At 38.5% G+C, this 144,179-nt stretch overlaps 2 long non-coding RNA genes across 2 annotated transcripts; both read right to left on the bottom strand.

Moving 5' to 3' along the window:
• Positions 1-78,624: 78,624 nt before the first annotated feature.
• On the bottom strand, positions 78,625-124,664 carry LOC310889192. Its single transcript, XR_014576433.1, has 3 exons — positions 123,649-124,664; positions 82,170-82,239; positions 78,625-79,486 (listed from the first exon to the last, which is right to left on the bottom strand). It is a non-coding gene; the product is annotated as an uncharacterized lncRNA (long non-coding RNA).
• Positions 124,665-125,869: 1,205 nt separating this feature from the next.
• On the bottom strand, positions 125,870-138,401 carry LOC310889191. Its single transcript, XR_014576432.1, has 3 exons — positions 138,311-138,401; positions 128,019-128,172; positions 125,870-125,949 (listed from the first exon to the last, which is right to left on the bottom strand). It is a non-coding gene; the product is annotated as an uncharacterized lncRNA (long non-coding RNA).
• Between the last annotated feature and the right edge of the window lie 5,778 nt (positions 138,402-144,179).

Raw genomic sequence — 144,179 nt, 5'->3', positions numbered from 1 at the left:
ATTTCATTCTTTGATTACCCTTTAATGTGAATGCCCAGAAAAAAAAATATATATATATATATATATATTTATATTCATTCTTGCATTTGAAATAATCTTACTGCAGTTAAGAGATTTGGATTATTGGCATGCCTGACAAAGCACATTTTGTACACAGAAATTTGAGAGGCGACCTCCATTTAACTAGAGATTTAGCACACAGTTGTCTGTTAATGAATCTGGGTACTTCAGGTGATTCAGTTTACACAGAAATTAAAGACCATACATTGAACACTTGTTCTAACCTTATACTTCCATCTATAATCTAGAAAGCATTTAAAATAGCCCTTCAGTGAATCACATGCTCTGTCCCTGCTCCATGATCATGTCAACTACTTTGTCCTGTGAGACAGAAAGCAAGTCTTGGTATAAAAGAGATACAGGACTCAATGGGAAGAGGAGAAGATGACAAGAGACCAAACCAGTGTATTCACCTCGCCTCTTACTATGTACAGAAAAATAGATTGAAGATAGTCCCGGAAGTAATACAAATCCATGTGTGTTGAAGTTGTCCTCTTAGGCATCCTTTACTTCCAGCTCTTGCTTAGTAAGCAGTATGTGAGAGGTACATATAGCGTGGTGGCTGTCATCATCCTCCCTGCTGTAGACCAATGAAGCAGAAACAGAAAATTAGCATAATGGGACAGCAAATAGGTGCATAACCTTCACATTTAAAATCTCCTCCATGCTTTATGGAGCTAGTAGTCAACCAGGAGAAAAAGAGATATTATGAGTTAAAAACAATTTTCCAAAGCTGCTCTTTCCAGCATCTTAGTGAGTTCACATAAAGCCATCTTTGTTGTCAGGAAAAAAAAACGTAAAACATAAACTTTAATTATTTAAGGAGAAAACAGGGTCAATGGAAGTGAAACTAAGGAATTCGTGTTTGGACTGTTGGGATCCAGGTGCAGGCTTGCTCATCAACAACAAACTTTATGTACTTTCACCTCCCTGTAACCCAGTTGTAGCATGTCTTAAAAGAAAAAAAAAAAAAAAAAAAAGAGAGAGAGAAAATGTAACCTAGTTCTTCACAAAATTTTAAAAGAGTTTGAAGAGTTTGAACATAATGTTATGTCTTTTTAAAAGGAATGATTAAAGTTCCAAAACAGTTTGGTTATAGGGTGTGATCAGAAAATAAGAGATGCTTATACCTGAAATTTCTCAAAGCCTTTCATGTTGATCCCCTAAACGAGAATCTTCCGATAGTGTTTTTGTTTTTTGTCTTTTTTTTTTTTTTACTTTAAAAGAGAACACTCATGTGGCTATGATTTTAGTAAGTTAAGAGTTGTATTTATTTTATTGTTCCTGCACAGAAATTTTCCCAGTATACTGATGTTCACTTGCATGCTTCCTGTTTCTAATGAAGCCTATTAGAGGTAATGCAAAACTGAAATGTGTTACCTTCATGTCTCAGTCTGTGTAGTTGGTTGGAAAAACATGGCTGCTCAGGTATCGTGTAGTTGTTACATTTGTTTTATTACCAGCTATATGTTCTTCCCAGATGTTGGAATGGACAGTCCATTTCAAACTTCTGCCATGCATTAGGCAATAATAAGAAGGTTAAATGCATGCATGAAAGGAATATGTTTTCATGTGGCAGAGCCAAGAGTACTTCACAAAGGAATCTGGCAAAAAAACGCAAGATATACACAGATGGTCACCGATACCTTCTTCGTTTATTTCACTGGCTACACTACGATGGCTTTTTGAATTGTAAAATATAAGTTATATACTGAAAGTGATTGGTAATGATTGCCAGCTCTTGGCATTCTGTACTTAGGTAGACTCCACAATCCAATAATTAAATTGATTTGTGTGAAGACATTTCTACAAAATTTGTTTGGATTCACAGGTGCTTACTCCATATTAGTGTATTATTTATAAGACAGTTTTTTCATAGAATAATACCTTCTTAAGATCCTGTAGTTCTTTCCCATTACAGAGAAGGGAATGACTTAATAACGAATCTTCTCTGTCTTCCTACACAAATAGAGTTAAAGGATCAGATTCAGTCAAATCTTATTCTCTAGAAACATAGTATCACAACTTTTATGTGTGATAGTCATCTTTCATAGGAGTTAAACAGAAATGGTAACATGATTATGTCTCATGGTATGTGTAAACGAAAGTCTCTCATGTTAGGTCAAAGATACTTCTGGCAGTCAAAGTGTTCTAGACAATACATGGCAGAGATTACAGTCACTATAAAGAAAATACTGAATGTATAGTCTGCCTAGCTGAGCACTAAAAATTCATGGAAAAGCCCTTTGCACCTCAGTTAGTTCTGAGAGTAAGTCCTTGGCAAACTACTTGTATAGATCTGTAGACTGTCATGATTTCTGTACCTTAACTGGGATTCATGTACAAAGTGGATACATTTGAAAGATTATTATTTATTTTATTTTATTTTATTTTATTTTATTTTATTTTATTTTATTTTATTTTATTTTATTATTTTATTTTATTTTATTTTATTTTATTTTAATTTAATTTAATTTTATTTTAATTTCCCCCTAGAATAAACTTTTATTATGTATATTTAAAATAACATACAGCTGTTCTTCCTCCTCTGTCTCCTAGCCTATCATTGAGTAACCAGCTGGGAATAACTGTGAAAGCACAGGGCTAGCTGAACCATTTAGCCAGAATTCATGAATAATGAAAGGCCTAGACATTAGATGCTCTCACATTTCTTTCTTTCGTCATTGGATTAATATTGCAATATTGATAACATACTTCAAAAATTTTGGAAACGTTTCAGCAATAAAATCCTTTAGATCTGGTCTTTACACAGTAGTCTTTTATTATTATTATTGTTACTATTATTATTATTGACTTTATGTAGATACATATCCATTTTAAGTAAAATTTACAATAGAACAGTTGAGTTGGAAGAAATCTTCAAAGATTGTCTAGCACATTTATTAAAGGAAAGAAAATCTGTCCTCACTTTACGTGTCTTTTTAAAAGTATTTTCATAGATGGTCACATTCTTTAATGAATACAGAATCACAGAATCATTAAGGTTGGAAAAGACCTCCAAGATCATCTGGTCCAAACATCTGCCTACTACCAATATTACCCATTAAACCATGTCCCTAAGCATCATGTCCAGCTTTTCCTTACAGCCCCAGGGACAGCAACTCCACCACCTCCCTGGGAAATGTGTTCCAATGCCTGATTGCTCCTTCTGAGAATAAATGTCTCCTAATTTCCAACCTAAATCTCCCCTGGTGCAACTTGAGGCCATTTCCTCTAGTTCTATTGCTAGTTTTCTGTGAGAAGAAGGTGACCCTCAGCTCCCCACACTTCTGTTGTGGTTTAACCCGGCTGGCAGCTAAGCACCACCCAGCCGTTCGCTCAGCCTCCCCCCTCCCTCTCTGGGATGGGGGAGAGAAACAGGAAAATGAAGCCTGTCGGTTGAGAAAAACACAGTCTATTAAGACAGAAAAAAAATAATAATAATAATAATAATAGTACTACTACTAATAATGTATACGAAACAAGTGATGCACAATGCAGTTGCTCACCACCTGCTGACTGATGCCCAGCCAATCCCTGAGCAGCCGGCCCCCCACCCAGGCCAGACACCCCTATATATTGTTTAGCATGACATCAGATGCTATGGAATACCCCTTTGGCCAGTATGGGTCAGCTGTCCTGGGTCTGTCCCCTCCCAGCTCCTGCTGCACCCCCAGCCTGCCCGCAGGCAGGACAGAGCGAGAAGCTGAAAAGTCCCTGGCCTAGTGTAAGCACTGCTCTGCAACGACTAAAACATCATCATGTTATCATGTTTCATCCTAATCCAAAACATAGCACCCTACCAGCTACTAGGAGGAAAATTAACCAGGACAACTTCCTGAAAGGAAGTTGTAGAAAGCAATAAGGTCTCCCCTGAGCCTCCTGTTCTCCAGACTAAACAACCCCAGTTCCCTCAGCCGCTGCTCACAGGACTTGTGTTCCCGACCCTTCACCAGCTTCGTAGCCCTTCTCTAGACACGTTCCAGGGCCTCAATGTCTTTCTTGTAGTGAGGGGCCCAAAACTGAACACAGTACTCAAGGTGCGGCCTCACCAGAGCAGAGTACAGGGGCTCAATCACCTCCCTGGTCTTGCTGACTACACTATTCCTGATACAAGCCAGTATGCTGTTGGCCTTCTTGGCCACCTGGGCACACTGCTGGCTCAGGTGAGCACTGACCACTTGGTTATGCCAAGTGCCTGCCTGGAAAGCTTAGAAATCTCTATAGAGTTGCTTTATATCATTTAACGTGTTCGTAGCCAGGCAGTGTTACTCACACTTTTGGTATTCGCACGTGTTTTGCAGATAGTGAATTTATCACCGGCAATCCAAAGAACCTGTGTATCTGCTGCTTTAATAAATTGCACTACTCATTAATCTAGCCGTGGTAGTTCTCACTGCAGGTGACAAAACTCTTTAAGTGTGGCAATGGTTGTTCAAGGAATGCAACTAAACTGAGGGTGTATTATGTTATTTGTGCATCCATAATGGTGATAGTTCAGTACATTGAACACAACCAGATTTATAATGACAAATTGGGCATCACTCCTAATTACTTGAATCTTTAACACAACACGTCATATGGCAGTGTCCTTGTTTCGGTTAGGATAGAGATAATTTTCCTCCTAGTAGCTGTGTTTTGGATTTAGGATGAGAATGATGTTGATAACATGCTGATGTTTAAATTGTTGCAGAGCAGTGCTTACACCAAGCCAAGGACTGGGTGGTGGGGTGGTGGTGGGGTGTGGTGGTGAATGGACTGCTGCTCAGGGATAGGCTGGGCAATGATTAGCAGGTAGTGAGCAATTGCATTATGCATCACGTGTTTTGTACGCATTATTATTAGTAGTACTATTGTAATCATTATCATTATTTTCCTTTCTTTTCAGTGCTAATAAACGTCACTATCTCAGCCCACAAGCTTTCACTTTTTGTTTTGATTCTCTCCCTCATCCCACGGTGGGGCACGGAGGAGCAAACGGTTGTGTGGTGCTTAGTTGCCAGCCAGGTTAAACCACAAAAGTCCTTTTGGTGCCCAACATGGGGCCCAAAGGGTAGAGATAACAATTGACCTGACCAGAGCTCGTTAAAACAAAATTGTTATAAGCATTAGATAGTTTAATACTTGCTAATCACAGTGTTGATTTTTTTCACCTCAAGTCTGCTGTGCCTGTTTTCCAAATTGAGTTATATAACGCATTACATACTGTATTTGTTCCCTCTTGCACTGTTTATCCTTTCCGGGGGCTGGTTTAAGGTTATTATTTTGCTGTACTGTATAACACTGTCTATAATGTGATAAAATTGCTGGTCATGAGACTAATCTGGTATTTGTACTCAGCATTGCCATCAACTTTTGGAAACCATATCTTTTTTTTTTTTTTCCTTCAGGGAGCCAATCTATGGAGGGGACAGGGGGAGATGTTTTTTCCCACTCGTTCACTCTCTCTTCCTCCTTCATCTCCCTCTTCTCCAGGCTAGTTATGATAGCTCTTCAAAACTTTGAACATCCTTGGGATGTTCAAAGCAGCATGTTCGTATTGCTATGTCTCCTGAAGAGTGGATATTTGCAATTCTTTTAAAATTCACCCCTGAACAAGTTCAAAATCCTACAAAAAAACCTGGCCAAATGCTTGAAAAAGGTGTGTCATCACCCTGTCAGTTCCAAAGAGACACAAATAACTGCAATATGCTGGGGCTTGGCCTATCCTTACAGAGCTGCAATCAATGCCCAAGAGCAATCAAAAGGGACTTCAGGGCTTTGGGGTGATTGGTTGAAGGATTAAGTGCACAGCTAGTGTTTCCCTCCATCCTTCCAATTAATATTGAAAGGAACAGGCAGAGACAGATGATGAATATGTGGCTCTGAGGCTGGTGCCACCAGTGCAGTTTTTTGGGTTTCTTGGTCATGGGAAGGTCTACATGACACTGGGTCTACTGACTTCTGATGGGGAGCACCTTTCTCTGAGGGGGGAAAAGGATTTGTTTCTCAAGAGTTGTCAGGGCTGATTGATAGGGCTTTAAACTAGATTTGAAGGGGCAAAGGGACAAAACCAGGCCCACCAGTGATAAGCTATTGGACTACATACCAATTTTGGGGAACTGCATGCTAATGAAGCCCTTGTCTGGCCCACAAGGGGCTGAAATTAATGAAAGACGTCTGGAGTGTTCCTATACAAACACACTCAGCATGAGAAATAAGCATTTCATCTTCATGAAATGCTTGTATACTAATGCATGTAGTGTGGGAAACAAACAAGAAGAACTGGGGAATCTGTGTGTGGTCACAAGGCTATGATCTCATTGCAATCATGGAGACATGGTGGGATAGCTCACATGAATGGAATGCTGTCATGGAAGGCTATGTGATTTTTAGAAAAAAATGGCCAGGAAGGTGAGGTGGTGGAGTTGCTCTTTATGTGAGAGAAAAACTGGAATGCATGGAGCTTGGCCTAGGGTAAATGAAGAGTGGGTTGAGAGCTTATGGGTAAGGGTTAAAGGGCAGCCTACCATGACTAATCCTGTTGTGGGTGTTTGCTACAGGTCACCTGATCAGGAAGAGGAAGTAGATGAAGCCGTCTTCAGGCAGCTGGAAGTAGCCTCTCAGTCACAAGCAAGCCCTCGTTCTCATCAGGGACTTCAACCACCCTGATATCTGCTGAGAAGACCACACAGCTAGGCACAAACAATCCAGGAGGTTCTGCAGATAACAACTTTTGACACAGGTGGCGGAGAAGCCAACAAGGAGAGGTGTGCTGCTGGACCTTGTATTAGCCATTGAGGAATAACTACTAGGAGATATGAGAGTCGGGGACAGCCTTGGCTGCAGTGACCATGATATGGTGGAGTTCAGGATCTGGTAAGGAGGAAGCAGGGCAAAAAGTAGGATTGCGACCCTAGACTTCAGGAGAGCAAACTTTGGCTTCTTCAGGGATCTACTTGGAAGAATCCCATGGGTTAGGACCTTAGAAAGAAGGGTGGTCCAAGACAGCTGGTCAATATTCAAGCATCACTTCCTTCAAGGTCAAGATCATTGCAACCCTATGAGTAAAAAGGCAAGCAAAAGGGGTAGGAGACCTACATGGATGAGCAGGGAGCTCCTAGAAAAGCTCAAACAAAAGAAGGAAGTTTACAGCATGTGGAAAAGTGGACAGGCCACACTGTATATTCAGGGATGTGACAATAGATCCCTCACCTACATATACAGGAATGAGAGCAATTTCTTTCTGCAAGGTGTAAAGCTGAACTGCTATTAAACTGAACCTAAAAAATTGAGTCATGAGCTGCTAAAATTAGGTCAAGGCTGAAAATAAAGACAGATATGATAGTAATCTATTTCTAATTTACACTAATATGATTCTAGTGGAAAATATAGTTGTAGGAGGAAAATAGACAAGATGAATTAGAGACTTTCCTGATAACTTTGTATCTTCTTTGTTTTAAAACTTTTTTTTTCTAGTTGAAAAAAGAAAACAAGCAAAACAAAGAAAAAATAAAAATAACTCTACAAATTGTGGTGTATGCTACAATTCTTTCTGTAAAATAGGAAGCCAGCCATTTAAAAGGAAATCTTCCATCTCTGTAAAAATTATGTTAGCTCTCTTCAGCTTAATAAGTTCTTGTATCATTTCCTGCCCTATTTGTTGTAGATAGCAGGCCAGACAAAAAAGTGAGTGAATTAAGTTGTGGTGAACTCATACAAGAAAGAGAAATGGGCATGTTGTTTGATCCAGTGTAGTACTCGGTACAGTTGTCTTTTAATTAATGTGTAGGTACCTTCACACAACTTCAGCTGGAAGACAAAACTCAATATTGTGATAAAAATGGTTTCCACACAGTCTGACTAGGCTTATTTTCCTCTCTACTCTTTTGATAATGCAATTTGCAAGCAATTCCTACTGAACCATTGACAAATCACAAATCAAAAAAAAGTATATTTTATAGACCTACAAGATTCAGAAAATTCTGTAGTGCTTAATAAGCTGGTTTCACTTTGATTTCTTATTGTACTGATTATTAACCTGTTCTCTGTTACAACATTCTCTAAGCAACAGGCAGCAATATTGTTTTCATAATTCAAAGTTAAATGCAATGAGACTCTAAACAAAATATCTTTAAGGCAGCTGCTGATTAAAGCATTTTATATATATTTCAAAATTTTAAATGACTGAAATTGTAAATTGTCTTCACTGAAACTTCAGGCTGAGTTCAAGCTTGAGAAGCTCTCAATGTTTCATCTTGTCCAAATTTAGTGATGTCTGGAACTTCGCAGATTCAATTAACTTCAGTTCTCGTGAAAACACATTATAAGCAAAATTTGCCTTCATAAACCTATTTTATATCGAGACATATTTTTTTAAAAAACAGTTTCATCCACAGTAGTGCACTCTTTGACACAAATCCATGATGCAGAAGATCTTTATGAACAATGGTTTGTTATGTTATCCTTTTTTAGTATTTATTTATTAATTTTCTCCGGCTTGTGGTATTAAATTAATGCAAATGATAAATGGATATGTGTCAGACATGAACTCTACAGATTGTTCTTTTCAGTTAATTCACATTTCCCAGCATTATGAAAGATGTTTAGGAAAAACTAGCAAATGATAATTAAATATATTGGACCAGTTCTTGTTCTTATTTACATGTGTTAAACGCATTAGTCCCACAGAGCTTTGCTGGGCATAAATAGAAAGCAGAAATAGCTGAATATGGTTAATTTTAACTTGCTTTCGTTCTTCCAGTTGAACATATTGGGCTGAATTTTGCTGTCATATATGACTGCATAATTCAGTTGGGGTCATGCAATTAAAAGTAAGAAATGATTAAGCCAGCTGGAATTAAAAACATATAATTTAATATAATGCTTTTTACAATGTTTTTTCAAAATTTTGGATTGACTGCAAGAAATAAACTTTTCAAAAATCTTAAAGAAAAATTTTATTTGACGAAAGGCTGAAACCTATAAAATATACAACCTATATATGGCAGAAAGGGATGGAATTGTTTCTATCTTTTTCTATTTTCCATTAAAAAAAATATATAATTCTTGCTCAAGACACAGGGCACTCACATTACATGGAACTGAAGCAGAGTGGAGCACAGCAAAATCTCCCACCACTTTGCCAATCACCTAATTTTCTGCAAATTATTTTTCTTTGAGCAAAAGGCTAGATCAGGTTGTCATAATGCAGCCATAGGAAAAGGTAACAGCAGAAGGTTCAGGATCATTACTGTCATGTGTGTTAAAAGAACAAAGGAGGACAGAGGAAATGCTGCAATTGGAGTGGAAACAGATGAGTACAATATTAAAGCTCTTAATATTAACATGACGGGAAAGAGCAAATGCTGCAATCCAGACAGAAAAAATCTGGAACAATTATTGCTCTTCCATCAAGTAGAAGCAATAACAATTGCCATCATTGTAAAGGTGAAAGCAACAAAAGAGGAAGGGAAAAAGCATCAGTTTTACTGAAAATGTCTGCAGCGAAAACAGCATCTTCTGTATTGCATCTGTTAATCCTTGTATTAACAACAGCACTGAACAACAACTCGAAACATTTAAACGCTATGTCAGTGTGCCATTGGTAAAAGCTAACTACAGTGAATGCACAAAGCCATCCCAAGACTTTCATCTTTGTTAGCCTTATCCAAAATCCACTGAAATCAATCCAAATCCTTTGCATACTGAATAAATCACTTTTGAGGATGGAGGGATCCAATCATAGTAAACTCCTTAAACTCCAGTGCTACAACTGACCTTTCCTATATAACCTTGGCTTATATATCCCTGACTCCCAGAGGATGTTGGAAAACTCCTCTACTGGAGAAATTCAAGGAGAAGAAAAGTAATTCCGAGTCTACCCTCAATCTAGTCTAGGTAGTCTTAAGATGGATCTAGCAGCTGAAGAGAAGGCAAGCTAATGCTTTCCTGGGAACTCAGAAACTGAGGACAGATGAAGAATAGGGGAGAAATGAGTCTTCTGATGATTGGAATCAATCACATGTTTGTGTGAGCTGAGAAGACATAAGAATAAAGCTAAAAAGAATGAAAAAACAATGGTAAAAACATCTTATTAAAAAATCCTCTGTCTAAACCTCAGATACAGGAAACAATCTGAGCTCCACCAGTGAAGTGGTTAACAGTGATTGAACGAGTCCTCTGACCCTGGAGATTGCCCAGCTGAGGTTCTGGGATGTGAACACAACCCTAAAGAAGCAATTGAGGTAAGCATTCTATAGCATCCATTTTCTTCATGAGGAGTTTCTCTAGAATGGCTGGTCTGCTGAATTGCCAATTTATCATTGAAATGATCTACTATCTGAGGTTATCTATATAATAGAATTACAATTCTGCTGTGCATTGAGACTCTTTATTGGGCTTTCTGGTTAAAAGAGTAACTGTATGAAGTATAAACTTTATTTGAGCTGTAAAAATTGTGAAATGTCCTTTCCTCTCCTTGAGTTCATTAAGCCTCCAGAGAAACTTTCAAAGCTTGTTAGTTTATTACAGCTTGCATTTCTCGTTTCAATCTCAAACAGCAAAAAATGAGATTTAATGACTTTGCAGGTCATGGCATCTGTGTCACATACAGTGTCTTGATTTGACGAACTACTTCATTATGACCTGATCTTTACTACTTGTTTATTCCCCAAACACTCAAATTATTCTCTTTCTCATTTTCAACCTTATTAATACAGCATATTTTATTGATCATTATGAAACAAAGTATTTAAATAGTTTATTAAAATTCACAGTATTAAAGGCATGTTGTAGTATAAGATCCAGTTTGCAATTTAGAACTGTTTCATGGTAAAAACAATGCTCATTTTGCACACTTTCCTTTGTGTTGTAATAGCATGTCGGGCTGGTCTATAATCTAACAGACAGGTATGTGCATTAGTAAAGAAGAAAATGGCAGCAACAACAAATTGACTTTTCCAAGTACTTAAAAAGAAAGAAGGAAAACAAACAAACAAACAAACAAAAAAACTTCTAGAAACTCCTTGGGAAGGAACTCTATCAAAAGATTGATTTTTTTCAATAATTAGTGTAGATACTTCACAAATTCTCACCTCCTTTAGCCACCTGTCCATTTTTAGGTATCAGTAAAAAGATTGATTGTCAAAATTAACTATAATATAATATCAAAAGGTATTTCGCCTCTTTCCAGATATCCGTGGAATCATAAAATCATAGAAGATCTGAGTTAGAAGGGACCCACAAGGATCATCAAGTCCAACTCTTGGGTCCCCAAAGGACCAATCCTCCTGCTCCCCCCCCCCCCCCGCCCCCTTGCCCCCCAGAAATTAGATCATGTGTCTGAGAGTGTTGTCCAAACCCTTCTTGATCACCAGCAGGCTTGGTGCCATGACCATTTCCCTGGGGAGCCTGTTCCAGTGCCCTACCATCCCCTTGGTGAAAAAACATTTCTTGATATCCAGCCTGAACCTCCCCTGTCACAACTTCAAGGCATTCCATTGGGTCCTATTGCTGGTCACCCAAGAGGAGAGATCAGTGCCTTCCTCTCCACTCCCCCTCATGAGGAAGCTGTAGACTGCAATGGGGTCTCCCCTCAGTGGCCTCTTGTCCAGGCTGAACATTCCAAGTGACTTCAGCCACTCTTCATGTGTCTTCTCCTTTAGATCTTTTGCTATCTTTGTTGCCCTCCTTTGGACACTCTCCAACAGTTTTATATCTTTCTTATACTGTGGTGCCGAAAACTGCACACAGTAGCACAGTGAGGCCACACCAGTGGAGAGTAGAGTGGGACAGTCTGTACGTACAACGAGCATTGCCCCTTCCCAGGTGCAGGATCTAACACTTGCTCTTGTTAAACTTCAGATTTTGGAGAAGGCTGTTTTGGGGGGTATAATATAGGTATAATTCTAGTTCTTTAGGGTTGTGTTCACATCCCAGAACCTCAGCTGGGCAATTCCCAGTGTCAGAGGACTCATTCAATCTCTATTAAAAACTTCACTAGTGGGGATCAGACTGTTCCCTGTATCTGAGATTTAGACAGATGATTTTTTTAATAAGAAGTTGCTACCATTGTTTTTTCATTATCTATAGCTTTATAATAAAGGTTTGATTCAAGTACCACATTGCCTTTCAGAAATCTCCAATCCTGTACATATTGCCTATTTCTCATTCACCTCTGATCTTCACCCTGTTGGGAGGCAGTTCTGAAAGCTAAAGAGGAGTCCAGGAAAGTTGGATGTTTTTCAAGAATGAAATCCTAAAGGTGCAAGAGCAGGCCATCCCAATAAGTGAAAAGTTGAGCTGACAAGGGAGAAGAGCATCCTGTCTGAACAGAGAGCTTCTTCAGGAAGTCAGGAAAAAAAGTGTTTATGAACTCTGGAAGAAGGGGCAAGCAACTCAGGAGGATTACAGTTTGCCCAGGGAAGTTGTGGATGCCCTGTCCCTGTAGGTGTTCAAGACCAGGTTGGATAAGGCCTTAGGCAACCTGATGTAGTGGATGGCATCCTTGCCCATGGCAGAGGGGTTGGAACTACATGATCTTTCAGGTCCTTTCCAACCCAAGCTGCTCTTACGATTCTGTGATTCTGTGACTATAGAGTTGTTGTTAAATTGTGCAGGGAGAAAATTAGAAAGCCCGACTAGAACTCAATTTGACCACTGTAGTAAAAGACAACAAAAATATTTTTGTAAATATATTAACAGAAAAAGGAGAACTAAGGAGGCTCTCCATCCTTTATTGTATTTAAAGGAAAACATACTGATGAAAGACTACACAAATGTTAAATAACTTAATGTCTCTTTTGCCTCAGTCTTCATTAGTAAGACCTATCCTTCTCAGGTTATGCAGCCCACTGAGTTGGAAAATGATGACAAGAAGTCAGAAGAAACTCTTATAATCCAATGAGAAACTGTAAGTGATCTATTACATGATTTGAAAGTTCACAAGTCTGAGGCCAGACAGGATTCATCCAAGATACTGAAGGAGCTTGTGGAAGTACTCACCAAGCCACTTCCAATAATCTATCATCAGTCCTTGTTAACCGGGGAGGACCCAGTTGACTGGAGGTTAGAAAATGTGGCACAAATATACAGGAAGGGCAGGAAGGGGGGATAAATAGAATGACATGCCTGCCAGTCTGACCTTGGTACTGGGGAAGATTATGGAGCAGATCATCTTGAGTATCACCACACAGCACATACAGGACAATAGAGCGATCAGAAGCAGGCAGCATGGGTTTATGAAAGGCAGGTACTGCCTGAGTAACTTGATATTCATCTATGAGAAGACGACCAGCTTAGTGTAAGAGGCAAAGGCTGTTTACCTCAATTTTAGTAAAGAATTGATACTATTTCCCACAGTATCTCCTGGAGAAACAGACTATTCAGAGCTTGGACAGGTGTACAGTTTGCTGGTTAAAGAACTTCTGGATGGCTGTGCACAAAGCATTGTTGTGAATGATGTTTAATCCAGTTGGTGACCAGTCCCCAGTGGTGTTCCCCAGGGCTCAGTAGTGGGGTCAGTTTCGTTTAGCATTCTTATGTATGACATGGATGACAAGATTGAGTCCATGCTCAGGAAGTTTGCAGATGATACCAAGTGAGGCAGGACTCTCAATCTGCTTGAAGGTAGTAAGGTGTTGCAGTGGGATTTGGATAAGCTAGATTGATGGGCGGAGTCCAATGATGTGACTTTCAACAAGGGTAAGTGCTGGGTCATGAATTTGGGTCATAACAACCCCATGTAATGGTACAGGACTGAGGAAGAGTGGCTGGAAAGTTGCCTAGCAGAAAAGGACCTGGTGGTGCTGGTCGACAGCCAATTGAACATGAGCCAGCAGTGCTCCCAGTGGACCATGAAGGCCAATGGCACCCTGCTCTGCACTAGATATAGTCTGGCTAGTAGAACTAGGGAAGTGATTGTCCCCTTGCACTTGTCTCCCAGCACTGGTGAGTCTGCACCTTGGTGTCCAGTTTTGGGCTCTTCACTACAAGAATATTGAGTTGCTTGAACATGCGCAGAGAAGGATAATGAAGTCGGTGAAAGGACTAGAAAAGATTTATGAAGAACAGCTCAGGAAGCTGTGATTTTGTAGTCTGGAGAAAAGGAGGCTGAGGGGAGATCTCATTGCTCTCTACAACTACCAGAAGAGAAGTTGCAGTGAAGAGGGTGTTCTGTTTTCTCAAGGAGCAAATGATAGGACACAAGGAAATGGACTGAAGTTGCATCAGAAAAAGTTTAGATTGAACATTAGGCAGAATTTCTTCGTGGAGAGGGTGGTCAAGCATTAGAACAAGCTGCCTATGGAGGTGGTGGAGTCACCATCCCTGGAGGTTTTTAAGAGGCATGTGGATGCCATCACTAAATGAAACAGTTTAGTGATAGGGTTTGGTAGATCAGGCTGATGTTTGAATTTGATGATCTTGAAGGTTTTTTCCAACCTGAATAATTCTATGATTCTTTTCTTGCTTTAGTTCCAGAACTAGTAAGAGGAAGTAAACCTAACTCTAGTCATATTTCTTCTCAGAGGTTTATGTGTATTAGATTCCCCCATGTGCCCTTGACCCACACAATGGTGTAGCATCTCTGGGGTGGATCCTACTTACAGTGATCAGACGTCTTGAATGCTGCTCATCAGAAGCAAGTGCTCATCCTTCATGGTTATCGTACTGTGTTGAAATGTATGTCATGTACAGGTTTTACTGTTGACTCCATAAGACCACTGAAAAAGTGGTTAGAAAGAGGAAAAAGAGAAATCTTTTTCCACTCATTTGGGACTTCTACTGATCATGCAAATCTTTAAAGATGATAGATAGCAGCCTCAAAGTGAGATTTGCCAGGTCTGTAAACATAAACACAAGCCAAGCAAGAAACACATTGAAAACAAACAAACAAACAAACAAAAAGGAAGTGTACATTCTGTTTACCGCCTTCTGAAACAGAAAAATATGAGCATCATTAATGTTCAAGTTTACTAAGCTTAGCTATAGACCAGTAGGATGGCATCTTTTAGTAGAGCTTTCTCCATTATCATCTCTCTACACAGGGCAAAGAAGTCAGATATTTTTTCTTTTCTTCTCAGTCATTGCTCCATTTACATAATTATGTGCACATACAGAAGGACAGATGCTAAATAATTCCAGGCTGCACATTTCCTTACTTTATCGATACAGCAATAATTTGTTTCATCTTCTTGTATTTTTGTTTTATTTTATTTTATTAACTTTGATTAGTCATAAGAAAGTCTATTATGGTAATTAATTCTTCTTTTCATCAGTGAGGCAAAGTTGGTAATTCTGTGTGTACATGTCCAATTATACAGGCTAGCAGCATCAGCTAGCATAGCCATGTGCTTTTTGGACCCCATATCCCACAGGCTGAGGCACAGTGTCCTGGTTCCAGTTAGGACAGAGTTAATTTTTCCTCATAGTAGCTGGTAGGGTGCTATGTTTTGGATTAGGATGAGAAGAGCGCTGATAACATGCTGATGTTTTAATTGTTGCAGAGCAGTGCTTACACCAAGCCAAGGACTTTTCGGCTTCTCGCTCTGTCCTGCCAGAGGGCAGGCTAGGGGTGCAGCAGGAGCTGGGAGGGGACAGACCCAGGACAGCTGACCCAAACTGGCCAAAGGGGTATTCCATACCATCTGACGTCATGCTAAACAATATATAGGGGTGGCTGGCCGGGGTGGGGGGCCGGCTGCTCGGGGATAGGCTGGGCATCGGTCAGCGGGTGGTGAGCAATTGCATTGTGCATCACTTGTTTCTTACACATTATTATTATTAATACTATTATCATTATCACTATTATTATTATTATTGTTATTATTATATTCCTGTCTTAATAAACTGTCTTTATCTCAACTCACAGGCTTCACTTTCCCGTTTCTCTCCCCCATCCCAGAGAGGGAGGGGGGAGGGTGAGCGAACGGCTGTGTGGTGTTTAGCTGCCAGCCGGGTTAAACCACAACACACAGCTCACTTTTTCATTTAGTGAGAAGATGTATTCGGATTTTACACACTTTTTGAAAAGGGAATGAAGATAGTGCTGCAGATAGTCAGGAACAGTTCCTGAAGTAAAAAATTAAAATAAAATAAAATAAAATAAAATAAAATAAAATAAAATAAAATAAAATAAATACATATATGTCTGAGTTCATTACAGTTTACTAGTACCCTTATAGCCAAGATAGTTTTGATTTACTGGAACTGAAGTTGGAACTCTCAAGGGAAAGCAAGGTTATAATAAGGAATACATTTTATTTTAAAATGAGCTAATTAATGCAATAGCTTCCTGGACTTCCAACAGCTGGAAGATGACATTTTAAAAACAGTGTTATTCCTAAAAGAATAAAAAGCTTATGAGTAAAACTTTTTGATAATATAATCTTCCAAAGACTCTATTTATATGTGGATACATCTCCAGCTGGCTCTTTAGTGTTTGAAAACTGACTAAAACATAACTTATTAAAATATATAAGATAGCGAAAGATAGTGTTCAAAAGGTTTAAAAATTATCACAGTTTTTGGAATCTTAAACTAAGCTTCAGGCAGAGATAAGCCTTATGATAAAGTATTTTGAAAATTGTTTTTATCAGATTTTTTTTTTTCCTTGTCATGCCAGTCTTCAAAAATGGCAAGAAGGAGGGCCCAGGCAACTAGGGACCAGTCAGCCTCAACTCCATCCCCGGAAATGTGATGGAACAGCTCTTCCTGAAGTTCATCCCTCTTCATCGCGTAGAGCATAAGAAGGTGATTAGTAATAGCCAGTATGGATGTGCCAAGGGGAAATCATGCTTAACCAATCTGATAGCCTTCTGTGATGACTACCTGGGTAGATGAGGGGAGAGAAGTGGTTGTGGTCTACCTTGACTTCAGCAAGGCTTTCGTCACTGTCTCCCATAACATCCTCATAGACAAGCTCAGGAAGTGTGGCCTAGATGAGTGGACAGTGAGGTGGATTGGTAATTGGCTGAATGGCAGAGCTCAGAGAGTTGTGGAGGCCTGTAGCTAGCAGTGTCCCCCAGGCATCAGTACTGGGTCCAATCTTGTTCAATCAGCGACCTGGACAACAGAATGGAGTGCACCTGCAGCAAGTTTGCTGATAACTCTAAAGCTGGGAGGAGTGACTGATACCCCAGAGGGCTGTGCTGTCATTCAGAGGGACCTGAACAGGCTGGAGGGATGGGCTGAGAGGAACATCATGAAGTTCAACAAGGGCAAGTGCAGGGTCCTGCACCCAGGGAGGAATAACCTCAAGCACCAGTACAGGCTGGAGGGTGACCTCCTGGAGAGCAGCTCTGCAGAGAGAGACCTGGGAGTCCTGTTGGACAGCAGGCTGACCATGAGCCAGCAATGTGCCCTTATGGCCAAGAAGGCCAATGGTATCCTGGGGTGCATTAAGAAGAGTGTTGCCAGCAGGTGAAGGGAGGTGATCCTCCCTTTCTATTCAGCCCTGGTGAGGCGACACCTGAAGTATTGTGTCCAGTTCTGGACTTCTCAGTACAAGGAGGACATAGAACTACTGGAGTCCAGAGGAGGGCTACAAAGATGATTAGAGGACTGGAACACCTGTTGTACAAGGACAGGCTGAGAGAACTGGGCCTGTTTAGCCTGGAAAAGAGAAGTCTGAGGGGAGACCTCATTGATGTGTACAAATATCTGAGGGGAGGGTGTCAAGAGAATGGAGCCAGTCCTTTTTCTGTTGTGTCCAATGAGAGGACGAGAGGCAATGTGCACAAACTGAAGCACAGGACGTTCCGGCTTAATATGAGAGGGCACTTCTTTACTGTGAGGATGACAGAGCTCTGGAACAGGTTGCCCAGAGAGGTTGTGGAGTCTCCCCCTCTGGAGATATTCAAAACCCGCCTGGATGCCATCCTGTGCAATGAGCACTAGGTGATCCTGCTTGGCAGGGCGGTTGGACTAGATGATCTGCAGAGGTTCCTTCCAATCTTGGCCATTCTGTGATTTATATTTCCATAAGTAAGTCTGCTGTCTAATTCTGTTTATTTATTTGATTGTTTGTTTGTCTGTTTATTCTGACTGAACAGACTGAATTAATATCTCCCTTAAAACTGGATAAGCTATCTAAGCTATCTGGAGTTGAACAAGACAGTGTTTATTTGTCTAAACTTTATTAGACTAGACTTTATTAGTAGCTTCTCCTACTTAACAACTGAAAAAGTTGAGAACCCGAAATATTTCACATAAAGAGCTAGCTATCTGCTACCAGTTACAAATGCTCATTTTTCATCTCATTCAATATTTGAAAGTGAGTGCAAATTTGCTAGTAACTGTGGATAAACACTGTCTTTATTTTCTTAACAGACAATCAAACAACGTGCTCTGTTTTTGCTAACCGTTATGGTCAGGCCTGCAGCTGCCTTCCAGCATCATCATAACATTAAAGCTTATGGCAGAAACCCTGTGCTGTTGTCACAGCTGGATTTCACTTTCTTAAAAAGAACTTTCTGTCCTTCCCTGTCAAAACACAAAGCTATCATTTTTTCTTTTTCGTGAATAAGTAGCTGTATGTACCTAGTGGTTGAGACACAGCAGAGTATTAGAATCCAATATCTCTGAAGTCAAGAGTGGTGACTTCTAAGCTGTATAGCTGTATATTTCCTTTCTTTAAGATAAATTTTGAGGTAGTTGCACCAAAAAAAAAAAAAAAGAAAGAGATCACAAAAGACAATTAAACAAGTTTGCTGACCTACAATTGTTTTATTATAGACAAACCCTTTTGATCTCAGTAAGGAAAAATATTTAATTTTATAATTTAAACATTTTGTTCTTGTTTCATTTGTAATAAACTTGACTTAATCAGAAGCCATTTTAATCAAAATGCAAAAGCAAGCAAAAAGATTACCTTTCCTCTCCAAACCAGATCAGTCTTCTCTTGCAAACATTCAGGACTTACCAAACACTCAGAATAATTTAAGTCATGTCAAAGTTAGGTGAATGACTTGGAAAAAAAAATCACTGTCCTAAAAAATTTTAAAGATACTATCTAGATTTATGTGATTATCCATTATGGTAGAGCTAGAAGTAATAACTCAGAAAATACAATCTGACCAATTAAAATGTTAATCTTTTCCGATGGAAAGATGTGGAAAATAATACTTATTGTTTTGAGACTCTGCTGAAAAGAGATTGAAGTCTCTGTAAACAAATAGATTTTTTATCTGTCTGTGAGAATTAATCCCTTCAACTTCATCAGTAATGGGGATTTTTTCACTGCTTTGCCCAGAAGTTCTATTTGCCATAACATTTCTACTGTTTGTATAAACATGTATCTCAATGAGTTTTTCATATGTAGATTATAAGTAAGGGTATTCTGCTCCATAATGTGACAAGGTTCCTACATATTAATATTAGCACCATGCCCAGGCATTAAACATCCTATTAAATTGACACTGAGAAATGTTTCAAGGTATATATAGTCTCAGGAAGATCAGTAATTATTTAATTCTGTCTTTCTGTGTACCTGAAGAGTATCCACATGCTTATATATTAGGAATGCAGAATCTGTTAAGGAAGTTACCACAACTCATAGAATCATAGAATCATAGAATAGTTTGGGTTGGAAGGGACCTTAAAGATGTAATTCCTCTTAAGAGACCTTACCTCCTCTCCCCATCTTTTCTGCCTTATATTTCTTTCATTTCAACAATCAATACAATGCAGCCCAAACAGAGTCTTTCCTTGTGTTTCCTTGTGAACTCATTCCTCTTGGTAGTTCTATCCTTTGTGATTTCCATGCATTCTACCAAATTTCCTGCTATGAGAAGTCCCATAGGCTGTGTAGTTATTCTGTAGGGATACCCACAAGGGTGATGGCTTTTTTTTTTTTTTTTTTTTTTCCTCCCGTTAGATAAAGTATTCTCACAAGGGAAGCAGGTCTGCTGTTTGATGCTGCCCTGTTTGACCTGGCATCATTACACAAACAAAATACCCTCGGTGGTTTGAAGCATTATTACTAAGCCACTGCAACAGATATGCTTAACATTTCAAATCTCAATTTTTAACTGACTTGCGAATTCTCACAAAGTATGTTTGAAACTAATAAATTTTCAGGGCTGTTACAATCCCCAGACAAACAGGAAGACTGTCAGCGTCTCCTCTTCCTTTACTTGTAAGATTTCTTTAGTGCATTATTTATTTATTTATTTACTCCTTACCAGTCATTTCAGATGGTTGTTGTTGGACAGAAAATTAGAGATGATTTAAAGAATATATTCTTATTTTGCTATAGTGCCTATTTTCTGGGAATAAAATATAAATGTAAATTATATTGGAGTACTTAAAGCTTTGTTCATTCAGCCATTAAATGTTCTGAAACATGAGTGACCTTCAAAGCTTTTTGTGTGGGAAAATTTCTGTTAGCTTTTCTGCACACATATCAAGAGAAAATGAGATGTTAATCTGGATTTCCTAGCACAATCATTTACATCAAATATCAGGTTTTGGTTTTTGGGTGGTCGCTCTTCTGCTTACAATACTGGATGGCTGAAAAACATGAATAACATTAAAAGAGAGAAAACAAACAAACAAACAAACAAAGGACTATATCCTCAGCTGCTGCCAATTGGTTTGGAGCCAGTAAAATGTACATACACTCACAAATAGTGATGAGAGGCACCAGTCCCTAGTACCCCAGGAAGGACAGAATAAAATGTTTTCACAAAGCCATTTATTAGACCATATCTGGAGTGTCTGTTCAATTAGCATCAATACCTATTTTATTGGTAGCACAGAAATTATTCCAAAGATGTTACCTGAATGACAACCTTTCATAGAATCTCGTAGAATCATAGAATAGTAGAATCATAGAATGGCTTGTGTAGGAGAACAGACCAACCCCCACCTCTTTACAGCCTCCTTTAAGGTAACTGTAGAGAGCGATGAGGTCGCCCCTGAGCCTCCTCTCCTCCAGGCTGAACAAGCCCAGCTCCCTCAGCCGCTCCTTGTAAGACTTGTTCTCCAGACCCCTCACCAGCTTGGTCGCCCTTCTCTGGACTCGCTCGAGCACATCCATATCCTTCCTGTAGCGAGGGGCCCAAAACTGAACACAGTACTCAAGGTGCGGCCTCACCAGAGCCAAGTACAGGGGCACAATCACTTCCCTAGACCTGCTGGCCACACTGCTTCTTATACAGGCCAGGATGCTGTTGGCCTTCTTGGCCACCTGAGCACACTGCTGGCTCATATTCAGCCGACTGTCAACCAATACTCCCAGGTCCTTCTCTGCCAGGCAGCTTTCCAGCCACTCATCTCCCAGCCTGTAGCTCTGCTTGGGGTTGTTGCGCCCCAGGTGCAGGACCCGGCACTTGGCTTTGTTGAACTTCATACAGTTGACCTCAGCCCATCGCTCCAGCCTATCCAGATCCTCCTGCAGAGCCTTCCTGCCCTCGAGCAGATCGACACACGCACTTAGCTTGGTGTCGTCTGCAAACTTACTGAGGGTGCACTGGACGCCCTCATCCAGATCATCGATAAAGATATTAAAGAGGACCGGCCCCAGTACTGAGCCCTGGGGGACTCCACTAGTAACTGGCCTCCAACCAGATTTGACTCCATTCACCACAACTCTCTGGGCCCGGCTATCCAGCCAGTTTCTAACCCAGCGAAGCGTACGCCAGTCCAAGCCCCGAGCAGACAGTTTCTTGAGGAGAAGATAGTAGATAATAGCATTTGTCAATAATAATATAAATATAAAATAGCATTTGTCAGTAGATAATAGCATTTGTCAATCTCCTGCTCAGATTCCTGGATGCTACATTGCCTGATGAACTCCTCTCACAACAGAGTTACCTGTTTGAAAATTTCATCCATCTGGGCACACTTACACCCATGACACCTGCCTCTGCCTTTGGGACTTACATGTACTTCCAGAAACTAGAGTTCCCTTAAACTGAGGGTCTGGGCAGTTCTTCAGTCCTTCGGAAGCCTGTTTGGATGTAGGCATCTGCCTGGGGAGGTTGCAGCCCCTCTGTCTGGGTTTCAGCCTCAGACCAGCAGGCTTGGCAGGTGGACACCTTTTCTGTTACAGTAGAAGGCCCTTCCTCTGTTCAGTGCTGTGGTCTTGTTCCACCAGCTGGGGTAGAGGCCATTGGGAGACCACAGAGCAGCCTCCCTCAGGCCAGTGGGGGAGCTGGGGTTTGGGAACCCATCAGCAGACCCCACAATTCCCTTCCTGGCTGACCCAGCAATGATATGCATCCATTCAAGCTCTTAATTGGGGCATATGGGTATCTCAAAATTGAGCTCTGTGCTATGTTGACAGGAAAGCCAGATGGAGCAGCAGAAATATATCCATCATAAAAAACTGAAACAAGCCAAAATGAAAGGTCTATGTATAAGAAAGAATAACAATATAAATAGGGAAAAGCTGGCAATTAAAGAAAAGTCTGTAAAACTTGGTACGTAATGGAAGATAAGTAATACTGAGAAAGCATGACAGAGTCTGAAGGGGGTGTCTGAGAAACAAATAAGAATCTGAACTGATTTCTGAACCTGACACACTTTAAAGTATTAACATATTTCCATTTAATTTGTAAGATTCTTCAATGCTGTTCAGATAATATCTGTGGGGGCTTACCCAACAGAGACTGTTATAATTTAGAAATTTGCTTTAGCAAGACTAGATTTATTACTTGAAGGATTTCTAAGGGAGGACTGGAGGAGAATTAGTTTTAATAAGATATCCTAATTACCACAATCTTATTGTGAGAACCTGAGCCATGGGTCTAAATAGGCTGGTGCACCCTGCAGACCTTAATGTTTTTCATTATTTGAAAGGGTGGAATTTATTTATTTATTTTTAATTATTATTATTATTATTATTATTTAATGCAATTGCTTAAATAGGTTTGCAGTAGAGAACTTTATGGATGGTGACTCATCTGGATCCTGCACGTCTCTTCTGGATCCTGTAATACCCTTAAATGAGCAAGATTATCTCATTGGTTGTGTTGATTTTTTCTCTATAAAGTGTTAATCCTGGCTTGGGTGATTTCTATGAATAGCCAAGTCCTCTAAAGAGCATAGAAAATGATAAACCTGGGCAAGAAAATTTATGTGAATTGGAAGATATTTTCTCCTTTAAAATCAAATAGGGCATCAAATAGTTTATTGCAACTAAAATACTAGTATATGTCATCATTGTGGTTTATGTAAAAACACTTTGAGCCTGATAGGTTCGACCTAGACATCTTTACCAGGGCAAAATAATGTTGTTATGACAAGAGGAATTATGTAATAGATTATCTGCTACATGGCTGCCATACTGACCTATTCGATTGCTCTTTAAAACTTTTATATATGCTCTATTTTCATACCATGTGTTTGTGTTTTTTTTCCTGATGTAAGTCAAACAAGCTCAGAGTCCCTCTGTGGACTAAGATTCAGTAAATAATATCAGTGTGTCATCCAGAAATATCCAATCTGAAGTAAAAGTTACCAAAATCAAGCCGTATGAGTGATTATGGTTTCCATTCTCGTGGCACAGACATCTACCTCATACATACTTCAAAAGTGGCTACAAGTCAACTGTCTTTAACTTCTAATCTTGACTATTTTGTTAATAATCTCTGAGTTGTGAATACATACTGTTGTGTTCACCACAGTTTTCTTCTGTTTGATACTCCTTTGATAAAGGTAAGACAGAAAGATATTTTTTTTTGTCAAGGCTTAACATCAGTGTCAATTTTCTCTCTAAACTTATCATCTGTATATAAAAAGAATGTGAAGAAAATAATATTAATATGAAATTAAATGCACAGTTCAGAATTTGTATAAGCACTTACACAAATACATTTCAGTACAAAAACCAATATCTACCTCATCTTCTCAAAAGGGCTTACAGACACATGGCCAGTGGTTGAGGGTTCTGTGCTCCCCTGAGCATTAGCCTGAGTTTTTCTCTGCCTTCCTCTGCACCTGGCACACCTATATATGTATTTTTGGAGGAAATCAGCCCTGGAGCTGAAACACACATAATCACTCAAGAGACCTCTGCCCCAGCTTTGGTCAATCTGGCACAGCCAGTATCCCCAAAGGACCTTGAAAATGTGTGTCTCGCTGGTCAGCTTCCTTGGTTTTAACCTAATGTTTCTATTATTTTTGGAATGTATTTGGATCAGAATTTCTGGTTCCATTTCCTTTGAAAGGAGTCTAGTTAGTGTGTGTTAAATAAACTTTTGGTAGGTGGAAACATCTGGAGATTTGTTTCAAAATCCCTTTACTATTGTAAACAGAATAGCCAATGAAAACATAGCCCACTAGGACTAATTACTCTTACATCAGCCTAAAAACTGCTAAAGAAGACTGAAATCTCTTGTGAGTTTCTCTGTGCTGTATCCCAGATTCAGCTATTGACATACGATCTTTCAAGAACTCCTTCCTCCCAATTGCCCCAGAGGGAATCTTTTCTAGTTCTCAATGTCAGACAAAGAGAGAAGTAGTGATTTGAGTGTCCACAAAGGACTGGCAAGAAAAAAAAAAATGGCATGAGAAAGAACTGATATTTCACAGTGTATGCTGCAGGTATATTGCAGCATAAGATTTGGTCGTTAGCTCACACCAGAGAAGGCTTTGGAAACTGGGAGGCTGATCAGCAGTCTACTCAACAGCTTGTCCACAACCTGCTTTATAAATGAACATCCGCCATTGAGAAAAACTGTTCCCTTACTTCATATGAATCTGGATGTTTAAGGAGACTTCTTAAAGAACTTCAATCTAACCTATAATTTACCGCCCAATAAACAGGCATCCTATCAGTCTATTCTCTGTGCAGAAATTGCATATAAACACCCTAAAGGAAGCTTTATCCAAAATCCAATAATCTGATCAGAGCCTCTCCTGGTTCATGAGAGAGCTATAGGCAACTGGTGCCTTCACAGCCACTAAAAAATGTCTTAGTGAAAGACAATATATTGCGGTTTCTATCTGCTGTAAATAGTAGTTACTGAGTTTAAAGCACTTCTCAGATGTTTTCTTATCCACTCCTTCTGGAGTTTATCACTCCCACTGCAAAATTCACTGAAATGTCATGTCTCAAATATTCCTGTTCTTCTTCCAATGTCTTTGAGTTCTGGCTAAAATATACTGTGGAATAAAACTGGATGTTTGTAGCAACTGCTGACCCAATACATTAATATGATTATGCTATGATTTGCCAAGTTGTGTCTGCTTTGACATCTTTTTAAAGGAACAGACATCTCTCTGTTTTTACTGCAAGAGATTTGCCAGAGGTCATCCATCAGAGCCCTAATAGCCAGCACAGTTAATGATTGAATTAGGAAAAAATAAATAAAAAATAAATGAAAAATAGTTTTTCTTTTCAGGATAATCCAATTTGAATTATCTAGTGTTTACTGAAAACTTAGAATAGGAAACATAGACAATGTTTGTGGACCAATGAAGATGCAACAACTGTTACTTCACAGTAAGCAGCTCATCTGTGTAAAATCATTATTTCCAGCTTCGCATATTATCCAAGCCTTCAGTTTGCATAATATTCAGCATGGTATCACAAATAGCTGGTATCCTATGAGCTGCTCTGGGAATTTCAAATAAATTTGTACTGCCCAGAGATTTTTAATTTCTCTCTGATTTTTGCTTCCTGGAAACCTAAAGGAAAAATGATTTTTTTATTATTATTTTTTTAATATATTTCTATGTTCTGTTTCAATAAAGACCAAAGTACGTATGATATTGTTCAAAAGTAAAAAAGGGAAGAGCTTTTCTGAAGGAGCTTCGCATTTCTGTAACAGAGGATGGGGAGAGTACAATGGAAGAACGCTTTGCTTTAATTGCACAGTTGGTGTATTGTAAAAGGTTCAGTCAGTTTATGTTACAGGAATTTAATGCCTATGTCTATTTTATGTCTAGATGGAGTATATTCTGCCTTTTAAAATCACATGACAGCATGTGCAATTTTGGCTTATACTTTTTGAATTATGTACCCTTAAAAGTTTATCAGATCTTCCAGCAAAAATATTGTATGGATAACAGTGATGATGATCACCGTTGTTTTAGGGTGAGATTATGATGAACTCATGTCATCTTCAATTAGACATAGAATGAGACACATTTCACCACTATGACCAAACTCAGAAACAAATATGTTTCATATTTGATCTATCTTAGTCCTAGTAGTTTTAGTTGTGCTCTCTTGTTGTTTGCTTTGTTTTGTTTGGTTTGGTTGTTGGGTTTTGTTGTTATTTCTGTTTTGTGGGTGTTTTATATGTTTTGTTTGTTTTTAATATATATATGTGCATTCAGCTTGATCTTTTTAGCATAAATTATAAAGAGATTCAAAATATAATTAGAAACTGTTATTTCACCTCAGCTCCTTGTTCTATTCAATAAGATGCCTGTATCTCAATTTATAAATCAATTCTTCATATCTACCTCAAAATATGCACATATATGATACATTTTAGATATGTGACTCTTCTCTGAGAAGAAGATTTAGTAGCAATGTGTACATGGTTTGTAAATCTTGGCTGACCTGGTAAAGTAGAAGCCTCTTCTTTAGCTTTACGCTCCTCTGAGAACTTTAATCAAGTAGTACAAATGGGTGCAAATCTTGCTTTATACTTCTAACCCTGTCATCGCCTTAGGGATGTCATCATGAAAACCACACAGGATCAGGCTATTACAGTGTGTGTGAAGAAACAAATAAAGGGGATAATTAATTCCTCAGTGCTCTAGTTACAACAGCTGCTGTTGTATTGCCATGTTTGTGGGAAGCATTTCGGCGCTCTGAACATTAATTAAGCAAAACTTCTAGCAGACCCACAGCACTCTTGGTATGATTTTGCCACGAAGTGTGCTATCCATGAGAGTAAAGAAAGGAAAAAAAAGCAGCAGAAAGGCACTATACATACTGTCATAATCCATGTTTTCTATATCTGCATCTACAAAAAATGTGAAGTACCACTAACAACTATTCTTTTGGTTAAGTTCATCCGAATGCAATCAGAGAAATACATGTAATTTATTTTGTTCCATAAATACACATAGAATTTAGGACTGTCTTAGCTAACTGTCATTACCCATACACCATGCAGACATGAAGAAAAATAGGTGAGAAAAACAATGAAAATATGCTTGAATACTGCTATACAAGAAAATCATTGGCTGATTTATTTTTCACTCTTCTCTAAACAAGGTGCTTCTTGATTCATATTTCCAAGACAATCCTATTTTCTATGATGGAGTGACTGCGTCAGTTGCCAAGGGAAGACCAACCACCAATGTCAACTACCCGGACTTCTGTAAGGCCTTTGATGTGGTCCCACACGGCCTTGTGACCTCCAGAGTGGAGAGATATGGATTTGAAGGGTGGATCATTCAGAGGAAAAGGAATTGGCTTGAAGGTTGACCCAGAGAGTGGTGGTCAATGGCGCGATGTCCAGGTGGAGGCTGGTGACAGGTGGTGTCCCTCAGGGGTCTGTCCTGGGACCGGTGTTGTTTTAGTATCTTTATCAACGACATAGACAATGAGATTGAGAGCACCCTCTGCAAGTTTGCAGATGACACCAAGCAGAGTGGTGCAATTGATACAAGAGAAGGAAGGGAAGCAATCCTAAGGGACCTGGACAAGCTTGAGAAGTGGGCCCATGTAAACCACGTGAGGTTCAACAAGTCTAAGTGCAAGGTGCTGCACCTGGGTTGGGGCAATCCCAGACAGGAGTACAGACTGGGAGAAGAACTCATCGAGAGCAGTCCTGCAGAGAAAGACTTGGTAGCTCTAGTGGATGAAAAGCTCAACATGAGCCAGCAGTGCATTTCTGCAGCCCAGAAAGCCAACTGTATCCTGGGTTGCATCAACAGAGGGGTGGCCAGCAGGTTGAGGGAGGGGGATTGTCCCCCTCTATTCCGCCATTGTGAGGCCCCACTTGGAGCACCTAGGTCTGGGGCCCCCAGCACAAGAACGGTGTGGACCTGTTTGAGCAGGTCCAGAGGAGGGCCATAAATATGACCAGAGGGATGGAGCACCTATCCTATGACAAAAGGCTGAGAGAGCTGAGGCTGTTCAGCCTGAAGAAGACAAGACTCTGGGGTGACCTCGTTGCAGCTTTTCAATACTTATAGGGGACTTATAAAAAAGGTGGAGAGTGGCTTTTTGCTCAGGCAGACACTGACAGGACAAGGGGTGGGATGGTTTTAAACTAAAAGAAAGGAGATTTAGATTAGGGGTTAGGAGGAAATTCTTCACTCAGAGTGGGGTGAGGCACTGGAAGAGGTTGCCCAGAGAGCTGATGCGCCATCCCTGGAGGTGGGTGTTCAAGACCAGGTTGGATGACACCCTGGGCAACTTTATCTAGTGGGTGGCGTCCTTCCCCGTGGCAGGGGGGTTGGCACTAGATAATCTTTAAGGTCTCTTCCAACACAAGCCATTCTATGATTTACTCAGGGTTTGCCAAGTTGTTCTCTAGAAAGTTCATTAACGTTATGGCCACCATTTCCACACCAAACCTTCCAACCCAAAATCTGTCAACACAAGCTTCATAAATGAGTGATGAGAATACAACCCACGCTCACTGTTCCTATTCTACTCAGTTAACAGAACTCCCAGCAGTGCTCAGCCAAGGACTGGTCCATGCCAATGGGTGTCTTCCAAATATTGTTTAGTGACCTTAGCTCCCTGCTCCTCCTGAATGCACCATCTTATAAGAGGAAGGAGCGAAGACAGTTTTTAAGATCTAAACGAACATTTGCTTTAATTAATTACAAAAATAATTGCTTAAATTTATTTTGCCTAAAAATTAATTGCTTTGTTGAGGTGTAATTCTGTCTCTTTAACTAGTTAGTATTTGAAACTCTGTTGGTTCATTTTTATGACTATCATGAAGTTGGCTTAGGTTCAAGGATTTGTTTCACTCCTGCCTCTTCCTGCTCTCTCTGCATCTCCCAGGTTGCTTGCCTAAGGAAAAAACCTCCAGTTCTCATTACTTAAACTACTAATCAAACTGTTTTACAGGCATGACTGTGGATATTATCGCCTGCCCATAGAGACACTTAAAACTATTTTGGGCACATGCTTTTGAGAAGATGCAGATAATGTCCCCTACAGCTTAAGCCTGGTACACACACACACAGGGAAGAAACACAAATGACAAGGATGGGTGAGGCAGCAGAACAAGTAGGTGTGATTTTATTTACATTCAAGCAATACGAATTAAGTTGTTAACTGAGGTCTCTAGGGTATGAAACAAGAAGAACCTTTGTAACATAACCTGTAACAGTCTGCTTAGAAATGGACAATAACAAGCATCCTTTTGCAGACCAAAAATATTGATGAGTACTTAGTAAATAATAATAGCAAATGATAGAGAATAAAAATTTGCACCCTGTGTTGATTTTAGTATAATTTGACTGGATATCTGAAAGTTTATTTGTTTGTTCTAACCTTTATTCACGGTTTAGAAAATGTTTTAAGGCAGAGAAAGAAAATTGTATTCATGGAACAGAAACCTGTTTTGGTAAGGTACCATGAACAGTGAAAAACACATTTTGCCCCCAGTGACTCTCAATGTCATATGAGACAATAACTCAGTAGAGACTGATGGGAAGTACCAGACTCACTGAGCAGGCAACTGTTGCAGTGCAATAACCACATATCAACTGAAGCAAAGTATTTGCACTCTGAAACACAGATAACTGGGCTGTGAAATATTACAAGATTAATTTTTACCATTAAGTATGATTTTTCTGGCACTTGAAGTGGAATGCCAAGAAAATAGGCTATCCTAATTTAATAGATTTAATTGAAAGCAAAAAAGAGGGAAAAAAAAAAAAGACACAGAAAATCACTGTTTAGGATGAAGTCTAGGGAAGAAGCCTAGGAACTGTTTTGTCCAAGCTAGCTTTCTGTTCCTATCTGTTGCATAGTGATTCATCTTTCTATAAACTATCTCTGTTCATCTTTTTGTCCTTTGACTATTGTCATGTTATTTGCCAGATTCCTGCATTTTACATAAACAGTCAGAAAAGATAAAGTAAGAGTGGGCAAATGGAAAACCAGCATCACCTGAGTACCTCTCATCTCTTGTCTTTTTCAGTGATATATCTGAAATCATTGACTACTCTATTTGCCTGCAGTACAGCAGCATACTGTACTTAGTAAAGTCTCTTAACGGGTCAGACCATTAGAGTGCACAACTCAGTGCACTCAAGCATGCTTCTTTCATACTAATTGTGTCCAATCAAATAACAAGATCAGTACAGACTCTAAATCATTTAAGCTTGTTAAAATGCCGCTTCTAAGGCTCTTTGTGCCATTTTCAGGCTGTAGCTGCTTCATGCTGTGACATGCTCTAGAAATAAAGCAAGAAGGAAGAGAGGAAGAGGAAAAGAAATCTACTTTGCATGTTTGTAGTTAATTTTCATCTTTTATTTCGTTAGGAATTTGTTAGGTTTTATAGCTATCATATGTCCTAGTATTTTTTATATTTTTTAATTCTTTCTTAAGGTGAAGTGTTGTGTGTGTTTTTGTGTGCTGTTTTTTCTTTCTTTCTTTCTTTCTTCTCTCTCTCTCCTTTTTTTTTTTTTTTTTTTTGTAGTTCTATCCAGAGAGCTATAGCAATGTCTAGCTGTTAAGGGAGATGACCACATATGTATGAAACACATTGTGTGTCATTGTGTGTTCTCTGCATAAGTTGTGCAGATGCAGGAATCTCCCCTATTCTCTTCCTCCAAGCCACCTCAGCTTCCTGAAAAGATCAGAGGGTTTATACTCCTCTATCACAACAGAGGTTCAATGTGTTTTAATCCTTTTATGATTAAATTCAAATGTTTGATATTATCTTTGACACTTAGTTTTCAGGAATAACTACTTCCCCAGCAAGCAAATCCATCTCAACCTCATCTTGCTTTCTCAGCCACGTGCCTGCACTTCTGAAATACTGGGTCATGTCAGGTACCACAAGGACTGAGCAATGACCTTGAACAGGGAGAAGCTCTATTACATTCTCAGTGGGCATTCCTGATTACTACAGGTTAGGGTTCAAGTGCATTAGCAGAGAATAGAGAGAAGCTAACAGCCAAATGGTAAAACGCTACTAGCACTTCTCCCCTTTTCTCCTGCTAATTTAAGTAACTGAAGGGGCAGACACAGTTAAACGTCTATTAGACAGACTGAAGCTGATTAAAATGTTGCATATGATGGGTGTTATCCACCAGGTTACTTTAAAAAGTGCTATCTGCAAAACCTTTATGAATTACTTCCATGATCCTATGAAATATAATATCTGTCAGATGAATAAAGTACCTAAAAGGTCAAAATGTGAATTCAAAGTTTTTAAAATTGCAAAAGTGGCTTGCCTCTGTGATTCCTTCTATTTACCTGGAGTGGTAAAGTCACTATATTTGTAGTAAAACATTCAACTATACCTTTCGTAAATCTGCCTAAGCAACAATGGCCAGAAAAATAAAAGTTAGTGGGAAAAACAATCACCCTGATTTTTAAAATGTAGTGATCAGAAAATATTTTTTTCTTTAATTTTGACCTTGATCTTTAATATTTGTTCAATTGCTTTTTATTGTAGCAGTAGAAAGAATATCTATAGTATAGCTCTGACTGAAGTTTCTGTTGGGTAAAATGTAAACAGAAGTCTTCTACTTCAAAATAGATTTATAATATGAATGTAAGTAAATGTTATTGTGATTTTTCATTCAAAATGTCATATTTTTTTTCAGGGTATGTTCCAGAACAACTAGTAGAACTGCCCTAAATCCAGCAGACCTCATGCAACATGAACTCACCTACCTATCTGGTGTGTAAGGTGAAAAATCAGACTTTGGAAACAGATTGTAGTTTCAAGTCTCTCAGGCACTATCAACAGGAGAAGCTCATATTAACAGGGAGAAGCTCACTCTCTTAACCAGAATCAGAACTTGTTTTGGTCTCTTGCACAAGTTGTAAATCAAGCTGTGGCCCTTGATGTGACCATGCCTGGCTCTCTGCAAATGTGTAAGAGGCACTGTGTGCCCAGCTGCCAGCTCTGTGTTGTCCAAGGGCAATTTGCACTAAAGAATTTTTGACTGTGTGAAACACAGATGTGGAGTTGGGAAGAAGAAAACACCAGCTTTCCAAAAGACAAAAAATATCTCTGCCTAAAAACGGCAATGTAGAAAGGAAATTAATGTATTTAAGAGAAGACACAAATACCTATATTTCAGTGGCCCATGAGCCAAGCTGAGAGCTCTTCCTGAATGCTAGATACTGTCTTTAGCAAGCATTTGAATATACCTTTGTATTCATGCGTTTCTGTTGTTTCTGCCCTCTCCTTCTTAACATCTTTAATCAAATTCTTTTTTAAATAACACAGGAGGCACAGATCTCTTTCTGAGATTTCATAAAGGCACCGTATTTTTCAGTCAATGCAAATAAAGTCTAATAAAAATTATACCAACTTTAACACTATATTTTTATTGCATTTGGCACACTGATTGCTTTTGATATTTTGATTGCTCTCAGGAAACCTTGGTGGGATGAAGAACACACCTGGAGTGCTGCAATTGAAGTTTATGAACTATTTGAAAGGAAGGCAAGAAAGGAAAGTTAGGGGAGTTGCCCTTTATGAAAAAGGAAAAAAAAAATTTAAAAAAAAGATTAATTACACAAAGATGTCTTTGAAGAACAGCACTGAACACTTTGGGTTTATGGGTGAAAACTGGAGACCAAGTTAACAAAGGAAACTTTATTGTTGATGTCTACTAAAGGCCACCCAATCAATGATAGTATGTTGATGAACATGAAGTTCTTTCTTCAACTGTGGGAAGCAGCACACTTGCAGGCCCTGATCCTGCTAGGTGACTTGAAGTACTCTGACATCTGATGGGAAAGCATCACAGCAAACTTCAAGAAATCCAGAAAACTACTGGAGGGTGTTTAGGATAGCTTCCTAGTAAAAGTGTTAGAGAGATCAACCAGAAGAGTCCTGTTTGTGGACCTGTTGTTCATCATTGTGGAAGAACTTATTGGTGAAGTCAAGGTTAAAGGTGGCCCAGGCTGCAGTGATAATGGCTTTGTACAATTCTCAATCTAAAGGCATACACGGTGGGCAAAACATAGTCCAGACCCTAAACCTCAGAATGGCACATTTTAGCTGCTTAGGGCACTGGTCTGTGGAATCTCTTAGGAAATTGCCCTCAGAGATAAAGGAGGAAATGATAGCTGGGAGATATTTAAAAACATTTTTCTTAGGGCACAAATGTTCTCAAACTTGATATGCAGAAGGTCGGGCAGGGAGGATAAGAGATAAATTGGGATAAGTCAAGACCTCATAGCAAAACTAAAATGGAATAATGAAATGCATAGACAGTGGAGGCGGAGATACACGTCCTGGGAAGATTACAGGGATCTGACCCAGGAGTGCAAGGGTGCAGGGGAAGGGGGATAAGATAAGAGAAGGCAAATCTGGAGTTGAATTTGGCTACAGAGAAGAATTTATTCAAATACAACAAAAATATGAAGATGGGCTTTTTTAAGAACATAGAACAATAAAAGAAGACAAAAGAAATTGTACCCCCTGATGAATGAAACAAGGAAACAAGCAACATGGAGTAAGTGGAGATACTCAACAATTTTGCATCCGTCTTCACTGCAAAGTGCACTAGGAGAATGAAGTACCACCCACTATAGATTCATGACCTTCAAAGGCACTTGAATGAGCACAAGTCCATGGGACCTGATGTGATACATCCACAGGTCCAGAGGGAACTGGCAGGTGAAGTTGTTAAGCTACTAACCATCATACTTGAAAAGTTGTGGCAGGCCACTTGAGATGCGACTGACTGGAAGAGGGGAAACATTAACCCCGTTTTTAAAAAGGGAAAAAGGAAAGATGCAGGCAACTACAAATCAGTCAGTCTCACCTCTGTGTCTGGAAAGATCATGGAGCAGATCCTCCTGGAAGCTATGCTAAGGGACATGGACAACGGGGAGGTGATTGGCAACAGCCAACATGGCTTCAGCATGGGCAACTCATGCCTGACAAATCTGATGGCCTTCTGCGACAAGATTATAGCACTGGTAGATGATGGAAGAGCAACTGTTGTCATCTACCTGGACTTTTGCAAGGCATTTGATACTGTCCCATACAACATCCTTGTCTCTACAGTGGAGAGACATGGATTTGACAGATGGACCACTCAGTGAGCAACGAATTGGCTGCATGGTTGCTTTCAAGGTACTGTGGTCAATGGCGCAATAGCCAAGTGGAGACCAGTGATGAGTCATGTCGTTCAGGGGCCAGTGTTATCTAACACCTTTGTTGGAGACATGGAAAGTGGGATTGATGCAGACTCAGCGTGTTTGCTGATGACACCAAGCTGAGTACTGCAGTCAACATGCTGGAGAGAAGGGATACCATTAAGAAGGACCTTGACAGGCTTGAGAAGTGGGCTTGTGCAAACACCAGGAAGCTCAACAAGACCAAGTGCAAGCTTCTGTACCTGAGCCAGTTCAATCCCCAATCCCAAACATGAATACAGGCTGGACAATGAGTGGACTGAGAGCAGCTCTGCAGAGGAGGGCTTGGGGGCACGGGTGGATGGAAATCTGAGTATGAGACAGCAATGTGCATGCTTACAGCCCAGAAAGCCAATTGCTTGCATCCTGGGCTGCATCAGAAGCAGTGTGGCCATGAGGCTGAGGGAGGTGATTCCCCCCGTCTTCTCCACTCCCATGAGACCCCATCTGCAGTACTGCATCCTGCTCTGGGGCCCCCATCATATGAAAGACAGAGACCTGTTAGAGTGGGTCCAGAGGAGGGCCACAAAGATAGTCAGAGGGACGGAGCATCTCTCCTACAAAGACATGCTGAGAGAACTGTTTTTTTTAGCCTAGAGAAGAGAAGGCTACAGGCCCTCTAGCAGCCTTCCAGTACCTAAAGAGGGCTTACAGGAAAGCTGGAGAGGGACTCCTTGTCAGGGAGTGTAGTGATAGGACAAGGGGAAATGATGATTTAGATCAGATATAAGGAAGAAATTCTTCACTATGAGGGTAGTGAGGCACTGGAACAGGTTGCCCAGAGAAGTTGTGAATGTCCCCTACCTGGAGGTGTTCAAGGCCAGGTTGGATGGGGCTTTGAGCAACCTGGTCCAGTGGAAGGTATCCCTGCCCATGGCGGGTGTATTTGAGTAGATGATCTTTTAGTTCACTTGTAAATGAAACCATCCTTTAGTTCTCTGATTCTATGAATCTGTGATTGTACTGCTGCTTAGTATTATCTACTTCTTAAATTAATAAATATAATCTCTGAAGAATCTTTCTCCAGGTAACATTTCTATAACTGCCTTCTTACTGCAAGGCTCAGCTGTTGCTGCTGCAGATCCTCAAATGAGGGGAAGCTTACAGTACTCCCTCTGAAGCCATTCAAGCACTGATGCCAACAGAAAGTGCATCCACAACTATCAAGGCTGATTAGTTGAAGGCAGTCTTTTTGAGCAGCGTGGTTGCTATATCTTCTTTCTGAGTCTGACTTGAAAATGCTCTGGGATACATGTGTACTAAAAAAGTACACTATTCTCAAAAAAGACTAGCAGTGACTAGACCACTGTGACTCTATGGTATCATCTAGGATTTTTCAGGCAGAGACAGATCTTTTATAATAACCATGACACTTACGCATTAGGTTTCATCTAAGGTTCTAAAGTGACTTCAAAAAATCTTACATCACTGGGTTCAGACATATTGTGCTTTTACTTTTGGGTAAGGTAAAGCAGAGGTGAAAAATTTTTATTTATTTTTTTTTTCAAATACAGAAATTTTAAGAACAGAAAGGATCATTATGCCATTTGTCTGCTTGTCCATTACATTTTATCTTATTACTGCTCAGCTGAAGTCATTGAAGTTATGTGTAGCTAAGTGTATGCTCACACTGTTAAATAAGTTTGTTAGCTCATTTGAAAAACAATCATCCCCCTGTTAAAATACGACTATGATCCCAGTATACTGCGACACCTTAGGTTAGCCATTTTATATCACATTTGCAATAAATTGGTCTGAAAGCAGGATTTCTTTCTCTTTCAGTACAACTTCCAGCCAAATACTAGTAATTTCTCCAAATGTTCAAAGTCTCACACCTGTGATTATATGCATAAGTCAACAAAGTATTTTGCAGAAAAGAATCATTCCTCACTCAGAACTCCTCACTTTTATTGGTAGATTATTTTATAGGGTGATCAGTGTCATTTACAAAAGTGCTACACTAGTCATTTGAATTTGACTGGCTTTAACTTCCAACCACTCACTCTTTATATGCACTTCATAGGTAGTTTAAAGGGCTCTTGAGTTTCAGATGTTTTGTCTCCTTGAAGCACTAACACACCATAATCAAGCTGTCTCTTCATTGATATGACAAAGTAAACTGATTAAGCTCTGTTTCCTGAAAAACAACAACAACAACAACAACAACAAACTCTTTCCCTAGATCTGCTGAGCAATTACTTGCTTTCTTTGATTTTCCACGTTTTTTTTAGCTATGGGGAAAAACCTGTATGCACAATGTTCCTGGACAGTACTGTCACGTCACTCAGGGAGGTTAATGTGCCTTCCTTATTCCTCCTAGTTTTTATTTCCTTTCTTATATATCCAAGTATCACCTAACACTTTAAGTCATAGAAATTCACATAGTTTTGTGTGTGTTATGATGTTTAAATCTTTTTAGATCATTGCTTTCAAGAATACAAATGACCGTTCTATATGTCATCGTGGTATTTCTTTTTTTCCCCCTTGTATAAGAGTTTTTGTTTCTTTGTTTGTTTTTCAGATTTTGTTAAAATTGTTTTTGTCATGAATATCTATCCTTGTTAATTGTTATATGGTTGTTGATCAATGTTTACAGATATGATGTACCGTTACTGTGTTGATATAGTGTATTTTATCAGAATTTCATGCAATCTTCAGCCTTATACTAAGCCTAAGACTATTAACTCTACAAAATTGCCTTTTTTAGACAAGCTTTTTAAATAATATGAAGTGAGCTCAATGGCTGAATTATGAATCATGGGATAACTCCTGTGAGGAGGGAGCTGGGGAGGTTCCTGGTGCCCACAGCTGCTGCCAGCAGGAGAGCACTGGGGTTGGACCATGACGCTCAGGCAGGCAGGGAGCCTGCATAGCCCTGGGCAGCCCATGTCCCTGCTCACCTCTGCTCCCATGGAGAGGTTTCCCAGTGCCTGGCCCTCATCCTCCTACTGTGCCCTGCTGAGAAGAGCCCGGCTCCACCCTCACAGGGGCACTGGGGTGCTGCTGGGTGCTCCCAAAGCCAGCCCTGGTCCTCCAGCCTCTCTGTACGAATGGACAGCTCCAGCGTTAAACATCTAAAGGTTCTGTGCTGAACTCACTCATGTTTACTGATGTGTTTTCTGTACAAGGAATCCAAAACTGTGCACAGTGTGTAGGTGTGACTTTTTGAGTGCCAAACCAAAGGGGACAATCCCATCTCTTGAGTGACTCTCTGGTTTGTAGAACCCAGTACGCAGTTGGGCTCCACAGCTGCCAAAGCGCACTGCTGGCTTGTGCTCTGTTACTTGCCTACCGGGATCCCCAGACCTTCTCTGGAGAGCTGCTCCCACTCAAGCAAAATTACCAGCTTGAATTTTTGGAGGAGTTATTCTTTCTTAAGAGCAGGACTTGTATTTGTCCTTGTTGCATTTCAGAAGATTCCCATTATCCCTCTCCTCCGGTCTGATTATGTCTCTCCAGACGATAGTCTTTCCTACAAGCACATCCATCAGTCTCACCAGTTTGGTGTCAACTGCAACTTTGACATGAGTGTGATCCCTCTCCTCCTCCAAGTTGTATAGACATAAACAGGACATCCCAGCACAGACCTCTGCGTACTCTCCTTGTTACCAGAGCACAGCCCTGTTAACTACTACACTCTGAGCTGAATCATCCAGTCAGTGTTCCATCCATCTGATTGTCCATCCATCCAGGCCATAACAGCCTACTGTGGATACAAGAGTGTTGTGTGAGACAGGGTCAGAAGCTTTGCTAAAACTGAGGAAAATGGCATCCAATTCTCTCCCCTCATCCATAAATGCAGTCATATTATCGTAGAAACAATTAAGTTGGTGAGTTATGATTAACACATACATATCTGTGTGGCTAGAAAGATGTTTGAATTTATATCAAACGTATTACAATGCGTTCATTAACAACCTTTGCATTAAAACATCTTTATTAATGACCTGGGCAATATTGCATCAGCAAGTCTGGAGATGATACGTAACTGGGAGAAGAAGCTGAAATATGAGAGGGTTGTGCAGTCATCCAGAGGGACCTGAACAAGCTGGAGAATTAGTCTGAGAAGTTCATGAAGTTCAAAAGGAACACATGAAAAAAAAAATGTATCTGGGGAGCACTGACCTAGGCAACAATAAATGCAGGGAGCCAATGGGCTGCAGAGCAGTTCTGTAGAGAAGAACTTGGGGTTCTATGAGCAACAAGCTGACCAAGAGCCAGCAATTCTCCTGCAGAATAAAGAAAGCCAGCAGCCTCCTGGGCTTCATTAGGTTCATTAGTTTATTAGTGATCTTTGCTCTCTATTCAGCATTGGTGAGGCCACACCCAATACTGATCTCCTCAGTGAAAGAAAGACAGGGGCTTACTGGAGCAAGTCCTGCACAGGGTCACAAAGATCATAGAATCACTGCAGCATCTTTTGTATGAGGAAAGGATGAGAGGACCAAGGCTGTTCTGCCTTGAAAATAGAAGGTCCAGGAGAATTTTATCTTTGTGAATAAATTCACAGTGGGAGGGAATGAAGAAGACAGAGAGACAGAGTCAGGTTCTTCTCAGCAGTGACCACTGACAGGACAAGAAGCAATTGGCACAAAAAAACAAACAAACAAACAAACAAACAACAACAACAACAAAAAACATGAAACTCCGTCTGAACACAGGAGAACCTTTTTATTTTTATTTTATTTTTATTTTTAACTCATTTTATTTTTATTTTTAATGGGAGGGTGTTCAAACACTGGGAGAGGTTGCCCAGAGAGAGGTTGTGGAGTCTCCCTCACTGGAGACACTCAAAACCTAACTGGACATGGTCTAGGTTATCCTTCTCTAGCTGATCCTTCTTGATCAGAGAGGTAGGAATGGAAGATTTCAAGAGGCCCCTTCCAGCCTAAACCATTCTGTGATTCATTAATTTCAGATTAATTTTTCAGCTGTTAACATAAATAAATATAATTTTTAATTTATAAATATTTCTATTCAAGCTTACCCTATTTTAATAGTGTCTGTTTATAACTTTTTAATTGACCATACCCAAAAGAGGGATTTTATTCATAGGAAGTAGTCAGGGCTGGCAGTTGATATTTTGCTTTAGCAAACAGAAGGATATTGTCATTTGTCAGATGTTAAAAGGCTCACAGGTAAGCACCTTAAGTCTATGAGGACTGCCTATGGCTGTTCCACATTTCCTAGTTTATGGTCTTTTTGACAAATTACGAGGGTTCTAAGCTGGTGTTTGATTTTCCAAATTGATTTATTTTCATGTGGGATGCTTTTATTACACACAGTAACAGAGAATCATTTTGTTAGTGGGACAGTTCTCTGTATATATATATATATATTTTTTAGCTTGGTTTTGGAGTGAGGATTATCTATTTATTTATTTATTCAGAAATAATATTGTTATTTTTCAGTTTTTGTTACATATAGTAATGACTACCTGAACACATTACTGTTCCACATGGGGAACACTGGCAGACACAAGGTGTTCTGCCAAAAATATTTATTCTCCCTATGGGGCAATAATACATGCAAGTGATGATGACTATACAGTTGTATTTGTTTAGTTACTTAAATTTATTTCCACTCCCCACTGTATCTTGTACATAAAAGGAAAACTATAAACATTATGGTTGAAACTCTCAAAGCCAGCAAAGATATGATTACTAGATTAAAAAGAGATTCTGAGTGAACATGCTGATTTTTGGTCTGTAAAAAAAAAAAGAAAAAAAAGAAACATTTCATTTATTTTCAATGTACATCCAGGTACATTTGGTGAGAGAGGTACCTTTCCTCTCTTAAGATGCCTATAAGACTGACCTAGCATTTCCTTTTGACCTCAAGCTCATCTGTAAACATCAGGGCAAAAGCTGCTGTTGTGGCCTTGTTCTTACTGTTTGCTCTAACAGCCTTGTTGTTTCTAGATCCAGCTAATAACCAAAGGTAGCGTGGTATGTGTAACTCCAAGTGAAGTAAACAGACCTTGTCTTTTTTTTTTTTTTTTCCTGAAGGAATCAAATTAGTGTCTATGATTTACAACACTGCATTCCAGTTTCTTCCTGCTGAGCTCGCTACACATCCTCCCTTGCCTCCTCCTGCCCCCATTCATAGCACGAGGCTCCCCTGCCACTCCCCCCCCCCCCCAGCTGGAAAGTCCTCCATGCACTTAATTGACTCCATGTCTTACCTCATTTCCCGTCAGAGAAACTATCTTTTCTCCCTGTCTTACAACCCCTAACCTTCTCTCAAATAAAACAATCAAATATTATTTCCCACTTTCCAAGTACTCAATCAGTCTCCCTTACCCTTTGCCATAATCTTCACCCTTGCCCCAGTCTGCATATTCCAATCTTGTTATATACTGTAATGAATACCTGTGAATGTTTGTAAAGATTATATAAAAGGTAGTAGCTAAGGGCTGATTTTCTGCCTTCTGTAGAAGGAAGAATCTGAAAAATCTGTCTACTTTCAGGAGGGAAGGACTGATAAAAAAAGGTTCCATAAGAAAAACCTCATAACATTCATATACCTCATTAAACGTGCATGTGTATATATCTTTCCACCTATATCAGCTTTTTCTGTGCAAAACCTGCATGGACGGATACGGAGCTGATCCAAGCTCAGAAAAACAAAAACAAAAAACAAACAAACAAAACAAAACAAACAAACAAAAAAAACAGGAAATACCAATGTTTCTGAAGACTTTATACTGTATTTGTTCTCCAGTGCAACTGAATGTGTTTACATTTGTTTACATGTATTTACAATTTACATGTGTTCTGATATACTCTTTTGTATCCTAAACCACATACTTTCTTGAGCAAGAATTATGTTGATCCATATCTGTGTTTGAAATAGGACTTACGAGCTTTGTAAGGGGATTGATGGGACTTTACTCACTACCTACAGTTCATAAGAAATGCAATACAATACACTTACAGAATCACACACACAATGGTTGGGATTGGAAGGGGCCTCTAAAGGTCACCTCATCCAAACCATTAAGTAGGACTGCCTAGATCCCCTTACCCAGGACCATGTCCAGACAGCTTTTGAGGACCTCCAAGGAGGGAGACTCCACAACCTCTCTGGGCAACTTGTGCCAGTGCATAAGCACCCTCACAGTAAAAAAGTGCTCCCAATGTTCAGAAGTAATCTCCCATGTTCCACTTTGTACCTATTGCCTCTTGTCCTTTTAATTGGCACCACTGAAAAAAGAGCCTGGCTTCATTCTCTTTGCACCCTTCCTTCAGGTATTTACCCTTCAGGGGTCTCATTAATGAGATCTCCCCCTACACTTCTCTTCTCCAGGCTGAACAGTCCCACATCTCTCAGCCTTTCCTCATAGGAGAGATGTTCCTTCAAGGCTTTTTGTTATGCCCTTTCCAGTAGCTCCATGTCCCTCTTATACTGAGGAATCTCAGTGTATGGAACAGAAAGTGTTTAAGCTGAGCTTCTTCTACCATATAATTTTGTGGGCAAATTTATAATAGGTCCTTTCATTTTCCAGCTTTCCATTTTATCTGTCTCAAATTGGCTTTCAATCAAGTAAATGAAAAGCTTTGTAGACTGTTGGTGGTTTGCTAACCATAAAGTGGAAACCATTAGCAAGGCTTGTGCCAGACATCTAGTCTGTAAATGTATAAACATATTTAAATATAAATATATACATATATATATATTCATTTTTTATTAATTTTCAGGGCTTTTCTTCTGCAAATGTTACAATTCCTCGGTTTTATTTATCAACCTCCAAACTCCTAAACAGTAGCATATTTTAAAGATCAGACATATTAATATTTGCTAAAAGCATATTGAAAATTATCCTGTTGGTTACATCATTTGCTGTTCTTATTGCTCTGTTTACTTACTGCAGCCAAGGAGGATAAAGAATGGCAAATGGTAGTAATAAGTAGGATGCACATTCAATAGTCACAAACTATACAGCCCTGACAATTTTACTGAAGAAATCCACTACTAAAGGTGACAGACCAAGCAAAGGATATTTGTGCCTGCAAATCCATTTTTAAGTGCCTACAATCTTGATGTGACATCATCAACCAAAATGACATGTCCAGATTTCCTGTAGGGTTCATGTAGACAGTAAGCTCCAGTATGTAGATAATCATTGATTTTCTTCAAGCATTCTTCATCAGAAATGCAATGCCTCTTCTGGAAGCAGAGTGCCTTCACCTATTCCAAATCTAGACGCCTGTTCTTTCCTGTGGGAAGCGGCCAACCACTCCTTGGAGGAACTCAGAAATGTCTAATCTTCCTCCAAAAGAAAGACACCAGTAGTACAAGGACAGCTACTAGAAACAGGTCTCATCTGTTACGTAATATTTGTGTTCAAAGCAGGCTGGCAATTCTTGCAAATTTCTCCGCTCCACACAGAAAATAAACCCAAGAGACTTCAGATTAAATAAACGTTGTCTGATTATGGCAGCAAGGAAAACATAAAACTGGTGATGTTGCAAGAATGTCTTGCATCTTTCCCTTTTAAATAGTACATCATATAACCACTTTAAGATATTTATGGATTTAAAGAAATTTAAGAAATTAAATAAAAGCTATATCAGTGTTCTTAAAATGGAAAGCAGAATTAGACTTCAAGGACTACCATTTACAACTCAGAATATTGCTCTTTTTTCTGCTATTATATTTCTAACAATCGTCATCTAAAGATAGTACTTTATGCCTTCTTCATCTATTTACTTCTTTGCCTATAGTCCATTTTGTTTATGTAACTTATTTAACAGATCATGAAAATAAACTGAAAAAAATAAACTCGCCCCACCCCTTTTTTATTTATTTATTTATTTTTAAAATTTCTTTATAATACAGGGAATGGTAGTGTATTTTTATTTTATATGTATGTTTTAGCTAACATATATTACTAGAAGAGAACAGGAAATTGTGCAGCACAGAATTGTGTGTTGCATAGTACCACAGCAAAATTTTAAGGTAGAAATATTTCTGCTAAGTAACAGAGGGAAGAAATTAATTAAAAAAATAAAAATAAAAATCACCACTCTGAGAATGTACAAGCAGAAATATGTTCACAGGGGCCCTTTATTATAATACTGACTTTAAAACCCCTATAGTACCACAATTAGAAGGGGCAAGATATTCACTGTGCAAGTGGTAGTTGGTAAAACATATGGAAGATAACCAAGTATTTTACCAGACACCTGCCAGTCTCTAAATGACAGCAGAAAGTCAGGACTGTCCCTTGATGGGACATCTGTGTCTTTGAATTTATAACTGCCATACTGCAAGATCGTACACACTGGAATAACCTGAGCCTCTGCTTGGACACATACCTGATTATCATTATAGTACTATTCACGTGTGCCAGAGCTTTAGAGGGAAATGATTAAATGACATTTTACTCTCACCACTAACTGCTCATGGCAGGATGGGGAATTTCTGAGTGGCTGACAGAACATGATTGCACTCTAAGTGAAACAGATTTGGTAGAATAGTTTCAATTATATACCTAAAGAAAGGTTCTGGACTGAATACAGCCTTATCAAATGCAGTTCACTGAGTCTGAAAGCAGCTGTAAATTCAGTGGAACTAAGAACTGTAAACCATGTAATTTGAAAATGTTCATCATCCAGTACACCCTGCAGATTATAGACAAGGCCATTTTAGTTAAACAAGTAACTCAGAGATGTCTCAGAGTGATGGCAAATCACAAAAGGGTGAAGCAATTGTTGTTACCTATTGTTTTAAAAGCACCACACTTATGTGCAAACCCTTGCAGCGAAGTGAGGCTGAAAGTAAAGCAGCTCCCATTGTGTTCACTCCTAGGCCCTATAAATTTTTGCAATTGTTTATGGTGCAAAGACAGAAATAGACATGATGAAACACAAAAATGTGTAAAACCTGCCAAGCTCTCTCCCATGCTCACAGTCCTTGTCTTGTTCTGAAACATATGCCATTGTAAAACCGTTAAGAGCCCCTTAGAATCACTGAGTCCAGTAGATTAACAGTTTTCACCTCCCCTCTAATATGGAAAGATGTAAAAAAGTCCTGCAAGCAGCCCTAATGGAGCGAGCAGTGGGAGTGCAGGAGGTAGCGGGGAGGGCAGAGGGAGAAAGAAGCTCCTCCTGAGGTTTTCAAATGGGAAGTTTTCTACTAAAATCATTGTATTCATCTGGAAGAAAAAAGGCACTAGAGATCTTCTACAGATGTCTTCTAAATTCTGCCTTTGTTTTAATTCCATCAGGAAAGTTAATTTGCAGAATATGCTTAGGGACAGGTGAACTAAGGTTTTCTGGCTTCATAAATGGGAGAAAACCCAAGGAAAGTGCATACCTCAACAGTACTTTCTTTGAGGCTTAAATGAGAGCTGAAAATTTTGAAAGCTATCAGTTCAATCAAAATGATGGTGAACACGTGTGTTGCATTTAGAAATACAGTCAGCCTATTGAGTTTCTCACTTTCAGTTGTGCTTTAAAGGCTGAAAAGTTTCACAGTGGCAGAGAAATGGTTTCTTCATAGATGTACTTTTGAATTCATTACGGATTCTAAGGAAATATTGTGATCATAGAAGAGCAGTCCACATGAGGAATTTGCTTGCTGCAGATTTTTGCATCTCACTGTGAAGGGAGCCTGCTTCATAGGTTGAAGAGCAGAAAAGGGCATCATATAAAATTCTTCTAAAACTTTCCTCTTGAGACTACAAACTTGAAGTGCCCACTTTTCCCCAAGTGTGACAGGTCCTTGTGTAGGACCTGTCTCAATGTCTCTCCTTTTGCATGCACATTTGCACTTTGTATTCCGGTCCCTGTCTCTCTGATTTTAGCAGTCTGCAGGAAGCTGTGTACTATTATGAATAAAAGATATTGGAAAATTAACAACCTATGGCCAATTAGCCAGATTTTCTTTAATTGACTATATTTATCAGATGTATAAAATCAGTTTTTCAAGATAATAAACTATCCTGAAATATATTATCTTGATGCAATATTAATCTTCTATTAATTTTATTCTTTCTCCTAAGATGTGTATATTATTATTTTATTTTTTCTGATATGCTCACCACAAATTGCAAAGCATAATAAATCTTCATCCTCATTTTGAGATATAAAATGAAAGGTTTATTGAGTAGATAACTGGATATTTTCTCTGCTACTGTTTAATGCTCCTACTCATTCCTGCTTCAGAAGTCTTTGTTTCCAGATGTGGCAGTCCTAAAGGCAGTTCCTTTGGGAATGAAAATAGAGAGAAGGCAGAACAGGTTGCTTGACTCTGCACTAAATTCATCCACAGTGGTGTTTATGAAAAATAAAAGTATGTTCCTAATATTCCATACTGTTCACTGTAATCATAGGTAATTAGTTAATCAGTTGCCCATATTAAAATTAAACAAAACAAAACAAAACCACTTTTTCTTCATGAGAATACCACAAATCATCTGAAGAATTAATGTACAAAATACATTTTACTGACTACCTACTACTGATTTACTGCTAAGATAATGTTTCTCATTATTTCTTTAAGCAAGTGCAAATCAGAATTTTTAATTGTTTCTTGGGGAACGGAAGAAGGGGAAAGGAAAAAAAAAAAAAAAGGTTTGGTCCCAGATTTCTCGTTATAACAATTCCCACTTTCATTCCATATATTGGTGTGTGAGTCAGACCAGCAAAGTTATAACATGATCCAATAACTGGAAAGATGGACTTGAACAGATTCAGAACAGATCTAAGATTGTGTTTAAAAGTAAAGATAATTAAGCAATGTGAAATTTAACATGAGACTCCATGGGGCAGGTCTACCAGTCTACCAGAAGGTATAAAGTGTTAATGGGTCAAAGCAACTCCAGTACTGCCTGAACAGTTTAGCAATGACTATTGCGGGAAACTGATTTAGAGTCAGAAATCCAAAAGATCTTCTGCGTACACTTCTCAGAGTTGGTGTGAAATAAGTGAGCAACTGTACTGTGAAAACTCATGGAGGAGAAAGCTTGCTTGTCCTGCCACGGGGAAGACTACAGGGACTGCAACAGTTCTGGTTTAGGTTTCTGTGCATCCTCTTGTCCTCCAATGCCTCTGTGATGGCAGAGGACATCATAACTCACTGGGCAGAGCAGTAAATAAGGCCCTGTGTGATCTGCTTTAAATTTCTCTCCTCTGTCAAGTGAATGTTCTCACACTATGCTCTATGCTACCTGGTGAATGGAGATGAGCAGTGGTGAAGCAATAAGGCTGAGGAAAGGAAGACCAGAATACTGGAAGAAAGGAGGAAGGAAGGAAGGAAGGAAGGAAGGAAGGAAGGAAGGAAGGAAGGAAGGAAGGAAGGAAGGAAGGAAGGAAGGAAGGAAGGAAGGAAGGAAGGAAGGAAGGAAGGAAGGAAGGAAGGAAGGAAGGAAGGAAGGAAGGAAGGAAGGAAGGAAGGAGAAAGAAAGAAAGAAAAAGAAAAGAAAGAAGGAAAGAAGGAAAGAAGGAAAGAAGGAAAGAAGGAAGGAAAGAAGGAAGGAAGGAAGGAAGGAAGGAAGGAAGGAAGGAAGGAAGGAAAGAAAGAAAAAGAAAGAAAGAAAGAAAAAGAAAGAAAGAAAGAAAGAAAGAAAGAAAGAAAGAAAGAAAGAAAGAAAGAAAAAGAAAGAAATAAAGGAAAGAAAGAAAGAAAGAAAGAAAGAGAGAAAGAAAAAGAGAGAAAGAAAAAGAAAACGCTAGGTTCACCATAGAGCACAAGTAAGTATTTGATGCATTCTCTGTATCTAAAATTTAAAAGTTTCAGGAACATAAATTCTCTTGAGAACATCAGTAAGGAGCTTCAGCCTGTCATTTAAATAGCTTTCCTGTAATAACCAACAAATATCTGGCCTTGATGGACTTTCTCTTGCTTGAAAACTTATTTGTAAGGTAGAAATTTAAAAGTCCTCAAGAAAACAGATGATATAAGGAATGACAGAACTGCAGTCAATGAAATTAAGATAAGGTACAAAGACAGAAAAAAGTTAATTTTGCTGTCTAGTTTAAGTTAGAGATACTAAGAAGAGATCAAATCAGCAGAAGATACCTAAAATACATAATGTTTGTGAAACAGGCAACACAGCTGCAGATATCAGCATTCCTTTATATTACATGCATATTCAGATCAGGACTGTTATATCGTGGTTCCTTCAATCCACCAAAAGCTTTGAGAAGTCATCATGATACAGAGCTCACTTACATAGATCATAACAGACTAAATTACTATTCAGTGTGGACCAGATACATTTCTGTAGAAGAATAATCATAACAAACAGAATTAAATGGAAGTAATGATTGTTCAATCTTGTTAACAGTATGCTTTTTCATTACACAAAGGAAATGTGCGAAGACTCAATGCATCTTCTTACTTGTAGGATTGCTTGCTGAGTCAGTGATTGTGATGCCATTGTGATAAATCTACTCCTTCTTATCAATATCAGATAGCTGAATGAATCTTCTAGAGCTGAAATTAGATGTTATTAATTCTTATCACTCTAAGTAAGCTAGTTTCTCTAATCATTTCATCTTGCCTGATAAAAACAGACTAAAATTTTGCATCACAGTCCAATATGGCACGTAGGTATAAAAGTGTTTGAAAAAAACCTCTTACAGGAAAAAAAAAAAAAATAAAAAAAATGAGAATACTGGTTCACCACCAAGCCACCAGATGTTTTGTTTAGTATAATGGAGATTTGAGCATTAGGCAAATTCAGGACAGAATTTTGGAGCAGCAACAGTTCTTCCTTGGGGCTGGGATGCTAGAAACTGGTGCCACTGACTCTGGACCTACTTTGCAAGTACATTATTTAACTGAAGATAGTGTTCAGTGTTATGTAGACAGGAGGATTTTGCTAGTGTCTCCACTGGATTAGGTATTTGTTCATTTTATAAGGTTTGCCTTTGGATAACATATATCTAGAGCAATTTTTCTTTTTGGAGAAAGGGACCTTCAAGGGTACAATAAAAAACTTTATTATTATTACTATTATTATTTATTTATTTATTTATTTATTTATTTTAAATGGTGGTAGTGCTTCACTGTCAACTGGGATAAACCCCAAAACATAAGGTAACTAAATTCTTTCTTTGGATAAACACTGTAAGTCCCAGGCAGACGGACAGCAGTGTTAAGTGGTTTATCGCCTCACTTAGAAAAATAGACAAAAATTATTGATCTGTATCTGATATTAAAAAGAGCTGTAAGGAATCAACACTCTTGCAACATAGATATAATGTAAATAAGGCTTCTCTACAATAAAGCTGACAGAAAATGTCCTTTAAGTTGTACAGTGTAAGAATAGGGAATGTTTGGGCCTTTTGGTGTGTAATGAATGTTGATTAAAATGTGATCTTTCTGTACAAGTCTTAGCTGAGCCTGGGAAGATCCAGGACAGGAAATATGTGTTGTCAGTTCTCAGAGATACTATGGGGACTTTAAATGTCATTTGGAAAGAGGAACATTTAAACTGTTTCACAACACAATTCTATAGAGTGCTCCAGAGGGTTTGATAATTGCCAGGGAGACCCCATTGATTGCATGGTGATTACATCAGTCACAAGATACACAGAAGTGTGACAGCCTGAATTGTAGGGAGGTATGGTTTGAATGATTTTGTCCTGATAAACAGTGAGAAAATGATAGCACTCAAATCAATGGATGTTGATGGCTATTTTTTTTCTTTTTATCTGGGATTTTAATTTATTTTTTTTAGTAAAAATATAATAAATACATTCAGTTACCACTGAGCAAGTTTAGAAAGTGGGAAAAAATGCATTCTGGCAGAAAAAAAAAAAGTTTCATTTTCATTTTGCTTATACTGAAATACTGTGAATGTCCTAAAGCTATGCAGATAAACACTGCCTGCATTTTCATAATTTTATATATAACTGCTAGTTGTTCATTTCCAACAAAAGTAATATGTGATGATATATTTCAGAAATCTGAGTTGAGAGGATAGTATGATATTGATAGCTTGCGAAACCTGATACCTAATTACTGCATGCCTCCTCAGAGCCTATGTGGAAGGCTGTTGTTATCTGGCCAAGATGACTACAATGTCACTCCTTTCTTTTTCTCTATGCATGTCTAAATTGTTTACCAAACCATTGTCCAGCATTACCCTACCTGTGCTAAGAAGACCATGGTTAGAGCATCCCCAGTAAGCATTTTAGGCAACACATAAAAATCACCAGTTGTAGATAAAAGTCACCTGTGGTAGAAGTGAAAGTTTGCATAAAGGTTTGCAGTGAATGTGTGCGACTTTCATTAGTCTCAACCTCTCTGTGTCTAATACATAATGTTCAATATTACTAATAACATGCGGAACTTCGAAGTAAAAATAAACTTTAAAAAATATATGCTTTTTGGAAAAATCTAATAACTGAAAAAAAAAATCATAAAATATTATTGCAGCATTAGGTTCTTTACAACTCCTTAATCTGGGTCTATGACAATTTTCAAAGAAGCTGGAGGAAAGCATAAGAAAGTTTTGCTGGATGTATAGTTTATTTCATATGGTGACGTCTACAGAAGTAAAGAGAACATGTCACTGGGGGATTGACTATGGGACTCTACCGAGTTCTGACAACTTAATACATAAGAAGTAGCACATATACAGTTTATTTTCAAATGAAAGGCTTAATATTTAGTTTCCAAAAGGAGATAGAAACACTGATGAAAAGCACAGGATTATGTTTATAGTAAGGATTTATACACATAGGCTATACCTAGATGACCTTCAGATTAGGATAGACTTGGCAGTTACTTTAGGTTTTGGTAGGATTATTTTTACGTGAATTTTAAGTGACCTGGCCAATTTATACTTAGTTGCACACACAGATGAGCTCAGTATAGGCACAAGCCTTGAATGCTGTAATAGATTTTTCTCTTTCCATCCTTAAGCTCTTCTCAGTGGTGAAAGGGTGACTCACCTCAGAAGCATGACATACAGTAAACTTGTGTTTTTACTCTTTTTTTACTCTATAGGCATAATTTCTTCAGCAGTACCTCCAAGGACTATTCTGATTTTAGAAACCTGTACAGCAGGTCAGCCAAACTTATTATATAGAAATGTAGAAATTATTTAATATTTGTTCCTTATGTAGGTCTTTCACCTCTAGAATTCATATGAATAAACACTAGTTCAGGACTTAGAATTTGGAATTCCTGTCTCAAAAGGAAAAAAAAAAATTACTTGTCGAATTGACATGGTAGTTACCACTGAAATGAAAACATAATCCAGACCAGTAATTTTCATTCTAACTGAATATTAAAAGATGAGCCCACCTTGTGGGTCTGTATGCATGTCCATAGTGCTAGAAATGAGTGAAAAAATAAATAAATCTTATTTTCCTTCTCTCTTGAATGTCATAGAAATTTCATAGCTCATTGAAAAGTATGCGTTCAAAGAGCATGTTATAATAATTAAATTCTTATATATCTTAATAATTCCATTAGAAGAGTAAAAAAATCTTTCTGTAAATTATGAAAGATAATATCTTTTCCCTTTCCTTCACACCTACTACCTTGTTTTTAGGTGGATATTTAGCACTAAATGCATTGTGGACTTATTCAAAGACAAGTAAAAGGATCCTTCATTACTCAAAAAACAAGAAACAGTGAGCTGCAAGTAGAGAACATTATCTTACATTTGTCTTTATAATGTGAGATGAGGTATGGAGTCCTTTGCACTGAATTACAATGTCAGTTACTGTGTTTTTTGGCTTGGTCTTTTCTGCTTTCATTTTCCATTCTTTGATGAGAGAATTTTAAATTGCAAGTTCAAGTTTGTTAAAGTTGCTTGATGAAATTAATACTATATTTGGACATTAGTGATAAAATTAAATGATGTGATGTCCAGACTGTTGGAAAATTTCTCATTGTTTTTTGGGAAACGAAGCCAAGTTTCAAGGCAATAGAGGAGGGATTTCTACATAATACATTCTCTAATATTTTCTTATCATCATTTGAGGTGGTAAGTCTTAAAGACAGCTTGATGATAGAAGCATAGTCTGAAAATGCATTTTGCTTTTTTTTTCCCTGCTCTTGCAACTTGTTCTTTCTTATGTTTGTGTACTGAGGGCAAAGCCAATACAGCAAAAGGACAGTTATGCGAAACCTTGTTGGCAAGCCCTCAAAACTGAGCTGAGTTGCACACAGGCAGGACTCACATGGGCAGCAGAGATGAGGTATGTTGGCATGGCAATTTCAGGCTCCTGCTTGTGTGTCAGCAAGATGTCAAGGAGAATGGCCTTTTCCAGTCACAACACTGGTCAAAACAATTTCAGAGCTAGACTTTATGCAATCCACTCTGCCGAACAAACACTCGAGTCACTGAACCAATGTTTGAGGAGACAAGAAGCATAGCTCAGTTGCTAGTAAATTCTCCCAAAAGACCCTTACCTCCTGTCCTTGACTTTTAAATCACCTGACTGGTGGAAAAAATTCTCCATCTGATTTCAATTACAACTTATTTATAGGGAAAAAAATAAAGAATCTCTTGGGCATAAAACATAAAACAAGATTTTGTGGACCCTGTGAGATTGGGCCAAGGACGGACTATGGGGAGGTTTACTCAGCGTCTGGCCTGATGGCTGCCGATGGGTCCCACCTGTCCCAAAGGGGGAAACGGACTATAGCCCAGGACATGGCAGGCTGTTCAAGAGGGCTTTAAACTAATTATGAAGGGGGAGGGAGGAAATGAGGCTCAATAGAGATGAGCTTGGGGGGAACAATGCCAGGGTTCAGGGTGAAGGCAATGGTGCAACTCAAGTGCATGGTGCATGTAAAACAAACAGGAGGAGCTGGAAGACATTCTGCAGCAGGCAAATTATGACCTAGTCACCATCAGGGAAACATGGTGTCACCACTCCCATGACTGGAGTGCTGCAATGGATGGCTATAAGCTCTTCAGAAGGGGTAGACATCTAAGGAGGGGCGGTGGCGTGGCTCTCTATATTAGGGAGTATTTCAATGCCGTTGAGCTCAGGGTTGGGAATGATAAGGTAGAGTCCCTGTGGATAAGGATTAGGGGGTTGGCCAACAAGGCGGGCATCCTGGTGGGGGTCTGTTATAGACCATCAAAACAGGATGAAGAGATGGATGAGATATTCTATGAGCAGCTGGTAGAAGTCACTCAATAGTCATCTCTTGTCCTCATGGGGGACTTTAACTTCCTGGACATACGCTGGAAATACAATACAGCCCTGAGAAAGCAGTCTAGATGGTTCCTGGAGTGTATGGAAGACAGCTTCCTGACTCAGTTGGTTATTGAGCCTACCAGAGGTGGTGCCCCACTAGACCTGCTGTTCACGAACACAGAAGGACTAGTGGGAGATGTGGTGGTAGGAAGTTGTCTTAGGAAGAGTGACCATGATATGGTAGAGTTCTCTATCCTTGGTGAAGTCAAGAGGAGCATCAGTAATACTGTTACCTTGGACTTCCAGAGGGCAGACTTTGAGCTGTTCAGGACACTGGCAGGGAGGGTCCCTTAGGAGTCAGTCCTGAATGGCAGAGGGGTCCACGGAGGCTGGATGATCCTCAAGAAGGAAGTCTTAAAGGCGTAGGAACAGGCTGCCCCGTGTGTGCCATAAGATGAGCCGGCGGGGAAGAAGAATGGTGTGGCTGAACTTTTGCTGTGTGTTCAGGAGTAAAAGAGAGTTCTGGTGGAGAGTATATCTGGTGAAAGAAGGGACAGGCAACTCGGGGAGAGTACAAAGAAGTTGCCAGCATATGGAGAGAAAAAGATCAGGAAGTCCAAAGCCCAGTACGAGCTCAACCTGGCCACTATGGTCAACGATAACAAAAAATGTTTTTATAAATATATTAATGGCAAGAGGAGGGCCAAGAATATCCATCCTTTAATGGATGCAGGGGGAAACATGACTACTGAGGATAAGGAAAAGGCTGAGGTTCTTAGTATCTTCTGTCTTTACTAGCTAGACCACTTATCCTCAGGGTACTCAGACTCCCAACCTGGAAGTCTGGGACAGGGAGCAGAATAAACCCTCCACAGTTCAGATGGAAACAGTTAGAGATCTGCTTCTCACCTTGGACTGTCACAAGTCCATGAGGCAAGATGGGATCCACCCAAGGGTGTTGGCGGATGTTATTGCTGGGACATTTTCCATCATCAGTCATGGTCATCTGGAGAGGTCCCAGATGACTGGAGACTTGCTAATGTGATGCCCTTCTTTAAGAAGGGTCATATGGAGGACCCTTTTGACCTTATTATTTTGTTTTGATTCATAGCTGAACTACATTTACTCCATCAGTAAGGAAATTAACTCCTTCTGTGACATGAAATAAACTTTAACAACTTATCTGGAAATGTCTCAGATGACTTATCCTCTTTTGCTTAATAGTCACAAACTGATTTTCCTGAGATATGGTAGAGTAAAATGCAGTCTTGGAATAAGAAGGCTTATTGGGGTCTATCACAGCTGCTAGTAAAGATAGAAAGGGTCACACCAGAGAGGACATACAGGCTATGAGTCAAAAACAAAGCAACTTCCCTGTGCTCTGGGGTGGTGTTGGAGTGGTGTGCCATGCACTGAGCCCAAGGAGATGCACCTTTAGCCTCACATGCTCCCCTGGCAGCCACCCTATAGACAAGAGCACCTCAACATGCTAGAGCCTACCATGGCCTCTGGGTTTCCTAATGCTGCTGCTTTGCTGTCTGTCCTGCCCTGCACTTGCAAGAACTCCTTTTTTTTTTTTTTTTTTTTTAGTGTTGTCACAGCAATTTAATTTGTAGATATATTTCTGTTTTTAAATCCTGTCTTTGACAGAATTGCACTCATATGTGAATTAATGTTCCCCTTGTAAATCTGCTGTATTTTGCATACAGTTAAAAACAACAACAAAAAATGTGTTCTTGCTCTCTAATAAGAAAAAATAATCACAAACAGTAATAGTGTGATTTTGCAGTGTCCTGTCAGTAACAAATGATCACTGTCCCAGGACTGCATTGTAATGAAGCAGATGCCACATTTCTAAACCCATGTTCACTCTCTGGTCATTTAGATTACAAGTGATGTTGCTAAAGAAGATGTAGATAAATCTTTCATTGTTATTTGAAACTGAAGCAATATCGGCAAGACAGTCAAAGAGGGTCATTCCTTCTGCCTCCCCCCTCCCCACCCTCCATATTCTCACTCTTCTATTTGTTTGTTTGTTTTTTTGTTTGCTTGCTTGCTTTTCTGTCTTTTTTCGTTATTTGCTCAGGTAATCTTGCAGACCCATTTCTTCTCCCCACACAAAAACAACCAATCAACTAAACGAAAACTAAACCAAACCAAAGCAAACAACATCAACAACGAAACAGCTCAACACCTACTGTTTCTTTCCTCTCACAGATTGCAGTCTGAGATTTTGGGAAGAACTATTGTAGCTGAATATCATATCAGAGAACGGAAGGCCATTAGGCATGAATTTTTCTTTTTAATATCTTCTCCTATTTTATGCACCTTATTTTCTACTGGTAGTGTGATTTAATCATGGAGAGGTTTATCAATTTTACTGATTTTTATCTGCAAGTTTTCTAAGAAGAGAGAGAGAGGCTCTTGTGTATTTTTATTTATTTATATATATATATATATATATATATTCCTGGCTGAAAAGATATTTATTTAAACAAATAAACAATTTAAAAATTATTTTGTAAAAAGATGATGAATGATCTTTGACCAGTCTTTCTAAACCACACCTATTCCAGCTCAATTCTGAGTTTCTTAGCATTATTAATACTGTTATATTAATAATATTAATACTATTAAATAATAAATAGCATTCTTAATACTGTCTTGTCATCTGTTTTGTCATGCCATTACTATTTTCCATTAATGATTTTAAAGTACTTCTGAGGTAAATATTTTATATCTTAAGCTCTCTAAGTAGAGGATACCCCCAGAATATTTGCGTGTCCACTTTCAGAGACATAACCACATAAGAGCAGCAAATAGCATGAGATAAGATCTTAATATACATTTTATTTTCAAAAATCCATTTTTAACTTATTTATATGATTCTAAGTGATTATCATCCCAAAGCCTTTCCCTTTTTGGGGAAGAAGATTTTGGAAAAAAGAGTTATCCTTAGTGACCAAAGGATTGCATCATATTTAATTTGATGGGTGATAACTCAGTTATGTTATAAAAAAAGGTGAAAAGAAAAACTGATATAAGGACAGACCTACACAACATATCAATTTCAACAGAATTAACCTCCTCCTGAATTCCTCAAACTAAGTTTCATTGGAGGCTGTTTAGAAACAAAGTACTTCAACTATTTGATTTCATTACCGAGCCATCACAAGTTTGTCATTCAGTACAAAAGACAGAAAAATATTGTCGGTGTTAACTTTCTAGATGGTACTGTACATAGGACCTATTAACATCATCCATTTCTAATATTTCCTGTGAATTGAAATTGCAGAAGAATTCAGAAGGGACATCAGAAGGGGTCTCTTGTCCAACCTCCCGGTCACAGCAGGGCCAATACTGAATTTAGACCAGATTTTTTCAGGGCAACCTTCCAAGAATGGAGGCTGGACAACCTTTCTGTTCCCATATGTAATTAGCATCACAGCAAAAAATGTTTTCATTATCTCCAGATTTTTTCTGACATTTTCTATATGCCAATCACACACATCCGCAAAAAGCTTCATCTGTAAAGTAGGAATATGTGATACTAGAATAATATTTGTGAACTAATTATTGCCATCGCCATATGAGGTAGAACTTCTGTTTCAGGTGACATGTTATGTTTCAGGTGACAGAGCAACAGAACAGGCTGCCCACAGAGGTTGTGGAGTATCCTTCTTTGGAGATATTAAAAACCCAACTCTAGGCAATCCTGTGTAACATGCTCTAGGTGACCCTGCTTGAGCAGGAGTGTTGGATTAGATGATTTCTGGAGGTCCCTTTAAACCTCAGCCATTCTGTGATTCTGTGATGTTTGAATTTAATAGCATAGATCATGTTTATTTACAGTTTTAGGAAACATACAGAATCATAGAATATTTTGGGATAGAAGAGATCTTAAAGATCATCTACTGCAATATCCCTACCACAGGCAGGGACACATTCCACTAGACCAGGTTGCTCAAAGCCCCATCCAACCTGGCCTTGAACACCTCCAGGTAGGGGACATTCACAACTTCTCTGGGCAACCTGTTCCAGTGCCTCACTACCCTCATAGTGAAGAATTTCTTCCTTATATCTGATCTAAATCATCATTTCCCCTTGTCCTATCACTACACTCCCTGACAAGGAGTCCCTCTCCAGCTTTCCTGTAAGCCCTCTTTAGGTACTGGAAGGCTGCTAGAGGGCCTGTAGCCTTCTCTTCTCTAGGCTAAAAAAAACAGTTCTCTCAGCATGTCTTTGTAGGAGAGATGCTCCGTCCCTCTGACTATCTTTGTGGCCCTCCTCTGGACCCACTCTAACAGGTCTCTGTCTTTCATATGATGGGGGCCCCAGAGCAGGATGCAGTACTGCAGATGGGGTCTCATGGGAGTGGAGAAGACGGGGGGAATCACCTCCCTCAGCCTCATGGCCACACTGCTTCTGATGCAGCCCAGGATGCAAGCAATTGGCTTTCTGGGCTGTAAGCATGCACATTGCTGTCTCATACTCAGATTTCCATCCACCCGTGCCCCCAAGCCCTCCTCTGCAGAGCTGCTCTCAGTCCACTCATTGTCCAGCCTGTATTCATGTTTGGGATTGGGGATTGAACTGGCTCAGGTACAGAAGCTTGCACTTGGTCTTGTTGAGCTTCCTGGTGTTTGCACAAGCCCACTTCTCAAGCCTGTCAAGGTCCTTCTTAATGGTATCCCTTCTCTCCAGCATGTTGACTGCAGTACTCAGCTTGGTGTCATCAGCAAACACGCTGAGTCTGCATCAATCCCACTTTCCATGTCTCCAACAAAGGTGTTAGATAACACTGGCCCCTGAACGACATGACTCATCACTGGTCTCCACTTGGCTATTGCGCCATTGACCACAGTACCTTGAAAGCAACCATGCAGCCAATTCGTTGCTCACTGAGTGGTCCATCTGTCAAATCCATGTCTCTCCACTGTAGAGACAAGGATGTTGTATGGGACAGTATCAAATGCCTTGCAAAAGTCCAGGTAGATGACAACAGTTGCTCTTCCATCATCTACCAGTGCTATAATCTTGTCGCAGAAGGCCATCAGATTTGTCAGGCATGAGTTGCCCATGCTGAAGCCATGTTGGCTGTTGCCAATCACCTCCCCGTTGTCCATGTCCCTTAGCATAGCTTCCAGGAGGATCTGCTCCATGATCTTTCCAGACACAGAGGTGAGACTGACTGATTTGTAGTTGCCTGCATCTTTCCTTTTTCCCTTTTTAAAAACGGGGTTAATGTTTCCCCTCTTCCAGTCAGTCGCATCTCAAGTGGCCTGCCACAACTTTTCAAGTATGATGGTTAGTAGCTTAACAACTTCACCTGCCAGTTCCCTCTGGACCTGTGGATGTATCACATCAGGTCCCATGGACTTGTGCTCATTCAAGTGCCTTTGAAGGTCATGAATCTGATCTTCTTCTATAGTGGGTGGTACTTCATTCTCCTTGTGCTTTTCTTCAGTTTTTGTGACTTCAGCTGGTGAAGACCAATATAAAAAATTTGCTGAATATCTCAGACTTCTCCATGTTTTACTGCCCAGGTCTGCCATTTCCTTCAGCAAAGGACCCACTTTTTCCTTATTCTTCCTGTTCTCACTGATATATTTCCAGAAGCCCTTCTTGTTGCCCTTGACACCTCTGGCCAAATTTAATACGGATTTAGGTTTCCGAACTTGAACCCTAGTTGTTTTAACGTCTCTGTATTACTCCTAGGCTCTCTGTCCTTGCTTTCCTCTGAAGGCTCTGTATTTTTGTTTTCTTTTGTTTTGTTTGGTTTGGTTTGTTTGTTTGTTTGTTTGTAAGAGTTTGCCCAGGAGCTCCTTGTTCATCCATGCAGACCTCCTGGTGTTTTTGCCTGACTTCCCCTTTGGTGCTATGCATCACTCCTGAGGTTAAAGGAGGTGAATCTTGAATATTAACTAGCTTTCTTGGGTCCCTCTTCCTTCCAGGGCTTTGTCCTGTGGTGCTCTACCAAGAAAATCCCTGAAGAGGCCAAAGTCTGCTCTCTCAAAATCCAGGGCAGTGAGGTTGCTGTGCTCCCTCCTCGCTGCCCCCAGGGTCCTAAACTCTGCCGTATCATGGGCACTGCATCCAAGGCTGCCCATGGGCTTCATGTTCCTTACCAGATCCTCTTTGTTGGTGAGAATGAGGTCCAGCGTAACAGCTGTCCTTGTTGTCTCCTTTGTCACTTGGGGGAGGAAGTTATCATTGGTGTATTCCAAGAAGCTCCTGGATTGCCTGTGCCCTCCTGCCCTCCTGTGCTGTCCCTCCAACAGATATAATAAATAATAATAATAATAATAATAATAATAATAATAATAAAGACATGATATGGCAACTTTTAAAGAGTTTTCTATTACTTTATTTTTCCATCAACAAATTTTGATACTGTGTTTTGGAATGCAATTTTTAAGGTAGATTTTTTTTCCCATAACTTTCATGTTCCGACATTCTTCTGTCAAAAAGTTCCAATTGAAACAAAATTTTCTTGAGGCACAAGAGGTCATTTATAGTTTAGAAAGAATAGTCTGAAGAGAAAAAAGTTCAAAAATGAAATAAAGAAATTAAATAAAAATATGAATTGACTGACTCAACCCAAAACTCTTCTTTAATTTTGAATCTTAGCAAGTATATGAAATTTTAAATCTTTTTTGCAGAAATCAAGAGAGGACAACACTGAAAGCCATTCATGGGTTATTTCTTGTTCATTTTAGAGTTAATCAATAGCATTTTAGATTTAAGATAAAAGTCTGTCTACCCATCCTTCTCTATCTGCTATTCATATATATATATATAAATATTATTTTTTTTAATAGTGTATCTTTTATATTAATGAAAGGACAGGTATGAAGCACCATTTAGAAAGAACAGTACTCCTTAAGTGTTAACCAACAAGAATGTTAATGCTAGAGTAATTGGTGTACCAGTGGTATGCAGTTTCTGGTCAAGTTTGAGTCCTGCATGCTTATCATTTCTTATTGCACATGTAACACCACCCTTCACTGGAAAATAAGTAGCAGAGTTACAAATAGGTTAGAAAAGCAGTGTGAAGAGATTAAAAATATAAAATCAGATGGATACAGACCTTGCTTCCAAGAAATAGGCAAGAGTTTGAATCCTCTATTTATAGGATAACAGTGTTAAGAACAAATTTTGTGCAGGGACCACACAGATTAAGACTGTCCCAGGAATATGTAGTCCACCTAAATGAGCTGATAGAGTTCTTGAATGATCTTGAATGAGGTAGAAAGTCCCTTCACAAAGTAACTTAAGAAGTCTTTTTTTTTTTTTTTTTTTTTTTTAATGTTTCTTCAACATACTAGATCTGTTCTTCTTTCTCTCCTGTTTTCCACCAGGTGACTTTTCCTTTTATTTAAATTTCACTCATATTCACTCCTAAGAATTAGTACAAAATAGAGGCTGTTCGAAATGATGATGGAAGCTCATCTGTGCATCACAGGCATTAGAAATGTGTTCATTACACTGAAGTGGTCTTGGATGACTGAAAAATCAGTCTGGAAATGCCATTTTATCTGGGCTACGGGACCCATGGAGAATTCTTTTCACTTAGAACTTCCTTGTATTTTTTTTTTTAGTTAAATCTCAGGTGTCTGAATATATCTGAAACTGTAAATGATCACACCATATACTTAAAAAGTTGCCAAAGAAGATTTTAGAATTGATAAACTTTATGCACTGATATGTAATTATTTTGTAGTTATTCACGGTCTAAAGAAAACACCTGACCACCCTGACAATGCTCATTTTTAACATAAATTTACTGCTTACTTAACTTAAGTTCAGATCGAATTCATGGTAGTCTCATTCACATACTGAAATGAGAGAAAATAGTCTTGGTAAGAGCTGGACTTTCTTCATAGTTTATACTGATAAAATACTTCTTATTCTAAGCCATTGAGCCTGTATTTCTGAACAGCTATAAATAACTGTGTGCCTGATGATTTTCTGCACAGAAAGATGTACAATGGCTGGTATAAGATGCACTGATTCAAAGAATGGGTAAAGGTTTGAAAAAAACAGCAATACAAAGGTTTCAGCACTAGCAAAAAGGATAGACCTATACAAAGGATAAAAATAATAAATTAGGTGTTATGTACAAAAGCAAAAAAAGTCATAAAAGGAAGGATACTGAAGCATCACAAGAAGCATCATTATGCAAATTAAACTCACGAGATTGTATCAAGCTAATCAAGCCTTCTAAAATTTATCTGGGTAATACACAAACCAGATCAATCATTCCTTTTTAGAGGAAGTTTAAATTCTGTCTTGCTTTCGTGTCATAGATTATAAATCAATATAGGCTTAAATTAACAATTATGTGGGCAGCCAACACTGCAATATTTTGAAAGGACAGCTAGAACACTTGTAGTTTTACAGTTATTGCTTTGGTGAGGTACCATGTGCATGCCATAAGGAAGAACTGAACCATTTCTGAGGTACTTGTTTCCTAAATAATCCTTATTAATTCACAATATTTAATTCAATCTAGCTGTGCTTCACCACAAGAATGGCACAAATCTGACTGTTCTGAGGAACTTGTGCATATTCATACTCACACTCTCCAGATCCAGCCTTTTGTGTACACTCTGCACAATACTATCATAAATTCATCTTATACTGCATAAAGTGATGCAATCAAGCCAATGCTTTCTACCACACAGCCTGCTCAAGGTTTCCGTGAGGCTGCAAAGCAATGACAGTGTAAGGCATGGGATGCACCTGCTAGCCAAGCCACTGTTCCCCAGTACAAGCTTTGCACACATGCATTGGAGCCCAAAGTCCTGTTGAGGAAAGCAAAGCAAACCGCAATGGCAGGAGCACCAACAAACTGGCAAATGTATTGTAGCTCCACACTGTCCTTTTATTCTGATTATAACATGGGGAAGTACATTCCCTTATTTTCAGTTGCTTTTTCCACACGCATAAAAGGTGGGACTGGATTTAGAGCAAGGGCAAGTCTGCTCTATGTCTCACCAAATATTCTGTATGGTGATAACATCTCAGCTACTACAGCCTGTGTCACTCTGTAATTCAGCCTGATATTTCCATGTTTTTTTACTTTAACTTCTTCCAAAGGGAGAAAACACATTTATTTGGCAAGTTTAGAAAAGTCAAGATAAGAAAATGAATGTAAAAGATGCAGAAAGTTCAGAGAAAGGATTGTTTGTTTGCTTTTGTGTATTTTTAAAAATATATTTATCTATATATTTGTTTGTTGTTTGTTTGTTTTTTGTGTTTTGTTGCTGTTGTTGTTTTTGTTTTTCCCTGTATGTTTTGGACAGATTTCTGTCCTTTTCATCAAATAAACTTTTTGAAAACACAGATTTTTTTTTTTTTAACTTGAACTGGAGTAAAGAAATTCAAGGTTTTTAACAGTGGTATATATACACTGCAGTGGTAAATGCAGAGTCCATCACATTACTTTATGCTGGATAAAACAATACATGGTGAAACCCACAGTGGAAAAGGAGAACAGTTGTCTTCACAAGCAATGGTTTGAAGGAAAAACTAATTTTATTTTCTCAGTCCGAAGAATATGGATTTCTTTAGGTCTTCTTTAGCATTAGAATATGCTCTTCTTTAAGTCTAAATCAGAAGCTGGATAAAATATCTCGCTATTATTTCAGTTATAAGGAAGAGGCTGTATGCTCAAAAAGTTGCCCTGATTGTCCAAGAGATAGATTTGATTTATGTCTGTCTGTGAAACTTGTCTGGTCATATCAGGCCAAACTATTATGTCTCTGCATCTTAACATGTACATGTTAAAAAAAAAAAAAAAAAAAGTGTCCTCACGTATGGTGGTGATAGGAAAGGTAGAAATTTAGAAAGGTAGGTAGGAAAGAGATGTTTTCTTTTTGTAGGTAAACTTGTTACTTCCTTTCTATAAAAAGGAGAAACAGGAAGGGGATAAATGTCACCAACTAACAGTCAAACAGACCTCAGTTTTAATGTACCCCTTAATATTAATATCCCTTAATACCTAAAGTGTTTTTTGTCTTTTCTATACAAACAATTTCCATAAAATTTTTTGTTCTAAAAATGGTACAACAAATCCTTCTTTCAGGATTTTATTTTTCTTTGAAAGAGTAACATATTATCCAAAGTATTTGGCCAAGCTACATACTCTATTTCTTTTTTTTTTTTTTTTTTTGTTTCCACCCTTACTCTCCCACAATTTCTGCTTTGTTGTTGCATTAAAAATTAATCATACTTAACATAATCATCTTGAATTTATATTTGGATGGCAAAGTTAATGCCATATGTATGAGTATCTGTGAAGGAGCTAGAATAACCACATAGGCAGTCAGTGATTTAGAGAACTGATTCTTCTAGCTATAATGCCAGAGGCTTGAAGTTTTTTAGTATTTAACTTTGTGTCTTAATCTAGCCAAAATAATCTCTCCTTGACACTAGCCAACTATCAGCAGAAAGATAAAACATGTCAACGAAAAACAATCAGATTACTGAAAAAATAAGGAATCTTAAAGCTTCTTATTAAAATGAAGAATATAAAATGCTTCTTAAAAATGTAAGAAATAATTCCTCTTGACACTTTCTTTGTCATTAGACTTTCAGATGGCCTGACAAATATGCCATCAATTTCCTGATCTCCTTTGATCTCCAATAATGGTTTTAGAAGGATGAATTAGCACAAACCTTGAGTGTTAGGTTCTTGATTTCTGTCTGATCTTATTGAATAAAAATTATGTACATGAATCACTGTACACAGACAGACACTATTCCTCCACAAATGTTGATGTACACACTGGCAGAAGGGAGTTAGAAAAAAATACTTGATGGGTAATAAAACATCTAGTTATGTTCCTGTGGTTTTGTGATAGATGGACTATCCCAGGCTGATGAAGAGTGCTGAAAAAGACCTTAGCCCTTTCCTCTCATATTTTTGACATATGCCACGTATGCTAAGAAAGCATTTTTAAGAATGTTTCTCGGATTGTTCTCCCTCTCTCCCTCCCTGATCCTATTGATCCATCTACACAGTAGTGCTTAGAATGTGGCTTAGAAACTAAACACCTTCTCATAGGAGAATCATGCTTTCACAATGAACTTCATCTATAGAATAAATCCTCTAATCTGATGTCTCATTAACATACTTGTTATATAAACTACATGCTGATGGAAAAGAGTTATTGAGATGGAAAAGGGCATACAGTTGCATTCTCCCAATGTTATAGGTGGCTGCAGATGACCTAGAGATATCTCTTACAATCAATCTTATTATGAGAAATGTATAAATTTTCAGGTGAATTATGAAAGAAATTTAAAAGTGTTGTTCCCTATCCTGGCTCATTTATAGTCTGTAGTATTCTGCAAAATAGAAGGGCAGAAGAGGCATAAACTGGTGTTGAGAAGCTGGAACAAGAGTTTTGAAACATACCACAGAAAATGTAGTATTGATTAATGATTAAATGTTGACTTTGTTATGCCTTTCAGTGCTGTTTCAGTATGCATCCCCCAAGTGCTGCATCTGCATCCCTTATTTGAAATCCTTTGCTGTTTCACTGCCTGCTCACTCCCATGGCACAGCTGGAAATGATAGCAGTGAGATTAAAGTGTTACTCCAGGAGGTGGATCTTGAAAACTTCCTGTATCAGCTCAGAGTTTGGATTTGTTTTCTGTATATCAACAATGGACTGCATATTTTGTAGAAACCCCACTTACATCTACCATTGAACAAAGAAATTTTAGAACAAGTTTTAAATAGAACTACAACACACCCTGAAATGCTACACAACAGAAAATGCAAGTGTGTGAATGCGTACTGGGTTTAGATGTCAAAGTCTTGGTACTGGGGGCCTGCAGGTATGGAGGTGCTCCATGGTGGAGCAGATATCCATGCCACAGACTGTGGAGAACCCCCGTGCTGGAGTAGCTGGATATTTCCTGAAGGAACTGCAGCCTGTGAAGAGCCCTTGCAGGAGCACAGGAAAGGTATGGAGAGGAAGGGGTGGCACTTAGAAACCCTGTTATATACTGTCCATAATCTTCCATTATCTAACCCCCACTTGCATCAATAAACTTTGGTAAAGAGGTTGGGAGTGATGGAGTAAAGCCTGGGAAAGGATGGGAGGCAAAGCATTGTTTTAATGTCTGTCTTTTTGTTTCCAGCAACCCAAATCTATTTTATTTGAAAATAAATTTAATCTAATATTCCCCAAATTTAGTCTGTTTTGTCCAAGACATAACTGGTGAGTTATCTTCTTGTCTTTAATTTGACCCACAAAATTTCTCACATTGTTTTTTCCCTCTCTCCTACTGAGAAGAGTGATTGAGCAGCTGAGTGGGCATTTAGCTGTTTAAAAAAGTTAACCCACCACAGCTTCCTACATACGCCTTATCAATTTATATCCACTGGTACATCCTAGTAACTAGGAGAGAAACATATTTTTTTTTTTGTTTCAGTGGTGAACAGAAAATAGATTTGACTTCTTATCTGCCATGTTCTTCCATGGTCATAATTTCTTGGTGTGTCAGGGTTTTCTCGGCAACTATGAAAATAACAAGCTCTCAGTTCCATTAAATAGTTAAATTAAAAAAAAAAAAAAAAGAAATTTAGCTTTAATTCTAATATCTTTTTGTCAAATGAGTGTGATAATAAAATCTAATACTTTTATTACTTTCAATAGCTGAATTAAATTTTTAATGGGTTAAAAATAGAAAACCACCTGATACTAAATAATGTATGGAAAAGGAGTACCTTGGCAATGAGTTAATATTTAAAATTGTTTTGAGGTTAATATTTGGATGATAATTATAGGTTGAATTACTGAAAATATGGCTTCAGCCAAGTATCAGCATCTGTACAAACTTTTGAAATATTCAGGCTGGTGAGGATGTGCGGTGGTTTCACCTTGCTACACAGCTGAATTCCACTACAAGCACACTCTCATTTCCTTTTCTCAAAAGGAAAGGGGGAGAAAATATGATGTAAAGATTTCAAGGGTTGAGATAAGGATGGGGAAATCATGCACCAGTTATCATCATGGGCAAAAGAGGCTCAGTATAAGGAGATCAATATACTGTATTGCCTATTGCTAGCAGACTAGAATGGAGAGGAACTAAAAGCAACTTACAAATACTTTCTTCCCCAATCCACCCTCTTGTACGTCCTCCTCTTAGCAGCTCAGGGGAATGGGGAATAGGTGTTGTGGTCAGCCCATGAAGCTTTGTTTCCGACGCTCCTTCACGGTCACTTTCTGCCCCTGCTTGGGGTCCCTCTCACAGGATGCTGGCCTTCCTGAACTGATCATACATGGACTTCCCACAGACAACAGATCTTCAAGAACTGCTCCAAATATGGGTCTGTACCATGGGGTCATCCTGGAGAGCAAACTGCTCCAACATGTGTCCCCCACAGGTGGCAGCTCCTGCCAGATCACCTTCTCTTGCGTGGGCTTCTCTCCACAGGCAGCAGCTCTTCAAGAACTGTTCCAATGTGGGTCTGTACTACAGGGTCCTTCCTTCAGGCACAAATTGCTCCAGCACGGGTCCCCCACGGGTGGGCGGCAGCTCCCCCCGGACCCCCTGCTCCTGCGTGGGCTCCTCTCCACGGGCTGCAGCTCCGGCCCGGGGCCTGCTCCTGTGGGGGCTCTCCATGGGCCGCAGCCTCCTCCAGGCCACATCCACCTGCTCCACCGGGGGCTCCTCCACGGGCTGCAGCGTGGAGATCTGCTCCATGTGGGACCCATGGGCTGCAGGGGGACAGCCTGCTCCACCAGGGGCCTCTCCCTGCACAGGCCACAGGGGACTTCTGCTGCAATGCCTGGAGCGCCTCCTGCCCTGCTTCTACACTGACCTTGGGGTCTGCAGGGCTGTTTCTCACCCTTCTCTCCCAGCTGCTGTTGCCCTGCAGTTCTTTCCCTTCCTTAACTGCTCTCCCAGAAGCTCACCCAACGTCACTCAATGGCTTGGCTCTGGCCAGCAGCATGTCCCCTTTGGGAACTGTCTCTGATCTGATGGGGCAGCTACTGGGCTCCGCTCACAGAAGCCACCCCTGAAGCCTGCCTCCTACAAAAACCTTGCCATGTAAGTCCAATACAGGATGCTATTGAAAAAAGCACTTTTTTTTTTTTTTTCTTTTTCCAAGTGTACTTCTTGCTCTGGAACTGGAGTAGACTGCATAAGAGTGGTAATAATTTTATGGTAGTTGGAAAATAGGAATTGGTTAATTAAGTCCTGAGTGTCCACAGTGGCAGTCCAAATGAGGTAAATTATTTCAGATAACCATCCTGTGTGCAGAGAAGATAGATTTGGTCATCTCTTCAGTGATCATAAATTTCTGTTTTATTTGTCAGAGTTTAGGGATACAACTGTGAGAGCAATGATCTCTCTTTTATGTAGATGTAAGGCAGTCACAATATTCTAAAACTCTGCCCTCACTGACCTCCTGGATGAAGACGCAGATGTCCTAGTGAGAGCTGAAGTTATTAACACCATATGAAGCAGCAGCACGAAAACATTTCTATTCCACTCTACAACACCTGATAGCCTAATAATTTATTACATTTGCACAATATCAACTAAATGTGAACTTTGTGAAAGTTAAATTAATCATTTGTGCAGTTAAGGCACAGCAACTACAAGTTGCTTTTTGTGGTCTGAGGTTTAGAAAACAAGCTCTGCATGTTTCTGGCTAGTTTTGGTCCATTCCAATATGTACTTAACAATAAGAGATTGTTACTAGTCGTGGCAAATTATTAGATGGTATTTCTTGCTTTTTCTGTGCATGATTATATTTTACAGATATGGATTATTTAAGATTCATTCATAGTTTCATTAAAATAAAATATTTTGTGTGTCTAAAATAGATATTAGTCTGCCAATAAGGAAAGACTGACCAAGGTGAAATCCAGTTTAGGAGAAGAACACTTGGCTTTCACTCTCTCCTTTGTCCAAAAATAAAACAACAAGAAACAAACAAAAAACCATATTCCATTCCTGCCAGGGAATGTTTGATCTACTACAAATGATCTTCTCCTCTTTATTAATGAATTCTGACAATTCCTTCAGACTCACAAACAAACTGCTGTTCAACTAATAAGTCTGTCATTAAACTGCCTCAGACCTGAAATTCTTTGGAACAACTCTGCTAAATTTGGAATATTACAAGAAAGTAGAAACAATGAAGAATGAAATAAAAACTGAGTGACTGCAATAATATCCATGTGAAACAGTTTCAGCTGTTTTCACAGAATCATGGTATCATCGAATCATAGAATGATTTGTGTTGGAAAGGATCTTCTAATTACAACCCCCCTGTCATGGGCAGGGACACATTCCACTAGATCAGGGTGCTCAAAGCTACATCCAACCCAGCTTTGAACGCTTCCAGGGAGGGGACATCCACAGCTTCCCTGGGCAACCTGTACAAGTGCCTCACCATCCTCAGAGTGAAGAATTTCTTCCTAATATCTAATCTAAATCTACCTTCTTTTAGTTTAAAACTGTTACTCCTTTGTGTCACTACACTCCCTGACAAAGAGTCTTTCCCCAGATTTCCTGTAGGCCCCTTTTAGGTACTGGAAGCCACTATAAGGTCTCCTCTTCTCCAGGCTGAACAACCCCAGCTCCCTCAGACTACCTTCACAGGAGAGGTGCTCCAGCCCCTCATTATCCTCATGGCCTTCACCTGGACTTGTTCTTACACATCCATGTCCTTATTATATTGTGCTCCCAGAGCTGAATGCAGTACTGAAGATGGGGTCTCAGAGAGCAGAGTAGAGAGGGAGGATCACCTTCCTCAACCTCCTGGCCATGTTTCTTTTGATGCAGCCCAGGATATGATTGGCTTTCTGGCTGCAAGTGTGCACACTGTTGGCTCATGTTGAGCTTCTCATCAACCAGCATCCCCAGGTCCTTCTCTGCAGAACTGCTCTCAGGCCATTCTCCACTGTGCCTATATTTATGCTTAGGATTCCCTTGACTCAGGTGCAAGACCTTGCACTTGGTTTTGTTGAACTTCATAAGGTTTGCACCAGCCCATCTTACCAAACCTACTGAGGGTGTGCTCCCACTGTCTGTATCATCAACAAAGGTGTTAAACAGCACTGGTCCCAATACCAGGTCCTGAGGAATGCCACTTGCTACTGATCTCCGCTTGGGCATTCGGCCATTCATTGCAACTCTTTGACTGCAACCTTGCAGCCAATTGCTTACCCACTGAGTGGTCCACCTCTCAAATCCATATCTCTCTATTGTAGAGACAAAGATGTGTGGGACAGTATCAAATGCCCCGCACAAGTCCAGCGAGATGGTGTCAGGTGCACTTACCCTATCCACCAATGCTGTAACCCCCTCAAAGAAAGCCACAAGATTTGTCAGACACGATGTGCCCTTGGTGAAGTCATGTTGGCTGTCACCAACCACCTCCTTATTTTCTGTGTGCCTCAGTATAGTTTCCAGGAGGATACACCCCATGATATTTCTGGGCATAGAGGTGAGACTGACTGGCCTGTAGTTCCCCACATCTTCCTTTTTTTTCCCCCTTTTTAAAAATGACGGTTATGTTTCCCCTCTTCCAGTCAATGACTACTTCACCAGACTGTCATGACTTCCCAAATATGGTGGACAGTGACTTCACAACTTAATCTGCCAGTTCCTCAGGACCCTTGGGTGCATCTCATGAGGTTCCATGAATGTGTACATGTTTAGGTTGCTTAAGATGGTCTCACACCTGATCTCCTACAGTGGGCAGTTCATCATTCTCCCAGTCCCTGCTTTCTGTGACCTGGGCTATGTGGCTATAGTTCCTAGCAGTAAAGACTGAGACAAAAAAGTTATCGAGTACCTCAACCTTTTCCATATCCCAAGTACCCAGATCTGCTGTTTCATTCAGCAGAATGCCCACGATTTCCCTAATCTTCCTTAAGTATTAACTAGCTTTCTTGAGTCCCTCTTCCTTCCAGGGCTTTGTCCTGTGGTGCTCTACCAAGAAAATCCCTGAAGAGGCCAAAGTCTGCTCTCTCAAAATCCAGGGCAGTGAGGTTGCTGTGCTCCCTCCTCGCTGCCCCCAGGGTCCTAAACTCTGCCGTATCATGGGCACTGCATCCAAGGCTGCCCATGGGCTTCATGTTCCTTACCAGATCCTCTTTGTTGGTGAGAATGAGGTCCAGCGTAACAGCTGTCCTTGTTGTCTCCTTTGTCACTTGGGGGAGGAAGTTATCATTGGTGTATTCCAAGAAGCTCCTGGATTGCCTGTGCCCTCCTGTGCTGTCCCTCCATCAGATATTGGAGTGGTGAATGTCCCCCATGTGGACCAGAGATTGTGAATGTGAGGCTGCTTTTATCTGTCTATAGAGGGCATCATCCACTTGGTGTTTCTGATCAGGGGGCCTGTAGCAGACCCACAACTATAATGTCACCTGTCCCTGCCCTTCCTTTAATCCTGACCCATAAGCTCTCTCTCAGCTCTTCATCCATCTGCAGGCAGAGATCTATGAACTCTAGCAGCTCACTGTCATAGAGAGTAGTGCATCCTCCTCGTCTCCCTTGCCTATCCTTCCTGAAGAGCCTTTACCCTTCCATTCCTTACATTTCAAGCCATGGGAGCCATGCCACCATGTTTCCATAATGCCAATGAGGTCATAGCCCTGCAAGCATGTGTACACCTCTATCTCCTCTTGTTTATTCTCCATGCTACATGTGTTTGAGTTGGGCCCCTGATGAAACTGACTGACTGGCTGGAGTGGCTGGAATTCCTTTGTGCTGCTCTTCAGCTGCTCTCCTGCTGACCCGTGACACCTCTCTAGGCTCTGGGCATCTATCACTGACACTGGTATCAGACTGATGGGTGATAAAATAGAAATTATTTATCTCCTTCATGAAATACAGTAATTATTTTACTGTTGCAGAAGCTCAAATAGGAAAGTATAAACATATTAATGACAAATCTCATTATCAAAGTTACAGTGGGAATACTGATAACATTACCAGCTTAAGTGTAACGTGAAACTGCAGTGTCAAACATTGTTTTCATTGTTGGAGGATCATTAGATATTGGTGTACGCAAGTAATGATAACATTGTTTTTAAGCAGACATTAAAATTAATGAGAAAGGAAAAATGATTGAAATTATTTATTTAAAATAAGCCCGTGCGGCATCTGCTGAATGAAATCTTGATTTTAAGTGCATACTAGATCACTCCTGAAGGTAGGGATAGGGACAAGTCCAATCAGCTGGCGAATCTACAGAGGATTAATAACGGCTTGATCATTCTGCACATATTGAAGGAAAATAATGTCAACACTGTCTTGTTTTCTGAACATGCTAGTGTAACAAATGGCTGATTCCATCTGATTTATATTATCATATTAAGACTTCAGTGTTAATTCCTGTGACTTCATTCCATATAAGGCATTAATTCTCTTTGTTAAAATGAAATACAATGTTTATTCTGTGTTCACAACAATACTGTGTTCTATCTTGTGGAGCTGCACTGACATCAATAGGTTTCATAAAACTGAAAAACATCTGTATTGTACTGGGAGCAGAACTAGACATATTGTGACTAGTCATGTTTACATGTACATTTTATAGTTACATATAAAAGTACAGTAATTATTATGATTAAGTATAATGGTACAATCCTCTATGTCCATGGAAATCACTGACCTCTTTGTTGGAGGTGTCACTTGGGATCACCATTAGTGCCAGTTATGCAGATGGTTTTTATGAAATGGACATCTGTTGATTAAAAGTTGGACTAAAATTAAAAATGTGTTTTGCTTATGGTCGTTAATCACCACTTATCACCCTGCTTCACATTCTAACTAGTGATGAGCTCTCCAAAACATTGCTCTGATGTCATGATAAAGGTTGGATTTTATCCTCCCTTGAATATATACAAATAGTGGAGGTGACTGCTTCTGGCTATTGACTTCACTGGTAACAGAAACTACTGACTTTTACTGACTTGCATATCACTATACTGATCGTAGAGACTAGTTCTGCTTTGTCACCGTCTGTTACCATTTAATTTTTCTTCATGACTTGCTAATAACATCAAAATGAGCTGTGTGAAAATTGCTTTTGTAGATATCAGGCTTTTGCACAACGTTTCACAATTTTACAGCAGACCACAGAGTACTTATCTATGTGATACACAGTTCCAGAATGATTTGCGTATGAGGAAGAAGGAAGATTTAATGGGAATATTGGGAAAACATTTGCGGAAAACATTCAGCTGCAGTTCTGGAAATTAAAAAGTTGGAAAAAACAAACAAACAAACATCCTAAAACTAATGTAAATGGTGCTTCTAATATATGTATTCGGGGGGGGGGGGGGGGGGGGCGTGGAATCAGTGGAAAAATGAAGTTTTTCTCAAGTCTAGAAATTCTGGGACTTCATTTTTTTTTGGTCTATGACTTTTTTAAAGTCATACATTTTTGTAACCTGTTGTCCAATAATTCTTATGAAATGTCTGTTTCCTATTCTGTCATTCAATTTTTCATTCATCTTCAGGCACCATTTTTGGTATAGCTCGCTGGCCTTCAAAGACGCTACATTACAGGCCTGAAATAATTTATTGGTTGTAAGGTTGGTAATCCTCCACCAACATACCATTTCTTGGTTTACATGATCAATAGATTAAAAAAATTTCAAAAGCCAACAGAATAGCAACCTTTTAAAAGGATGAATTGTTTGGTTGGTTGGTCAGTTGGTTGGTTGGTTTTATATCTTTTTGGACAAGAACAGAGAGACATCATGAGACTTCATTTCCCAGCATATCATTTGCTTCTCTGAGAGAAGGTCACTGAAGAGATGCATGAGATCTCTGTTCTTGAATTTGCGGGAAATTTTAACTGGACTTTTAATTTGAGGTCTGATCAGGTTTTTGGTTTTGGTTTCTCTGAATATTTATTTATTTATTTATTTTCCATTACTGAATGCTACTTTTTATGCATTTGAAATAAAGGCATCAGATACAGGATTTAGCCTAGATGGCTTCTTCATCATAAAATATAGGCTTTTGAGTAATGAGAAGAGTCATAGATAATGCAATTGTGAAAGTAGTTACCTTTGCTACTTTTTTTTTTTTTTTTTTTTTTTCCCAGCTGAAAGGAGCAACCCCTCCTTGGTTGGCAGGCAGAGAGATGATATCATAGCACTTTTTTCAGGTTCTGTATAAAGCAGGCCACTGAACTGGAAAGTCTTGGAGACTCAGAAGTTTGATCCCACCTCTGGCTTTCACATGCAGTCTGGAGCATTAATTGGCATGTGTGGTGGTTTTACTCGGGTGGGCGGCCAAGCTCCACCACAACCGCTCTCTCACTGCCCCTCCTGAAAGAGGAACAGGGAGAAAATACAATGAAAAAGGCTCAAGGGTTGAGATAAGGACGAGGAGATCGCACAGTAATTATCGTGACGGACAAAAAAGACTCAGCATAGGGAGACAGTAAGATTGATTACCTATTACTAACAAGCTAGAGAAGTGAGAAATAAAGGAAATAAACCAAAAGCACCTTCCCCCACATCCACCCTCTTCCACCTCCTCCCCCCGAGCGGCGCAGGGGAACAGGGGAATGGGGGTTATGGTCAGTCTATAGCGCTTCTTCTCCGCCGAGCCTTCTTGGTCACTCTCGTCCCGTGTGCTGTGGGGTCCCTCCCACGGGATGCAGTCCTTGCTGAAGTGATCCTGCATGGGCTGCCCACAGGCAGCAGCTCTTCAAGAACTGCTCCAGATATGGGTCCGTACCATGGGGTCCATCCCTCAGGAGCAAACTGCTCCAACCTGGATCCCCCATGGGCAGCAGCTCCTGCCAGGTCACCTGCTCCTGCATGGTCTCCTCTCCACAGGCTACAGGTCCGGCCCAGAATCTGCTCTGGCAGGGGTCTTCCACAGGTCGCAGTCTCTGTCGGTGCAGGTCCACCTGCTCCACTGTGGTCTCCTCCACGGGCTGCAGGGTGGAACCCTGCTCCACCGTGGTACTCCATGGGCTGCAGGGGGACAGCCTGCTTCACCATGGTCCTCACCACAGGCCGCAGGGGACTTCTGCTCCGGTGCCTGGAGCACCTCTCCCCCTCCTTCTTCACTGACCTTGGTGCCTGCAAAGCTGTTCCTCACTCCTCTCACTCTCCCAGCTGCTGTGTGTCACAGCATTTTTTTTTCCCTGTCTTAAATATGCTCTCACAGAGGCGCAAAACAACATCACTTATTGGCTCAGCTTTGGTTAGCAGTGGGGCCCTTACCAAACATGAGGCAGCTTCTAGATCCTTCTCAGAGAAGCCACCCCTATGGCTGCTACCAAAACCTTGCCACGTAAACCCACTACAGCATGTTCCAATGGCTGCTCTGTTAATGAGGTGTGTGCTGAGGTGCAGATGTATACACAAAAATATCACTCCTGGACCTCAGCCAGATTGCTGAACAAAATGATGAACAAAAGCTCTCGAGTAATGTTAGACTGGCGGCCTTCAGAAGAACACCATTTTGTAATTTACTGGATATGAATATAGTTGAATATTACTGATATTGTTTCAGAAAAAAAATAATAAATGTTTTCCTTTCTGGAAATGCCATTGTGAACTACAGAAACCCTGAAACCAATCCTTTAAACTTTATTTGGTGTGATTAAATTAAAGGAAATAAGGTTTAAAATACTCTGGGTACTAGCAGCCTAGCTCTTTAGTTGGACTAAAAATACAACCTAAAAAAGTGATTTGAGCTTGAAGGAAAAAATAATTCAACTAAATATATCTATTCAGTTCCTTTACAGGTGCTGCTTGTTTTTTTCAAAGATCAGTCTAGCATGTGAGAGTTATTAGCAACAAATAAATTGCTTGTTTAAGACAAATTAAATGGAGAGGGGCATCCATAAACACTTGGTAATGGGAGGTGACTGAAAAAAAGTGTTAACATTTCACAGCAACATTTCTTATTTCAGTTAGATCTATCCCTGCCTCCAATTCTTTATACTGAAATAAAAGAAATTGCTTAAAATTACACATTGATAATAGATAATCAATATAAAACATGCAACCAGTACAGCAGCAGACCAAGTTCAGCATTAGCCTGTTCTTTTAACATCCACACTGATTTCAGAGAGTTACTGTGGTGGGTTAAACTTGCCTGGCCACCAGGTGCCCACCCAGCTGATCTCTCACTCCCCCTCCTTGGCACAATGAGGGAGAAAATATGATGAAATAACTTGTGGGTTGCGATAAGGATGGGGAGATTACTCCCAGTTAGCTTCAAGATTGAAATAGTCTTCATTTGGGTAAGATTAATTTAATTTATTGCTAAGTAATAATAGTGTAGAACAGTATAAAAGTGTGAGAACTAAAAGAAAACTAAAAACACCTTCCCCTCATCCCCACTACTTTTATTTCCTTCCCCGTCTTCTCCTCCCACCCCCAAGTAGCACACCTTTCTTTCATGGCCACTCTCTTCCCCTTCTCCACTGAGGGCTACTCCATAGGCTGCAGCATGGAGGTCTGCTCTGCCATGGAACCCATGGCAACCATGGGTTGCCTTCTCTTGAGCCTCGAGCACCTCCTGCCCTCTTGTACTGACCTGGTTTTCAGGGCTGGTTCTCCCTCCTCTCTCCTGGCTGTTGCTGCCCAGCAGTTCTTTCCCTTCCTTAACTCTGCTCTCCCAGAGGCCTAAGCAACATCACTTACTTGCTTGACTCCAGCAAGCGGCGGGTCCTGTTTGTAGTAGCTGGAGCTGGCTCTGCTCTGACACTGGTCAGCTGCTGGGCTCTGCTCACAAAGGCCACCCCTGCACCCCACCCACTACCAAAACATTGCCATGTATACCTTTTACAGTTACATACATTTTACTGCACTATTTGCTTTATTTTAATATTCTGGACAGAGACAAGAGTCACAGATTAATTAGAATGCAAAAGTCACAGAGGAGTAGCTAATTTTAGCTGAGCTTAGGAGTTACAAGAACAGCTTGTGGGCTACTACACAGTAGTAAATCTCCTTCTTGCTAAGTACAGTAAGAGGTTAAATAAAAATCATGCTGCAACTACAGAACCTATAATTTTGTTTCACATGTATGTATCTTTTCTCAATCAGAGCTCATATCTACATCTTATCTACATGACCAACATGGCTCATGTACCCATAATCAATAATACAGACAATAGACAATGCCACAATAATTATGTGACTGTAAATTTGCATGGTTTACTCTCTATTCTGTACATGATTTTTGCTTTTCCACTGATTTTTAACAAGGATGTATACCAATTTTTTATTTTATCTTTGTGCACCTCTCTATATTTTATTGAATTAAAAAAAAAAATAATTAATTTAGAAAGATCAATAAATACAACATCAAAACAGACACAAAGTTCTTTAGCAGGTATAAACAGAGATTTGTTCAATCTGTTACTGATTTAAGTAGGACTTACAGGTGCATATACAAGTATAAACACATAAAAATTCCATGAATTTGTTATGTGATAGTAACTAAAATACTAATACAGTATGTAGTATGTTTGACCAGAGCCATGGTTAGAGGCTACCAAGATTGCACACAGAGGAAACAAGATCCTCAATGGAACAGAATTGCAAAGCCAAAGATCTTATTATCATGAAACGCTGACATAAATACTTTTGTGCGACACTTGAGAAGCATAGAAGTGCATCTAGTCTCAAAGCATTTGAAACTGGTTGCAATTTGTCAACCGACAGGTTATTTCAAATCATTCCAAATTAGAGATGACATGGACACATTCAAGCAGTTTGCATATAAACTTGGAAACAAGGCAAAACAAATGTGTTAGAATAAGGAAAATAGAATGTATTTAACAAAATAAGCATAAGTTCTGACAATTTATTATAGTAGTGCTGGACATTAAAAATGACCAAAAACATAAGAAGAAATTAAGAATATTATACTTTATTAATTTTAAGTAAACAGTTGAGAGGTGCTGTTAATTTTTGGAACAGTGCTGATTAAGAGTGATGATTACTCTGCAGTAAGATTAGCCCCTGGAGGCAGACACCGTTTTTGAATTACAGTCCTCCCTCTTTGTCTATGGAAGTTTGTAATTTACTGCTCTCCCATTCTATTAGTGAATCACAGACTTTCCTTCTCCAGGCTATTTGGCATGCTGTGGGCTGGGAACAAGCACAGAGTTACCACCTGCTCTGTTCTACCTCTCTGCCTCTTTTGGCTTCACACTCCGTAGAAGAAAATGGAATAAAAAGACACATTTTCATCTATGTTACTTTTATCTGAAGGCTAGTTAACCAGAAGACGGATATAAGGCACGTGCCAAGTCACAATGTGATTCTTTATTAGTTTTAGGCTCTTGACATTTTTCATCACATCTGTTTTCTGAAAAATTGGGTAAACTGGTGAGTGATATGGGTAACATGAATGAAAGACATCCTGGTCTGATCATCTTTGTGATTGTGGGACCAGAACTGGTACAATAACCATTACTGATCCACTTTAGAATAATTTACAAAATAGTCATCTGTTGCAGCTTCCAGTTATCACATCTTCTGTCTTACTCTAAATAATAAAAAAATAAAGCAGCTTTGGCTGAATATGAAAGGGCTAGTTCACATAACAAACCAGTTTCCTAATTCTTCTCTTCTTGCCTTTTTTTTTTTTTTTTAACTAGTATTGTTATTCATAATGTAATCTGAGCAACAAATATTCAAGGTGCTCTGATTAAAGAGTTAAGAAACATTTTGTATCATCTGGATCAATTTCCATAAATAACATTTCTGTATTCCAGAAATTTCCTCTTCAAGTACCACAAGCTCACAAACTCCTTTTTAGCAGTCTAAAAATACTTTAATTCTTTTGCTCAGAAACAAAAGCAAGAACAACAAAACAAGCAAGCAACAACAAAAACAAATGAACAACAACAAACAGAAGCCACTGAAACCATATGTTATGGGATGAGAAAAGGGAAAATCATGGGCATTTCAAATACCTTAGGTCCCTCTGACAGCAACAGTAAAGGATTTGAAACATTAAAATGAACAAAGAAAGCATCATTCATAGAGGCAGTTAAATTTAACAATTGCATGCTAAACTGATCATCTGCCTCATAATCACTCCAAAAAATATATCATTATTGCTCTGCTCTGTGTTCTTAATTTAGATTTTTTATTTATTTATTTATTTGTTTGTTTGTTTGTTTATTTGTTTTTCCTGCAGAAACTGGTGGACTTTCAAAACTGGGAGTGATAGAATGCTGAAGTTTGGCTTCATTGATCACAGCCTATATTTGATTTGCAAAATAAGCGTAATTTTGAAAGGCGTTATTTCAATGAAGTATAAAGACATAATTCACATCTCTTGGCATACCACGAACACTATTTAAAGCTTAATAGTCAAGTACATTCAAAAGCAGGAAGGCCAAGTATCTCTTTTTTTCCCTGATTAGACTTTGAAGTGCTAAGTGAAAAGCTTGCAATAGCTCATGCAAAACATCACAAAAAGGCCTTTTAATATACCTGAAACATTGAACATCTTCAAGGGTAAGTGGTGTTGGCAGCTGTTTCTTTCACTGAAAGCTATGAGCTTGGGGGTTGAAAATACAGGTCATGAATTCAACAAAATTCAGAATCTGTGATAAACATAAAATGTCAAGGAGAGGGGGAGGATTTTTGTTTTGGAACCTTGAACTCAGTAGAACTCTGATTCAGCATCATCATTACTCAATCTGTTCCTCATGTGGGAAAATATTTATTCTGATGATGTTCTCTCAAAAGTGTTTACTGCACAGGAAATAACACTTTACAGAAAAGTATTTCTTATTGTTTTCTGCATTCAACCATTCTCATTTGTTGGCTTTTCAGCACACAAAGCATTCAATAAATGTGTCAATTAATTAATTCCTTAAACATACTAAAGAAAACTGTTTTTTTTTATACTATTAGCAACTTCGAAGAGTATAAAAAATTAAATTGCATGGAAAAATTAAATTGTTCTATATTTTTCACATTTAATAGTTGTATCAAATTGGGCTGAGAAGTGTTTTTGTTGTATTTTAATGAAAAGTATCTATCTGATTATCTCTAAATTAAAGTTTTATATTAATTGAGAATTTTCTTAAAGATTTCATGCATAGTAAGGAAGGAATTCAATTAACTTTTCTTTCATAAAAGAAGTCTGTATTAAGAATATCAATGAGAAAGTGTTGATTTGTCCTTGTCCTCTACAGGGCATTAAGCTTTTATATTATCACTGGCTGAATCATAAAGGAAACTTGGCTTGCATGAAACTTGTTACATGAAACAGGTTTCTGGGAAGTAAGAGCTCTGTGAAAATTAAACCTGCTGTAGATGTGTTGGCACTGGAAAAATGAAAGGAACATGCAAACAACTTTCTTCATTAGTATGTGTTAAGATACTATTTCTTTATTCTCTGGATGTAATGCTGAATATAGGATAGGCAGAGTTTTACTTTTAACAAATATCATAACAATTGCAGTAGCTGCATGTGTTAAGTTACTAATACTTTTCCTCACTTTAGCAGTGTCTGTGCTCCTTTCACTGCCTTTCAGTACTGCCAAGTACTTTTAGGACAAGAAAAGATGAGTCAAATTTATAATTTTATTTATTTTTCTCAGATTAGACTTCTCAATGCTAAGAGAAATTAGCATCTTTGAAACAGATCTTCATGGACCTTAATCAAACTTTATTCTAATCAATCTTAAATCACTGGATTGACAAGGTAAATCAGCCTCTCCCAGGAGAAGCATAATCACACCAAGTTTAAATTGTTATTACCTTACATGTGAGACCTGACCAAGCACAGGCTTGGAAATATCACATGTCCTGTGAAATCGTGAGGCATGATGTTACGTAGTTTCCTTCCAGTTAACAGACTTAAAAAGGGAGTTTTGTTCAAATAGGAATCCAAGATTAAATTGTACAGTACTATCCTGTGTCACAAAGTATTAACATACTTAACACCAACTGAAGTCCTTAGAAAGACAGAAGGGCTGAATGTGACACCAAGGACCATCTGGCTTTAAACAGACCTGTAGCTGCTCTTGGCAAGGGTGGTAATTTAAGGAAGACGCATTATCCTGCAACAGGAAAAAAAAATAATAATTCTGACTTATAAGATTCTCAGTCTGAATTGCATACAAATTTAGCATTGCATTTCAAAGCATATACAATCTTGAAAATAATCAATATATTACCATCATCAGACACCTATTCAGAAAGGAGGAAAAAAAAAAAAACCTCTAAATCTGGCAAAGCAAATTTATAATCCTCTTAACATTCCTGCAATTAATTCAGGTGACAGGTTACCAACCCTGAAAACTTAATTTTAAAAGTCAGGCAGAGATGTAAGTAGAGTTTTAGAAAACATTTCCCAACGTGTTTCAGCATTTTTATTAACCTCAAAGTCTAAGTTTTTCAATGGAAATAGCATTGTATGTTCCTTCATAACATACAAACTGCTTATACCTTTGGTTTAATCAAAAACCTTGTGGGTTGTGTGTCATAAAGTTTGTATGGCTGCATCTAAAAATATAGAAACAGAAAGAATAATCACAAGACCCAAGCATGGGGCTCTAATTTCCAATGGATTTTCTGGAGTAGTCACACTATTCCAGGACATTACACTCAAAATTCCTTATAAAAGTGAAAAAAAAAAAGTTTATGTTTCAGTTTTGTTTTATTTTACTTTTGACAGGTATATTTGCTGAAAATAAAAATTTGTAATGACAAGTCACTTGCCACACACACACAAAAGGGGTTCAATATTATCAAGAACATAGACAACACGTATGCCTCAGTATTAGTGAATCAGAAAAGGAAGTTGGTTTGGATCTGGGTTCAATAAAGATTCTGAGAAGGAAATGTGCCTTGTCTTAAATCTTTAATCAAGAACTACTTTTGTCAGATTTTAATCCATTATTTGTATGTTGTGAATGTGGTACTAGTCTGCTGTTTTTTTTGTTTTGTTTTGTTTTGTTTTGTTGGTTTGCCTTGCAGTAATTCATAGACATTGAACTTTTCAGCTAAGGAGCAGAATGTAACTTAGGCCTGTTGTTTGGTAGTGATCATTATCATTTACAAGATGAAATATGAATGAAACTTGAAGAAGCATGACAGGAAGGAAGTAAAGCCCCTACCAATTACCTATAACGCAAGAAGTTTCTGATATTCAATTCCCTCCTTTTTAGCTTTACCATCTGCTTCATTTAGTAATTATATTTACAAGACTGAGCCTGCTGGCAAAGTTTACAGCAAAACTAAGACATTGGGAACACTTTTGGAAATGAACATAAGTGTAAGAGATGGGGAAAAAAGACACAGATGAGCAAAACATAGAAAAGATTTAGATTTTCAAACTGCACAGGCATGGATTATGCTTTGTAGGGAACTGACAGAGAAGCAAGATTCATCTAATTCCCAGTCATATCTTTACTGGCTTCTTAAATGCACATCTCCCACTGTCTGTCTGCTTCGCAAGTCTGTCAGGTTCTTTCAAAGGAACACATATTTCCAATGATCCTTCTTAAGCTAACAGAAGTCTCCCATCGATTTACATGGTGAAACTTGGGGGTGGGGTGTGGAGGTGAAAATTAATGAATAATGAACAGAAGTTAAGATTTTACATATAAGTGGGCTAGCACATTTACAGCATTTATTTATTTATTTTATTTATTTATTTCTATAGCAGAGAGACATATGAAGTAGAAGAAAATACAAAAAGCACGTCTATGACGACTCTGTTTAAAAACTGAGTTTGTCTGCCAGTTATTATTATTATTAGTTTTTTGACTTATACTAATCTAAGAAAAAATGTCCCTAAACTGTTTCAAAAATGTTTTTGAAGATTGTTTTGTGTTTTGGGAAAATGAGAATTGTTTGGTAACTCTGAGGAAACTTTTCACCACTAGACTGAGTGTTCAGCTTGTCACTTTAAGAGGCCTTTTGCTTCTACCATTCCTTGGTGAATACACTAAGAAACAAGAGAAAAAATGTTGCTGTATGAGGTGGTTATTATCATCCTTTTGGGCTACAAAAGTAAGAAGATTGCACCTAATTCATGAAAACTCATCTACTTCATTATATTTTTCACATCCAGTAAAAAGCTAAAAGCAGAGATGAGCTTTTCATTAAACAAAATAAAATTAATTGAGTGAGTCTCAGTTGCTACTTTGGAGGAATTCCACATAATGTTGACAATGGAAAGATACAGCATTTAGACTTGTGGCCAAGTAATAAGTAATATTCACTTTATGATTTACACTGATGTTAAACTGATAGTGGGAAGGAAAATGTTCAAGAAGAAAGATTCTTAGCTGTGGTTGAGTGTTAAAAGGATGTCCAGAGGCAGGCAGTTATATCCTCCCTATTCTGGTATTCTCTTTTTGAGTAAAATAAGAAATAGAAAAGATAAAAGGGTATTTTCTTTTTGAGAATGTATGTGTCCCAAGCATTGAAAACAGAAATTATGCGATGATTATGGCTATGGTTATGTGATGGTGTTTTCATACAGACTGCTATCCACTGGCTGTTTAGCAGTCAAGCAAGCTCTGCGGTGTGTGAGCCAGGATCCAAGCCTACTAAAACCTCCGGAAATCTTTCCAGCGATGCCAGGAAACTTTCAGAGGCTGCAATAAACACAGGATGTAGATTTTTCCCTTCATTAAAAAATAAAATATCTAAATGCTGTACAAAATGTTTGAGGTTGCTGTTAATATCTCATAAACTTCCTCTGATGATAAGACATAATTCAATGCATTTTACCTGGTGGTATTTCACCATTTGACTCTTCATGTTGTATGTAGTATGAACTGATCAGATTCTATTCATGTGTCTAGAAGAGGGAGACAGAAAGGCAGATTTTCATATTTGCTATAAGAAGAGGAGTGGTGATGAGTCAGGGTAGAGAGAACCAGAGAATAAAAAATGTGTTTCCAGACAATTCATAGGCAACACTGGTGGGACACTATAGATTTAACACCCTTATGTTGGAATTCATTTGAATCAAAGCAGATGTGGCATTGTTTTGCTTCACTAAGTTCTGCATAATTTACTAGAATGTGATGTATACATATGTGTTTTTTTTTTCTGTGTGACAATGTCAAATGTTTTGCAGATGCTAAGATTGCTGCTACTCTGGAGCAGTGGGAAAGAGTATTTATTTGAAGAAGCTGAAGAAAATATAAAAATAATTTTTATGCCCATCTTCTCTTGAACTTAAAATGAATCAATATGAAAGGCTCTGATGAGGAGAAGGATTTCTCTTACAAGAAATAGGTATTTCATTACATTATTTTCCTCTGGAAATGATCAATTATGAGAAACTGTGGAAGAGAGGGTAAAGTGGTTCTGTCTTCCTTAATTTTACCTCTTTTTTTTCTTTTTTTTTCCCTGTATAATGCGTGCAAAATCTAAAGCCACCACACAGATTTGTTCCTTTCAGCTGTAACTGGCTTTCAAAATAGCTTGACCTTGTGCTTTATCTCACTTAATATGAAGCAGATGGAAAATATTCTTCCCCTTTCAGTTCTTCCCCTTTCTTTCCCCTTACTTCCTGGAAGAACAACCTCACATCACAGTGAGAAACTTCAGTTATGGGTGGGCAAAATGGATAGAAGCCAGTACTGAAGGGCAGGATTATGCAGGGAGATATTAACTTCTAACCACCAAGGAGGAGAGAAGAAACGAGAGGAGAAATGAAAAGAGAGGAGAGGAGAGGAGAGGAGAGGAGAGGAGAGGAGAGGAGAGGAGAGGAGAGGAGAGGAGAGGAGAGGAGAGGAGAGGAGAGGAGAGGAGAGGAGAGGAGACTTGAAATCTAAGGAGGAAGTTGTCAGAAACCCCTAAGTTTCCACTGCCTTTTATTTTTGATATTTTTATATGAAGCTCTTTCTTGTACATGGAAACAATTTGTCAAGTTTGTATTTTGTAAGCCCATGTTCATGTAACTTTCATGTGGCTCTGAGAAAAGGTACTAGCTGCATAATGTTCACTTGAAATAAGAATCTGAGAAGCTGGGACAGAAGTTTATGGCAATATTTCACAACTAAGTGAAATTGTGTCTTTTTGGAGATTTTGTTGTTGTTGTTGTTGTTTGTTTGTGACGACAAAGCTAACACTTCAAATTTATCTAAACTTTCAAGCAAGCATTTGTCTGGAACTCAACTAGAACTTTTGGCTTTGAGGTGCTTACAAACAAAAGGACTTCTTTTTTGTATTTTAGATACAAGTGAAACCTTGTAATATTATTTTCTTAATCACTGGGAACAGAAGAAATGATGGTGGAATTTCAGTCATTTGGTGGAAAACAAAACCAAAACCAAAAACAACCAGCTAGATGAACTGGAGAGTAAACTTTCATTCTTATAAATTTAAGAATAAACTTTTTTTTTTTTTTTTTTAATTTTCTGATAAATCTCCACCTGAATAAGCTGTATAATCTCTTCTTGGTAAGAATTTAAATCTCTCACTTTTTTCCTTTTTTTCTTTTTTTTCCCCTTTTTTTCTTTTTTTTTTCTTTTTTCTTTTTTTTTTCTTTTTTCTTTTTTTTTTTCTTTTTTTCTCTAATGTACCCTTGGCTGTATTTATGTTATCAGCATACTTCCTGCAGTGAAGATTAAACTGATATTAAAGACCAACAACAGCCCAGAAAGGTTGAAATGAAAAAAAAAATCATATAATGTCATACAATATAAAATCATATAATAAAGTTCTTGCAGTGGCTTATGATTAAAAATGGTGCAGTAAAACAGCAGTACATTCATTACATAATATTTACCTCATTGTTTTAATTTATTTTATTTACATATTCCTAGAATTTTATACACTTCACATTACAATGGCATGCAGCTATGCCTGATTGAGACCAGCAACATGGAATATAAGCAGCCCCAAAATCAGTATTTTATCTCCATTGGCCATGAGAGGATTTAAAATTGAATCAGTTGAGAGAAATACATATTTTTTTTCATTAACACCATACTCTGTCAACCTGAGAAGTCCCCACCCCTGTTCTCTTCTCATGATCAAATATGTATTGCTTTCCTCTTTGGCTGTATTTGATCCCAGCAAACTCTTTGCTTTAATCTCTTCAATATTGTTGTTGTTCTTGTTGTTGTTGTTTTCAAAATCAGAATCTATGTTTTACAGTGTAATTCAAAACTACTTTACTGTTTGCCATTCAGTGCATGCACAAAAACTTTCTCTAACAGAAGTTCACAAAATTCAAGTGGATTGGCTTAATTATATGAGAGGAGAAAAAACAAACAAACAAACAAGAAGTCTTGAGATCTGAATCTGAAATTGGAAAATTGGAACACAAGAAAGATAAATAATTTGATATCCAAAGAGAATGGAAGAAACTACAAAGTCAATAGAAGTTGTGGAAGATGCTGGATTCATACATGAATTACAACAACACGACAACAACAATGATAAAAAGGTATTATGCTAGAACACATTTATGATGTATGAAGTTTATGATGTACTCATTCAGAGACCTTCAGGATGGAAATAGCACTGGCGTTTCCAGCTTCGTATCAATTTACCTTGCTAAGATCAATGAGAAAGCTCCTAGAGTAGTTTCCAAACTTTCAAGTGAAACAAACAAACAAACAAACAAAACCTTCTGTTCTGACTGTCCTTAGTCTTAATAGAATGCTTATTATTATTATTATTATTATTAGTAGTAGTAGTAGTAGTAGTAGTAGTAGTAGTAGTATTTAGTGAAGTTTCAGATTTAAAGTGATTAATTAATGCATATAGGACAGAAAAACAACAACAAAACGTCCCTCGTGACAGCTCCATTATGCATCTGCCATCAAAGACCTGTTCTATGATGCTTCCCCACTTGAGTGGTGTGGTTATTTTTCAAGGATACAGTTTTATAAAAAATAATGTGAATCTTTCTAGGTAAAGACATGAAAACACAATGTACTTTTTGTTCCTCAATAAGGTGACTTTCTCTAGGTGCTTTGCTCCCTTTGGTGTATTTTCTTTTCTGCATGCCGTCATCTCATTTTATTCTCATAGCAAAGCTAACGGGCACCTTATGTGTCCTTTTGTGTGCTGGTCTGGCTGGGATGGAGTTAACTTTCCCTGCAGCAGCCCATACAGTGCTGTGCTCTGCACTTGTAGCTAGAATAGCTTTGGTATCACTGGAACAATGCGACCTTTGATTTCTATTTATTTATTTATTTATTTTCCCCCTCTTCTCTTCTCTTTAGTTAAATCATTCTTATCTCAACCTGTGAGGTGTTTTTTTTTGTTTGTTTTTGTTTTTGTTTTTGTTTTTGTTTTTGTTTTTTTCAGATAATTTCTTCTCCTCCTCTTCCTCTAAGGAGGGGGAGTGAGAGAGCTCCTGAACACCTGCAGTACATTGATGACATCATTGTGTGGGGTGACACAACAGAGGAAGTTTTTGAGAAAGGGAAGAAAATAATCCAAATTCTCCTGAAAGTGGGTTTTGCCATTAAACAGAGTATGGTCAAGGGACCTGCACAGGAAATCCAGTTCTTGGGGGGTAAAATGGCAGGATGGACATTGCCACATTCCAATGGATATTATCAACAAAATAATTGCTGTGTCTCTGCCAAGTAGCAAAAAGGAAACACAAGCTTTCCTAGGCTTTGTGGGATTCTGGAGAATGCATATTCCAGGCTATAGTCACTTTGTGGAAACTCTATATCAAATGACTTGAAAGAAGAACCATCTTGAGTGGGGCCCTGAGCAACAACAGACTTTTGAACAAATCAAACAAGAAATAGCTCGTGCAGTAGCCCTTGTGCCTGTCCATACCAGACCAGCTGTGCAAAACATACTTTACACTGCAGCTGGGGAGCATGGGCTCACCTGGAGCCGCTGGCAGAAAACCCCAGGTCGTCTTCTGGGGTTCTGGAGCTGGGGCTGTCTAGGATCAGAAACCAACTACACCCCAACTGAAAAGGAGATACTAACAGCATATGAGGGGGTTCAAGCTGCCTTAGAAGTTGTTGGTACAGAAGCACAGCTCCTCTTGGCCTCACAGCTACCTGTCTTACATTGTATGTTCAAAGTTCACTACACACCATGCAACCGACACTATGTGGAGTGAGTGGGTAGCATTAATTACACAGCAGGCTTGCATAGAGAAACCCAGCTGTCCAGGAAACCTGGAAGAGATCATGGACTGGCTGGAAGGCAGAGATTTCAGAGTACCAAGGGAAGAATTAACTCGTGCCAAAGAGGCACCACCATATAATGAGTTGCCAGAAGACAGAAAGCTGTATGTGTTGTTCACTGATGGATCCTGTCATGCGGTAGGGAGCTATGGAAGTGGAAAGCTGCTGTGTGGAGTCCCACATGATGAGTAATAGAGGCCATGGAAGGGGAAGATGAGTCGAATCAGTATGCAGAAGTGAAAGACATCCGACTGGCCTTAAAAATTGCCAGAAGAGAAAAATGGCCAGTGCTGCATCTCTACACTGACTCATGGATGGTGTCAAATGCTCTGTGGGGGTGGCTGCAGCAGTGGAAACAAAGCAACTGGCAGTGCAGAGGTAAACCTATTTGGGCTGCTGCACTGTGGAAAGATATTGCTGCTCGTGTTGAAAACCTGAATGTAAAGGTGCCTTATGTAGATGCCCACATGCCCAAGAGTCACACCACTGAAGAACATTAGAATAACGAAGAAGTGGATCGAGATTCAAAAATTGAAGTGGATCAGGTGGACCTGGATTGGGGATGCAAGGGTGACCTGTTTGTAGCTTGATGGTCCCATGTAACATCAGGACATCTGGGGAGGGATGCAACATACAGATGGACTCATGATCAAGGGGTGGACATGACGACTGAGGACATGACATAGGTCACCCATGAGTGTGAAACCTGTGCTGCGATCAAGTGAGCCATGAGGGTAAAGTTTCCCTGGAATAGGGGGTGGTGCCTTGGATTTCGATACGGTGAGGCCTGGCAGATTGACTATATAGGACCACTCCCGCAAACCCACCAAGGCAAACGGTACGTACTCACCATGGTAGACACAGCTATTGGGTGTCTGGAAATATAACCAGTAAACCATGCCACTGCCTGAAACACTATCTTGGGCCTGGAAAGGCAGGTGTTGTGGCATCATGGTACACCAGAGAGAATTGAGTCCGACAATGGGAGTCATTTCCGAAACAATCCTGTCACCTCCTGGGCCAAGGGGCGTGGCATTGAGTGGGTGTATCACATCCCCAGTCACCCACAAGCCTCTGGAAAGGTTGAGAGGTACAATGGCCTGTTAAAGACCATGTTATGAGCATTGGTGACATGGAAACACTGGGACATAAATCTACCAGAAGCCACTTGGCTAGTTAACACCGGAGGGTCTCACAGCCATCCTGGTCCTGCTGAAACAAAACCCCTACACACTGTGGGAGGAGCTAAAGTCCCTGTAGTGCATGTAAGGAAGTGGATGGGGAAGGTGATGTGGGTTGCTCCTGCCTTGGGAAAGGCAAACCCACTCAGGGGATTGTCTACCTAAGGACGAGGGTACACCTGGTGGGTCATGGAAAAGGATGGGGATATCAGGTGCATGCCTCAAGGAGATTTAACCTTGGGAGAAAAGTAATCTGTAATCTAAGTTTTGTGTTGTAGGAAGACACTGCAGAACCAATGAAAGGTCAACTTTGCAAGGAGCCGGGCAAGTGCAGCAATGACTTGAGCTAAGCTGGTGCTGGTGTCAAGAAAACCAACTCCACTTGCTCTGAGTGAACACTTTGGCAGATGAAGCTTAAATCATCACCGGTTCTTATGAACATTTGGGGAGAGGCCTATAGATTGAATACAGATAATACAGATCTAAGTACAGATAAGTACAGATCTATAAATTTTTTAATGAACAAGGAACAGTGGTGATGAGAATATCTATATACTAAACTATGTGGGACCTGAGTATGACACAAATGTATAGGGGGGTGGAGATTGTGCTGGGTCTGGCTGGGATGGAGTTAACTTTCACTGCAGTAGCCCATACAGTGCTGTGCTCTGCGCTCGTAGCTAAAACAGCGTTGGTATCTCATCAGTGTTGTGTCTGCTGCTGAGCAATACTGGCACCACATCAGGACTCTCTCTAATCGCCATTCCCTGCCCCGCCCCCCCCATACCACCATGCCCCCCCGCCAAGCCAGCAGGAAGGGACATCACCAGAGCAGCTGACCTAAACCAACCAAAGGGATATTCCATACCATATGATGTCACACTCAGCAACAAAAAGTGGGAAAGGGGAAGGAGAGAGTGGGCTCTTGTTATGAAGACATCTGTCCTCCCAAACAACTGCTCCATGTGTTGAGGCCCTGCTTCCCAGGATGTGGCTGAAGATCACTCGCTGATGAAAAGTAATTCCCATAGCGTAATTTCTTTGCTCTCTGTGTACTTCTGCATGGCGTTTTTTTTTTTTTCTTTTTGTATGTTTGTTTCTTTTTCCCTCTTCCTCTTCCCTTTAATTAAATCAGCCTTATCTCAACCCGAGTTGTTTGTTTCTTTCCAGCATACTTTCTTCTTCCCCTCTTCTTCTAAGGAGTGGGAATGAGAGAGCAGTTGTGGTGGAGTTCAGCTGCCCAGCAAGGTAAAAAACACCACATCAGCACAGTTTCACATTTGACTGAGAACTGAAGGCAAATTGAGAAATAAGTTTTGTTTTTCTTTCTGGATCAATAGACTGCACTTCTTTTGTGTTTGACATGTAATATCTCCTTAGAATCTCCCTCATCAAAACCGTCATCTGCCACAGCCTGATTAATTGACATTTCCCATCCATTTCCAGGTCTGACACTCAAGTGATCTAAATCTTTTGCAACGGACTACACAATATTATTCTTTTTAAAAGATATGAATCAACATTCATATTTGTCCACTTGTATAATGCATACAGTATTACTGCTTGTATGGAAAAAGAGACATCTATTGAAACTAAATGACACAGTTCATAGAATGAATGACCTATTAGGTTAGTTAGATGCAGTGACTTTCAGTGCCAGGCATTAATAATCATTTCTCATACTTCAGCTTGTGACAACTACAACTGAAGGTTTCAAGCCTCAGAGCTTTCTCACAGAGATTGTGCTCTAATCAAGGCTGAGCTGTCGGGCTGATAGACAGGAATTGTATTCTTTTCAGATGAAAAAATAAAGAAAAACTAAGTCCCTCTACTCACTCTCTTGCTCTTTTATCCAGTCTTTCATTCTGCTTTTGTGAAGCTCTGTTGTTACTAGAATAGTTTGTATAAATGGCAGGACATTAAAATCAGAGGGCCCAAAAACTGACACCAAGAAAAGTAGTCTTGTAATTCATTTTTTTCATACAAAAAAAAAAAACAGAGAGAGAAAGAGAGAGTAATATCTGTAATGTGTTGCCACGAAAGTGAAATAAAAGTGACAAGGAGTATTGCTTATGTATGTGTGTTCTCTAAAAGTATTTGCATAGTTTGTTGTGATCAAAAAAGTGTTTATTATAGAGCACTTAGTATTCAACAGTATTAAAAAAAAAAAAAAGCATACTATTCTCATATGGTTTAAATCTTCTTTCATTTTCCCTCATTACTGAGGAGATCTTCTCTGAGGCATATGCGTTCTGCAGCAGAGCAGGGGATCATGGCGTGCAGAGGATTCCTTACACCAAGGCACCTCCCGGCAGCCAAGGGAGCCACCAGGACCTGTCAGCCTTCTTGAGGGCAGCTGACGAGGCTTGGGCAGAGCCAGAAGCATGCCCCCTTTCTCGTACCAAGGCAGACCCTGGGAAGCGCATGTGGCCTGGAGTGCAGCAAAGTTCAGCATCCACTGCAGCTGATGCAGCCTCCCAGATGGAGCTCCAGGGGGAACATGCTGCCACCCAGGTGTCAGGCTGCAAGGTGTGCCCTACTCTTATGCCAGTGCAGCATGACAGTAGAGAGCACAACTGTGGGAGGTGTGCCAAGGTTGAAGAACTGCTTCGTCTGGGGGAAGAGATTCAGGAGGAGGTAGGCAGGCTGAGGAGCATCAGAGAGTCAGAGAAGGACATCCCTGAGACAGATGAGAAACGTAGGTTCCCCTACTCCCTCACCAACAAGTAGAGGGAGGGAACATAAAAGGGAGGGGAGAATGGAAGGAGGTTCTGGTTTGGCACAGCAGGCGAACCACCCTGCTGCATACCTCACCCTCCCAGGTGCCCCCACACAACAGGTATGAGGCTCTGGAATTTGATGAGCAAGCAAATGACAATGTGGACAAAGGTTCATCCACATTAGGGGAGTTGTCCAGGGCAAGTCAGCCTAAGCCCTGCATCACAACAACCCCTACCAAGAAAAAAAGAAGGGTTATTGTCCTAAGGGACTCCCTTCTGTAGGGAATGGAGGGCCTGATTTGCCATCCAGACCCAACCCTCAGGAAAGTCTGCTGTCTCCCTGGGGCTTGGGTAAGAGACATAGCAAGGAAAGGCACTTGCCTGGTATGTCCGTCTGGTTATCACCCTTTATTGGGTTTTCATGTTGGCAGTGATGAGATAACAAAGAGAAGTCCGAAAGCTATCAAAAGGTTTTGGGGCAATTGGCTGAAGGATCAGGTGCACAGGTGGTGTTTTCCTTTATCATTCCAGTAGTGGGGATCAATATTGAAAGGAACAGGAAGACGCAGCAGATCAATACGTGGCTTCAAGGCTGGTGCCAGCAACTTAGTTTTGGGTTTCTTGATCATGGGAAGGTCTACCTTTGGTAGACCTTATATAAGGTTTTATGTAACCTCTCAGGTTTTTATCTTACTGTCTCCTGGAGAGCACCTTTCTCAGAGGAAGAAAAGGATTTTTACCCAGGACTTAGCAGGGCTGATTGATAGATCTTTAAACTAGATTTGAAAGGGGAAAGGGACAAAAACAGGTCCACCAATGATAAGCTATGGGACTGCATGCCAATAATTGAGGGACTGCATGCTAATGATACCCTTCAGTCTGCCCCACTAGGGGCTAGGTTCAATGAAACACATCTGAAACAGTTCTATACAATTGCATGCAGCCTGAGAAACAAGCAAGAGGAGCTAGAAGCATTGGCTCAGCCACAGAGCTACAACATCATTGGCATAAGAGAAACCTGGTAGGAAAAGGCCTGCAACTTGTGTGTTGCGATGGACAGTTCCAGGCTCTTCAGCAGGGACAGGCAGGTCACATGAGGTGTGTGGGGGGTGGCACTCTATGTAATGGGGGTACTGGACCGTATGGAGCTTGCAGTTGGTGTGAACACGGTTGAGAGCCTCTGGGTAAGGATCAAGGGACAAGCAAATAAAGGGTGTGTTGTTTTGGGAGTCTACTATAGACTACACAGCCATGATGACAACACTGATGAACTATTCTCTAAAGAACTGAGAGATACTTCTAGATCAGCTGCCCTTGTCCTTATGGGGGACTTCAACCTGCCAGATGTCAGCTGGGAATATCACACAGCTGACACAAGCGAGACCAAAGATTCCTGAAGCACCTCGATGATAACTTCTTGGTATAGGTACTAAGAGAGACAACTGGGAAAGGTGCCCTCCTGGACCTGTTGCTTGTATGCAGGGATCGTCCAGTGGGTAAAGTGGTAATAAGTGGCTGCCTTAGCCATAGCAACCATGAAGTACTCAAAATCAAAATCTTTGGTGGTAGGAGGAAAACTACCACCAAAACTTCAACTCTAGATCTGGGGAGACCAGACTTCAGACTGCTTAGGGAACTAGATAGTAAGGTCCCCTGGGAAACTGGTTTTAAAGACATTGGAGTCCATCAGCACTGGTTGGTTTTTAAGCACCACCTCCTCAGAGCACAGGAACAGGCAATTTCAAAGAGTCAGAAGTCAAGCAAGGAGGGGCAGAAGGCCAGCTTGGCTGAGCAGGGTTCTTCTTCAAGAGCTCAGACAAAAAAAAGTGTATGGTGGTTGGAAGCAAGGTCAGGCAACACATGAGGACTACAGGGATGCTGCTTGCCTTTGTAGAGGGAGAATCTGGATGGCCAAAGCTCAATTAAAGTTAAAGCTGGCCAGCAGTGTAGGGGACAATAAAAAAAGCTTTTTAAAGTATGTTAATGTGAAAAGGAGGAACAGAGCAAACATTGGTCTGATACTTGATACAGATGGTCACCTCACAAACAGGGACATAGACAAAGCAGAGACGTTTACTGAATTTTTTACCTCTGTCTTTAACACCAGTGATGGGTTCTAGGACACCAGATGCCCTGAGCTGGAGGACTGTGACTGCAAGAATGATAAATTCCCAGTTAACCCTGAACTCATGCAAGATTTGCAGCTCCACCTGCATGAATACAAGTCCATAGGGCCTGATGGGATTCTTCCTGGAGTGTTCAGAGGGTTGGCTGATGTCATCATGAGACCTATCTCAATTATTTTCCAATGGTATTGGAAATCTGGAGAAGTCCCAGTTGACTGGAAGCTGGCAAATGTGGTCCCAAATCTCAAGAAGGGCGAGAAAGAACATCCTGGCAATTACAGGCCTGTCAGTTTCACTTCAGTGCCTGGTAAAATTATGAAGATTATTCTCCATAATTTATATTTATAATTATAATATATTATTATGGAGAAGATTATCAGAACACCTGATCATCCAGGACTGGAACACTTCTATAAAGAAAGGCTGAGAGAGCTGGAGCTGTTCAGCCTGAAGAAGAGAAGACCTCATTACAGCTTTTCAATACTTACAGGGGGTTTATAAAAAAGATGGAGAACAACTTTTTGCTCAATCAGATAATGACAGAACAAGGGGGAATGGTTTTAAACTAAAAGAGGGGAGATTTAGATTAGAGGTTAGGAGGAAACTGTTCACTCAGAGGGTGATGAGGCACTGGAAGAGGTTGCCCAGACATATTGTGAATGTCCCATCCCTGGAGGTGTTCAAGACCAGGTTAGATGATGCTCTGGGCAATCTGATCTAGTGGGTGGCATCCCTGCCCGTGGCAGGGGCATGGGAACTAGATGACCTTTAACGTCCATTTCAACCCAAGCCATTCTATGATTCTATGATTCTATGATTCTATGATTCTATGATTCTATGATTCTGTGATTCTATGATTCTATGATTCTATGATTCTATGATTCTATGATTCTGTGATTCTATGATTCTATGATTCTATGATTCTATGATTCTTGGAGTTATTGAAAAACACCTGAAGGACAGCTCAGTCATTGCTTAGAACCAATGTGGGTTTACTAGGGGAAGGTCATGTCTACCAAACTTATTTTCCTTCTACAAAAAGATCACCCAGCTAGTTGACCAAAGGAAAACAGATGATGTAATCTTTCTGGATTTCAGTAAAGCTTTTGATACTGTCTCTCACAGTATCTTTCTGGACAGAATACAGTTAGATAAAAGCATAAGAAGGGTGAACACTTGGCTGATGGGTTGAGCCCTAAGGGTTCTTGTAAGTGGGGTTACCTCAGGCTGGTAACCAGTCACTATTAGGGTTCACCAGGGCTCTATTTTAGGACCAGTCCTCTTCAATGTTTTCATAAATGATTTGGATGAAGGACTTGTGTTTTTGAGCAAGTTCGTAGATAATTCAAAAATGAGTGGAACTGTTGACTCTGTTGAGTTTGGTGAGGCCTTGCAGAGAGATTTTGAGAAATTAGAGAGCTGGGCAATCACCAACAATATGAAGTTTAACAAGAGCAAGTGGCAGCTTCTGCACCTGGGAAGGGGCAACCCTGGTTAAACATACAGACTGGGGGATGAGATGCTGGAGAGCAGCACTTCAGAAAGGGATCTGGGGGTTTTGATCGACAGCAAGCTGAACATGAGCCAGCAGTGTGCCTTGGCATCCAGGAGGACCAACCGTATCCTGGGGTGCATCAAGAACGGCATTGCTAGTCGCTCGAGGGAAGTGATTGTCCCACTCTGCTCTGCACTGGTGCAGCCTCACCTTGAGTACTGTGTGAAGTTTTAGGCACCACGGTATAAGAAAGAACAGAAAACTGTTAGAGGGTGTCCAAAGGAGGTCAACAAAGATGGTGAACAGTCTAGAGGGGAAGATGTATGAGGAGCGGCTGAGGTCACTTGGAATGTTCAGCCTGGAGAAGAGACTGAGGGGAGGCCTCATGGCGGTCTACAACTTCCTCACGAAGGGGAGCAGAGTGGCAGGCGCTGAGCTCTACTCTCTGGTGGCCAGTGATAGGACCTGTGGGAATGGTTTGAAACTGCAACAGAGGATGTTCAGGTTGGATATCAGGAAATGTTTTTTCACCGAGAGGGTGGTAGGGCACTGGAACAGACCCCCAGGGAAGCAGTCATGGCACCAAGCCTGCCAGAGTTCAGGAAGTGTTTTGACAATGCTCTCAGTCACATGATTATTTTTTTTTGGTGGTCCTTACAACTCAGATATTCTATGATTCTGTGATTTATATTCTACAATTCAATTTATTATTCTTGCTACAGAAATAAAATAAAAGAGAGTTGCTGTTCTAAGAGAGTTGTTGTTAAGCTCTATTTTCCTTAAGATAGACAAAATTCAGGTAATACTATGGCTATGAGTGGTGGTGTGTGGACTTAATGATAGAATGATAGAATGTTAGAATGATAGAATCATAGAATGGTTTGGGTTGGAAGAGGGACCTTAAGGAGCATTTATTTCCAAACCCCCTGCATGCATAGGGACACCTTATACTAGATCAGGCTACTCAAATCCCCAACCAACCTGATCTTAATCACTTCCAGGGATGGAATATCCACAACTTCTCTGAGCAACCTGTTCCTCTGCCTCACCACCCTCATAGTAAAGAATTTCTTCCTAAGATCTAATCAATATCTACTTTTTTGTTTGTTTGTTTGTTTGTTTGATTCAATACCATTACTTCTTGTCCCATCACTTCACTCCCTCACAAAGAGTGTCCATCTCCAGTTTTTCTGTAGGCCATCTTAAGGTCTTAGGACTTAAAAATATCAGTTCTCATTCATAATTACTCACTTTTCTAATAGTACAAGATTTTCATCAGGTGTTACCTATGTAGGATACAATTTCTAAATTGATCTACATATTTATTTTTGAAACAAATTCAAACAACAACAACAAAATCATTCCTCTACATGTAACTTGAAAATTTCATTCAGCTATTTCTGTGTTATTAGTTGCTATTTCAGTGCAAATACTGTATATATATAATGTTTATTTATTAATATGCATAGTCTAAATCTATTGCATTTATTTCTTTCATAACAGATATACATGTATATATAATATTATATTCTAATTCATAGTAGATGAGAATGTTCTTTTATGCAATAATTGAATTAATTGCGGCTCTTTAATATCAGAAATTGAAACTTTTGTTAAGAAAAGATCCAATCTAGGATTTCTTCAATTCTAGAGGCAAAGGTACATAATTTGCAAGGAGTAACAACCATAAAAGGAGGTTCTTCCAGGAAAATGGCTGCTCCAGTTTCCAGTGGGCAGTTCCCCAGAGCTGAAGGGTTAAAAGTTGGACTTGGTGCTTAGGGACCTGGTTTAGTGGGTGACATTGGTAATAGGGTGATGGTTGGACCAGATGATATTGGAGGTCTTTTCCAACCTTAATAACTCTGTGATTCTGTGATTCTGTGACTGATCTTACTTCTGTTTTTAACAAAGGGACTTCTATTTTGCATTTACAATATGTGAGTAATGAATACTATGACTAGAACTAGAGGGGCTCTGCCTCCAGCCATGTGGAGGAAAGGGACAACCCAGTTTATTGGACTGTATGGATTAGATGGCCTCGGACATCCGACCCACAAGAAAATAAGGCTTTAGCGCATGATGCTGCACAGTGTACCCTAATGCCATCAAGCTATAAAGGGGCAGAACCTATCTGGAGTGACAGGGGGATCCCAAAAGCAAGCTGTATTAGATGCTGAAGTGAGCCTAAATGGGAATAAGTGGCAAAAGCACCCCTTTGGAACTGGCCCAGAAGCTCCGTTGATTCTTGGCCTAGACTAGCTCAGGAGAGGGTACTTCAAGGACCCAGAAGTGTAATGGTAGGCTTTTGGCATAGCTGCCTTGGAGATGGAGAAGATCAAACAGCTGTCTACCATGCCCAGTATCTGGGAGGACCCTTCTGCTGTGGAGTTGCTGAGGGTCAAAGGAAAACAGGTGCCAATAGCTACCACAACGATGCAGATGTCACAATATTGCACCGAGACTCCCTGATTCCTTTCCACAATCTTGTTCATCAACTGGAGAGTTAAGGAATGATCAGTAAGAGTTGCTCACCCTTTAATAGTCTCATATGGCTAGTGCAAAATTCTAATGGTGAATGGAGACTATTGTGGCCTGAATGAAGTCATGCTGACACTGAGTGATGCCATGTTGAACATATTAGAATTTCAGTATGAACAGGAGTTAAAGGCAGCCAAGTGATTTGCCACAACTTACATTGCTAATGAACTTCTTTCAGCTTCTTTGGCAACAGACTGCAGGCCACAGTTTTCACCTGTAGGGCTGTCCAGTGCCCCAGGGCTGGAAACACAGCTCTACCATTTGCCATGGACTGATCCAGACTGCATTGGAACACGGTGAATCTTTTAAACACCTGCAATACATTGATGACATGTGGAGCAACAGAGCAGCAGAAGTTTTTGAGAAAGGGAAGAAAATAGCCCAAATATGTCTGAAATCTGGTTTTGCCATAAAACAAAGTAAGGTCAAGGGACCTGCACAGGAAATCCAGTTCTTGGCGGTAAAATGGCAAGATGGACATTGTCAGATCTCAATGGATGTGATCAACAAAATAACTGCTATGTCTCTGCCAAGTAGCAAAAAGGAAACACAAGCTTTCTTAGGTATTGTGGATTTTCGGAGGATGCATATTCTGAATTACAGCCTGAATGTAAGCCCTCTCTATCAAGTGACCCAGAAGAGGAGTGATTTCAAATGGGGCCCTGAGCAATGACAACCCTTAGAGCAAATCAAACAGGAAATATTTCATGCAGTAGTCCTTGGGCTAATCTGGGCAGGACAAGATGTAAATCTGCTCTACACTGCAGCTGGGGAGAATGATCCCACCTGAAGCCCCTATTAGAAAGCACCAGTGGAGAGTCAAGGATGATACCTAGGGTTTTGGAATGGGAAATACGATCTAAGGACCACTGTACTCCAACTAAAAAAGAGATTACAGTAGCACATTAAGGGGACTGAGCTGGTTTGGAAGTTGTTGGTACAGATTTTCTTGGCATTCCAACTGACAATGCTGGGCTGGATGCTCAAAGGGAGGGTCCCATCTACACATCATAGAATTGGTGCTATGTGGAGTAAGTGGGTCACACTGATCACAGAATGGGCTCAGATAGGAAACCCTAGTTGCCCAGGAATCTTGGATTTGATCATGGACTGGCCAGAAGGCAAAAATTTTGGAATATTGCTAGAGGGGAAGTGACAAGCTGAAGAGGTCCCACTGTATAAGACTACCAGAAAGTGAGAAGCAATATGCCTTGTTCACTGATGGGTCCTGTCAAAGTGTGGAAAAGCATCAGAGAGGGAAGGCTGCTGTATGAAGCCCTTCACAACAAGTTGCAGAAACTGATGAAGGAGAAGGTGAATTGAGCCAATTTTCAAAAGTAAAGGCCATCCAGCCAGCCTTAGAATGAGAAAATTGCTGTGCAAGTTGCCAGTGCTCCGTCTTTATACTGAGTCATGGATGGGGTTGGTATGGCAATGGAAGCAGAACTGGAAGTTCAGAGGCAAACCCATCTGGGCTGCCAAACTGTGGCAAGATATTGCTGCCCAGGTAGAGAATGTGGTTGTAAAAGTATCCTATGCAGATACCCAAGAGTCAAGCCTGACCCAAGATTTGGGCCACTGAAGAACACCAAAACAACCATCAGGTAGATCAGGATGCGAAGATTGAAGTGGCTCGGGTGGATCTGGACTGGCAACATAATGGTGAATTATTTATATCTCAGTGTGCCAATGCCATCTCAGGCCATCTAGGAAGAGATGCAACATAAAGATGGGATTGTGACCAATGGGTGGACTTGACCATGGATGCTATTGCACAGGTCATCCATGATTGTGAAATATGCACTGCAATCAAAGAATCCAAGCAGTTAAAGTCTCTTTGGTATGGAGGACTGTGGCTGAAGTATAAATATGGGGAGGCCTGGCAGATCGGTTATGTCACACACCCACAAACACACCAAAACAAGTGCCATGTGCTTACAGTGGTGGAAACAACAATTGGATGGCTGGAAACATATCCTATGCCCCATACCACCACCTGGAACACTATCCTGGGCTTTGGAGAGCAAATCCCATGATGACATGGCCATAAGGATTTGAGTCAGACAGTGGGACTCATTTACAAAACAACCTGACAGATACCTGGGCCAAAGAGCACGGTGTTAAGTGGGTATATCACATTCCCTATCATGCACCAACCTCTGTGAATTTGGGTGTTGTGCGAGAATAGCCAATGATTTAAATTGTATGATATTATTTATGATATAATATCGTATGTCATTACTAATGTGGTTGCTATATACCATAATACCATATCAATCATACTACATTATGAATTACCCAGATTAATGAAGAATGAATTTTAACAGAACTGGACATCCACAATGTTGATGGAACCAGAACTGGCTTCATCACACAATAATCCAGCACCACACACCATCTCTCCTGCCCTGAAGGACTGTAGGACTGTTATGACAGATAGAGCCCAAAGACGGATTAAATTAACAGACATTTTAGAGTTACAGCCCATAGACTAAGGGAATGATATCTCTGTGTGTGTGTGTGTGTGTGTAAAGACAGGAATAGTGGTGGAGATTAATTGGGATGTATTAGAATGCGTGGGGCTGGAGCATGACATAGATGGTAGATATTTTCCTGGTTTCAGCTTGGATACAGTTAATTTTCTTCCTAGGAGATGATATGATGCTTATTTTTAAATATTGAGGATGAGAATAATGCTGATTACACAGTGATGTTGTAGTTGCTGCAGAGCAATGCTTACGCAGACACAAGCTTCTTATGTTGTCCTTCGCAGAAAGAAGGCTGGAGGTGCACAAGAAGCTGGGAGGGGACAGAACCAGGACAGTTGACCCAAACTGGCCAAAAGGATATCCATTACCATGTGGCATCATGCTCAGCAAGACATCTGGGGGGACTTGGCCAGAGGAGGGGGCTGCTCAGGTACTGACTGGACATTGGTCAGCAGACGGTGAGCAATTGCATTGTACATCTCTTGTTTTGTATATTTTATTATTATTATTATTGTTGTTGTTGTTGTTAATGATGATGTTGTTAATTATTCTTCCTTCATTTACTGTCCTATTAAACTGTCTTTATCCCAACTCACAAATTTCACTTTTTCACTTTTTTTTTTCCTGATTTTCTCCCCATCTTACTGTGGGGGTGGGAAGGCTATAGGGAAACAAATGGCTGTGTGGTGCTTAGCTATCTTCCAGGTTAAGCCACAACTATAATTTATTCTTTGGTTTAGTTTTTGTCTTTCTCTCTTTCGTATTTTTTGGACAAAGTATTTTTGCAACCTCTATTTTCTGTGAAATAAGCAACTTCTTTTTTCTAGACACCCAGAACTTATATTCACTTTAATGAGAAATAATGCAGTAAATATGTCATTTTTTTAAAGATAGCTGATAGTAGCTGATGAAGAAGACATCCAATGCAGTAACCTTGGTGGAAAGTTTGGAATAAAGGGCATAGAAGACTTCATGGAACATAACACAATGGTACTGAAGTTAAAAATTTTCACTGTGACTGAAAGGAAAATGATGTTTCTTTCAAAGGAGCTCAGAAGAAGGAATGAAGAAAAACATTCAGGGGAAGCTCAATTATTTTAGTTACTGATAAACTGATAATTGCAAAGTTTCCATGCTCCATGCTGCCCCCTTTCCAAGGGAAGCTATCTTTATCTTCGTTTCTTAAGTTGCCAGCATCTTCTAATTTCCCTTCTCTGTCCATCTATAAAAGACGAACTGTTCAGCTGAAAAAAAAAAAAAAGAAAAAAAAATAATGCTTCTATATTACTGAAGTGTATCTAAACTTTCATATGTGAATACTTAACCAGTGTAGTTTTCCTTTCAGAATGGTCTTCTTTTGTTTCCTCTCCTATTATCTCACAAGCTTTGTTTGTAAATACAGGTAAGTAAACTAAATGCCAAGTGTAACCTGCAAAAGTAAAAATACTGTAAAATACATTTTCTAAATTAGATTTTCTGGCCTCAGAAAAAAAAAATATATAGTGAAGATTTAGGCAGACATTACACTTTCTTTTTCTATGACTACATTAAACTATGTAAGTCTATGACTACATATCCCTTTGGATAAATCCAGTAACCCTAGAGAGGCTGATGAATTTTCAGCCATTAATGAGATAGTTCATTATATTAAGCTAACAGTCAGTTATGGTAAGGAAAAATATTTAAGCTTTTCACATTCAAATTTCAGATTAGCTTCGGTCTGAGATATAGCAGACCCTTCTACATTTTCATTTTTTCAAAGAGCTACATGGCCACGCATGAACAGTTATCACTGTACAGTAGATTATTTATTTATTTATTTGATCATAGGTAAGACTTTAAGTATCAGTCTTTCTGCTAGATAGATTTTTTTTTTTTCTGAATCCAGTCCATGTTTGTAATGCATGTGTGATCCAAACTGCAATGGCAGAACATGGGTTTCAGCTATTTTCAGACACCTATTCAGAGAAGACCTGTGTCAATAGCTACACTAAAGGTCCACTTGGTCCGTTACCAATGAAGTCAATAAAGTTGGATGAAATCACTAGAGAAGCAGTGTACAACTGGCAGTGTGCCACTTCTTTTCAAGACCAGTACTGGTAGCACCCTGCATTTCTGTTAAAAGGCAAATAGGTTCTAAGCACAGCTCAGATCTTCCTGGAGAAAAACTTCAGAGAAGCATGTTACCAGAGCTGGGATAGAAGTGAGACAAGGAAGGGAATCAGAATCTCCCATGCTGCTCATAGAGCAAGGTTGCTCAGACTCCCTATTACCCAGTGAGTCAGAGTATGTGCTGTAGGGGGCCTCAGGATGTCTCAGGCAGCACTCACTGGCAACCTGCTAGGCAAAGGCTTCGGGACCTTTTACCTTCTTCTTTATCTCAATCTCTTTTGGAAAGAAATGTTGGCAGGGACTGCATGTAGGCACCCTGGTCTGAGGAAACGAGTCTGAATCCAAGCAGGTGGCACAAGAGCTTAGAGGCTTAGGACTTTTGTGGAAATCGATGCCAGATTACATCACAAACCAAAGCCCAGATCTGATTTAAGCATCCTGGTTTTATACTCACAGTTATGGTTCAATTAGTTATCCCAATTATTATTCCCAATTCATATGCCCTCTGACTGAATCTTTATTATAATTCCATATCTGGATATCTTAATGAAGAAGATGAGAGACAGAGATGCATAGGTCACCCGGTGTCTTGTGTTACAGTATTATTTTTCAGCACAAATGCATCTGTCACCTAAAAACAACAAGCAAAAATCTTTTCTCATCTCAATATGTTAGTACAATTTATATTAACAGTATATGTTAAGTAGCAGACAAAATTCCCATCTTCATTCAATTATTTTGCTAGTGATGGAAAATATGTACTTGGGCTGCACTGTACTTGCTCTGTTGTGAGCAACTGACTACCATAGACTAGATTATCATAGTTATTAAACTGTGTTTTATTTTTTATAGTTAGTCAGTCAGCCTTTTTGTACTCCTTTTATGATGACAAAATTGCCGATCAACTCTAAGTTTCAACACTATTTTTTTAAAGTACATATTAAGTACTCAAGCCAGTCTGTGGACCTACAGTCATAGTTACAAATGTTTTTGGAAAAGTTAGAATTTCCCAGAAAACAGTCCTGAACTCCTGAATGTAGCCTGCTTTATGTACTAAAGAAATGTCATAGTTATTGTAATGTGAGCATGCTAAAACCTAAATATTGCTGCAATTGTCTTTACACTATTGCTCCACGTTTTTCTTCTTAGAATCTTATTTTTCATTTTTATTTATTTATTTATAGGTTTAGGTGAGCTAGGACTCTCGCTGCAACTTTCCATTTATACATTTATACATCTAAGTGTAAAAATTATGCCCTTAATCGGGAAAACATTTAAGCCCCTATGCAACCTCAAGCACATGTATAGAACATAGTGAGTTATTTTCTTCCAATTCTCATTCAATTGAAATTTGGCATTTCTTCTTTTACCAGAAGCAGCACTCGCACAACTTGAAATCTTTCCTCCTTATCAACCTCGTCCCACTTGCATTGTATGTATACACAATATCAATGTGTTCCTCAGAATTTTCTCTACCTCTCAGTGTTATGTGCCATGGCCCTATATAGTGCATGGAGAAGTTATGAGTTTCAGAGGTGTTATGAGAAACTTTAACATGCCAAAATGGGGAATAGCACATGAAGAGGTAAGTAACTGAATAGGAGGTGCAATCCAGCACTCACGGTGACTGACAGATTTCCTGTCCACTGTGCTGCTCCCCAGCAATTTCTCCACCCAGCTCAAGGCTTGGATTCGGGGTACGGATTGGGTCTCAGCAGGCTGAATGGTGCTTATGGAGCTCCAAAAGTGGGAGACAGAGTCTGAACCTTCTTATGATGAGGAGAAGGTGTAACAGACCCTCAGCTTTTCAGGTATACAACCCTATAACTTAATTATAACATTTCCAGAACAGACACCTACTGTGCTCAGGCATATTTGCTTTAAACATTGACATTGTCCTCTGCCAGAAGAATATGTTCAAATTGGACTTGTTTGTTTGTTTATCATTTTGGCACTCTGATTGATCTCTGCACTAGCTAAATTAGTTGTATTCAAGTACTGATCTTGTCATAACTAGGCTCAGGCAAGGCTGAATGTTTAATTGTTGAAGCTAGTGGGGAAAAAAAAAATAGAAGGCCAAATGGTGAAACTATTAATGTGTAAACAACTTTAGTTTTCTATGAGCAAACATTTTAAGGATAGCCTGGGCAACTCTGGGGATGCAGGTCTGTCTGGTTGGTTTTCAGATGCCAGTTTTGAGTACACATACCTAAAAACAACTTAAATATTTTATATAATAATATCAGATAACAGACGAAGACAACAACAACAAAAATTATGTCTGTTGTTTTTCTCATGAGGTCCCTTCATGTCTAGCCCATACAGCAAGCTATCAGGATATAGCAAGCTATAAAAAAACCTCTGAAAGAGCCTTCATACAGAAGAGGTTTGCAAGGTATGGAGTGATGTCCTGGTTATAGGCATATGCTGGTAGAATTATTTTACATCATTCCAGATGGCAGCCATGCAAATGATTGGTTAAGATAAGACCTCCTTAATCAGTCTAGAGGTATTTTGTTTTATAATCTTTCTATCTTATTGTCTTTTGTCATAATCAACAAACCAAATTGTAAAATACCATCATTCTTCTCACAGCAAAATGTTGCTATTCAATTCCAAAATGTTATTAATAGTATAAACTCTTCTTTTACTATATCTACAGGCTATATATACTGGTGTTGTAGATCAAGAACATATCAGAATTGGGAATTACTCTTGATTAAGAGCTGAGTTTTGCAGCACTTATTAATGCATCTTGCTGTAAAAAATCATCCCATATTTTACTATGCCAGCCAGCAGAAACTCAGCAATCCTGTCATGGCAATTTTCAGCTATTCATCAACCTGGTAATGCACACCCACACTTGGCATGGAAAATGTGGTGTGAAACAACAGTGGATGATGGATTATGATGATGGTAAATAACAACGATAATGGCTATTGATTTTTTTGGAGGGACCCTTCACTGCGTATTGTATGTGTAAAGAGTGACACAAACAGCTGGTGTTACTAGATATGGTAAACTCACATAAAGAAAGTGGACATTTGCAATTCCTTCTGTTCATGGAGGTCAGAAAAGTCAACTCTGTCTCTCATATGAATATAGGTTAATATATTCTGTATTGCTTTTCTTTTCTGGTAAGCTATAATGGTGTTGTGAGATGTTATTTAGTAAAAAAAAAAAAAAAGTCAGATGTGATCATTTCAGTCATCTAAATGTTATAACTATGATGTAGGGATTTGTGTGAATCTCATAGAGTGTGTATCAATTTCCTAGTGCTGAAAAGAGAAAAAAAAAATCCACCTAAGTTATGGTAAGGCATATATTTGGTAAAAATAATTGACCTTTCTTGCCAGTTCAGATTCCTTTATTTTTAAAAATTGTATAGCACTTACGTAATGTGCACCAAATATAAAACCAATAACACGTGTAATGTGATATGTACTAATAGTGCCTAAACCAGCATTCAAAGCCAACATGTGCTTGGCTAACGTGCTCCTGATGAGATAAAAACTGATGGCTGTGTGAAATTAAAATGAACATCAGTTTTCTTGGTTAACTCCCATACTCTTCAAGTTGTAACTTTAATGGTCTGTCCTATCTGACTTCAGAGGGACTGCTTAAAGTGAAGGGTGTAAGTAAATGTTTGGAATAGCAAAACTTCATTATTATTGTAGTCTGTGGAACACACCTTTTACCACTTCAGCTTCCCTCTGCCTGTTAAATAGTTTCTATTAGGATTACTGATACTGTTTTGAACTCCGAGTAACTGCATTCTTTTCCATACTACCTATAAATTGTAGGTCTGTATTTTCCCCACAGTGTCTAATCTCTTTTTTAAGTGCATGGTGGTTTAATGCTGAGCTGAGGCAGTACCCTTCCTCACTTCCTTGCTCCTGCACAGGATCTGAAGAGTAGTAAGAAAGGTTTTTTGACCTGGTGAAGCTTAGAGTCTTATTAGGCAATGGAAATGAATTTCCACCACTAACATGCCACATTGAAAATGTGCTCAATCCAGAGGGCTAAAAATCCAATCCACCCCAGCCATCAAAGGCGAAAGATGTGTAGCCACCCAAACTGCTACCATCAGCCCCAAACCTTTGAAAATGTTGACCTCTGTGGAAAACAGCCAGATTTCCCACATTAAATGGAAAACAAAAATGTTGAAACAAATGCAGCATTCCCCCACCTCCATGGGAGAACAAAGATATTTGACTACAGCTCTGCTGGTGGCTGACCACTTATTTATCTTTATGGGCCTTTCAAAGTGGCTGGAAACTTTGATGTCTGATCATTTCATTTGAACTCTAGGAAAACTACGAGCTTCTTTGTATTGCTGATTTCCATCTACTACTTGTAGATGCACTTCCTTATTCTATAAAGGGGAGGAGAGACTTTTTTTTTTTTTTAATATATATATGTATGACAAATCCCAATGCTTTGAAAAGGGTGCAGACCTTTGTCTAAATTATTCCTTTATGTTGGCTAGAATAACAGGATAATTTTCTTTTACTGAAGTACTACTTTATGTTTTCTGTTATGAGGAAATGGTATGCTAAAAGGTACCAGTGACAGCATATATTCCTGAGGGTTAGCCAAACTATTGATATTTTTTTTCTGTGTATCTTCAATGACCTAAATAAATAAATAAATAAATAGCAGGAAAGGAGAAAGCAGAGACTAAGCACTGCCTTGTTTCAGACTGACTTTTAGCTGTTAGCTGGGAGGAAAAATGAAATGGGAAAAAAGGAGTGAGAGAGAAGGAAAAGTAAAGGAAAAAATGTATAAAAAAATAAAAGAAGAAAATAATCGTCCAGCTCCATGTCAAAGCCCACAGACTTCCAATCTAAAAATATGTAGGACTGTGAAACTGAGGTTGCCCCCCAACATTCCCTCTTCCCTTTGAGTTATTTTTTCATATCACAACATGCAAAGCATCCATTTGGTAAATAATAAAAGATCTTTTATTGTATCCCAAATAAAACAATTATTGCAGAAAATGTGCATGAAAATTCACATAAGCAAGTGGTTCATGTAGGTGGGTCAAGTTTTTTAAAAATGATCTCTGAATCTGGTGCAGAACTTTACACACATACCTGTGTGTATAGGTAGTCCCATTAAAACAAAATGTTCCTCTGAGTGAAATGTGCTTAATTATTTGTTGGTAGTAATCATATTTTCAAAACTACAGAAGTTTTAAAAAGCGTCATAAATGCAATGGGAGCTCATATAACCTTTTTTATTTCTGAAAGCCAACTGTTCACTAAGCATTTTGGTTCCCACTTTTAAGAATGACCTTTTTAGCATGTTCTATTTAGCACACCTAGTGACATCATTTGCACACTATATAATATATATAATAATAATAATATATAATATATGCTATATATTTTTAACTCAGCATGGACCAAAGTATTCCATAATGGAAGACTCTGTCTTTTGAAAGCCTTCACCATAAAGAAGCAAATCTCAGATCAGATGAGAGAGGTAAAAAATTTTCTCTGTGAATCTTCATTATTTTATTGTTTTCATGAAAAATCATGAAAATCAGAGAAGGACTGACATTTTGTAGCTTTTTATCTGGGGGGGGGGAGGAAGGAAAGAAAAAAAAAAGGAAAAAAAAAGAAAGCTAAAGCTAAATGTCAGCTGAGTTGCAAGGCTTTGCAAATAATAAACCTCAAATTGCAAGTACTCAGCAGAGGTTTGTTAGATGTTGGCAGCTAAATTTGCCAGATTCCTGCTGCAGCAAAACTGTGCCAGCATAGGGCACTGAGGGCTTAGCAAGGCAACCTTGCAATTTTTCCAACTGCCAGCCAAGACAGATTAATTCTGAGCAGGAAAAAATTTTCATGGTCCTCCTTCCTAATGAGTGGGAGAGCAAAATGGTAAACCACAAATCGGAACACAGTGAGAAAGCGAGTCCTACGAATGGAATGACATGAAAGCAGACTGAGGAAGAAATTGGAGGCCTGAGAAGAGGTATTTCAGGGAGGCAAAGGGAGGACAAGGGTAACAAGCTGTGAGGAGCTGGAGCAGAATTTGTGCTATGACAAAAGGTTTCTATCCTCAAAGCTTTGGATAAGCTCCCAAAATCCACAAATTTATTTTTGTACTGCTCTCAAGTAGTTATGGAAAATGTGTATCAAACCTCCTGGGATCTAGATTACACTTGCTACCAGTAGTGGTGTTAGTGCAAACAGGAGAGGGAGAGAGAGTTGTGATTTGCATCTAATCTAAAGGATTTTAGACTGCTGACACGGAAGTCAAAATAATTCTTCCTGATAACATTCTTTCTTCTGCCCTCCCCCCACCCCACCAGTTTGTATTTCTTTAAAAATATAAATGCTTATCCAAGGCTGTCTTTGAAACACAAACCCATAATAAAATCAATATGATTGTGTAATTAAAGATTATACAAAAAGATGCATACAAATCCCAAAAATGGAAAATGAAGATTGTACATGAATAATCTTAAATGTGAGAGTCTCTAACTTTTAATTTCTTTACTTTTCAGCTTTAATGATTTTTGTGCTGTTTTGTGTCTTACTATATATATATTCACAAGCAGAAAAAAATAAAGAGTTGCTTATTAACAGCTACAGAAATATTTTTGATTTCCCATCTTTACCAACAGAATCAGGTGGCTGGGAATGTCTACTTTCCCGAATGTGCCTTGAGGAAATATTCACAATGAATGAACAGATTTTGTTTCCTCAGTTAAATCATTCATAAAATTAAAAGCAGAGTACTGCATTTTGCTTTGATGTATTTCAGTTGTTTCATATGGCTTTAAGTTTGAACGCTTTTTTTTGTTGTTGTTGTTATTTTTACCAATTTGCCTGCTGCTAATTCTCAGCTTGTGGTAGAGGAACTGATACATGAACATATGCTCTGAAAGAGAGGTTCTTTCACGTTTGAATTTCAGAGGGTTCTGTCACTCCTTGAGCCCAATAACCTCACAAATTAATTCCTTTTGCTTGCAGTGACATCTGTTGGTGAGGGCAGAGCTGATTAACTGCAGGGCTGGCTTCACTGATGGCATCAGCCAACAAGCTGTTTTTAAATGCAGCAGATGTTTCTTTTCTCATCCCACCATCTTCTTTCCAAGCGAGAGGAAGCATTTTTGGAGGAGTTGATATAAACCTTGTTCACACTGATAAATTAAATCCCTAAATCTGGACATCTACTGTTGCTGCTAACTGTAGTGCCTAAATGACTGCTTAGCCTATGTTATTAATCACTAAGCAGGCCATAAACACATGAACAATTCGATTTTGCATAGCCCAAGAAAACACAAAATAGGTTGGTATAATGAAAATATATTTCTGGAAAGAAAAAAAAAATTAGTCTTCCTCAGTTAGGGTGTGTGCATAGCGTAATTGTGCCCTACTTTCTTGTAGGTCTCTGCACAGGAACTAAGGAAAAGAAAAAGGAAAGAGTAGCTTCTTCAGTATTTTATAAAATAAAAGAAAACATTATTATTCTTAAGGTCCTCATCATTTTTTTTTCTGTATTGTTGTCTTCCATAACTTTATCTAATTTGATCTTTTGTTGCTACATTAAAAACTGAAGTATATGTTGATAAGTAATTTTTAGATTTATCATCCACAGCTTTGTTAACATTTTAAAACAAATAAACAAACACACCTACAAACATATGCAGAATGTTTTCGACACAATAATTCAGCTTCAAAATCTCAGATAACATTGTCTTTTTTATTTTTTGATTATTAATTACCAGTACTGCAGGAAACAACTGGCCTTTACTTTAGAATCAAAACCGAAACATAAAATTCTGTTACACTTATGCCAATTTGACATCATATTGTTTTCCATTTCTGGAAAGAAATGTTCATTCCTTTTTTTTTGTGCTCTTTTTACAGCTTCTATAATGAAAAAACCTTGGCAAGAAGTATCTGATTATCTTATCAAGGAATATGTTTTGGGCTCCTTTTGAAAGGAAAATAGTATATAGAACAGTTTGTTATTTTTATTTGAGTATAGGAATAAGAATGCCATGGATTAGTAAGTTTGAATAAATTAGAAAATGTAAGTTAGTAATTAGTAAATTAGGAAACTCATCTATTTTTGCAAGGGAGAAGTTCATGGGTTTTGTTGTTGTTTTGTCAGAAGGAAAAAGTATGGTATAGTAGGATTTGAGAAAAGATTCTGGAAAAGTGCCACACTGTTGGGCAGTTACAAATTGGCAACACTTTTCATAAACATCAAAACAGATAAAAGCAGATTGATAATGCATTACAGACCTTCACCATGTGAAGAAGAGTACGCCTAAGTATAGAGTTGACTTGTATGAGGTTTAATTCAGCTCCAGCAGTGAGATTTCATTAAATGTGTTTTGTTTCATTTTGCTGTGTTTTCTTGATGTTCTTTTATTGTTAACCTTAAAATTTTAATGAGAAGCAATTTCTTGTTTCTGTAATTACAAATCAAGTGGGATGAGATGTACCTCTATGCCAATCAGACATAGAGTTGTGTTCTGCAGCAGTATGAGCCCTGTGAGGCTATGCTTAATGGTCTCTGTTATCAGCTTTCAGCTCACATGGTTAGGGTGCAGCTTCTAAATACCAGCCAAGCATCTCTGATGGCCCACAGCACACAACATTAAAAAATATTAAAAAATAAGAATAAGGAAGGGGGTAGAGCAGGGTGGGGTAGGGGTTGGAGACAGCAATATACATGTAGTAAGTATCAACTTAACAATTCCTGTCATGCCTGAGCTCCAGCGCAAAAATAAGAGGGACTGTACATGGAAAGAATTCATGTTTCTTTTACCATGTACATATGGCAAACTATATAAACAGCTGACTTATAGGCTTATAACAGTTGAAGTTTCTGTGAGATTTCTCTGTTGCTAAACTCTCTTACAAATGACTTACATAAATTTTAACAAAAAAATCACATATTGGGGGCTGTTAGAGTCCATATAATATTTTAAGGTCATTGTCATCCATTTTCATTACCTTGCTATAGCCAAGTTTACAGCTCTACTGGAAAAATAAATAATAAAAATATGCAAAATGTTCCTGTGTGTAGAAGATTCTTCTTTAAAACAAATAGCATGGATGAATGCTATAGTATAGCCTGATTTAAATCTTGGTACACTGACAGTTATTTAAACTGTCATCTAATGCAATTGATTTAATCCATGTGCATTGGCTATAATTGATTTGTGTTACTTCAGGTTACTAATGAAATCAAAACCCAAGTTCTCTTCCAGCATGGATCTCCTTAAGACATTAGAGAGTTGTTGAACATCAAAGCCAGTAAAATATAAATGTGGTATCAAGAGAAGTGAGCGCTCTTTATTCAAAGGTATTCTATGGTATTCTATTCTCGCTCTCTACAGGTACCTTAAAGGAGGCTGTAGTGAGGTAGGGATTGGTCTATTCTCCCATGTGCCTGGTGACAGGACGAGGGGGAATGGGCTAAAGTTGCTCCAGGGGAGGTTTAGGTTGGATATTAGGAAGAACTTCTTTACTGAAAGGGTTGGTAGGCATTGGAATAGGCTGCCCAGGGAAGTGGTTGAGTCACCATCCCTGGAGGTCTTTAAGAGACGTTTAGATTTAGAACTTAGTGATATGGTTTAGTGGAGGACTTGTTAGTGTTAGGTCAGAGGTTGGACTGGGTGATCTTGGAGGTCTCTTCCAACCTAGACAATTCTGTGATTCTGTGATGGAATCTTCTTTACAAAATAAGCTGTCATTGGCAATATCTTTGTCTATCCCACATAAATTTCACAGTTAAAATACCTAACAGGTGATCAAATGTACAAAAAGGAGCTGATCTATTTTCTTGGAGGACGTGTTCATAAAAATGTTATATGTCTAAGTGCATAATGAAACAGAATATTGGCTTTCACGTTCCTTAAGCAGCCATAGTTTTGATGGAAAAGCAAACAAACAAAAAACCACTGAAGTCACATAAGCATGTCGATACAATGAAAGAAAAATGACAGAAGGCTTGATAACAGTACCACGACCAACATGTATCACAGACAATATCCTTGTGCATGATATTGTTCAGCATAAATTCTCATCTGGATACTTGAAAGTGCTGTTCACTCAATATTTATTTATTTATTAATTTATTTATTTGTATGGTCCTGTCCACAGGAAGGCAGTTGTTGGGAGATTTCACTGAATTGCTCTTTAGCCATTTCTTGCTAAAGCATATTTTAAATGGCACCAGGATTTGATAACTTAATTTGCTTTCTCAAAATATGAAACAATACCTATGTCTAGTGAACTTGAGAAATCTCTGTTCAAGTTTTGATAGCATAAATTAAAGCTAAAATTTTAAAATGATTTTGAAGCCATACATGGGCTTCATGTGAAATTTTCCAATTTGCTTAAGCAGTATCGGTTCTTAAGGGGAATCCAAGATTCATATCCCTCCCTGTCTGCTCTTGATGCAAAGGATGTTGTCACAGTTAGCAAGCTACTTGCTGCGAAAAGGTAGGGAATAGTTTGCAAGAAATTTCATTGTGACTGTCCCAAGACTCTGAAACTTGCCCATGGGAAACCAGAAAGTTGTGATATTTATTTATTTTCCAGTGGGCATTTGGGGAAAGTTCAACTATGATGACACTGCAAAAAGGAAAATGTCATTGGCCACATTGCTTAACTGCACATTTAACATGTCTGAGATCTTTGCCATTTCATTTTAATATAGTCACTGTGCTTGGCATGGGTCTCCCTGAAACGTGAGGGAGTGCATCAGAGGAGAGGACGTGGTGTGACCTTGACAGTCACATGAAGACCCCAGATGGCAAGACATTTGGTGACAGCAATTCCTCTGTTAGCTCAAGCTTACCTTCAGTTAGCTTACCAGCAGTATGAGCATCTTTAATTATTAAGTTAATTAATGTCTCTCTTTATTTCTTTTTCCACTGACACTAATGTTGTGGTTGTCTCCAGAAGTCATTAACTAAAGTTGATTATTTCTGCTCCTTGGCCAGTCCAGGCAGCGTGTGTATGCTGGTCCAGTTGGCAGATGACACCTGCTTCTGATTTGTAATCAGAATGTACAAGATCCCTCTCAGAACATGGGTGAGGCAGCCTCAGACACCTACCTGCATTCATGTCCTCTGGTTCGGCCATTACAGCATTATCTGCTCATGAGCTGGGTGACAGAGACCCAGGTCTCCTACACAATAATAATAATAATAAAAAACAACACAACCTCTAAGAAAACTTTGCCATGGGTTCTCCTTCTTTGTAGTGCTATATTGCACCTGGTTATGCTATATTTAATGTTACGTGTTCTAATTTACAAATGCACTAGTGCAGAATTTTCCATATGTCAGTAATTTTGAGATGAAGAGAAAGTATAAAAAAGTACAATTCACACACAGATGAACTCAGCAACTGAAAAGAACAGAGGAAATAAGATGGAGGCAGACATATTTTGTGTTGGCTCATATGTTAAAGCAACTCCAGTTGCCAGAAAAAATTCCAGGCTAGCAGGGTATGAAGCCAACATAACCCCTCTCCCCTGAACTTTCTTTTTGAAGGTGCAAATATTCTTGCCTCTAGGATTTCTCATTTTCAAGTCAGGAAACATTATGAAAAAAAAGCACAGTGACTACCATAGGGTGCTACTCCCACCAAAGTGTGTTTATCTCAGGAATCTCACAAGAACAGTTTCTCAGAAAAAGGTTGCTGCAATCCAATGAATACATTCACTGTTTATACAGGTGGGCTCCTGCTGCCTTTGGCAGAGTATGGAAGGAATCTAACTCTAGTTGTGATGACTTCTGGTTCTTTTCAATATTTTACTGGGGGAGGAAGTTTGAGAATGGGGTCAGGAAACTTTTGTTTGCCCGTCATGCCGAAAAATGAAATAGACCATGTTTCAGCAATTTAGATAATCTGTAAATTACTCATCTATCCTACATGCATTGAGCTCCCCAGTTATATTTGCTAAAGTATAGCATTGCAACACTGTTTTACAGGGACAATGGACAATGTCATGATCACACATGTCTCTTATATTGGGGCTTCTTGTTGTTGCTACAGTTTTTTAGATATTACACCCCAGCAACTAGCTAAACCTTTTTTGGATAAGGTTTGTTTGCAGTCAAGTTAAGGAGGAAATGGAAAACTGTGCACTTGATGAATAACATAGGGGCAATTTTGCTTTTAAATGTAATCAAGTTTTAATTTCCATAAATGTTTAATACATAGCTAGAATTTGAATTTCACTTAAATTCCTGATACCTCAAGATTGACACATTTTTCTCTACATATCTTGCTATATCTCTGTCATTCTCCTCTTCCTGCCACCTCAAAATTTTAGATGAAGATAGTAGCCCTGAGGATAAGAACAATGAGTATCACCAGAGGAATGATAAGGCAATTATAAATAATGTGAACAGGTCTCTACTGCTTAATCCTAGGTCTTCTATATATCTGCACAAAGCAGGGTATACTTACAGTGTTTTTTAGAAACACCTGAACTGATCCTATATTATCAGAATTCAGTTTTCTCATTTCCAAGACACATTAACCTTTGTAATACTCTGGGATATTTTGTAATATATAGCATTTCCTGCAGTTGAAAGTTGGATCAAGCAAACTTGTCTCCTTTGAGTTTGCATTTGTTTAGGGTTGGATTCTACTTGTTTTTGTTTATTTATTTTTTCTGAAGAGTGTTTCTGGGAAGACAGGAGGTTTGTCAACCTGACAATACATTTAGTCCGAGCAATTTGCTTAGAAAAGGCAGAACAGAGCAAAGCTTCAGCAGCTAATGTCAAAGGCAAGGTTTTTGATTATACTGAACTGGAAGTCTCATTAAATAATAAAGGACAATGTAAAATGTAATCAGATTCATAATGACTAAAGTCATTTAGATACCTGCCTAACAGGGTGCAAATGGAGTTCACTGCAGATTCAAATACATTAGTAAATTCTAGAGTAAAGAACTACAAGATATGAAATAAATAGTAACCTATGGTAATAAACCAATAAGGAAATAGATTTTAATGAAAGCAGAGGAAAAAGCTGTATTAAAAGATATCAAACTGTCAGCTGCAATGAAGAAAACAGCCAGGAATATTATTTGGAGAACATACAAAGGAAAAGGTCCAACAAAAAATAAATACTACAAAGAGCTCTGTACACTGCTTCTCACCAAGAATACATTTATCTGTCATATCATCATCCCTTCCTTGATTCGTGATATAACAAAAGATTGAGAAAGTTGAACTAATTTTTGCTGGGAAAGAGGAAGAATATTTTATAAGGTCTTAAATTTCATGTGATTGAATTTGTAAACAAATTGATAAAATTTATCCCCATGGTAATTAGCAGTTATATTTTAGTCTTGGAGAAGTTTGCAATCTGAGTAGTAATAAATTACTAAAATTCATCTTATGCCCCAAACAATTCTATTCAGAAATTGATCCTGAAAATAAGAACATTTAAACAATTAACCTCCTTCTAGATTAGGTGTTCTCTCTGCACTTTCCTAGGCTTGTACATGAACAGATACAAGTTTTAATTGTCTTATTACTGTCATATACCATTTCATTTTTTGTCAGTTTAAACAACTGGATATCATTGTTTCTGGTTCTGGTTCTAATTTTCACATTAAAATGGACTGAAAATAAACTTGTATGGTGTCTAAGGTATCTAAAAAGAAGGAACTTGGAGATACTTACCATTTACTTTTCAGGTATGACAGGAAGATAGGTACTCAGAAGGTCTGCACTTATAATTAGAATTACCTGCACCAGTGCAAACTTTCCTTATTTTCACAACAAAAGTTTGCACCAGGTTTGCTGCCTACTAACACTTGTATTGCAGCCTGTACAGTGCTGGAGGGTTTCATGTGGAGTTACATCATGGCTGTAAGACTCCACTCTTGACAGGGTAGGCCAGTATCAAAAGAACATGTTGGAAGGAAAATCCTATAGTCTTTTCTATATAGACACAGGCTATAACATTTTTTTTATTATTATTATTATTTTTTGGGGGGGGGGTTGCTTTGTTTGTTTTTAAGAACAGAAACATTAAAACACTCATTCAGCATTTTGGAGTTCTCAAGATGTGGTTCTGCAAGAAGATTATAACTGAAGGGCTGTAGTCAGGATGAAGTGATAATTTACGAGAGGCAAGGGTTGCAGCTGAGGTTATGTCCACGGGATGGAGCTGGGAAACCCATAGCTTTAGTGCAAAGAAGGGAAGGCTTGTAAAGAGACAGCAAGCTTTAACAGTCACTCTGGATCTAAGCATGGTTACTGAGGTGGACATAACAGGAGGAAATTACATGTGTTGGAGGGGAATAATAGCAAAGGAGTTAGCAAACATATTAGTGCATAAATTAGAGTAGGTCCAGGGTGTTAGCTTTTTCTTTTGTTTTCAGACAAAAAGTGCTTCTGCACTATGTCTGTGGTTCTCCTTATCCAATAGCACCCAACTGCTTTTTCCTAGTTATTGTTGTCTTCTAGGTGGTTTCAAGCTTGAATACCTATTAAAATGATCCAGAATTTGAATGAAACTTTTTTAAATCATTTGGCAGGATTTCAGCATAAGGAAACATTAAAAAAAGTTGCAGGAGTTTGTTCCAGCTTGGCAGAGGAGTGTGCTCTACAAATAGCAGCTGGGAAGGAGAATCATTTTGTTTCCAGCCTAATATGAGACTTGTAGGAAGAAAAGTACTTATAGATCGATTTCCTTACAGCAATAGGAATTCAGAGTCAAGTGTTTTCTTTTTATGTTTCAGATATATGATGTTTTCTCTTTCCCAACTGCTTAGTCATTAGCAGTAATCCTCTCTACATTGAGACGGAGCTTTTAGAAACATACAGTAGACAGGACATTTCCCAGGCTGGAGATGAATGGACTCTTTTCCCTCTAGCAAGCTGTTTGAGTGATATCTTAACTTCTTATTACACTGTGCTAGATTAGGTACAGTTATTTCTGCTATGCTTCCCCTGAAGGGGGACAGACCAGTTCATTGTCTGTAGTTTTCTAGGCTGGTTTAGTTGTGTGTCTGCATGTTATTGCATCAGGTATTAAATCAATTGAGGAAATATTCTTTTGGAATTTTTAATTGAAGATTTGGAGTGTACTTAGGTAAGCTTATGTATAAATGAAAAGTAGACATTTGTTTGCCTGTGATTGCATTTGTTCTTAATTCACTTAATTATGCATCAGTAAAACTATATTTGTTAATGCTTTGGGGGGTACAGCTGTTTTTGTTTTGTTTTTGGATGTTGATTACCTTTGGCTTCCTAATTCTCTCATACAACTGACTAGAAAGGAACACTTCAAAAAAAAAAAAATCACTCCCTTAAAACAGTAAATGTCTCACCTTTTCAAAAAGTCTTTTTTTTTTGTAGTGATAGTAAGATTTACTAGACATTAACTATCTTAGTAAGCAGATAACTATCAATTCAAGAAGAAAGGTGAAATAATAATGTCTTAATTAACTATTCAGATATAAAGTTTTATATCTTTGGAATTTTATTCAAGTTCAGAAGCAATAATGACTGAAATTGTTCAAACTTGAGAAGACAAAAACATTTTTGAAGAGAAGAACTATGAGCAATCATTCTAGAAACAATAATCTCCTAGAAAGTGGCAAAGTGAGATAGAAATAATACTTTAAAAATCATTTTTGAATCGTAACTTTTTTTTCCAGTTTTATTTACTCCTATTTTAACAAATGAATGATTCTACTCAACAATTACCATAAATGTTTAGAAAAATAGCAACATAATACAATAGTTTCTGAAGTTGCAATACAGATTTGAGAGTGTCACTATTACAGATTACTTTCTTGCCTAATGATTGTTTGAAGCTTGTTTATGCAATTAGTTTTCTCTGTCATCCTCACTCCCAAAAAGTCTGTCAGCTATCCCAAGTAAAATGCCCACTTAAAATAACAGCATTTGTCTCAGAACGTGGAATTCTATGAAAAACAGTTTTGATATGCCTTCAATAAAATAGTCATAATGTAATACAAAATGACCACTGCCAAAGAGGTAATGTATTTGCATTTATAATGCTCCAGGCAATTTTTTATTTCGCTCTCTCATGAGTCAAACAAACATGACATTCAAAATTGCATGCCATATTGTGGTTATCTGGGGACATAACTCAAGTCTTCACACTAATATTAATTCTGAGCAGAAACTAGGCTAACAAAGTCATACAACATTTGTTGTGGAACCAAACTTCGACTGAGCATTCATAAAAGTGTTTGAGTTACAGCCGTGCAAAATGCACTATAAATACTACAATTGCAGGCCAAAATATACTAAAGAACATTATGCTGGATAATCAACCTTCCAGAACTAGCAAATGTCATATTTTTCAGCTCAGTCTGCAAAGTCTGAATAACAGGCTTCTGTATTTTCTCCAAGAACAGCACAGATTTGTGTTTAAGTACTGATGGTGCCATGAAGCCATGGGTGAGTGATTTACATTGGTCCCTTTCCCCTCCAGAGGTGAGAGACACAAGGCTGAATCTTAGACATCATTCTCAAAGATATATGCTGACATTTTTCTGCTCTCAAAAGAATTTGGTTTGTTTGACATTGTGTGTGATACTGGGTGAGGAGGGGCTGCTGGTGCCCATCTCCTAGCTACTGACCAACAGGGCACCACTGTCTGGAGAACAAGTAAGATTTGGGGTATCTGGTGTAGGTGGATATCCCCAGTTGTCCTCTCTACATCCTTGCCACACTGGGTATTACAACCATCAAGTATCCCCTGTGTAACATCTTGTCTCTTTCATGTCAAGAAGATTGGTGCAAAGTATCCAATTATATTTCCATACTACCACCATTTCATTTTGGAAAGAAAATAAACAGTTAAGCGATATTAGATAATAACTAAATTTAGTTAGCATACAAAGGTGAGAAAGGGTCAAATGCACCAGGAGGTAATTTAAGATTTTCATAAAGGAAATTTTATCTTCAAGCATTTCAGTGAAACATTAAAAGATCCTTCTTCATAGAAATTTATCTGAGAGCTCCTAAACTGTTCTGTAGTGGATGAGTGATGTTTTTCCATGAGACTCCTAGGCAGCCATTAATATACATGTTCATTTTTTTTATTATTTTTTTTTTTCCAGGTAGGGAAGTCTCTTCTCTTCCCCCTTCTATCATCTGCAGCTGGGAGGACTCTGTTTTGAGTTTGGCTGATCAGCCTTCCCCTCACAACCACACAATAGATATCTTTATTATCACCGATATATTACATTAACCAATGCATCTGTACTCACACTCCAGAATATTTAGTGTACATAACTTCTTTTTACTCATCTTTCACTTCACATATTACTGATTTTTTTTTTTCTCTTCTGCTCAGCCTTAGCTTTCAGGAATACTTAAGCATAATTACACATTTCATATTGCAATCTTTTTTTTTTTTTTTTTAATATTTTGTACTTTAAAATGCAAACAGATTAAATTAGTTGCAACTGCACTAAGTGTTCTGTGGTACTGCACAAAGAAACCCATGCTAACCTGGTTTGTTTACATCAGTATATGAGGCTAGCTGATTTTGTAAAATGGATTGTGATTGGTGATGCATAATCAAAGGTTTAGAAAAACTGTTACAAAATTAGAGAAAGAAGCATGGACACACCTTTACCTGGTATTCTGGTATTCACTTCCAATGAATGAAAGGATAAGAAGCACAGTCTCTGATGCCCTGTCCCAGTTAGTATTCTCTAAAACTAGACTGCTACTTTTTATTGTTCTTGCCAATGATAGGTGGTAATTAATTACTAAGCCAATTAAAGCTGGTTAGGCTTTAGTGTATGAAAGCCTGGAGATTAATTAATGACAGAGATGAGTGCAAACCATCAGGATAGTCCTTCGTTTCCATCGTTTGATATTTTTGAGAAAATCAGGACAATCTTCTGTAGGAAATCTTCAGTATGATTGCAGTACCTATTATTTGATTTACTATGTATTTACTATATTTATTTACTTAACATTTGATTTTGGTTTTGGGGATGAACTGCTTTCAAGGTGGTAGTGACAATTAGGATTAATAATTATAATTGTTTATTTCTGAAATTACTCTAAAATATTTTACATAATTCATGCTCTAAGAATCTATAATGGCAGATTTCCGTCTCTCTAAAATGCAATGATTCTGCAGAGCCAGCAGATTCTGGGTCTTGTGTTACACACCCAAATTTTAAAGATAAATCTGGCAGGACTTTAACATTCACCTGCAAAATAGTAGCTTATAGTAGAGGGCACAAGTATTTTACTACTAGCTCACACAGAAAATATGGAACAAGAGGCATTTAATGAAATTATGGATATGAAAGGTTATAAGGACCAATGTTTAACTTATTGAGAAAGGATTTCTTGGCATGGAGTTATACAACTCTGTAAAACAGAAACAAAAACAAAAACAAAAAAACCACCTCTGATTTATTGAAATTGGCCATTAACCTTATTTCACTGCCTCCTTGATTCCTTGTCCAAGAAAAGAATCATTTCTAAGTCCAACACTCTAATACAATTGTCAGTATAAATCACCAGGAATCCAGAGCGAGCCTTTGGAAGAACATCTAAAATTAATTTGGCAGCTGAGGCACATAACTGACACCTAGAGATAAAAAAATAGAAAGCTATAAACCCCTAATAAATGATTCTACATCACCACAGATATTCATCCCACTTACATTTAGCCAAAGAACAGCACAATGTTTTTGCATGTAGCAGCATCTTAGCACTTAGCACTTCATATAAACTTGTTTACTTGATGGAAAATAAGGAAATGTCCAGAAACAAAAATTAACTCCGGTCTATTTTAGGGTATTCATAAGCCCTCCTTAGAGTATCTATTTTCACCATAGTATTTGTGGGTTAGTGTTCATAGCATATTTTTTGTTTGTGTGTCTTCAGCTGACAGGCTATTGTTGTGTATTTTCTCCACTTTTGACAGATCACATTTGGCATTGATGTCTGACATTTTGCTTAAAATAGTGTTATTATCGTGCATAGAATCACTGTAATTCTATTTTTCAGTAACAGAAATACTGTGGCCCTGTCATGAGTTTTTCTCAGTCTCTTCATTAGCTCCGCTGAAGGGATGGCATTATCAGATTCCTAAATGGCACCAGAGATATTTGCCATTAGAAGAAAACATGACATTTTCCATGTAAAGCATTGTGTTCACCTGTAGTGAGGGACTAGTGATTTTGTGAAGGATGGTGTTCTCTGCCCTTTAGAGACACTTGTGGAAGTAAAAACAACACCGTAAGGTTTGGAGCAATAGGGAATAGTGTCCTTCACCGCTGTGATCCCTGAACTGATCACCTTGGGTACTAAACAAACTTTGTGAGAAAAGTGTTATTACGAAAATATAACTGTGTCAATGTAATAACATTTGAAGACTAATTCTGAGTGCAAAAAATAAACACGTGATCTCTGCTACTTATCTTCCAGACACCAAGTACTTACTCCTCACCTCTCATAGCAAGGTATAGAATTTTGGATTAGATTTTCTTTGATATTTTCAAATGCTGGGGAGAAATAGCTGTGCGTGAGAGCTACTTGGCTTCAGGTAAAAAAAAAAGAAAGCTACAGCCTGTGTGAAAGCCAGTTAGAGCCAATTATAACCCAATTGATTTTTCTAGGCATTAAAAAACAACAACAAAATCAATGCAAAATACAACTCCACCACCAATTTACTTGTAATTCTTTAGTGTTTCTGGATGCTGGCTTAACTGATAATTGGCATGTCCATGTGTGAGAAGGAGAGCTTTCATATTTAAAATAGATAAATTAATTGTGGAAGAAATTGATTTTTAAAACCTTGGTACAGTAAAAGGAAGAAATATTTAAACAAGGTGTTCTGCCATGTGAAAAATAGGAAATTTGCTAATTATGTTTCAAGCACAGTTTACACTGACACTTATTTGAAGTATACCTAAAATGCATTTCCCACAGTTCTGGTAAATGGAAGAAAATTAATTGATTTTCCATGTGTGAAACATGTTGCCAATACCCTCTAGTTATTCCTTCCGATCTCACCCCAGGTATATTTGTTCACCTGTTGTGGATTCATTTCAGTTGCAATTTTATATTTATTAAAAGAAGTGACCATCCATTTTTATATGAATATACAACACAAAAAGCTCATAAGAGTTTGTAGGTGATATGAATAGGAGGAGAGCAATGTGTTCAGCTCATCATCCTTTCTGGTAGAAATTTATACACACATCAGGTCTGATATCTGGTTACTGAATTGAACCATGTATATTTTGAAAAAGATGGTCTTTCCATTGACCAAATATGATGTATCGTGGAAATAAGATGGTATATTAATTGTCCTGATCCCAATGGAGTCAAAGTATCCCTTACATATAGTTGTTTTGTTAGCAGAGAAATGGTATGAGGGGTAAAAGGAATTTATTCATTCATTTATTTATTTATTTATTTAGTACACATGCACATGTATGCACTCAAAATTAATCATACAGAAATTATAGCTAAGATACTGGGTATATAAATAGTTTTATAATAGTACTCTCTTCTAGAGTCTTAGGCTTAGCAGGAAAGGAATGTATCTATGCATGTATATGTGTAAACATATATATAGAGAGAGAGAACTGGGTGTATGGATCAATATACATGTGTATATGTATACATAAACATGTATATGTTTATGCATATGGTTATGCATATGTAACATGTATCCATGTTAATATAAGTGTTAAGGCATTTAGAACAAGCACTAGCTTAGAACAGGAAATGAAGAATATGAAATGGACTTTGTAAAAAGCAGGCTAGTAGGAATGAATACAGATGTTCATTAAATGATTTCGTTAAGTACAAGTACAACACTTTACTCTAGACTGTTATTAAAGCCATTATTTTTTTTTCAAGTGCACGGTGAAAGCTGTAGCTTTGCAGTACCTCAGTGAACATCATTACATTAATACAGTGAACTTAGACTATCTATCTGTCATTATCAAGCCTCACAAAGATATTCTGATTAATGATGCATACTGCAGATCTCGCAGATGCCAGGCAGATGTTCACAGAAAACTAATGTTTTTTGGCTTAAGAAGTAAAGTATAAATCATATACACACTGACACACCTAGTGGCACAAATGGAAAGTATTCCTAAGTGAATTTGCAATCTACCTCCAATTTATTTTTAGTTAGATTAGGTACATGACACAACGCCCATGCATTTCAGCCTTCTAGATAAAACAATAGATGAGAAGACCATACAACCTACTAAAAGCAAAAGCTGCCCTGTTACTGAAAATAACTTTTGCTGTAAGGTACTCCCCTACCTCTTCCATCTGGATGCCTCTCAGATCAGGAGCCTCAGCACTCAGCTTTTTGTTGGTGGAAGGAGGAAAGGAAAGGAGTAGCTGCTGTCATCACAGTTCCAGGGACAGGGGAAGGCAGCCAGCTCACAGCCAATGTCATATCTTCTCTTCTAGCCTGTGCTTCTACTTGTTTAAAAGTATCTGATACTGCAATGGGAAGAGACTGACTTTTTTTCTAGTGATGTTAATAAAATTCACAGCATTAATTGTTCTACGTCCACAAACAAGCTCCTAAGTCAGCAAGTGTATGGCAGCATGTTAGTAGGCAGGAGTGCTGTGATGGCTCAGAAACCTTTTCAAGTCTGGAAAGTTGGTTTGTCCATCAAGTGGAAAAAAAAAAAAAAAAAAAAGAAAATGAAGTGCAGGGCTCACCTGCACTCAAATCTTGCGTTTATGGACTGCATGGAGAGTATGTCTGCAGATTGTATAGTACAGTAATCTTAAGATTTAGCTTAGTGCTGTTTAAAAGCCTTACATGTCCCAGAGGAAGAGAGCTATTTTCTGAGCCCTCTACTGTTGGAGTAATTCTATGTGTTTGGCTATGTAACTTTATCTAACTCGATATTTAGAGACAAAGACTTTACCCATTTATGAGGCTTCTGTAATGCTTTTGATACAGAACTTCTGCTTGGCCTCTTTCAGGGGGCAGTGACAGGAAAGAGATAGCAAGAACAGGGAGTGACCAAGTGCCTCAGTTTACATATTTTAAACTATATCAAACCAGCTTCTAGAAGCATTCACTATACCAAAGTATAGTGAAAGAAGCAAGGTCACTAAAGAAAGGAGTCTAACTGTGCTTGATGAATAGCTATATTTAAACCATTTTTTTCAAATATCACCATTTTCAAGGCGCCAAGGAGAAATTGGATAGCTTGGAACATCACAGTTATGAATCTAAGCATTACAATATATTGAGTTATTCCTATTTACACAGTTAGCCAAGAAAAAAAGCTTCCTTTTATGTCCACCCACATTTCCCACAGATTGCTATATCAAGCATTGCTTGAGTTGATCCTCCCATACCTTCATATCTGAAATCATCTATGAAACTGTAAGTGGAAAGAAAATCTGAAACAGTTCAACAAACCTGAATGATATCTGAATAATCCATATTGCATCCTTATCTGCCTCTATGTCATTCTTCTGCCCTCCAAACACTCGATGCAGTTTCTGCATTTTGTTTACCCGAACTAAGGAGCAGCAAAAGAAACCTCATAAGTGGGTCACTCTGTTCCCACTTACAAACATGCTGCTTTCAAAGGAAGCAGCAGAACTGTTGCTCCTCTTGGGCATGAGTGGACAAGAAATTCAGTTTTGGGACAGATAGGGAAGAGCAAGGGAAAAGGTGTAGAATACTCTGTGGTTAGGCAATTACCCTATCCCAGCCATTTGTTGTTGTTGTTGTTGTTGTTTATTTGTTCACAGCTCTTCACAGTTGCCAGAGCATGACAAATGCATCAAGCTTAGTTACTGCATGTGAGCTTTCTGTAAGGCACAAGATTTTTAGTCACACTGCATTAATAGTGAGAACAGGGCAGAACTGCCGTGTGCAGCAGAAAAAGCAAATAATAATGGATTTTGCCAGTTTACCAAACAATTGCTCAATTTTCATCCACTCTCCAACTCAGGGTCTATAAATGATGATGTGATGCATCCATATTAAGGATTTGAAAGCAATGATTACTCTCAGATCCTGGTCTTTGATTTAGATGATAGCAAATAGTGAAGATACAAGATAATTTATTTAACCTGTTGCATTTATTACTTTTCATTGTACTGTGTATTGAGTCTGGACAGACTGTCTTTGCTTCACTTGGATAGAACTTAAAGAATCAAAGCTGTTTACTTTCTACATTTTTTTTTTCCCCAGTGTTGACGAACTCTTAATTTGATCATGTCCTCATCTTCCATCTTCCTCCAATGTAGTTCTAAGGATGGATCGGATGGATCTAAGTGTTTGGAAGGGCAAGAAAAAAAAAAAAAGAAAAAGAAAAAAAAAGTGGTCTCTCTTTTGTTTTTCTTTTTCTCCTATTCAGAATAATAGGAGTAAATGTAATAATGACTCTAGAGTGTCAGCAGATTAATTATAACATTACAGAATTTCATGAGTGAATTTAAGTCAGTTTTAACGGGCCACACTGCTGCTACATGATGATACCAATTTTGTAGCTTACATGAGATCACAGAATCACAGAAACATTGTTTGGAAGTCCAAACTCTGCTCAGAGCAGAACCATTACCAATACTGAACTTCAGTGTTGTTAAGTCTTGAATAAGATGGAAGTCTCGCAACCTCTCTGGGTGACCAGAAAATGCTAATGGAGGCAGTGTCAGAGGCCTTATTAAAGTCAAAATATTCTGTGTTCACCAGTGTCTCAGGTTGGTCAAGCATGATTTCCTATTGAAAAATCCTTGTTTGTTGCTTCTAAGTTCTTTTGTATACTTCATGTATATGTAAACTTCCTACACAAAATAGTAGGGTCAGCTTACCTGTCATTGACTCAAAATGTACCCAGTCTTTCTCTTAAGCAACAAGACCAAAAAGCACTAGGACAGTGGCTGTGTTGTTTTGTAACCAAGAGGAAATGTATATTTGGCTCAGTGGGTCAGATATCCTCAGATTCACATTGGTGAAATGTCAGTGCAAATTATCAGCCAAACATACAATGAGCAAGACCGCTAGAGATAATCTCTGTAGTTCACCTCTGTTTATTCTATTGGATTAGGCATTTAGGATTGTAGGAACACAAAATAATTCTTGGTTTCAATTATGTCATTGACGCTAACCCAAATGATTCATGTTTCCAGGCATTTTGCTAGGGCAGATAAATACAGAAATCCGTTTGTTTTAGTTGGTAGGAGAGTGAAATATAGAAAGCAGCAGAGTGAAGTATGACCATTTTCTCTGCAGTGTATTAACTAATGTGAGGGAATTATGGGTTATTTTGGGTCTATAAAATGTTCTGTGGTGCATACTGATCAATTTTTATGATGTGCTACAGAAATGCACTTTTTAATCTATTGACAAATATATGAACAGTGTTATTATAAAATCAAAGGTAAAATTCAGTGTGTTGTACCTTCTCTTCACGTTGTTTCTATTATCAGTTAAGAATAAGACTACCTTCCCAACAGAATAACCTTGTTATAATAACAAATTAACAAAAATATTAACATCATAACTGCATTCAAAAACATTCTCACTATTTTTTCAGACTTCAAGTGTGGACAAAAGAATGTCAAGAGCCCACTTTACTGATTTTTTATTTTTTTATTTTTAATTAATTTATTTATTTATTTTCTACATTGGCATATTTAGATACCTGTTTTGTAGCCTTGTGGATTGAATGAGGTAGTCTTGCATTTCATTTCAACTTCATTCTTGTTGCTAATTTTTAGAGAAAAAAGAAAGGATAGTATTGGAAACACTGGTGCCTTACACATCATTAAATGCTGTATTTGTTGCAATAATTATGTGCAGAGTTTTAACACGGGATTAGGTTTGTTTAGGCTTGTGCTCCATGAACAAGAGATGTGTGAATGTACCTCTTTCACAGTCACAGGTGGAAAGAATTATGATTTTCCCTACTCCTGTAGAGGGGTAGAAAAAGGAGTTAAAACACACTATGTTAGGTCTTGAAAAACTGTAAGATTCCCTCTTGCTTTGAGAGTAGGAAGCCTGGAGCAAATTGAACACCTTCTGGAGTTGCCTCAGGTCTCAATCTGAGTTAATTGAGGAAGCAGCTTGAAACTAAGGTATCCCATGTCATTAGTACCTCATCTCCTTGGTACTGGGTATCCTAGCACTTCAGAAATGACCCAGTTCAAATGCATGACTGCATTTGTGTTGAATTAGACAGAACATGGTAAGGAGCTCATCAGGCACAAAGGAGACTGACTACATGAAATTAATGTGTCAAAATGTTTTGAACAAATTTGAACTCACAGTGTGGGTTTGCAACAGATCAGTGATTTGTGTTAAGCAGCTGCAGCCTCTTTGATCTGATGTTAAGAGACCTAAAAGTGGATATTCCTGAACTACATTCTGAGTGACATTCAGATTCCTTTCCTTAACTCATTGGTGTTTCTTTTACTACTTATTTTTGTGTAAAGGGACAACTGTTAGATGTAAGCTATAATTCAGTTGTCTCACTAATGTCTGTGTGAAAACACTCAATATCTTCTTAAGATCCATTGGCCTAAACACAGGAAGATGGAGTATTGTAATTTCTTATTTGGATACGGAAAGTTTACCCCCTCTTCTCACTGCCTGGTTTGGACTAGTGAAAAGGTGTACATATCAGTTTTTAAGATTTGTAAGGTATCAGTGCTTCTCTGTCTCCTTGAATGGCTATAAAAAAGTCATAATATTTTTGGATAGCTCAGCAAACCCCACTGTGTACAGATACACACACTAAACAAGGGGATGACAGACACCTTCCCACAACCTTGGTCTACTGATATGTGCACTGCTTTCAATAGTGTCTTGCAGGACCAGAAAGACACAGATTGGTTGAGATTCAATGGGACATGTGCAAGAAAAGAAGTGTGAAGAAAAATACTGACTCCCCATCCAGAAAAGCACTCAAGAAAGCTATTGCAGGCATCCGGATTTCCTAAGCAAGGGAAAGGTAATTCTGATACACGTGGTAGCATGCCAACCTCACAGTACTCCTCACAGTGCTCCTCATTAGGAGGAGACATGATCAAGGTTGTCGGGCCGCAGCTGGCGCTGGCCATTATAGATATACAGACTCACTAGTGGAGAAGATTGCATGCCCACCCACCCACATGTGCACACATGCTAGATATAATCTGGAATTCAGAAAAGGAAAGTACTTCAGGGAGCACTCTACCTTACAGATCCTTAGGGTGAAGTGAGAGAAGTAAATAATTCTGCCTTATAAATTCTCCAGATAAGTATGTGACAGTAGAAAGCAACACAATTTTTCTATTAGTTAAATTTCTATTGTCATTTGAGAGCACTAAAGGTCTGGAGAAGCATGAGGCTAGAGAACACTATGTGCTATGATACTGTAGGTAAATTCATTTATCGCTTATTCTTTACTACTGTTTACCAGTTTATACTAAGCTGTTTGATAGCTTTCTCAAACCCATCTTTTCTAACCTCTAAAATGTCAAAGTTTCTTGATTTCAACGGCTTTAACAGTATACTTTGAAAAAAAAAAGTGCATATAAGATATTTTTAGTGTGCAGTTTATTTTTTATTATTTTTTTTAATAGTGCTTTTTCTGTTTTCTTGTTGGTGTATTCATTTCTATCTAATCTGCATAAGCTATTTTTCATGTGTGATAGCTATCCTAGCCAACAGATGGTGCTGTGTATAACATTTTTTATGATATTGTATAACAAAAATATGTTACAGCTAAATTGTACAGGTAATTACTTTGTTAGACAATAAATGTAAAATTGAAGTTCACAATAATAAATGCTTACCATAAAAATTAGAAGAAAAACAATAAGTGCTGAAAGCCAGTGATGAACGTTCACTTCAGCATGCAAGTGGGGAAAGATAGAGCTACACATGTAAATCTGCCTGTAGTGTCGACACTACTGCTCTCAAACATGAAGATCTTCTGAAAAATCAGGCCTGCAAGAGAGTAGATTTTAAGCACATTAAAATTATCACTGTCTGGTCTGATTCCCTCTCTCTAGAACTAATACATTATATCTAAATTGAAACATAAAATCTAGTAACCTATAGGTACATGTATAACTTTTATAGGACTACTCTAGTAAATAAGACTTATGAAATACAATTTTAATTAAAAATAACTTGTATCAAGTGCCACTAATGTTTCAGTGTATGCTAATGCTTCAGCAAGCAAACAATGCAGTAAGTTATTGGTATTACACAGTATGTAAAATTAATCATGCGCATAATGAAACAGAGAACAGACTTTCAGTGTTTTCTGTGGGGCTGATCTTTCTCTTTTTAAAAGAGATGGGAGCATCACTGAATAAGACATAAGTAAGCAGAGTACATTGAATATATTCAAATTTCAACAAGCAAATATTAGGTAACATAATAATGATCACAAATCACTGATTTCTGTATAGTCACATACCAAAATAAAAAAAATCCAACAGTATATTAGCCAAATATTAAATACCAACAGCAGCACTGCATTTTGGTAAAGTTGTTATCAATATCACCTTTTGTAAACTGTTATCTTTCAAATGCAGATTTTATCTATCTATCTATCTATCTATCTATCTATCTATTTATTTATTTTTCAAAATTTCTACTCTTTTTAACTAGGTGATAGTTAATCCTATTTATTCAGTCACAGTCATCTTGCTGAATTGAAGTTAATACATATTTCAGTCAACATTTAAAATACATCTAGAAAATGTGGATACTTTTCCAACATAAAAACAAATATATATATATATATATATATACATAATCCTACAAGGAAAGGAACGTATACTTTTCTTTTTTTGTCTTTTTTTTGTTTGTTTTTCAGGAATTTTATATCAAAGACTGTGGAATCCCATTACTTTAACAGAGCACAGCCCACATATCAGTAAATGCTAAAACAAGATGCCCTAAGTCTGACAAACATCAACAATCAGGTCCTTGTTTGGAAGGACAGATGTATTGTATTTCTAAATTTTGAAGTCTTCAGCTTCTGTCAAGAACACTCTAAAGTTTGGCAAATCAGTCTTCATTTTAAATTTTTGGAAGACTGAATTACTGGTGATAATTACTCAAAATACTTCAGCCAGTTCTACGCTTTCTGGTGATAGTGACCAGTTGTTTGAATATCTAGGTATGTAAGCAAATGCTCCTAATCAAACACTTGATCAGTGCTGTTAAAGAAGATCTAAAATGGACATGTACAGTATAGTTAAGGAAAACAAGGATCATTTTATATATTTTCAGCAAACAATTCTCCATTTTTCTTCAACAAAAAACAAACAAAAACCCCAAACACACACACACACAAACATCTGCCTTTTTAGTTAGCTTTATATATTTTATTTAATCATATATTAGTAAATGGTTAAGGATAACAAAATGCAGTGATTTGCTGAGAGACTTTTTAATTGAAACGATTGCTGGAGGAAAAATAGAATATGCTTTGTTCTGAAAAATGAAAACAAAATGAACACTATTATTGAGTGAAAATTATATAACCTTAAAACCACTTTCAGTATGGCCACACACAAAATGTTCTTCAAACTTTCTTTCCGTCTTTCTCACTCCCTCATGCTCCTTTCGTGAGTAGGGGAGTACTGAGTTGCTATATCTCAACTATTTTTGATTATTCTTTTGCAGCCTTTATTCCTGTTCACCTACAGTTAGTCACAAAAAGTTCTCAGTATTGCTTTCCTGAGAGAATTTGGAAACAAGGCATGGATACTGGCTGCTGGTACTTAGACTATATAATTTTCCATTTCAACCCAGATCAGTGGGAAAACTGTCTCTCTGGTGTGTCTGGTTGGGTGAGTGATAGTGGACTATCTCTGAAGGTGAACAATCCCATTTTGCCACAACAGGGCAGTAAATGGGACAGGTTCACTTATGAAAGGAAAGAAGCATGGACAGCATAGTCCTCAGCAGGATTGTACAGGGAAGTGAATGTAGAAGCTTAGGATGAGTGTTCGCAGTAAAACTTATGTAAAGCTGGTAAGACAGTACAGGGTGATGTAACCTAACTAGTATTCTGATGTTTCTCCTTTTGCAGTATCAATAGCATACTTTTATCCATCATCTGAATTTTATGTTGCACTGTTCTGAACTACACTATCCCGTCCTCTCTGTCTCTTGTCATAAGAGAATCCTACTGATGTAAAGACCCAAAGGCAGTAGTGACTGCACAGGGTTGTACAAGGACAGACTGACAAAACTTGGCCTGTTTAGCCTAGAAGAGAGAAGACTGAGGGGAGACCTCATCAATGTGTATAAGTATCTGAGGGGAGGGTGTCAAGAGGATGGAACTAGGCTTTTCAGTTGTGCCAAGCAACAAGATGAGAGGCAATGGGCAAAAACTGAAGCACAGCAAGTTACGGCTGAATATGAGAGTGTATTTCTTTACTGTGAGGATGACAAAGCAGTGGAACAGGTTGCCCAGAGAGGCTATGGAGTCTTCTTCTCTGGAGATATTCAAAACCCACCTGGATGCCATCCTGTACAATGTGCTCTAGGTGATCCTCCTCAGCAGGGGGGGTTGGACCAGGTGATCTTCAGAGGTCCGAGGTCCCTTCTAACCTCAGCCATTCTGTGATTCTGTGATTTACAGTAATGATACTACCAGAGAGCCGTCCCCTCATGCTCTTAGAATGAAGGTTTCAAGTGTTACCAGTGATGCTGAAATTCCCATTCTTCCTCTTGGGGATTCTAGCTTTTAATTCATGGATCAATTACTTTGAAATACTTCTAACTACATGTCTAAAATGCAGTCTCACAGCTATTTAAGCCAGTGGTAAAATGTAAGCTAAAGTTTGAGAGGAAGGAGATACCAAACACATTGCATAGATCAATAGATGCACCGGCAGAGCACTGGTATTTGTGTCTGTTTCAGCCGGCTGAGCAGCCCTGACTTCATTTCACTAAAAGTGTGTCTTACAACTGTGTTTAAACAAATACCTTCCTTCCTTCCTCCTCACTTATTCTATGCCTCAAGCCAGATATGTCCTTACTGTGTATTATTTGCTCAGTACACTTTCCAAGCCATCAGCAACAGATAGTTGGACTCCCCAGTCTCCCACATGACCTAGAACATCCTTGGCTTCTCAACACCTATGTTGAATTTGTTCTATGGATTTTTGTCTTCTCCCTGTCGCCTGTGGGATGCACAGGGAGAACATCAGCCCACACTTGGATAGCCCCAGAACAAGCTGCTTCAGTGGTCTGGTTGTGTATCTGTGGCCAGGTAGGTGGAGATCAAGTGGCATGAGAAAATGGTTGTAGTACCAATCACTTTGTAGCACAATTACACATATAAGAAAGATGATGCAGTATTTCTCCATTGTTATGAGACATATAGAGCTGGGATTCTGGGCCTCATCTAGTTACTCTAGTTACTCACACCAGTATGAGAGCATTGAATGCCCTGTGTAGGAGAGGGACACATTAGTTCCCAGGCTCCACGTGGGACTATTGCCAGACCTTGCACGGCTTTATCCTGCCCCAGTTCTGCTGCTTTTATTCTTCCAGCCCTTTTGGCTTTGTTACTTTCATTCAGGGCTCAGATTCCTTCATCTAGGAAAATAGCTACCATCAGACCGGAATGTGCTGCTGGGCTAAACAAAGGTTTATTAATAGTCTTTTAAATGAAAGTGTGGACAGTCAGCTTGCAAGCATTTATGTGCTTATTCACAATATAGCTATTTTCTGAGAAATATTTCATACCGCCAAGAACTGTCCTCTACCTGAGTTGTTCTAACTACATTATTTCTTAGGTACTTATTGAGGTCACAGCTACAATATGAAAGTCTTGATTTTCACAGAGAAAGAGAGCCTTTGTTCTTGAAAAACATAAACTGAGATTTATTTTTATTATATGATTTTCTTATTAAATAGCACTGTCTACATGAATAGGTATTTGATGATTCTGCTGATAGAGAGGATTGCCTTAATGAGGGAAGGTCTTAGTTATGACTGTCATTCCTCATTACATCATCTTGTTGGACCCTAACAGGAGCACAAACAGGAAGAAACACAGGATATCTTGAATTCCCTGTAAGCTGGATATGAAATGTCAGCAACATTAATTCACAATACCACTGCTTTGTCAAAATTAGTTATATGTGCTATTGTGTTGAGAATATTTGACTGGTAAGGTTGCCTCTATAATTAGGAGTCTGTCACATTTCAGTTATCTATTCATACCACTTTTCCAAAGGTTTATAAATCAGATAAACTCCCTGCAGGTTGAAATGTGCCATGATTAGTGCAGGGAAAATTTTGTTTATGTGCTGTTGTCCATTACTTTGCTACAGGATTATAATAGAAATAGGGTAAGTTTATTTGTAATCTCACATCTTTAGAAAGACTCTACTTCAACAACAACAACAACAACAAAATCAGGTATTGGTATTTTCACAGTGTTGGCTTAACCGTCTGCTTGTGGAAGACAGAGTTTTACCATCAATTTCATTGTCACTGCAACATCCTGGCAATGCTAAGTACTTTCAAAAAGCCACTTGAAAGACTGAAGTGTTATATGTTACAATACTGAATAATACTATCTTAATAAATGGTTAAAGGAAAAAGAAAAGCAGATCAAACTTTAAAGTGTCTTATTTGTGAAAGCCATTCTCAGCAGCAATTCTTAGCAAATATAGAGCATGTCAATGTTCAATGTAAAGCAGTTGGATAAGTTGCAATTTCTTTTAATTAGAAATGTATCTTAGGCGCTTGTTTGTGGAAGCAGAACAATTAATGACTTGAATTTAATTCTTCAAGTAAGAGTCTTTAGTTAAAACCCATTATGGTCTCCAAGAAAAACCCTTAAAAACATGCAGTGATGCACAGATGTGCTGTGAAATTCTTAAAATGTGAGCTAACTTTAAGAAGATCCTCACTGAATATTAAACAACCTTGGAAACTGCTGCCCAGAAATAACATTTTATTCTCTGTTCTCAGTGTGGGGGTGGAGTGCCAAGATCTGATTTTGACAGAAAAGAGGCAATTTTGTTTTATTTTATTTATTATTTTTTCCTGGATGATTAATTTAGCCTTAAAGGTAAGTTAGGCTACTGGATTTGTTTTTATTTTTTGTTATCAGATAAGGACTAGTGCTTTTAAGGTTGTGTCATGCAGAATAAAGGCCCTTTAAAGTTTGCCTGTATTTATCCATAAATATTGGAATAAATAAAAGCACAGTCTGGGTGGCATTTGCTTGTCCCAACAAGAAATGTGCTAGGGACAGCTCCTTCAGTGTGCAGCCTGACTGCTCCCAGTGACACCCTTCTTCTCCATGGAGAAGGTGTTACTGGCAATGTAGGAAAACAGGCTAAATAGATATGAAGAAAAGGGTGTAGGGTGATAACATACACAAATACACTGAAATTCTGTTTTCATATTAGTAATCCAAACAGAAACTGTGTGAAATGATAGGGTTTTTTGCTTTTCACATGAACGGAAGCCATTTTTTCAATCAACAACATTTCTCTGTTGGCAGCTTGTCTTTGTTGTTAGGCATGGAAAAGTTGTGAATGTAGAGGAGAGTGGAGTAAAGGAGCTGTGAGTTTGTTTAGTTTAGGACACTATTCATTTTATAACAGGCCACATAATTAGGAAGCAGTTATACATCTGTCCTGGGTGTAACACTTCACATTTTATGGGACTAGGGCATGCTATTTAACCACTTGCACATTTCCCTATGTGATTTTTTTTCTGGGTCTGTAGTACTCATGGAATCAACGTCTCCACAGTATTTGGGAGATAGACATGGTTAGGGGCTGGTCTCAGTGGGCAGTTGGATGTGGCCAGCCTAATTTTCGGGAGAGAAAAAAAGCTCACATATACAGAGATGAGTCCTGCTCGACACCTAGTCCTCAAGCCCAGAAAGTGGTCTCTGGTCTATTTTATCAATTATAATAGGTGTAAACAACAATACCAAAATCACAGGGCTAACAACAAGACAGAATTAAATAAGGAGAGGAAGGAGATCACCTCATTCAAGAGATGATTTCTGCTTAAGTGCATAGGTGTGTACTTATGCTCTTCTGGAGATCAGAATGTACTAAAGTCCACTTAAATTTAAATACTTGCTTAACTGTAGCATCTAAAATAAGATTTTTCTTTCAAACCAAGATGTATTTTAAGTGCAATTAAACTGTACAATTTCTATTGGACTAACAATGGAAATCAGGATTTCTCATGCAAGATTTACATTTCTTCATGCACAGGTCATCTGTTTGTCCTTTAAAACAAAAAAAGCTTTAAAATCAAAGAGGAACAAATTCCTTGTACTGCTCCTTCACATCCTACTAAGAAGCAGGAGGAAGACAAACAGGTTAATTTTCATATTTCTTTGCTTAGGTTCTGTAACCAAGAATTTCTTCAGACTTCATTAACATAAGCATATATTTATTTGCATTTAAATACAGTAAAATATTTGTTGCTAAAATTTCAAACTTAACCATGAAAAGTTAATTTCTTAGGTGCATAATAACTTGGCTTGACCTTCATCTCTGCAATATCTCTTCCACCCAGCTTCCAACAGCTGTCAGAGAGTTTTCTTCTTCATGTTTTCTTTGGTTAATTACCAATAGTATTACAAAATTTCCTTGCTAATTTATAAAATTGTTTCTTCAATTTAGACAAGTTTTTTTTTGTTTGTTTTTTTGTTTTTGTTTTTAACACACCTAAAGTGTACGTATGTTGACTGTTGTGCTGGTGTTTATTTTACAAGTCAAAATTTTTGTACCTGAATTTGTGTGTGTCTCTATGTGCAATGCAGTCTGAGATCTGTTCCCAGAAGCTTAACAGAAGTCTTCTCTTTCTCTGTTCAATAATAAATAATCAGAATCTTGACAGCAGCTAGTGCCTGCCTGATGACAGTGCCAAATAACAGAGCTGTCATCTGGAGAGACACTTTTCTGTTCTCCAGAATGAAGGTGATTGACTCCTCTGACATGCTTCAATGTATTCTAGCTCACCAGGATCAATTTACAGTTCTTCAGCCACCTCTGTCAGAAGCAGTGCCTCTGCTAGATCAGGCTGCAGCACGCTGTTCTTCTTGGCTTCTCACAAGCCCATCCCTGTGAGACACTCTTCTTTTACAGTTAGGTTCAATTCAAAGGTTTGTGGTAGGAAAACTCTTCCTTTCAACAGGTTTCAATTAAGCAAATAGTGGACAGAAGGCATTTTGATCTTTTATTTAGCACTTTGAGATTCGAGTTCCTTCTTTTATATGGTTCATTTCTCAAGGCTAAGTAAGTTTACAACCCTTTTATGGAAAGCTGGATTTAGAATTTTCCCTGAACATGTCTGGTCCACAAACATCCTCTTCATCCCTGCTGTCCAGTATAATTCTGCAGATGATAACTAGCGGTAGTAGGTATCCTTTTGTAGACATTATCTAGTGCATTCCCACTAAAATAACATTTTCTCTTCCATTAGGTACCAGCCAAATAGTTTAAATACTTGTGTCTATTGTACTCTTCCATACTGTAAGCAGAGTCTTATTTTGAGAAGGATCAGTTTTGCAAAATACACTTAAGAAAATATTTCTCTGTGTAAATCAATCATTCAATCATTCAATCAATAAATCGGTTGATTAGGGCTACCAGGGCAGAGTTAGTAACTTCTATGTTCATTATGTTTTTTCTTCACCAGAACTGAAGTTTTACACTGAATAAGAAGTATTTGGAATATGAAGTGTCTGGATGAGTACCCATTTTCACATTTTAAACATGCTCACAAATACATATCATTTGTGACTATTTTACAGAAACCTTATCTGTTTTCATTTTTACTTACTACAGTATTTACACTGTATCTATATAAAAGTACATCAGCCACCATTAATGTGTTGTGTATTAAGAACACATAAATTATATCTCTAGACTAAGCTGGTGGTCTTATTAATCTGCTGCAGTAATTGTAGCACTGTTTTCTACCAGTTTTGTTAGGACAAAACTGAACAGGAAATGGCAATGAAAATTGTTGCATCTTCAACATCATACTTATATTTTGACTTGGGGAAGAATGAGATCTGTAGGACAGGATGATATGTTTTGTTAAAATGCGTAATGATGATAATAGAGATTACTGGGTACTTCTTATTAGATATCTTCAACAAAGTATTAACTAACATGATTTGAAGCATGAACAACCAAACTAGTTCATGAACAATCTGATGGCTTGCATTATTCCGTAGGTAGATAAAACTGTCATCCATCTAAATATATACCATTTTTAAATGATATATTTTTTTGTCCTTAGTGTACCAGTCATCTCAAAAACTTTTCTGCTATTAATCACAAGGCACAATGTCCTAGACAATGCAAAATCACAGGATCATAAAATGTTACAGATCAGAAAGAAAACTGGGTTCACATGGATTAATAGTTTGGAATATCATGGGAAAGTGGGAACAAAAATACTCTATCTGACATACCAGGACTTCATTTAATAGCTCAGTTTCTAAATTACACAAGAGTTAAAGGGTATGCTACACCTTCAAATTCATTGTACAGGTACTCCTTGGCAGAAAATATAGAAGACTGGTACGTGTATGAGAGTCGCCCATGTTTTGTGTGAAGTGTATAAAATTAAACATTCCCAAGTACATTTTCTATAATAAGTCCTCAGGGGAATAAGTGATCTGTATGTACTTGACAAAGTATGTAACCATGTCCAAATGTGTATTGTGGCACCTCCAGGAGCAGTTCCAGTGGAAGGAGGGTAATACAAGCTACAGCAGCTGATTTCTTATCCACACAAAGTTTCCAGCTATAGTTTGTGTTCTTTCAGTGCAAGAAAAGGATGGTTGTATCGCTGGTCATTAGTTCTGTCTTCTATCAAATCATGTTCCAAATGACCAGAAGGTCTCTCCCATTTAAGTGGCAATGTTTTGGTAGAGGAGGCTATAGGGATGGCATCTGTGAGAAGAATCTAAAAGCTGCCCCATGTTGGGTAATGGCCCAGCTACTGACCAGAGCCGAGCCAGTAAGTGATGTTGTTTGTGCCTTTGTGAGAACAGATTTAAGAAAGGGGAAAAAAAGAAAAACAAACAAACAAACAAACAAACAAAAAATGCTGCTTCACAGCAGCTGGGAGAGAGAGAGGAGTAAGAAACAGCCTTGCAGGCGCCAAGGTCAGTGAAGAAGGAGGGGGAGAGGTGCTCCAGGCGCCAGAACAGAAGTCCTCTGCAGCCTGTGGTGAGGACCATGGTGAAGCAGGCTGTTCCCCTGCTCCACGGGAAGTACCACGGTGGAGTAGGGTTCCACGCTGCAGCTCGTGGAGACCACCGTGGAGCAGGTGGACCTGCAATGACAGAGGCTGTGGCCCATGGAAGACCCCTGCCGGAGCAGATTCCGGGCTGGACCTGTAGCCCATGGAGAGGAGCCCACGCAGGAGCAGGTGACCTGGCAGGAGCTGCTGCCCATGGGAGACCCAGGTTGGAGCAGTCTGCTCCTGAGGGATGGACCCGTGGTATGGACCCATATCTGGAGCAGTTCTTGGAGAGCTGCTGCCTGTGGGAAGCCCATGCAGGATCACTTCAGGAAGGATTGCATCCCATGGAAGGGACCCCACGGCACAGGGGACGAGAGTGACAGAGAAGGAGCAGTGGAGATGAAGCGCTACGGACTGACCACAACCCCCATTCCCCGGTTCCCCTGCACCGCTCAGGGGGAGGAGGTGGAAGTGGGTGGATTGTATTTTTCTCCCCCTTTCCCTTTGAGGAGGGGGAGTGAGAGAGCAGTTGGGGTAGAGCTTGGCTGCCCACCCGAGTAAAACCACCACACCCATTTGTTCCAGAAAACATTGCTACTTAGTTGTTTTTTCAGCACCTGAGGACACAAAATTGTCCTGGATGTGCCCTTCTTTTTTCCAGCCACATGGTCTAGAAAGTCACATGTATTTCAACTGGCATCATCTAGAAATGGAAGGTGTCAGTATAGAAGAGCAGCAGCTCTGACTGCTCTGACAGACTAAGAGCAGAGGAAGTTTTTCTAGCAAATTTGTAACCAGAACCTGTGTCTCCTACCTTGAGACACCTTCGAAGGTGAAAAGAGCAATATAGGTTACACATCAGAGTTACCTTAAGAAGGGTGACATATCTGGGCCTTCCAGCTGTCCCAGAAAGGATCTGCGAGGAGCAACCTAATAGGAATGTCTCTAGTCAAGTGGCTTGAGGACGAGTGAAAAAACTACAGCTAGCATGGGAAAATTTGTGGAAGCTATTATCTAACCTATTACTTAGGCTTACTGTCTACTGTGCCTACTGTCACCTAAATATTAACTTTGAGACCAGTTGTGGCTATTTTGTAACAAAACAAAAGAAATGAATAATCAGGTACCTTTAGACTCCATTGCCACTGTATGTGGCATTCCAGTAACTCAAAAACACTGGAAAGTTTTTCACAGTCATGCTACCCACTGAAAAACTGACCAAGAAAGAGAAAAGTCAAGAAAGGCAAATTAAAGTGTGGAATTTCGTAATGCTTCCCACCTAGGACCAAAAGAGAACATGCTTTATTTAATTGATTACCTGAAATGACAGTACATTTTTTTAAAAATTTATTTTCATTTTTGTTTTAAGCTCATGCTTAAAAGTTCAAAATACATTATTTCTCCTAAATTGAAATTTGAAATGTGTGGTATTGCAAACAGTTTAGCACTTACAGAGCTTTCAACCATCCTGTTAATGCAGAGGGTGGGGGGGACAGCAGAAATATATCTAATATAGAAAGCATTTGAATAGAACATGTCTAATCCCTGTTTACATAATATTAAAAAAAAAAAAAAAAGTTCATGTTATTGCAGCTAGCACTCTGACCACTTTTACTTTCTTTTACTTTTAGCTTTAACTACAGAAGTAGTGACATATTTAACAACCAAACAGTTCAGCATGAAGATGTAACTTAGTTAAATTCAATATAAATTACATGTTTGAAACAAGTTAGGAAAGCACTTAAAGTAAGGTTGTCTTAACAAGACAACATTAGGTCATTATAACCCAACCCTAGAAATACTGAGAGAAGTGCTTACTGTCACATGCTCTCTCCAGAGTTTTTCAGAAATGGCAGTCACAATCACTTGCCAATCACTTGGCAGTAAAAGCTCACCGTTTTCCTGTTAAAGATGAACTTGCTGTGAGAGTATAGGTACCACTACAGTGGTAAACTTTATCTAAAAACTTTATCTAAAAAGATATTTTAGCTTATCAAGACAATTTTGTACACTTTTTGTCGGAGGATTTGTTAAGGACCAATGCATAATCTGCATATCTGAAGCATATAAGGAAAAAGAAAAAGAGAGAGAGAGAGAGAGAGAGAGAGAGAGTGAGAGAGAGAAAGTCCAAAGGACAAATTACAAGAGCATACCTTTGATAAAAAAATGTTGCTTTAACTATATTTATATGGTTATTTCTGGGAATAAGATTGTTCTTGCTACAATTTCATACAAACCTTGGTATACTTCATTCTGTATAATTATTCCTGAGGTCTATTGGAGTAAATTCAGAATTACTCCAGAATTGCTTACTTTTTTTTCTTTTTTTTCCCCACCTCTGTTGTCTGCTTCAGTCTCTATTAATGTTTATGAATCACATCTGCTGCTTAGAAAAACTATCCCAACAGATGTACAGGATCACTTAATACATAACAGCTTGCTTAGATTTCTCTAGTTCAACCACTTTGGAAGAAAGTATTGCAAAAACATTCTTAAAATTTCCCAATAAAATTGCAGAGCCAACTAAACTAGTTTAGCGATACTTTGCATTTGTTCATGTATTTTTTCTCTTTCACTCGTCTGACACTTCATATGTCACTTTGGGAAAGTAGGTATGGCTTTTTGGCTTTTTTTTTTTTGGACTCACTTCATTTTGGGGGGCAACATTTTAGAAACATCTGTTTCTTCTGTGACACGTTGTCATACTGTCCAAGTTATTGGTTGTCCTTCCGTTATTCTTATCTCTCTTAAATGTAAGGTTTGAAAATTTAAACAAACAAACAAAAAAAACCATACCAAAATTCCTATTCTCATCCTCAGCAATTTTTGTATTATATGTCTATTAAGTCCAAGGCATCCCTTATTTTTATTATAAGTTATAAACTATAAGTTGTTTCTTCAAGTAGGTAACACTAGGTTAAGCAGTTGTCTTAAGGAAAAAGATGCAGTCTCCATCATGGCATTTTACCTTTCTAATATGGTTAAAGCTTTAGTTCATACTAGCTTTTCAGTAAATACATTTGCCCTTCTTATTTAATCTGAATATAGTTGAAATGTATACTGCTTTCACTTATATTAGAAACTTCACATAAGTGTTTAACTACAAATTTGGAGGAATATTGCCAGTAGCTTAAGTTCCTGGAATGAACATCAAACACTTCCACCTCATTTGGCATTTAAGCTTCCTCCTACAGCTTTCAGAACATTAAGTTGTTTGCAGTTTTATAAAGAGAGGAAATGCAGAGACCTAAGTTTTCAGATGATGAAAATTAAAAGAACAACAATAACATGGAAACAAACAAACAAAAAAAACCAATTTGATCAATCCCTTCAAACAGCAATTAACTGCTGATTGCAAATCCCCTCAAAGATAATAATATATTTCTTTACTGAGGTGTTTGCTTTTCGGTATTCTAAAAAGAAAAAATTAAAACATCATTTTCCCACTTCTATTTCTCTGTTCTGATGTGCCAAGTGTGAAGGTTACTTCACCTAGAAAATGCACTACTCAAGCTCTCATAGAGATAGAGACTTCTCTATGAGAAGAGACTTCTCATAGAGATAGAGACTTCTCACTTCTTCTCACCACATAGAAGTGTTTATCCTCAGTTTGCAACTGAAATCCGTGGTAGTTATAATGTTCACAGGTTGATTACTGGCTAAAGGATGGTCTAAAATATTGATGTCACGTATATAATATGGGAATTTAAAAGCATTTTTCTTTCTGATATATGCTTTCAAAGTTGTTTTTTTTGTTTGTTTTTAACAGTAAATAAATTGATTTTCTAACCTAGAAATTTTAAGGTGGCAAGAGATTTTTGAGAAAAAGTAAAACATACTTTTTTTCTTTTACCACAGCAAAGTGCACAACTCTATCTCATATGCACAAAGGTTTTTGCTCGTGTAAGTTTCCTAATGAATTTTACAGTTCACATACTTCTTTTGTTGAATAAGTTTCAGGTGTTTTTTGTATTAGTTCAATTATTCAATGAATCATTTCCAAAGACAAGGACCTTCTCTAAACTTATCAAACATGCATGCAGACAGGTCAAGGTCCACTTGCTTACCAAACTCTGCCTTTATTCTTCATTCAGAACAGTTCGTGGAGAATTTAGGATTTTGAAATACGAAGAAATGGAATTGAGAGTTATTGTTCATGATAAGAAGACTGTTCAAAAGCTGAAAATTATAACTAAGATCCTTGACTACTCATAAAACAAAGTGAACAGGGAATAGCCTGCCTCCAACCACCATTTACAAAACCACAGACATATTTTCAGTGAAGCTCCCCTCAATTTGACTAGTGCTGTTATTTACAAAGTTCCATGTTATTTTTTTGTTAGTGACTGAAGTCATGCCTACGTTACTGCCTTGATACTAATTATCTGCATTTTTCATCACATCCATATTCTCAAATGTCTCTTTTTCTGTCTGTTCTCAAAACCAAGAGCTTATAAACACCTTGCTAAAATATCCAGCATTTGAGTCAGCATTTGGTGTTTAGCCAATTTTGACAGTTTAATAAATGACTTGCATCAAGACATTGTAACTGGACATGCAGCGCTTGCCACAGTCTGGAAGCAGCCCAAAACCTTCAGTGCATAACTAACCTTTGTAAGTAGACAGACATAAAGACTTGGTGGAAAAAGACCGAAATACTACACAGGCGTCTTTGGCAAAACACATGGGAACCTGTAGATATATAGTGCTGAGAATTAAACTGAAGAAATGTGATATTTGGAAGGAGAACTCACCCACCCCCCACCTCACTCTCTCCACTCCCCAGCTCTTCTGTGTACAGACCCCCCAGGGAATTATGGGGTTCTCCCAGCCTGCCAACATGTCCAGTGGAAGTTAGCAATCTGTTTACTTTGAACAGGTATAACGTATACTTGTAGGTATATGGTCCTGAAGAGAATGGGCTCTTATACTTTAAGTATAAATGTTCTCTTATAACTTAGCTGAGTAGTTTGTTCTTGAAATTTAACTCTCCTCAGCTAAATTTTGGATAGCAAAGTGCATGTACGCAGATCACAACAAACTTTTAAATTTTACAGACAAATGCATTTAGCTTGTTATGCATAGCAGCCCATACTCCATGTTTAAGTTCTTAGTGTCTAATATTTATCAGTCATGGTCTTGGACAACAGAATCAGGTTGATATTCTGAGAAATATATAAAGTTCTAAGGATGAACTGGTCTGGATAGTTTACGTCCTCCTGCTAAATGGTTGCCTCTTCTGTACGAAGGTCTTACTCTGTGTCAGTGCTGAAACACAGTCATCACCTCTGCTTACACGTGTTGACATGCATGTGCCAAAAATATTAAAGGCAAAAAGTTATAGAAACGTAAGGGTCTGCAGGTGTTACTGTCTGCCAGCAAGACAGGTTTTATTGCAGCTGGTGAATGGCAAAGCCATTAAGACTGCTTTGAAGATCAGCAAATACAACATGTAAATTGAGAGCATAGCCTGCCATCACTTAGTGAGCGTACAATTGATTCACTGTTGAGATAGCCCCAGCAGGGACTTGGCTGAACAGCAGGCAACAGTTCAGCAGGGTTCAAGGAACACTTTGTGCACTTTTCCTGAGAAGTTGTTAACTGATGGAAAATATATATCTGCGGGTGGTAGGGATGCCAAAGCAGGATAGAGAAAATGAGAGCTGGGCTGAATTTCATGTTCCATATCACAGTGAACAGGTTATTGAGATGAGAAGGATACTAATTTGCAGATAAAACTCCACTCCAGAAAAGGTTCAAGCCTATGATTTAAAAATAACAAATAGTAGATACCCTGAAAATAACAGTCAAATTAAAGGTGACTCATCTGAAAGAAAGAGGCCTTGGTAAAACAACAGATGGATGCATCAAAAGCAAAGATATGTGTTTGCAAAGGTGAACAATCTGATGTCAAGACAATGATATAATGGTGAAATACTGTATTCTCACTGCCAAATATAGTTCACCAAAAAGAAAAAAAAAAAAAAGTTGTTTTTACAAGGAATCACCTATAATATCAAAATTTCCCTTACTTTGCTTCAGAAAAAAAAAATAAATAAATAAATTTTGAAACCATCATCCTTATGTCAAAAATGTTTTTAATTTTTTAGATGTTTCAGAAAAATTACCAAACTGTAAAATACTTCTGTTTGTATGTAACAGCTAATAAAATATATTTTTCTTGTACTTTTCCCTTTTTCTGGGGAATTCTTACACAGTTGAAGACTTTTTGGTCTATGGAAAAAATGAAATACTAGTCAATTTGCAAACGTTTATGCAAAGATTCTGATGGGAAGAATTATGATCATACATTCAAAAGTATTTATGATATTTCTTTCTAAATCAGATAAATTTAAATTCTGGATATTGAGAACCCACAATTGATTTCTGGAGACTAATTTAGAGATTAAAATTGTTCCCAGTGCTTAATTTGATATATCACTTAACAAATACAACTCCACATAGCAATGTTATGAAAAATAGCTGTATAAAGACTATATTTTATAGAATTTTCACCTGACAGTCACAGAAAATATTTGTCCTTTTTTCAATTTTACTATACTTATCAACTTTCTAATTATTAATCAACTACTTTTACAAACGATTTTAGATCATTAATCCTATAAAACCGTATCTGATTAACAAGCACACATGAGAGAACTAAATATTACCAATTGCTAAGCAATTATGAGGTCTATATGAAAACAGATTTGTCAAGATGTTATCAACTACTTTTT

The sequence above is a fragment of the Anser anser genome, assembly GCF_964211835.1.
Source record: "Anser anser genome assembly, chromosome: Z".
Taxonomy (NCBI): Eukaryota; Metazoa; Chordata; class Aves; order Anseriformes; family Anatidae; genus Anser; species Anser anser.
This window is presented reverse-complemented; position numbering and strand designations above follow the sequence as displayed.